The sequence below is a fragment of the Ictalurus furcatus genome, chromosome 14 (assembly GCF_023375685.1).
Source record: "Ictalurus furcatus strain D&B chromosome 14, Billie_1.0, whole genome shotgun sequence".
Classification (NCBI taxonomy): domain Eukaryota; kingdom Metazoa; phylum Chordata; class Actinopteri; order Siluriformes; family Ictaluridae; genus Ictalurus; species Ictalurus furcatus.
This window is the reverse complement of record NC_071268.1, coordinates 30,962,747-31,085,105: the sequence shown is the minus strand read 5'-3', so window position 1 is coordinate 31,085,105 and position 122,359 is coordinate 30,962,747. Positions and strand designations below refer to the sequence as shown.

At 40.1% G+C, this 122,359-nt stretch overlaps 9 protein-coding genes across 25 annotated transcripts in view; 5 read left to right on the top strand and 4 right to left on the bottom strand.

Moving 5' to 3' along the window:
• Nucleotides 1-3,974: 3,974 nt before the first annotated feature.
• Nucleotides 3,975-8,754, bottom strand: LOC128618156 (uncharacterized). Its single transcript, XM_053641622.1, has 4 exons — nucleotides 8,454-8,754; nucleotides 5,130-5,480; nucleotides 4,470-4,538; nucleotides 3,975-4,361 (listed from the first exon to the last, which is right to left on the bottom strand). The coding sequence occupies exons 1-4, from the start codon at nucleotides 8,572-8,574 to the stop codon at nucleotides 4,240-4,242; spliced, it is 663 nt and encodes a 220-aa protein (XP_053497597.1). The 5' UTR covers nucleotides 8,575-8,754; the 3' UTR covers nucleotides 3,975-4,239.
• A 12,158-nt stretch (nucleotides 8,755-20,912) lies between these two features.
• On the top strand, nucleotides 20,913-34,763 carry LOC128617982 (sodium-dependent neutral amino acid transporter B(0)AT1). Its single transcript, XM_053641296.1, has 12 exons — nucleotides 20,913-21,180; nucleotides 24,895-25,035; nucleotides 26,051-26,188; nucleotides 26,621-26,802; nucleotides 28,036-28,146; nucleotides 28,659-28,771; nucleotides 28,852-28,980; nucleotides 29,125-29,281; nucleotides 29,717-29,921; nucleotides 30,885-31,044; nucleotides 32,742-32,904; nucleotides 34,066-34,763. The coding sequence occupies exons 1-12, from the start codon at nucleotides 20,982-20,984 to the stop codon at nucleotides 34,270-34,272; spliced, it is 1,905 nt and encodes a 634-aa protein (XP_053497271.1). The 5' UTR covers nucleotides 20,913-20,981; the 3' UTR covers nucleotides 34,273-34,763.
• Nucleotides 34,764-38,750: 3,987 nt separating this feature from the next.
• slc6a18 (solute carrier family 6 member 18) lies at nucleotides 38,751-51,098 on the top strand. The gene is made up of 12 exons (XM_053641297.1): nucleotides 38,751-39,403; nucleotides 42,489-42,629; nucleotides 42,762-42,899; nucleotides 43,058-43,239; nucleotides 44,576-44,686; nucleotides 45,164-45,276; nucleotides 45,393-45,521; nucleotides 46,984-47,140; nucleotides 47,705-47,909; nucleotides 48,310-48,469; nucleotides 49,327-49,489; nucleotides 50,516-51,098. Exons 1-12 carry the CDS (start codon nucleotides 39,256-39,258, stop codon nucleotides 50,726-50,728), a joined length of 1,860 nt encoding a protein of 619 aa, XP_053497272.1. The 5' UTR covers nucleotides 38,751-39,255; the 3' UTR covers nucleotides 50,729-51,098.
• Nucleotides 51,099-51,146: 48 nt separating this feature from the next.
• On the bottom strand, nucleotides 51,147-63,465 carry tert (telomerase reverse transcriptase). Its single transcript, XM_053641295.1, has 16 exons — nucleotides 63,076-63,465; nucleotides 60,924-62,151; nucleotides 60,375-60,561; nucleotides 58,365-58,518; nucleotides 58,122-58,274; nucleotides 57,746-57,907; nucleotides 57,557-57,646; nucleotides 56,399-56,481; nucleotides 56,037-56,153; nucleotides 55,883-55,954; nucleotides 55,103-55,288; nucleotides 54,892-55,018; nucleotides 54,740-54,801; nucleotides 52,631-52,755; nucleotides 51,953-52,075; nucleotides 51,147-51,804 (listed from the first exon to the last, which is right to left on the bottom strand). The coding sequence occupies exons 1-16, from the start codon at nucleotides 63,289-63,291 to the stop codon at nucleotides 51,701-51,703; spliced, it is 3,189 nt and encodes a 1,062-aa protein (XP_053497270.1). The 5' UTR covers nucleotides 63,292-63,465; the 3' UTR covers nucleotides 51,147-51,700.
• Nucleotides 63,466-64,854: 1,389 nt separating this feature from the next.
• On the bottom strand, nucleotides 64,855-70,014 carry nup42 (nucleoporin 42). The gene is made up of 7 exons (XM_053641298.1): nucleotides 69,780-70,014; nucleotides 67,254-67,491; nucleotides 67,015-67,103; nucleotides 66,834-66,910; nucleotides 66,162-66,248; nucleotides 65,679-66,009; nucleotides 64,855-65,473 (listed from the first exon to the last, which is right to left on the bottom strand). Exons 1-7 carry the CDS (start codon nucleotides 69,883-69,885, stop codon nucleotides 65,040-65,042), a joined length of 1,362 nt encoding a protein of 453 aa, XP_053497273.1. The 5' UTR covers nucleotides 69,886-70,014; the 3' UTR covers nucleotides 64,855-65,039.
• Nucleotides 70,015-70,513: 499 nt separating this feature from the next.
• LOC128618520 (lanosterol 14-alpha demethylase) lies at nucleotides 70,514-80,021 on the top strand. Its single transcript, XM_053642157.1, has 10 exons — nucleotides 70,514-71,835; nucleotides 72,803-72,901; nucleotides 73,379-73,555; nucleotides 74,067-74,193; nucleotides 74,538-74,712; nucleotides 75,928-76,047; nucleotides 76,122-76,317; nucleotides 76,766-76,861; nucleotides 76,990-77,158; nucleotides 78,138-80,021. Exons 1-10 carry the CDS (start codon nucleotides 71,665-71,667, stop codon nucleotides 78,311-78,313), a joined length of 1,506 nt encoding a protein of 501 aa, XP_053498132.1. The 5' UTR covers nucleotides 70,514-71,664; the 3' UTR covers nucleotides 78,314-80,021.
• A 2,206-nt stretch (nucleotides 80,022-82,227) lies between these two features.
• Nucleotides 82,228-114,389, top strand: LOC128618711 (4-galactosyl-N-acetylglucosaminide 3-alpha-L-fucosyltransferase 9-like). Of its 7 annotated transcripts, XM_053642502.1 has the most exons (5): nucleotides 89,234-89,257; nucleotides 89,342-89,408; nucleotides 105,592-105,658; nucleotides 105,921-106,007; nucleotides 108,786-114,389. In XM_053642502.1, the coding sequence occupies exon 5, from the start codon at nucleotides 108,793-108,795 to the stop codon at nucleotides 109,969-109,971; it is 1,179 nt and encodes a 392-aa protein (XP_053498477.1). In that variant the 5' UTR covers nucleotides 89,234-89,257; nucleotides 89,342-89,408; nucleotides 105,592-105,658; nucleotides 105,921-106,007; nucleotides 108,786-108,792; the 3' UTR covers nucleotides 109,972-114,389. The 7 variants fall into 7 exon arrangements, with proteins under 7 accessions (XP_053498481.1, XP_053498480.1, XP_053498475.1 ...); XM_053642506.1 differs by lacking the exons at nucleotides 89,234-89,257; nucleotides 89,342-89,408 and adding an exon at nucleotides 82,228-82,462; XM_053642505.1 differs by lacking the exons at nucleotides 89,234-89,257; nucleotides 89,342-89,408 and adding an exon at nucleotides 82,228-82,467 and having other exon boundaries at nucleotides 105,921-105,999.
• On the top strand, nucleotides 82,825-101,104 carry LOC128618709 (4-galactosyl-N-acetylglucosaminide 3-alpha-L-fucosyltransferase 9-like). 11 transcript variants are annotated; one of them, XM_053642497.1, is made up of 4 exons: nucleotides 89,149-89,189; nucleotides 89,342-89,408; nucleotides 89,805-89,854; nucleotides 97,896-101,104. In XM_053642497.1, exon 4 carries the CDS (start codon nucleotides 97,903-97,905, stop codon nucleotides 99,094-99,096), a length of 1,194 nt encoding a protein of 397 aa, XP_053498472.1. In that variant the 5' UTR covers nucleotides 89,149-89,189; nucleotides 89,342-89,408; nucleotides 89,805-89,854; nucleotides 97,896-97,902; the 3' UTR covers nucleotides 99,097-101,104. The 11 variants fall into 11 exon arrangements, with proteins under 11 accessions (XP_053498470.1, XP_053498472.1, XP_053498468.1 ...); XM_053642489.1 differs by lacking the exon at nucleotides 89,149-89,189 and adding an exon at nucleotides 89,241-89,257; XM_053642493.1 differs by lacking the exon at nucleotides 89,805-89,854 and having other exon boundaries at nucleotides 97,788-101,104.
• A 7,791-nt stretch (nucleotides 114,390-122,180) lies between the features above and the next one.
• The window catches only part of msto1 (misato mitochondrial distribution and morphology regulator 1), a 14,948-nt gene continuing 14,769 nt past the window's right edge, over nucleotides 122,181-122,359 (bottom strand). Inside the window, exon 14 of the mRNA XM_053642486.1 lies at nucleotides 122,181-122,359. This exon is cut by the window's right edge and continues 2,340 nt beyond it. The gene's annotated coding sequence lies outside the window, so the exon portion shown is untranslated.

Below are 122,359 nucleotides of genomic sequence, written 5' to 3'. Positions count from 1 at the left end.
TATTTTTCTTACAACATATTTATTTTTTTAATATTTAATGTATAATATATTTGAGACAGCTGGTGTTTCTAAATAAAAGGCTGTATTTTAAACTTTGGGCTTGTTTCTTTTTAGATATATTTTTATTTGATGTATATACACTCACCTTACACTTTATTAGGAACACATTTACACCTGTGTATTCATGCTAATTCGCCAGTCAAGTGGCAACAGCGCATAAAATCATGCAGACACTGGTCAAACTGCGGATATCTTAGGCACAGCTTTTGGGGACACTTAAAAAAAAAAAATTACGTTAAACTTTGTCAGAATCCAACTACCTTGTGTGCCGACATGCATGACAGAGTAGACATCCCAGTGCTGTTATTTTCTCAGATTACTACACTTGTCTGTTGTACGTATAGCTGCCCACCTTGCATTCAGGAGGTCTCGGTACGCCGTAGCGTTACAGTTTCCCTTCACTGGAACTAAGAGGCCCAAACCTGTTCCAGCGTGACACAAAGTGCACAAAGCAATCTCCAAGAAGACGTGGTGTGTTAAGGCTGGAAGAAGGTAGAAGATCTCGAGTGTCCTGAACAGAACCCTGACCTCAACCCCACTGAACACGTTTGAGATGAACTGGAACAATGCCTGCACCCCAGTCCTCCTGGCCTCCTCACCTGTGTTACACCTTAGTTCGGGTTGAAATGAGGACAATGGCACAAATCATCTTTTATGCAATATACTGTAGAAAATATACAGTCACTGGTATTGCTTCAGGCTGGCCAGGCCAAAACAACAAACACCCAAAACTAACTGAGCAGAAGGAAGCTGTCTTCTGATCTCAGCATGGAAAACTCACATGTGTAAAGGCTTCCCAGTTTATTATAGCAAAGCAGTCAGTTCATGTAAATATTCAGCTAAAACCCAAAGTGTATATTTTACTTACTTTACTGGCTTAAATTTTATCTTGTTTTTCAAGAGCTCACAAAACTAGAAAAAAGGAGTAATGTTTATTTAAATCGACTGCATGCTGAATTGGGGGCGTGGTCTTTAAACTGAAATGACATTTGCAGAACTTAAGTGATTACATTTTGAGTATTATTGGTGGGTTGTTTCAATATTTTGTGTTGACTTTAAGGCCTAAGGCTATTATATTATGGAATGTTTTGAAAGATTAAGTGTTTCAGTAAAGTTTTCTTGGTTTCCGTCACATCTCATCCACACCACAACTGCTACATCTCTCTCTCTCTCTCTCTCTCTCTCTCTCTCTCTCTTATACACACAAATATAACAAGTGGTTTCCTGTTTCCATTTTGGTGAAGAGGATGTGAGATGCTTAGTAACTGTCTTAATTCCTCTCAGACAAAAGCAAAGACACACAGGAAACTTTCTCTACACAGAAACCACATGAAGGAGAAGTGGAGAATACTGGTAATAAACATAAACAGCATGATTCACTTCTGTGATTAAATATACATCCATAAAACAGAATTTAAAAATCAATCTATCTCTCTGTCTGTCTCTCTCTCTCTCTCTCTCTCTCTCTCTCTCAGGTACTGTGAAAGAGTGTTAATGTTTGGTGGTGTGGGTGTGAAGTGTGCAGTTATTGTTTTAATGTGTTGATGTTCAAAGCTGGCGTAGCTGCAGCTGACCGCAGCCTGATAAATAAACTGCTTATGCGAGAAACTCTCTTCTGTGTCAATGTGGGGAAAAACATTACAATGTCATGTACATATTACATGATGCAGATTTTGGGAATTTATTTCTGGAATACTAAAGCCAAGCTGGCTTATTTAACTTATTAAATACCTGACTAGAAAACTTCTTCCCTTACATACAAATCACATGCATTTCACATGTGATCATATGATTATTTTTATTCAAGCTTTCTGTGAATAGTTTTGTTCTTAGGTAAAGGAGCAGATCTAGAGGTTCACAGGTGTAGACTGTTGAGGTGAACTGGGATGTTTGGATGCTGTCACCCCCCACCCCCACCTTTCACACCTTCACCCAGGTGTGTTGATGGTGGAGTGTCTGCTCGCCTTATGTCCCAGAGATCCCTCATGTCTGTGTTCCCTTCTGGTTCTCCCTTTTAGTTATGATGTCATAGCTAGTCTTGCCGGAGTCCCTGCTTTCACTCATGCAAACTACATTGTCCTTAACCATTACAGGACAATAAGCATACCTAATAATCTCTCTCTCTCTCTCTCTCTCTCTCTCTCTCTCTCTCTCTCTCTCTCTCTCTCTCTTTTTCTATCGAGCTAAACATGATACTCCTGAGATGCCAGTGATCCTGACCCCCTCTGTTCTCCGGACCTGCCTGATCCATCCTGATGTCCTACTTCTGGTTGGATCATCAGTTGGAGGTCACATGCTGCTGCTGAGGATGTCCCACATGGTGCAGACTAAAGATCACTGAGATTACTGAGGACGGTTCCACTTAAACATCATAAAGATGCTCTGGACCTCAGTTCATATGAACAGTTATGCTGTGATAGCTTTAACACTTCAATTACCACAAACAGTTCTGCACTCGAGTCTCCATCAGTGATCAGTGGAGAAGTTCAACACAACAGACTTCATGTAGAAACTGTAATGAATTTCCTGCTTACACAACTGCACTATTTGAGCATGTAGTATTAGCGCATTTATAGAAGGGGTGTATTTATTTATAGTCGCACTATCCGGTGTCACCCAGATGAGGACGGGTTCCTTCTGAGTCTGGTTCCTCTCAAGGTTTCTTCCTCATATCGTCTCAGGGAGTTTTTTCTCACCACCGTCTCCTCTGGCTGCTCATTAGAGATAAATTCATACAGTTAACATCTATATCCTGAATGTATATATTTCTGTACCGCTGCTCTGGGACAATGTCCACTGTTAAAAGCGTTATACTAATAAAACTTAATTAAATTGAACTCTCCATTTGTAAACAATCCTTCTCACTGTAGAATGGTGAATTTCAAATAGTTTGGAGGTGGCCTTATAACCCTTCCTAGATTAATGAGTAGCAATAATTGCTTCTCTGAGGTCATGGCTGATGTCCTTTCCTCTTGGCATGATTTAGAAACACACCTGAGAGCTCCAGGAAAACCAAACTGCCAAATCTGCTTTTATAAATATACTCGCTCTTCTTGATGATTGACTAATCTTGTGCATTTCATTGGAAACATCTGGCTACTAATAACTCTCTTAATTTTATGGACATAGGAAGGGTACACTTATTTTTTCCCACCTGGTTTCAGAATGTTGGTTTCTATTTGACTAAATGGAAAATGACTACATGTTGAAATTTGTTTTGTTTTTTGTTTGTTGATTGAAGTTGGTGAGGACCACACAATTGTTATTTAGGCCCTGATAAATAAAAATATGGAATTGAACGAGGGTGTACTTTCTTTTTCCCCTATGACTGGTGATGAAAATCAGTCTGGATTCATGAGGGATATGCATGTCTAAAACAATATTTACTGGATTTATCCCCATTTAGTAAATAATCACAGTTACATTGCATCCGGAAAGTATTCACAGCGCTTCACTTTGACCACATGTTATGCTACAGCCTTATTCCAAAATGGATTCAATTCATTATTTTCCTCAAAATTCTACAAACAACACCCCATAATGACAACGTGAAAGAAGTTTGTTTGAAATCTTTGCAAATTTATTAAAAATAAAAAACAAAAAAAGCACATCGAGAAGTAGGGTCGAGCAATCAGAGTAACAGAGGCAAAACAGTGACCAATCAAAAACATCGGCAAAGATCAAAACCAGGACACAAAGACCAATAACAACGGCTTGATAATGACAAAACACAAGAGAAACTGAGTGATTACTTCACAGTGAGGCTGAACCAAGAAGAGGTTTATATAGTGCACAATGATTGGTGTGTGGATGAGAATGTGTGTGTGTGTGTGTGTGTGTGTGATTAAAAGTCCAGTGACTGAGAGCGTAGTCGGGTGCGTGCGTGCGTGTGTGTGTGTGTGTTGTGGGAAGTTGTGTCGGGGCGGCCGTGTTTGTAGGCCGCTGTGTATGCTGGGAAATGGAGTTCGAGTTGCGGTTGAATCTAACAGTAGTGAAGAGACAGATACCTCCAGAGGGACATTACCGAACAATAAAAAGGAGAAAACATCAAAGTGCAGTACAGAATTAAATACAAGAAAAATTACAACTTGTGCAAACACTTTATTTTGTAATACTTTTGTAAATTATTTGTAAAAACTTTTTTTTAAAGCTCAATAACTTGCATCAGCATAATTTATCTCATGACTGACGTTGTCCATGTTTGATCACGCTGCATGCAACTACAGTAGTCAGGATTAAGAGCAAGGTGACCACGCCCACACCACCAAACATTACCACTCTCTCACACACACTCACAGTACCTGAGAGAGAGAGAGAGAGAGAGAGAGAGAGAGAGAGAGAGATTTAAATTCTGTTTTATGGATGTATATTTAATCACAGAAGTGAATCATGCTGTTTATGTTTATTACCAGTATTCTCCACTTCTCCTTCATGTGGTTTCTGTGTAGAGAAAGTTTCCTGTGTGTCTTTGCTTTTGTCTGAGAGGAATTAAGACAATCAAAACGCTGTTACTAAGCATCTCGCATGCTCTTCACCAAAATGGAAACAGAAAACCACTTGTTATATTTGTGTGTATGAGAGAGAGAGAGAGAGAGAGAGAGAGAGAGAGATTCAGTTCTGCAAATGTGATTTGTGTTCAAAGACCACGCCCCCAAATCATTATGCAATCGATTTAAATAAACATTTAAATAAACACTCCTTTTCTCTAGTTTTGTGAGCTCTTGAAAAATAATATAAAATTTAAGCCAGTAAAGTAAAATATACACTTTGGGTGTTAGCTGCATATTTACGTGAATTAATTTGGTGCAGAACTTAAAGTATTTAAGTAATTCTAATCGTTTGTGTGAAAAAATATATCACCATTTGTTTTGTATTTCTTGAAGCACTGAATCATTTGTTCAGTATGTTCGTGTTGCTGGTCTTGTTCTATAATCCCAGTCTGGATATGACTGTAAAGGTTTGATGGGTCAGATCCATCTTCTATCTACTTCTTCTTTTGCATTTAAGCTTCATGCAATGATAAATCCTAATATACATATTAATTAAAAAATAAATTAAAGTGCACAAACCTTCAAACTGCAGTCTGGTGCCACTGCCGAAATGCAGCTGTGTTGGCTTGGCTGCAGTTCCACAGAAATAAAGTCCCTCATCGTCCTCCCTTAGACTGAAGACGGTGAAGATAGCCGTGTTAATCTCGCTGTCTGGCTTCAGGGCAAAGCGACTCTCGTCTTTGTTATAATAAACGGGGAGGCCTTTACGCGTGCGAGTTTTCCGTGCTGAGATCAGAAGTGTAAACCTGTCTGAACTCAGAAGATACCAGGCCACATCCTCATTGCCAGTGATGTCACACTGCAGCGTGATGTTCTCTTTCTGTCGCACAGTCAGTGTGTCAGCCGATTTTAAATTCGACAAAGATGTATCTGCAAAAAATGAACAATTCTTAAAGGAACAGTTAAATATAAAATGTGCACAGGTTCACCTTTACCCAGAGATGTGTTTGGTGTCTGTTTGATTTTCTTTCATTTCAACCCAGCGGATGTGAGGCAAATAACAAATAGTAGAAGCTTATAAATGGTCTGCACTTATATAGCGTTGTTATCCAAAGTGCTTTACACTGTGTCTCATTCATTCACACACACACCAATGGTAGCAGAGCTGCCACACAAGGCACTAACTTGCCATCGAGAGCAACTTGGGGTTCAGTGTCTTGCCCAAGGACACTTCAGCATGTGGAGTCATGTGGAGTCACGTGGGCCGGGAATCGAACTGCCAACCCTACGATTACTGTACAACCCACTCTACCCCCTGAGCCACAGCCTCCTGTTTAGCGTAGTGCACTAAATGTGCTTGTGTAAATCATCCCATGCATCAAGCACTACATTTGGTGGAAAATTGTGTTCCTTTTTATTATTTTGTCACTTTTTTTTTTCTACATTTAACACAGGATGAATGTGTAGTTGACTTCTGGTGCAAAGCGGAAAATTCTAGTCAAAAGACCAGTAAGAAAAGAGGGTCATATCACAGTTTTATTTTGTTTACACTGCTTATTAGGTTTTTAATTGACTACAAAGACTTACTAATGCTCTGTAAAGTTCTGAAGGGTTTAATGTTGTATCTTACTGATCTTCTGGAGTAGTATAACCCATCTCACATGCACAATTTTATGGAGATACTAGAGATCCTGATCCTCTCTGCTCTCCGGACCTGCCTGATCCGTTTCGGATGTCCTGCCTCTGGATGGAGCTCTCATCTACTCCAATTCCAGACTGCTGGGACTACGGCTGCTCCTAAGGCCCTACAGACTTCATATAAATCCATAATGAACTTTTTCACACTATCTGTTGTTACCCAGATGAGGATGGGTTCCCTTCTGAGTCGGGTTCCTCTCAAGGTTTCTTCCTCTTTTTTATCTTAGGGAGTTTTTCCTTGCCACCGTCGCCACTGGCTTGCTCATTTGGGATAAATTCACACCTTTAATATCTGTATACCGTGTTTATATATTTCTGTAAAGCTGCTTTGAGACAACGTCTATTGTAAAAAGCGCTATACAAATAAAATTGAATTGAAATCTCAAGCACTTTGTTCAGCTGAGGCAGGCTTATTATCTATTCCTAGGATTAATCGCAGCTCTGCCAACAATAAATGTTTTTTGTTTATCATCCCCAAACTCAAGAATAGGGTTGAGTGTGAAGAATACAGGTTCTATGCACATTTATAAATTCAGTTTAAAGGCTGGTGTCACATAATGAGGGTTAGAAGAGATGCAAGTGCAGGTATGGCAGTTTAATAAAACAGTGAGTCCAAAGGACCAGGCAGAGGTCGGGTGACCAGGCAAACAGTCCAGGCCAGGCAAGGCAAGGCAAAAACACCAGGTCAAAAACAAAGTCGAACCCAGAATACACAATCACAGTCTCATGGCTCAGTAAGAGCAGAGACTAAACGTGACTACGCACATTTCACAAAGGCGGCGTCTATGAGAGTCTCTTTTATGTGTGGTGTGATTGAGCGTGTAATTGGGAACAGGTGTCTCTGATTAAGTCCTCAGGAGAAGGTGACGTGTCTGTGTGTAGTTTTGGGAGTTGTAGACGTTGGCCATGTTTGTAGTTTGTGGGGCATTCTGGGAAATGGAGTTGGGAATTTGCCAGGACATGACAGCCGGTTTAGAATGACTTATTCAGTTATTATAGAGCCTGTCAGTAAACCTTTTTCCTGGCTCAAAATGAAAAGTGTGATCTAGATGAAGATGATATATATTCTAAATTATTATTATTGTTATTGTTGTTGTTGTTGTTATTATTATTATTATTATTATTATTATTATTATTATTATTATTACTCAGTGTACTCTATAATGGCATTATTTATTTTTATTTGCCTCTGTACTCCACAGTTGTAAATTTGTACTCAAATTATTCACATGTGGTTCAAGTGCATATTCTCAGATCTTAATAAAGAACATTTTAAAAAAATAAATACATTTTAGTTTTACCATGTAGAAATTACAGCACAGTTTATACCTAAGCCTCCATCAACACAGCATAGTCTTTGTTACACAGCAGTGGTATGCACAGTAAATTAGTCATGCTTAGTACTCTGCTGCATATCGTTTGTATGCAGTGACAGCTGTGACTCATAGACATCAGAAGGTGTTGTGTATCTTCTCTGCTGATGCTCTGCCAGGCTTGTACTGCAGTCATCTTCAGCTCCTGTTGGTTTTGGGGCCTTAACTCCCCTTACGTTGTTTCTTCGGCATTTGAAAGGCGTGCTTAATATGTTTTAGATCAGGTGAGTGACTTGGTCTGTCAAGAATCTCTTAGCTTTTAGCTGTAAAAAACTTATTTGTTGGCTTTGACAGTATGTTTGGGAGCATTGAACTGAATTTAATCCTTTTTTTTTCAGAACCCTGCAGGCACTTATAATTATTTTTTAATAAACTTTAACCTAGCCATCCTGTTTTTGTGGCTAAGTAGTATTAAGTAGCATTGTATAAAAAGTGCCGTAAATTCTTCATGGTAAAACTAAAATGTATCAAAAATATCCTTTATTAAAATAGAAGAATGTGCACTTTACTCACACATGAATTGTTTGAGTACAAAGTTAAATCTGTGGCAAATAAAGTTAAATCTTGTGGCAAGTTTAGAGGCAAATAAATCCAAATTATCCCCATTTCCAAACATTATGGAGGACGCTATAAATGTGTAAAATGATATCTATAACCGGCACCAGATCTCTCACTAATCATGTTCTTTACATGAATAACTTAAATACACTTCACATATATACCACGTACACGGTTCCATGTTGTCAGAATAATTTTCAGTATAGTTTTTATAACCAGTATTACAAAGTTAACTGCAATAATAATCATACAGATAAACATAAACTCAACATACCAGCAGAAGCAACTTGCATATTTGTGCAAGTCAGCAGAAAAAAGAACAGGTACGCTTCCATCTCGAGCTTTTGGTACAAATGCAGCTTGCTCTTGGGTTTCAGATCCGTATAATTAAACATCCTGTCTAAACCACTTCACATGCAAACACACACATACACATGCAATGTTTAAATGTGTGTGTGTGTGTGTGTGCGTGTGCATGTGTGTGTCTATATACAGTATCTCACAAAAGTGAGTACACCCCTCAGATTTTTGTAAATATTTGATTATATCTTTTCATGTGTCAACACTGAAGAAATGTCACTTTGCTACAATGTAAAGTAGTGAGTGTACAGCTTGTGTAACAGTGTAAATTTGCTGTCCCCTCAAAATAACTCAACACTCAGCCATTAATGTCTAAACCGCTGCCAACAAAAGTGGGTACACCCCTAAGTGAAAATGTCCAAATTGGGCCCAGTTAGACATTTTCCCTCCCCGGTGTCATGTGACTTGTTAGTGTTACAAGGTCTCAGGTGTGAATGGGGAGCAGGTGTGTTAAATTTGGTGTCATCGCTCTCACACTCCCTCATACTGGTCACTGGAAGTTCAACATGGCACCTCATGGCAAAGAACTCTCTGAGGATCTGAAAAAAACAGTTGTTGCTCTACATAAAGATGGCCTAGGCTATAAGAAGATTGCCAAGACCCTGACACTGAGCTGCAGCACGGTGGCCAAGACCATACAGCGATTTAACAGGACAGGTTCCACTCAGAACAGGCCTCGCCATGGTCCACCAAAGAAGTTGATGCACGTGCTCAGCGTCATATCCAGAGGTTGTGTTTGGGAAATAGACGTATGAGTGCTGCCAGCATTGCTGCAGAGGTTGAAGGGGTGGGGGGTCAGCCTGTCAGTGCTCAGACCATACGCCGCACACTGCATCAAATTGGTCTGCATGGCTGTCGTCCCAGAAGGAAGCCTCTTCTAAAGATGATGCACAAGAAAGCCCACAAACCGTTTGCTGAAGACAAGCAGACTAAGGACATGGATTACTGGAACCATGTCCTGTGGTCTGAGGAGACCAAGATCAACTTATTTGGTTCAGATGGTGTCAAGCGTGTGTGGGGCAACCAGGTGAGGAGTACAAAGACAAGTGTGTCTTCTACAGTCAAGCATGGTGGTGGGAGTGTCATGGTCTGGGGCTGCATGAGTGCTGCCGGCACTGGGGAGCTGCAGTTCATTGAGGGAACCATGAATGCCAACATGTACTGTGACATACTGAAGCAGAGCATGATCAGTATGCAGTATTCCAGCATGATAACGACCCCAAACACACCTCCAAGACGACCACTGCCTTGCTAAAGCAGCTGAGGGTGAAGGTGATGGACTGGCCAAGCATGTCTCCAGACCTAAACCCTATTGAGCATCTGTGGGGCATCCTCAAACGGAAGGTGGAGGAGCACAAGGTCTCTAACATCCACCAGCTCCGTGATGTGGTCATGGAGGAGTGGAAGAGGACTCCAGTGGAACCTGTGAAGCTCTGGTGAACTCCATGCCCAAGAGGGTTAAGGCAGTGCTGGAAAATAATGGTGGCCACACAAAATATTGACAATTTGGGCCCAATTTGGACATTTTCACTTAGGGGTGTACTCACTTTTGTTGGCAGCGGTTTAGACATTAATGGCTGTGTGTTGAGTTATTTTGAGGGGACAGCAAATTTACACTGTTACACAAGCTGTACACTCACTTTTACATTGTAGCAACGTGTCATTTCTTCAGTGTTGTCACATCAAAACATATAATCAGATATTTACACAAATGTGAGGGGTGTACTCACTTTTGTGAGATACTGTATATATAACACCTGCTATTTTAATGTGTATTGTGCATTTTATGTAAAAGATATATTTTTAGGAATCGGTTGTAAACAGTATAACTTATATTATAATTTTATATATAACCAGCTCATGTTTTTACTAAAATGTATGTTCTTCTTTATAGTGCTTTTAATATTTATTTATTTATTTATTTATTATATACTCTATGTTCATTATGCCAATGAAATCTGTTGAAAATTAGTTATTAAACATTCTGAAACTGTATATAATTGTTATATCTGCTTGTGATTGAGTTGATTTTCATGTACATTTTATTTTACACTCTCATGCTAACAGTGACAGATTACATACAGTGTTCACTGATGTTATCTGAACATGCTGGCCATAAATGTGATGTAAGATAAATCTAATAGCTTAGACCCTACAAAAGATTATCGGTCATGATGAAAGTATCATTCCAACCAAGCTTAGGCTGAGGTTACATACACGATGGAAATAGATAGAAACAGACCAGTGGTTTTAGCTGAGCGTGGTAATAGACCTTTTACATTACCTTCTACAAGTGCCCTAGATGTAGCAGGATATGGTTTTGGCCTGTATGTTGAAATTCACTCCATGCACACAACAACTGTTTTAGTTGTGTGGAGGGCATTACAAGTGGAGGTGGGTAAGTCACCATTACCAGTAAGGTATTTAAAACTAACAATGGCGTACTGCGTGACTCTGTCTAGCCATGCCAATAAGCAGATTCTTAATGTCTGTGGGGAGTACGCTGCATCAAGTTAAGTAATGGTTAAGAAATGGTTCAAAAGCCCCAAGTACAAGAAGTATGGGGCAGTAATCTACATCCCTCGGCATCAGATATCATTAAAAAAAAAAAGAATATCTGACTATCTAGCAGTCTTTCAGTTGAGCTGATTGCTATGGCTCTTCAATGGGTTGAAGATGCTTACTCCTGAGAGAACAGCCTTATGTTCAGACTCTCTATCAGCCCTCACAAGTATCCAGAGTGAGACCTCTACATGCATACAAGATCTAGTATATGAATTAAATTAAAATCATTAAATCTATCTCCAGACTCTCACAACAAACAGTTTCAGTTATGTTTGTATGGATTCCAGCTCATGTTGGAATTGAAGAAGACAATTCTTGAACAGAGTGAGATATTTTCACCAAACTTGGGATACTTATGTATGTGTTCAATCTGAGGACATTCTAAAAAATAAAAAAAAAATACTGATTGTGACCAGTTGGTGGTGCTATAACAGAACAAAATATAAAATTGGGAGTAATTGTGGAACCATCGGTCCAATAAATATGATAAATAAATCTCGCAAGAGCTGTCCTTGTCCAAGGTCCAATCAGCATATACGAGGACAATTGTGAATCTTGAAAAACATGGCCACCATTGGTCGAGCAGTGTTCAGCAGCTGTTTTACAAGCTTAACGAAGGCCAATATTTCTTAAAATTATCTTAGATTTTTCTTTGATTTAGGTGCGTATAGGATTGCACAATATTAAGTAGTATCTTTTAATGTCTGTAAGGGCCCTAAACTGCTTGAACCCCGATAATTGCTGCTTGCAGCTATATTTATTATTATTATTATTATTATTATTATTATTATTATTATTATTGCAAGAAAGAGATATGCAACCAAATGTTAAGTGTTATTTACTTTGAGACTTTGTTCCAATACTTTTGCTCACCTAAAATTGTGTGGTCTGCCACATAAAGTGCCATGTTCAACGTATGGAGTCTTAACAGGCAAAACCTAGGGCTCAAAACAAGAGTAGACATTCAGAGCTATTAATTCTTTAAAGCACCCCTATTGTGATGCAGTGCACCCGGAAAGTATTCACAGCGCTTCACTTTTCCCACATTTTGTTACGTTACAGCCTTATTCCGAAATGGATTCAATTCATTATTTTCCTCAAAATTCTACAAACAATACCCCATAATGACAACGTGAAAGAAGTTTGTTTGAAATCTTTGCAAATTTATTAAAAATAAAAAACAAAAAAAGCACATGAACATAAGTATTCACAGCCTTTGCTGAATACTTTGTTGAAGCACCTTCGGCACCAATTACAGCCTCAAGTCTTTTTGAGAATGATGCTACAAGCCTGGCACACCTATTTTTGGGCAGTTTCTCCCATTCTTCTTTGCAGGACCTCTCAAGCTCACGTGGGTGATGGGTGTTGGATAACTGTTTTTTGCTTCAATAAAATAAAATAAAAAATAAAAAACTGTATTATATATTTACTCATGTTGCCTTTGTTTTATCTTGTATTTCGTTTGAAGATCTAAAACTGTTTAGTATGAGATATACACAAACACACAAGAAATCAGGATGGGGCAAATAATTTTTTACATCACTGTACATATATCGTATCATTGTGAATATCTTATAATATTTCAATGATTGTGAAATCTCACAGATTTTTTTCTCCCTTTAGTTTCTTGCTCTTTGTCTACAAGCTTAAATTAGGACCATTAGATCTACTTAAAAATTGTTACACAGAACTACAGAAGAATTTACTACAGAAGTCAAAATGTAATAGTAGTTCGTTCATACCTTTCTGCATCTCAAAACATGTGAATATCATGGAAAAGATCATTTTTTCTGTTATTTAATTCAAAAAGTGGAACTTTAATATATTCTAGATTCATTACACATAAACTGAAATATTTCAAGCTTTTTTTGTTTTAATCTTAATTATTATGGCTTACTGCACACGGAAATCAAAAATCCAGCATCTCAAAATATCAGAACAAAGAATTTATAATACAGAAATGTCGACCTGAGAAGACTCTAATCAGATCATTAACTCCAAACACCTGCAAAGGTTTCCTGAGCCTTTAATCTCTCAGTCTGGTTCAGTACACAACCGCAATCACGGGGAAGATGAACGTGAATGTTGCATTTCATTTTGGAAATCAAGGTTCCAGAGTCTGGAGGAAGAGTGGAGAGGAACAGAATCAGAGCCCAAAGAAAGTCACAAAGCACTCAACACTACTGCATAAATATGACCTCATTCACAACTGGGACTGGAACAGTGTGAGGTCTGAGATTAGTCCTGGAGAGCGGGTAGAGAAAAGGAAAGTTTTCAGCTAAAAGGAGAAGCTAAGTTTAAGTAAGAGTGTGATAGAATATACAGAAACCAGACACCTTATACAGAAATCTAAACAGAACGGTGATCCTTATGTTTGACCTTGAGTGTGAATCAGTGTGTTACAGCACTTCACTGTCAGGGTGAAGCTCATCACCTAAAACACAAGTTTCAACGCTACATTTGTACACGGCAATGCCAATCAACACTGTCTTCCTTTTTATTATAAAAACATTTTTTTAAAATAAATAAAATAAGTGATATGCAAGTGTTTATCTTATTGTTGCATTTACAAACAGCTGCATACAACCGATAAACATGCAGCGATACTCAAGCAATCTAATATAAATTTAACAGAAGTGAACAGTGGGCGTGGTCAGGTGAGCACTTTTTCAGATTTTTAATAAATAAATGTAGCACATCTCTTAAACTGAAGCAATAAATATTAAAAATGGTTACTTGCATTTTCTGAAAAGTAGTACCTAAAAACAAGAAGGCTGTAAACTCCGCCCACTTCACAATCACATCACAGAACATTTTATTTCTGATATATGTGTCCGTTTACATGTCTGTCATGATCTTGCCGGCAGATGGCGCTGCGGCGACGACGTACACGGACAGCTGGAGCGCGCGTGCACGTGCTTGAAGTGCACATGGACAAGAGGACTTTGTTTACAATGGACATGTGCACTTGTTTTGGTTTCTGTTCTGTCCCCTCCCTGTTCAGTTATTGGCGGAGGTGTGTTTTCAAGTGTTACCAGCTGTCAGCAGTTAAGGTAAATGTGACTGGTTATTTAAACCCCTCGCGTTGCTGCGCACGTTGCGTGGTATTAGAGTCGAGACCGTAATGGTGCCACGCAGTAAAGTTTCCATGGCCTGTCTAGTTCCTTGTCCCATGCCATAGTTAGATGAGAGTTTCATGTCATAGTTAAATGAGTGTTTCATGTCATAGTTAAATGAGTAAAGAGGTGTCGTGTTTGTTTTCATGTATCACGCCTCGGTTCTAGTTAATGTGTATATGTGTAAATGTGCTAAACGGTAGCGTTCCCATGATTTGTTCTGGTTTTGTGTTCCATGCCATAGCCTTAGTTAAATGATTTCCATGTATAGTGTCTTGTTTCATGCCATAGCTAAACGCTAGATGATTACAGGTGTAAAACGGGTTGATGGATTAGTGTGCTACGCTGTATAGTTTCATAGTCTTGTTCTAAGTGTTGTTTTTCATGCCTCAAATCTTGTTTCTGTTTTGACCCCATTTTCCCCGTTTCCTGTACTAGTCACTTTAGTGTGTAAATAAAGACTTTACTCCTGCGCATACTTCCTGTCCAAGTCTTGTTTCGTAACAATGTCATTATAACTCAAACATAACTTTCCTTTATAAACCTAACAAGCAACACTAACTACAGAGAAAACACTTTAAACCACACTTTTTTTTTTATAACTAATCTTTTTTTCTAAATGAACTGGATTCATCAAATATTTTTCAAATCCTTCCACCACTATGGTCCCACTATGAAGTGGAACCTTGACATGAAAAGAAGAAGAATTTTCCAAATTGTTCTGTTAAAATATGCTATTAAGAGCTTCACACAGTGTGAAATAAATCTTTTATATAACATCATCCATATACTAGAGTCCTGGTTTTATTATGTAGGTTACTTCAGTTAGTTTCTGACTCTGGTGTCAACAGCCATTCGCTCTTTCTGCTCACTGTCAGGTGGGTTTGCTTTCCTCTCTGTGAGCTATTTATAGATGTTGATGGTTTTGGTTCACGTGGTCTTGCTGATGGCTGGCTTTCTCAAAGTTATCACTAGTACATCAAAAGCTTTAGCACTCACCCTGCCCCTGGTTTCCCTAATCTGCAGATTAACATTTCACAGGGCCACTGGATATTTGACATGTGAACTAAGGGCATTAAAGGGATACGCCTCGCCTCGACGCTGCGATGTACGAGCACTGCCGGTTGCTTGGTATCATCCGATGTACATCGCTCACCTCGATGGGTTTTCAACATCCAACAGTTAACACCTAATGTGATACCGTGCATCTGGTCAATTAATAGAACATCGATTAAACCAACACCTCTACGAAGAGATTGCTGGACACCGTGATCACTTGTGAACATAAATAATACAGACTCAAATTATACCTTGACAGGAAACCTTGGTGTATCGCATAATCACTTTGCTCTCTTGAACTGTCGCTCCATCAGGGATAAAGGGCCCTAACTTAATGAATTAACTACTGACTCTAACCTGGCCACGCTACTTCTCACTGAGACTTGGCAGACACCTGATGATTACATGCATCTTAACCTGCTTACACCTAACGGATATCAGCACCTGTCTAAACCGCATTCATCTAGCAAAGGGGGTGGTCTTGCGGTTATCTATCGTAACTCAATACCACTTACTGAACTGGAGTTTCACAACACTAAGATGGTGAACACTAAGATCACCGTCCCCTCATATTCATTTTAATTTATAGGCTACCTAAACAGAACTATGAACTATAACTTGTGCTGTGTCATCTCACGTCCTTCTGCTTGGAGACGGTAACATCCATGCTGATACTGCCTGATCTAACAGTACTCACTTAAAGTCTGTCTTGGACAGTTTTGACCCCCTCCAGAATGTTAATTTCCCAGCACTCATAGTCATACGCTTGATCTGGTCTGTACGTCTGGTTTGTATTATATTTCCACCTGTGGTTTGGCTATTCCTATCTCTGACCACAAGCTTATTACTTTTGATTTTTCATTAATCTGTCCAACAAAATGTACAGACAACACAACCATATCATTTCGTAATATTAATGACGTTGATGCTAATTGATTTCCAGCAATCGATTGCTTTCTCTGCGATTTCTGATGTTTTCTATTTCACCTGTTCATCTGTGATACCTGATGTGTACCATTCTCTTATTGTTGATGCCTTAGATGAGCATGCTCCCATTAAGACCAGGTCTGTTCCCTCTTCCCATTCCTCTCCATGGTTTAATGCTGAGCTTTGTGCAATGAAAACAAAAGGCAGACAACTTGAACGACTTTTTTAGGAAGTGGGGTGTACCTGTCCATTACCTGTTAGTTTCGGAACATGTTAGGGATTATAAAACTGCCTTGAATACAGCTTGCTCTACTTATATCTCCTGCATCATTAACGAAGCTAAGAATCGGCCTAAAACACTGTTTAGCATGGTTAACAAATTAGTTCCAGCACCCAGACACAGTATTCGGCAGTTTGATGGCGTTTGCTGTTCCTTTTTGCACCACTTTCAGGGCAAGCTGGATACTTTATGTGAGACTTTTTGTGTTGAACCGGCCATTTCTACATGTGACCGAGTTCAGTCTATCCAACCTTTGACTAACTTTACCCTGACAAACCCCTCGGAAATGGAAATCCATGCCAGCTAGATCCTGCTCCCACATTTTTTCTAAAACACTGTACCTCTGTTATTTCTGTTGAAAAATCTGCACAGACCATTTTGAGAGGAGTTTGTGTTGGTCGAGACTTCGGTCAAGTTCTCCATGAGAGAGTTTGAAATGTCAGAACATTTATGTGACGCAGCAGACTAAAAGCCTACAACTTAAACAGGGTTCTTTAAGAAGGTGACACACTGAGCAACCCCTCATCCATCAGACAGTGGACAGGGCACATGTAATACACAATACCCATAATGCACAGTGACATTTCTCTAGATAGATAAATAATAAGGGTGTGTGGTTTGGGACACGCCCACAATGGACTGATATTGTAAACCTTGTTCCCTAGGTGTACTATGTCCTCCTTGGTGATGTTAAAAAGGATGAGAAAACATTTCCTCTTTGAGAACTCCTCCTTGGGAACATCTGCTCGTGAACATTAATTCGAGGCACATTTTGACTCATTTAAAAAAATAACATAATGCCAATGTGACACGTCATGGTCGTCTGCAGGTTCCAGTCTTCTGGGATGGAAGTGGAGTAGGTGTAGGAGGCAGGCGTTTCTGTTATTATACACATGCACAGGATGAGGAGGTTCTCGTCCATCCATCTTCTACCACTTACTCCTTCTTCAGGGTCGCGGGGGAACCTGGAGCCTATCCCAGGGAGCATGGGGCACAGGGCGGGGTACACCCTGGACAGGGTGCCAGTCCATCGCAGGGCACAATCACATACACACCCACACAGCCATTCACACACTACGGACACTTCAGACACGCCAATCAGCCTACCATGCATGTCTTTGGACTGGGGGAGGAAACCGGAGTACCCGGAGGAAACCCCTGCAGCACGGGAAGAACATGCAATGATGATTTGATGTTAAAGTTTTTGATCTTTAACACTGTAACATTAATATTTATACAAATAATTTCCCCTCCTTTTCATTATTTATTTTGCACACATGCTGATCCAACAGCCTGGAGCCCGTTTAAACACCCGAGGCCTGCTGCATGCGCACGCTGAGTAAACACTGATTCAGGGTTAAAACCTGGGTTTACTGACAAACTTGATCTCTTTGTAGTTGATAAAGCTGTTAACCTTCATTAACCCGGGGAGGATTTGTTTGGCTCTGAGATTGTTCAGCTCACGTCCTGCAACAGTACAGAGCCCCTAAGGGGACATAGTGATGAAAGAAATATGAGATGGGAGGAAAATGTATATTTCAATGTTTCTGCGTTAATTTTTTTGTTCTCTTGAAAATCTTTTGCGTCCTCGCGTCGTTGAGTTTGTTTAAACAGGACTTCAGGTGTTCTGGAGAGTTCAGTTCTCCTGTTTCTCCTTCAGCGCATGTGCGAAATCATGACGTTTTCTCCTGCTGCTGTGTTGAGCGGTTAGTGTGTGATTTATCATCGTGTGTGAGTTTATAGCATTATTATTTTTCTTTTCATCAGCATGAGGTACATTTCACACAGTTTGTTAGACAGTTTGCAGTTAAACACATGCTTTATAGACTGTATTGTTGTTGAGGTTATATTGCTACTTCTCCTGACTTGTCGCTACAGCGCCCTTCTCTGGACAGGTGAGGAAATGCTCACATCGACACAGTACACACAGTAATGTCTCTGCAGCCTCAGTAATGCTCTAAATTTCCCAGTCTGCCTCATTCCCTTGATTAACAACATATTTCATATAAACACCATTTAGTGCATATAAAATCAGTTTTCCTGTCTACAGTACACGTGCTGTATTTTACACTGAACTGATTAACCTGAACCATTCATGGGATCAAACTGGACCGTTCAAATTTAAAATGCCATCATGAGACCGGAAAATTTTAACCATGTCGGGTTGTTATCAAATTAATCAGATAATAAAACAAATAACCCAACTAAACTACCTAATATGTCTTACCAAGCTGTGGGGGATAAAAGAACAAGTCAATAATTTTTTTTACTGTTTATTCTTTAATTTTGTTTTGTTCAGTCATACCGTACACACCCATCAGAGGGCGCTAAAGGGAGGACATGAGGTATAAGCAGGAATGATGTCACTCTTCATCATTGTTCACAATTAAATGTTGGGTGATTGTGGAAAAAATATTTAAAAGCTCTGAGAAGTTGTGCTGGAGTTGTAGACTGTCAGAATCCTCAGTGAAACGTGTTGGGTAGGAGACGAGGAGATGCTGGTGTGGAAAGATTGTCACTGGTGGAGAAAGAGATTGATGAGAATTTAGAGGACGTTAAGGAGGTAAAAGGCGGAGCTTCACATCTGGGATTTCTCCTAAATATATTTTATTTCATAATTCAGTTTTCATTTTCAATCCTTGTTCAGTTTTTATCTCAACAAGCTTTGTCAAAATTTCTCTTTTGCTTCAGGGCACGTTTTAAAGTGTGTAGTACTGTGAGTATTATTTCTGTTATGGTTTTTTTGTTTGCTTGTTTTGTTTTGTTTTGTTTTTAACTCATGTGCCGTGTCCAATTCTTTGGTTTATAGGTAAAGTTTTTAAGTTGATTTTATCATTGCTATGTCAAATCTTTCCTTGCAAAAATTAAGTACATTATGAATAATATTTTGTACCAGTGGAGGAAATCACGCTTCAGCGGGGCACCAGAGGCCTATCGTGGGGTTCCTCATTGCTTTTATCAAGATAATAACACAAAATAATGATTCATTCAAAATAAAGAGATGGCAATAACAAGATCATTTGAAATAATGAGATATTAAGTTGATGAGATAGTGCTACAGAGAGGAGTTAAATGAACAGACACCCAGTGGAAGCACATTCAGACCTAATGGGGATTAACAGGGTTCAGAACTCACACAACTAGAGAACAGGTCAAACTTTGCAAGAAACTCCTGAAAACTGTGAGCTTCGATACACAAAAAGAGGACGTGAACAAGACTTTGGGGTCAGAGGTCATGCTAGAACTCAGGAGTGTGTATCCACTACCAAACCTGTGTCTCAGTTAGTGTACCATACAGAACACTAGACCCTGTGTAACGTCTTCACGTCGCGGTCACGTCAGTAACACGTCATGGCATTGAACTGTACTGAATAAAACACTTGGGGACGTGCTATTAGAGAAAAATAATCAACTTCAGGTTGGTAACAGTAACTCCACTTCATCACCCTGCTGAAAAACAATAACAATAGAAACCATCACAGAAAGTCTAATGGTTTCCACTACAAATACCAGCACAAACCATTAGCTAACCATTAATACCATTACCATTATTGGTCATTAATGGTATCCACTAGACATAACATGCCACATATGGAAAGCAACAAATTACCAGTAGAGACCCACAGGGACATTACAGTTTCCATTAAAACCGATACAATTCCCATTATAACCATTACAAATTCTGTGAGGGTTTCTGTAGTTTTTTTTCAGCAGGGCACACCACCCTGTTACTCAGTATTTTATATATACATCTTCCAAAAAGATAATATACACTAAATAACAAACATGAAATGAAAGGTAGACTCTTTACCCAATTAGAAAGAATAACATAGGGTTAGGGTTAGCATGACCCCCAAACTACCTGAACGACCCCCCCCCCCCACCCCCACCCCAAGCCATTGGTACGTTCCATTCATACCCATCAAAATAAACTGTTCAAAGGGTATAGTGCTGATACCACGCTAAATTTATATACAATAAAAATTACTGCACTGTCATCATGAATGTGTGTGTGTGTGTGTGTGTGTGTGTGTGTGTGTGTGTGTGTGTGTTATTGACAAAAAAAGTGCTGATTTAAAAACACAGTCATAGTTTAATTGTGTTTATCACTAACTAATAATTTCATTGATAAACTGAAAACCACAAACACCATCAGACATCTAGACATTTCTTTTACTCATTGATATTTCTCTTTTTCTTAGATTGTAAAAGAGACCATACAGTGTGTGTGTGTGTGTGTGTGTGTGTGTGTGTGTGTGTGTGTGTGTTCCAGTAAGGGTCTTCACACAGTTGTAAACTCAGGATGTATGTGTATCTTGCTGAGCTGACACTATCTCGCTCACTCAGATGGATCCACAGATAACAGGGAGTAAAACAAGTGCTGAAGGTCGCTATTAATGGAGTAGCACTCGTTTGGAGAACACACACAGGAGTCTTCAGTCTAGCTCTCACACACACAGGGAATACACAGACTGCGGTTCTCCAGAGAGCAGGAATGAAGCTGAAGCTGCCGAACCCGGGTCTGGAGGACCGAATCCCCTCGCATGCTGAGCTGGAGCACATGGAGAAGGTCCAGGCTGGAGACCGTCCTCAGTGGGACAATAAAGCTCAGTACATGCTCACCTGTGTGGGGTTCTGTGTGGGACTGGGGAACGTCTGGAGGTTCCCCTACCTGTGTCAGAGCCATGGTGGAGGTAGGACCTGTCATCTTTGGGTTCTCCATGAGGCAGTTAGAAAGATGTGATCAAATTCATGCTTGATAAAAGATAAAAAGAGTCTTAGGTTCTTTGAACGCTGTGTAAAGGAACCTTTTCTTAATGTGAAACCCTCTCTCTATGCCGTGGTTCCACTTTCCTGGTGATGTTATAGAGTTGTTTTTTTAAATGGGTAAAAGTTCCTAAAAGAACCCTTTCTGGAAGGGAAACCCTCTTTTGTAGGGTTCTGCACGGTTCTCCAGGGGTTCAACGAAACTAGACGGAACAGTTATTTTGTAAGAGTGACCTTTTTTATGAATCTGGAACATCCACCTAGACCTTACGGAACTCTTTGGTACCATTAAGAGAACTTTTATGGTTGGAAACTTGAGAACTAAGTGCAGCATCAATGAGGCGGAAGACAATTAAAGAGAATAACGGTTAAATATTGACATACTAGCGATAATAGTACATCATGTGCTCCATGATGGAGTGCTCTGGGTTTTTACAGGTTTAGGGAAAGGTGTAGTCTCTCAGTAACACGTCTTACATGATTTCATTAATCAGCATTTATCTGAACGTTGCTTTCTGAACATACAAATGTATGAACATTCAGAACATCAGTAGTTAATATGTAAGCTTTTGAACAGGATGATCGGTGTAAATTCTTAGTATTTCGTCTTCTGGGAGACATGTAAATGTCTTATTTTGCGTCTGAAGGGCGGTACTAAATGAAAAAAAAAAGATCTTTAAACAAAATAAGAACAATTTAACAGTATTATGATTTAGCAGATTCTCCAAGGGGTATGCAAACTTTTGGGCACAACTATATATATATATAACTTAACTGGGATTAATATATACCGTGAATCTACACAAATGGGTGGGGTTCAGTTTGCAAAATTCTTTTATAAATAAAAAAATGAATTTTTTAAAATTGAAAGTTTCTGTGAAACCATTAAATCTGTTCTTTTGGAAAAAACGACATAAAATGTTCAGCTTTCTAATGAAGAATTTCATCAGTTCCACACTTTACCAGCAGCTGAGTTTATAGCCCTGAGTTTATTTCTCTATTTCATCAATTTAATTACAGTATAAAAACAATCTAAATCCATTTGATGGACTAGATTAGAACCTTTAGCGGGCTGGTCCGGGCTTGTGGACTGTACAGTTAACTCCCTCGATTTATAAATTCTAAGTAGGTCCCAAGCTGTTTATAAAGTTTCCTCCTACCATCAGGAGATTACAGACTCAGGATGGGGTCCAAGTCGACCCTTGATGCTTCACTGGGTTGGAAGCTTAGCCTTGCTAGAATACAGCAGACTAAAATCTGTGAATGAAGTCAGCCATCACAGAAAGGCATGTGGATTAGATATGTACACGTCTAGGAACCCGAAGCTGGGAAGACAACTTTATATCTCTTGTGAAGATAACTAATTGAACACAAATTAAAGAACAGACTGATCCATGTGAAAATGAAAACATACTCCCTATAGAGACACCAGCGATCTCCGCTGCTTCCTTCCAAGCTTTATTTTAGTTCCTAACATCTCTATACATATTTAACGTGAGCTTGTATATAAGAGAAGAAGATTAAAACCAAGCTTAAATGTTTTTCTTACATTTTTTGCATCAAACAGTAAATGGGAGATAATTACAGGTAGGAATTAAAGTTGTGAGCAGGGAACTAAAGAAACGTCAGACCACATGAGTCATTGTCATGTAATGGAGGTTGAGACGGATGCATGTGCACTTAAGAGCTTTTATGGAAGAGAATATAATCCAAAGGGCAAGGGAAAATCAACAACAAGGACAGATAGAGGTCAAACGATCAGGCAAACAGACTAGAGATGGTAAGGAGATCAACTCAGATCAACTCAGATCAACTCAGATCAACTCAGATCAACTCAGATCATCTGAGCGTTTACTTCACAAAGGTCTAGTGAAAGAACAGTCTCTTATAAAGTGTGGTGTGAGTGTGATTGGGAACAGGTGTGTGTGATTAGTCTTCTGGGGAAGACTAATCACACACTACAACTAACCCACGTGTCTGTGTGTAGTTTGGGAGTTGTAGTCGTCGTCTACAACTATTTGTAGTTTGCGGTGCATTCTGGGAAATGGAGTCGATAGTTTGCCGTGACATGACAGCCATAATCTTGGTTCGAGATATTATCTAGACTAATCATTTGGATTTGTCACTTTATGGGTCATCTGTGATGGATTGGCACCCTGTCCAGGGTGTACCCCGCCTTGTGCCCCATGCTCCCTGGGATAGGCTCCAGGTTCCCCCGCGACCCTGAAAAAAAGGATAAGTGGTATAGGAGATGGATGGATGGACTTCATGGGTCATTCCTAATCTGTACAAAAATGAGAAAAGAAAAAAAAAACAACTCTCCTGTCTGTTTGTCACAGCTTCCAGGGGTGTCCAGTCTTATCCGGAAAGGGCCGGTGTGGGTGCAGGTTTTCATTCCAACCAAGCAGGAGCCACACCTGATTCCACCTGTTTAATCAGAATGATCTTGGCTTTCAGTAGAATCAGGTGTGGCTTCTGCTCAGTTGGAATGAAAACCTGAACCACACCGGCCCTTACCAGATAAGACCCCCCCAACCCCCCACCCCCCCCCCACAAGACTCATAATGTAACAATGCAAAAATTGCATAAACAAAGCAGTTATTAATAGCCACTGGAAAGAAGAAGCATCATCATCATCATCATCATCATCATCATAATAGTAAAAAGACGTCCATGCATAAAATGAGCAAAGACAGATTATATAACATGAGAGATTAGCGCTCAATAATAGTTAACAGAAAACAAGTTAATTACAAACCCGAGTTACTTCAACATCCAAGCTGTTTTAAATTAACCCCTGTGTAAACGCAGATCATGCTGTGGATTTTATAATGTACATAAGTTACTTATGAAATGTGATGCTTAATAAATTGCTGATGTTTTTCAGTTTATGAGGTGAGGTCTCATACGATTGGAAACATTTTAGCTTTAGCGCTCTTCTTTCGTTGGTTATTTTTTTGTTGATGTGTCTGAGGATGTCGATGACTAAAACAGGTGATATTGAGTTATTATACTGTACATAAAGTATATGTTTATAAAACATTCATCATTAATATGAATTGAGGGATGGTAGGAAAAAAGCTGAACATGATATTTATCTGTCGAGGTTTTTTATCTCTAAGTGTCCATGAGATAATTCATCATCATAACAAGCCCACGCCATCAGATATGCAGATTATTTTACTGCACGCTTGGAGATAAGAAACACTGTCTTTAATGTTACTTAGTCGTCCGGTTGTACTTCTACTGTACGTATGCACCCATCTGTAAAATGTAATAATAATAATGTTGGTTTATTTTACTGTATCTGTACAGCAGTCTGATAAGAGACTCACTCAGTTGGGTAATTAGAGGTGATTCACCTCTTGTTCAAACCATCAACAGACCAATCAAAAAGGTTTGGATTCAGCAGATCATGTAGAGATAAAACTCTACTGCCTTCAAATTATACCTGTCTCCTGCACAAAATTCTCATGGTCCAAACATTGTTGAGGATGGTGCGGGGTTAAACTGGAACTCTCAACCACCATGTCTACCATTAATTCCCACTTTGGAAACGTGTCCTATCCTACAAAAAATCTCAGACCGTTAGAATTAAAACCAAAATCAAGAATAGCAACATGTTCCTTCTGTGTGTGCAGGAGCGTTCATGATCCCGTTCCTCATCCTGCTGGTCCTGGAGGGAATTCCTCTCCTACATCTGGAGTTCGCCATTGGACAGAGACTGAGGAAGGGAAGCGTCGGAGTTTGGAGGTCCATCAATCCGTATTTATCCGGGGTCGGTGAGTGTAACCTCCGGAATCACACACTGGGACAGAGTTGAGTAATTTGGGTGGCTGGACAGAAATAAAGGTTATAGACTGTACCTTTCTTTGTTGCTAGGGTGACACCATCCTTTTATTACCTTTAGTGTTTATCTTTCACCTGGAAACATGAATATAGTGTTTAGGACCTTAAGGAGTACTGATGCACCTTTAAAGATGAACCCTAAAAGGTAATTAAATGTACACTTGATGGTGCACTAAAGGTACAAAAGATGTTTCCTCCAAACCGGAGACAAGGACAAGTACAGTTGGGTAGCTTTATATTTGAGAATGGAGTTACGACGTTGCACTTTGTGTGTTTATTTATTCACTGTTTGATGTTCAAATAAGACCTTTTGATCAATCATACATTTTGATGATATGTATATATCTCCTAGAGCTTTGTATTAGAAAAATGAAAATATAAACCTGTCTGTTTGTCAGAGCTCAGACTCACAGTGTAACAAATGCAAAAATTGGATAAACAAAACAGTTATTTACAGCGAATGGAAATCTTGTTATCTTAAACATCATCATAGCATAAAGAACATACATAAAATTAGAAAGATGGATGATATAACATCAAGGGACTGACTGAGAGATTATCGCTCAATAATAGTATACAATCGTACGGTCTTTTATTTAATCTCTACATCAATCAGAAATCTGGATTGTGCAAAAATAGATATTAAAAATGGACAACAAAAAAAAGGTTAGCTGTGCTCCTATTGGTGGATTCTAGCCGAGCGACATAGCAGCACTCACACTGACAATACTTTGTCTTCAGCCATCTCTGGTCTCAGTGACACTAAATAACGTCACATTATGTGTTCTGAGATGTTGATTTTAACTCACAACCCAAGAATTATTTTATGATGTAAGATTTTTGTCTGCGAAAGCAAAATCCTACAGTGTAAAGTCCACATCGAGAGGAGAAGACAGTGAGATCTCAGGGTGTAGGACGAGACTCTTTAAGCTAACTCTTTCTCCACAGGTACTGCATCCATGCTTGTGTCCTGTATGGTTGGAATGTACTACAACACCATCATAGGCTGGGTCATGTGGTACTTCTTCAACTCCTTCCAAGATCCACTGCCATGGAGTCAGTGTCCCATAAATGAAAACAGAACAGGTGCTGTCTTGGATTTTACTTTATTATTACATTTATTTATTCATTTATTTGTATCTATATTACACCCTTGGTTTTCTAGGCCATATCCATCACTTCTGTGACTCTGGGTAAGATTTATTTACGCCAGTGTGTTAATCTGCTGTAAGTCGTAATAATCAAACTGTCTGGACTTCTATACATCTACACCAACGCTCTTCCTTGAGACGCAGGTTTTAATCTCCAACCAAAATCTAGCACATCTGTTTTAGTTCATCAAGAACTTCTTAAAGAAATGATTAGATGGTCAGATGGGCATGATTATGGTTGGAGCTGAAGTCTTCAGGAAGGTAGATCTCCAGGAATAGGGTTGGTGACCACTGATCTAGAAGATGTTTCTCATCCTGGAGACAAACTTTTTGAAAAACTTCTACTTCTCTCTGTCTCCCCCTACAGGTGTGGTGTCAGAATGCGCCCGCAGTTCCTCTGTGGATTATTTCTGGTACAGAGAAACTCTGAATATCTCGAATAACATCGAGGATTCTGGTGGATTGCAGTGGTGGATGGTGATGTGTCTGATTACAGCATGGACTGTTCTCTGGGTCTGCTGCATCCGAGGCATTGAAACCACCGGCAAGGTAAGCCTACATTTACATTTACATTTATTCACTTAGCAGACGCTTTTATCCAAAGCGACTTACAAATGAGAAAGATACAAGCAAAGCGATATCAAGCAGAGAACAATACAAGTAGTGCTACCATACGAGATCCATTAATTGAATTCCAGAAGAAGCAAAGTGCAGAGTAGAGGTGTAAGTGCAATTTTTTTATTTATTTTTTTATTTTATGAGTTGGTTAGGTGTTCATTGAAGAGGTGGGTCTTTAGCTGTTTTTTGAAGATGGTGAGAGATTCTGCGGTCCGGATTGAGATTGGAAGTTCATTCCACCACTGAGGAACAGTTAGTGTGAAGGTTCTGGAAAGGGACCTTGCGCCACGCTGAGTTGGAACTGCTAAACGTCGGTCGCTAATCGATCGCAGATTGCGAGAGGGAACGTAGGCCTTCAGGAGAGAGTTGAGGTAGGAGGGTGCTGTTCCTGACAAGGTCTTGTAGGTGAGCATCAAGGCCTTGAACTTGATGCGGGCAGCTACAGGAAGCCAGTGGAGGGAGATGAAGAGGGGTGTGACATGGGTTCTCTTGGACTGGTTGAAGACGAGGCGCGCCGCAGCATTCTGAATCATCTGAAGGGGTTTGATGGAGCTGGCCGGGAGGCCTGAAAGCAGTGAGTTGCAGTAGTCCAGTTTTGAGATAACAAGAGCCTGGACTAGAATCTGTGTAGCCTGTTTGGTGATGTAGGGTCAGATTTTCTTGATGTTGTAAAGGATGAACCTACAGGACCTTGCAGTTGCTGAGATATGGTCTGCAAAGGTCAAGCCATTATCAAGAATCACCCCAAGGTTCCTGGCCGTCCTGGTTGGCATGAGTGTGAGTGAGTCGAGCTGTACAGTGAGGTTGTGGTTGATTGAGGGACAGGCTGGGATGACAATAAATAAAGCCATAATTTATTGTCATTTCATCCAAAGACAATGTGAGTTATCAGTGAATATCGATTCCTATCTGCATGGATAGTCAGATGCGATAAACAAGGTGTGTCTCGGGTCAAGGTCCATGTTGGTTTTATGATCAGTCAGGAGGTTTATTTGCTTTATCTTACACTACCATAAAACTGATGTGTGTAGGAAACCTTCATTCATCATTCAAGCTTAGTCATGAGTTCCAAAGTTAAGCATGACTCACCACAGGCTTTAAACACCACATGCTTTTCAGAAATGTCTAAAATCCCTTCTCTCCTTGGCTTATTGTCTTTTCTAGGCTGTTTACATCACGTCCACGCTGCCGTACGTCGTCCTCACCATCTTCCTGATTCGAGGGCTGACTCTCAAAGGATCTGCGGAAGGGATTAAATACCTCTTCACTCCAGATGTGAGCACTCTGATTCCTAACCCTCTGAGCTTGGGCTTTGTGATGCTCCCTGAAATAACATGTCTTATTTCCACTCAGTCGTCAGGGCAGGCAGTTCTCTCAGTCCAGACTTCAGCAGATCAGAGACTAAACAAAACTTTTACAGGAAGCAAAGCTAAGCTTCAGTGCAAAATGAACAATCTAGCAATGAGGTAACTGAAATCTAAAGCATTTAGCATGAAGCTTCTTTGGTCAATATCTAACAGATTGGACTGAACCCTTCTAATGAAGAATAATCCTGGAGCTGGACTTAAATGTCTTGACCAAAAGTGCTAATATGGCTAGCAATAAAGCTAAGGTAACACATGATAAATGTTAGAAGTCCTCTTGTAAGTCATCTTGGAAGTCAGAATTCCTTGAAAGCTCAGATTTTTCCAAATGAAAATTCCATAAAGCCATTTAAAAATGGTTTGTGCTTGCAAACACTTTTATTTTAGCTGAAGATTTTACTGAAGCCATCTGATTTTGTCTAGTTAAAAGAGTTGGCGAATCCCAGCACATGGCTGGATGCTGGAGCCCAAGTGTTCTACTCCTTCTCTCTTGCCTTTGGAGGACTGATCTCCTTCTCCAGCTACAACTCTGTACAGTGAGTAAATCTTTCAGCAAACAAGCATACATCATACTTATTTTTCTGTTAAACTCACGTGTGTTAACTGTGTTTTTTAGTAACAACTGTGAACAGGATGCTGTTATCATCTCCATCATCAACGGGCTCACGTCAGTTTACTCTGCCATTGTCATCTATTCCATCATCGGCTTCCGGGCCATGGAGAAGTTTGATGACTGTCTCAATGGGTATGTGATGATATCCTTTCCTGGGATAAATCTGAACCTGGTTCTCAAGCTCCAGCTCCTGGTGGGGAGCCTTCTAAACATCTAAATATCAGTAGTTCCACCAAAACCAAACCTCGCTGTGCCTCTCTCTGTGTTGGTAAACAGGAACATCATGGCCCTCATGAATGAGTTTGACCTTCCAGAGGGAAACCTAACCGAGAATAACTACAATGAAGTCCTAAATTTTCTCAACAACACATCACCATCAGTAATTCAGGGGCTTGATCTGAAGACCTGTAATTTGCAGGATCTCCTCAGCCAGGTGAGACCTCATGACCAACTACAGTAGGTTCCATTTTAAACCCTTAAGACCTCAGCTTACTTAGCGTGCACATGGCAGTGGGGCGAACACCAAGCCCGTGACCTCTCATATCACCATAGCTCATGCTGTCAGCACGTTGCAGCAGGTCATCTTCTGCCTGTAGCCATGGAAATTGGAATAAATTTTTATTAACGCAACCTGCAGTACTGGAGCACTCGTACACGATGGCCAACATGAAACCACAGGGCGTGTAAGAGGTGGCAGCTTGAGAAGGAGGTTCCATATTCACAGGGGTACATTGAGGCCTTTAGCCCCAATTTAGCAATCTGATCTACCATCCCACAGTACAATTGTTGGTTTTCTACGATCTTGCATTTAATAATGTCTTAAACAAGCCTCACAGTTGAATTAGCATCTTACTCCATGTTCCACCAGGGAGTAGAAGGTACTGGTCTGGCCTTCATTGTGTTCACAGAGGCCATCACCAAGATGCCCATTTCTCCTCTGTGGGCAGTGCTGTTCTTCATCATGCTCTTCTGTCTCGGACTTTCCACCATGTTCGGCAGCATTGAGGGGGTCGTGGTGCCTCTGCAGGATCTGAACATCTTCCCCAAGAGATGGCCTAAAGAGGTCCTAACAGGTACCAGATGTCCATTTTATCACCATTATAAAAACAAAAGACTTGAAGCAGATCAAATTTAGCCATCACTTTAACACATTCTATATCCTTATGCAGACCCCCCCCCCCCCCCCCCCACACACACACACACACAACAGAAAATGGATAGATAGATGGATGGATGGATATTTTATATTTTACATATTATATCTAAGTAGCTAACTCACCCAGGAAATAACAATTGATTGTTTATTGTTAAATTTAGCATATATCTTGTTTGTTTGATTGCTTTAAAGGAGACTCGAGAAGTACAAGCTAGTTTTTAAAAATTAGTGCAGATTTGTCATGTGCCGTCATCACGACGCACATTCATCCAAAGCACTCTTCGATTCAGCCGAGTCGAACATGAGTTCAGCTAAAAGGTCTCATTTACCAACAAACATCACTGTGAAAGAGCGCGCAAAACTATTTTGTGCGATTGCGATTTCACTAGTTAAAGTGAAACTACGCAAACTGCATCGAAAATTTTTAAAAAGCCGCAGCAAAATGAAGCATTTTTGGCTGCAACAATCACAAAAAAAACTCCCTGACTTCCTGTACAAACTGATTTAGAAATGAGCAGTAACTTTTTTTTTTTATTGTTTATCAGTATCATCTGACCAATCAGAATCCAGAATTCAGCAGCACCATGGGGTAACTTCCTGTTAATGCTTACACCAAATGACTAAACACTAACACAACACTTAGTGTTAGCTCAGTGGTTAAGACATTGGACTTTTCACCAGAAGGTTATGATTTCAAATCCCAACACTGCTAAGCTTCCACTGCTGGGCCCTTGAGCAAGGCCCTTAGCTACTCAGATGTATAAATGAGATGAATGTAGGTCGCTCTGGATAAGGACGTCTGCTGAATGCTGTAAATGTGTCCAGACAGAATGTTACACTATTTTACAGGCAGTAAACACCGAGTGTATCTGAATTTCAGGAATTGTTTGTTTGGTGTGTTTTGCCGTTGCGCTGATCTTCACACAACGTTCTGGTGAATACTGGCTGGCTCTGTTCGACGGATTCGCCGGCTCCATTCCCTTACTCATCATCGCCTTCTGTGAGATGATTGCTGTGGCTTACATCTACGGAATAGACAGGTCAGACCCGGATACTACACCATGCTTTACATCTTTTTTTTATTTGGTGGGAGATCAAGTGCATTAATATAAACCCGCGCTATTGTCAGAGCTTCTGTTATAGAAAATTAACCAACACCTTCTGACCAATCACAGTCCAGAACTCAACAGTGTCACCATTATGGACTGGGGCTTTAAGGAAGAAAGAAAGACAAACAGAAAGAAGGAAAGAACTACTAGCATGCACTAGCATGTCCATGTTTATTAGGATCATGTTGCTAGTCGCAGGCTAAACCAGGCTGAACTCCAAGTCCACAATCAATCTGTTTTATTACTGTGAAGATAAATACAGTGAAGATAAAGAATTAGCTGTTTGCTCTTTGCTCTGTTTGGATTATAAAATCTGTCTTATCTTTTAGCATGTTTTGTGCACTGTAATATGCTAACTGGCTAAATATGCTTTCTGTTAGACAAGCTGAAAAATGAACCTGGACTGGAGTGCAAAGCAGCTCATAGCTCAAAGTGAAACAAATTAAAACTAGAGATTTTATAGCAGAAAGTTTAAACTGAACCGATTTGATGTGGAGTGTCGCTAGTCGAGCTGCAGTTTGTAGCGGTGATGTGTTTCTGCTAGTGGTCGTGTTTTACAACATTTTAAACAGGTTTACCTGCAGTGACATGTTTATACATGACCTTTTGTCTTAATGTTTCTTCATGGACATTCAGTGTGTCACAATAAGAACAAAACTCATGAAAGATTAGCGTTGCTCATGTATGCTAACAGCCAGGCTGTGATTAGTCCCCACTCCAGCTCCTGTTCTCAGCTTACAGGTGATTTTTACATCCAAGCCACAAAACTGTGGATTTTTACTGTATATTTATATAGAAGCTTTATTTATAGAGCACTTTCCATGCACCGTGTAGCTCAGAGTGCTGTACCGACAAGTAGGAAAAAAATTTAATGAAGTAATAAAAAGGTAAGTACTATAATGCACAAAGATCAAATAAAAGATGATGTACAAATATCAATACAAAAAAATAGTGCTAAAAACAGGATTACAAATACACGACAGAATAAAATGAAATATAAATTTTAAAAAAAGATAAAAAAATAAGGAAGTAAAAATATTTTGAGTTCAAAGCCAAGTTACAAAAGTTTAAAATAATTGTATACTTAATACTTACCTATTATTATTATTATTATTATTATTATTATTATTATTATTATTATTATTATATACAACTGTTTCTATACACATTGAAGATGTAAAATTTAGTAGAAAGAAATTTTATAATGAAAAATAAAAGTAAAATTTGAAGTTAAAATGACAGAAATTAAAGCTAAATTAAAAATAAAAACACCAAAATAGAGGAAGTACTTTAAATTAAAACTAATTAAAATGATTTTGAAAAGAGTGAATAATAATAATAATAATAATAATAATAATAATAATAATAACAACAAAGGAGGAATCTTTGGCTTGTGTGCATGCATTAATGTTATTTTATTTATTTTTATTTTATATGTGTATGTTGTAGCTGTATATTTCTCACACTGTTATTCTGGGGTTTTTTTCTATAGTTTTTTTTGTTTACTCAGGTTTGCTCATTAAATGTGTGTGTGTGTGTGTGTGTGTGTGGTTGTGTGTGTGTGTGTGTGTGTGTGTGTCTCACGCTTGCATTACAGTCATTAGCGTCCTGTTTTTTCTTCCTCACAGGTTCAATGAAGACATCGAGTTCATGATCGGACACAAGCCCAATTTCTTCTGGCAGGCCACGTGGAGAGTGATCAGTCCTCTCATCGTTCTCGTTATCTTCATCTTCTACCTGGTCTCCACTGCCACCAGGGAGCTCACCTACATCGCCTGGAACCCTGAATCGGTACAGCTGTCCTCTCACATCTGATCTTTAACAGATAAACATACAGAGTCTGTTGTCTTCCGTGTGTCTTCATTTCATGCTCTTCGTGTTCGATGTCCGTTATGTAAGGAATAAAACCCTCAGAGTTAGTGTCACCAACACGTTTATTATTTTCCTATAACAGCACTACTACAAGTGTTATATTCCTCTTATACCACAGCAACTTGCCAATAATTACAATTTTTTATTTATAAAAGAACAACACGCAGTACTTTTTTATCCATTTAATGTTGTGGAACATCTGTGAAACTTAATTAGTTCCTGTTATCATTTACGAGCAGCTATAAACAGTCGTTCCCTCACCTTCCATCTCTCTATTCTCTCTCTATTCTCTCTCTATTCTCTCTCTCCATTCTCTCTCTTCATTCTCTCTCTTTATTCTCTCTCTCTATTCCCTCTCTCTATTCTCTCTCTCCATTCTCTCTCTTCATTCTCTCTCTTCATTCTCTCTCTATTCTCTCTCTATTCTCTCTCTATTCTCTCTCTTTATTCTCTCTCTTTATTCTCTCTCTCTAGTCTCTCTATTCATTCTCTCTCTTTATTCTCTCTCTATTCTCTCTCTATTCTCTCTCTTCATTCTCTCTCTTTATTCTCTCTCTCTAGTCTCTCTCTTTATTCTCTCTCTATTCTCTCTCTTCATTCTCTCTCTTTATTCTCTCTTCATTCTCTCTTTCTATTCTCTCTATTCATTCTCTCTCTTTATTCTCTCTCTATTCTCTCTCTCTATTCCCTCTCTTCATTCCCTCTCTTTATTCCCTCTCTTTATTCTCTCTCTTCATTCCCTCTCTTTATTCTCTCTCTTCATTCTCTCTCTCTATTCTCTCTCTTCAAGTTAATAAGACCACAAATAACATTATCATTATTTGTGGAGCATCTGCTGTACACGCCCCTGTGCATGAGCTGTTACTATAGCAACGATAACATATTAGAACTAGCACATTAATAAAACTGATAAAAATAAAAGTGATATAAATAACTTGAATGTAAATGAATACGTATCATTACGAATTACATTACTTATTTACGAATGTTCTTTCACGTTCATTAGAGAAACGAACACTGATTCGTTTCAAACTTTCGGCAATTTTTCTATTTATTTATTTATTTATTTATTTTTTACAGAAAAACTTCCCCAATTTAGAGGTTCTGCACTACCCCGGATGGATCAATATCATCATCTTCATCCTTTCCGGAGTCCCTGCCCTCATTATCCCACTAGTCGCTGGTTATAAATTCATCAGGAAGCGCTGCTGTGGGAAAGAAGATGAGCAGAAACCAGTCATTTGTACCATTTCAGCTCAAGTACAGACAGAACTGAAGAACGTGTAGAACTACAAACTGACCAGCTTCATGTAATGGAGAAAGGACTAAAGCACTAGAGAAAGGTGAACGTGAACAACGAACCACATGGTTCTCCAGAAAATCCAAAATCTGACAAAACAATCACGAGAAATAATTTATAATCAGAAGAATTTATAGTTCCTTCAACAACCATTCTTCTGCTCCTGTGGAAAGGTTTGTGTTAGAGTTAGAATATAGAATTAATTGTTGTACAGTAAACAACGTTTATATGTAAATGCATTTGTTTCTTTTTTTTCTTGCAGTTTGTCACGGCTTTTAGTCGGTTGAATTTGTTAAGATTGCACTGAAGCAGAGCGCCAATAAAAATACTTGTGAAGTCACGGCATTGTTATGCGTCAGTATTGGGAAATAAAGCGTTCATGCTCTACCGGTATGCATTAGCACTTATCTTATTTAGAAAATATCTACATTCTGAATATAAAACCATCCAAGTGCTGAAGGTCTTTAATAATACAGGGTTCAAGAACTTTTACACACACACACACACACACACACACACACACACATATCTATAGGGGTACACCTGTATAATTATACATGCACACCATCAGATAGCCACCAGAAGCAGGTCTCTGTTTGAGGACGGAGAGCAGGAATGAAGCTGAAGCTGCCGATCCCGGGTCTGGAGGACCGAATCCCCTCCCATGCTGAGCTGGAGCACATGGACAAGGTCCAGGCTGGAGACCGTCCTCAGTGGGACAATAAAGCTCAGTACATGCTCACCTGTGTGGGGAACTGGGGAACGTCCTGAGGTTCCCTTACCTGTGCCATGGTGGAGGTAGGAACTGTCCTCTTTGGGTTCGTAAAGAATTGGACTAAACTGTGTACTGAGAAGCTGTAGAAGCTAGGTTTGGTTATTAGTTACTAAACATTTTTGAGCCTATGGGTATACTAAACAGAATATGAGTATCTCAACTGTCTACTAAAAGTATGAGTTTAGTCTCATGTCACAAAATGTCATGCTCCTGACCTGTGAGGAATACAGATTCAGATTAATAATAATAAGAAGAAGAAAAAGAATGTCCATCCAATTCTGTAATCTTACATTCCATGTTTAAGTCCTAGACGCATTGGTTAAAAAAAAAAAAAGCGTTAGGCTCCACTAATCAGATCATCCAGTAATAATTCAATGATAATTCAAACTGCTGATAAAATGTGCTGTGAAGTGTTGAGCTTCAGACATACAGTACCGGTTAAAGTGTGGATGTTACACAATATTCACTCAGTCCTGACTTACATACAGACAGACATAAAATAAGTAAGGAAAACTGAACTGGCTGAGATTTGTGTACTGAAGCTGTCTATAAAAACGAATGCCACATTCAGCTGAAGTGTGTATTTCTGAATTTCTGACCTCACACTAGAAGAAAAATATATGAAGAAATCTCAACTTGGAACTTCTACGTAGAAAGCTGGGAAGGTGTCCTCAATATTAAACACTAAAGAAAATATGACCACTACTATAAACTAAATTATAATAAGTAAGTAAAGTATAGTGAGCTCACTCATAAACATACACCACATGAACTCATGATCACTGTTAGCTGACTAGCTTGTTGCTAACAAAACCCGAGCGCTCATGGAGGTGTGTATGTTTTTTCCACACTCAAACGCACCCAGCTTGAACGTTACATAATACTAACTGCATCAGATGATCCACTTCCATGTTAAGTTGAATGCAGCATAATTACATCACAATTCCTGAATAATTTCTGAATACGCTGGTGTCTCCAGGAGCGTTCATGATCCTGTTCCTCCTGCTTCTGGTCCTGGAGGGAATTCCTCTCCTATATCTGGAGTTTGCCATCGGACAGAGACTGAGGAAGGGCAGCACTGGGGTCTGGAGGTCCATCAGCCCTTACCTTACCGGACTTGGTGAGATGTATAATGTTTATTATACAAGAAATGCCAACAGGAAAAAAAATTACATCAACATCCAACTTTGAGAATTATTTTCAACTCCAGTGGGTTAATTCAGATTGCTAATCTAAATTACTAATATACAACGTTCTCAGATCTACTTAAGCAGCTGCACAACCCGACTCTATACTGTATACAAGCTCAATTCCAAAAAAAAGTTGGGACCTGTGTAAAATGTAAATAAAAATAGAAAGCAATGATTTGCAAATCTCATAAACCCGTGTGTTATTCACAACAGAACATAGGAAACATATCACATGTTTAAACTGAGGAAACGTACCGTTTTAAGAAAAAAAATACGGTAATTTTTAATTTGATGGCCGCAGCACGTCTCAAAAAAGTTGGGACGGGGCAACAAAAGGCTGGAAAAGTAAGTGTTAGTAAAAATAAACAGCGGGAGGTGAATTGAGAACAGGTCAGTGGGATGATTGGATATAAAAACAGGAGCTTAGAGAGGCGGAGTCTTTCAGAAGCAAAGATGGGCAGAGGTTCACTAATCTGCGATTAAACTGCATCGACAATTTGTGGAACAATTTCAGAATAATGTTCCTCAGCGTAAAATTGTGAAGACTGTGAATATCTCATCATCTACATATATATCATCAAAATCTACATACAATATCATCAAAAGATTCAGAGAATCTGGAGAAATCTGTGCGCAAGGGAATCGAAATTTTAAATTCTTTTTGGAAACCATGGACGCCACGTCCTCTAAACTAAAGAGGACTATAGAGGAGAGGGACCCTCCGGCTTTTTATCAGCACTCAGTTCAAAAACCTGCGTCTCGGTAAACGCCCGCATGTAAATTCCGATGTAAATACAGACGGAACAGTTGGACTCTGAACTTTATTGAGAGCTTTTTTAGTTTATAGACAAATGTGGATTGTCTGTTTTGCAGGTCTGACATGTGTGGTCTCCTTCATCATTGCACTTGTGTTTGTGCAGTCTTCTGGAAACTATTGGCTAGCTCTGTTCGATGGGTTCGCGGCGTCTATCCCACTGCTCGTGGTAGCTCTTTGTGAGCTGATTGCGTCGGTTTACATTAATTGCCTTGACAGGTATCCAGGTGTCTAGTTAACCCATTTGACTCTGTTGTGTTTGGCTTGGAAGCTTCTGGTTAACATCAGGTTTAATAAGGACATGGAGTTCATGGTCGGTCATAAGCCCAACATCTTCTGGCAGACTATGTGGAGAGTCCTCAGTCCTCTCATCCTCCTGGTCATCCTCGTTTTGTACTTCATGAAGACTGTTAGCAAAAAGCTAACCGACATTGTCTGGGATCCTGACTCAGTATTCTTCTTTACCTCTGTAAAGCTAACAGAAAATGTTCTCAGAAAGTCAGTAATACACACAACATGAGTGCAGTGTTCTGAAAATGTGATGGAATAAAGTTTGGCTTCATAATGAATGCTTTCTAAAAGTTAATGTTCCGAGAGGTTTACGTTCACTGCGAGATGTACAAGTTCACGAGTTAATATGTTTTGTACATTCAAGTAAGACACCTAGAAAAAACTAGCAAGTCTGATGCATTTCAATAAAATTATTAGACGATACAATGTAAATATATACAATTCAATTAAATACACTACCGGTCAAAAGTTTACACACTCATTCTTTATTTAAATTTTTTTCCCACATATTAGAATAATAATAAAGTCATCAAAACTCTGGAATAACACAAACGGAACTATGGGAATTATGTTGTGATAAAAAATCCAAAATAAATCAGAATAATTTTATATTTTAGCAAAGTAGACACCCTTTGTGCCTAGAATTTCCAGAAATATATTCTTGGTGTTTTCTCAACAGATGTCTTGAGGAATTTCCCTGAGATGCTTTTTAAACAGTATTAAAGGAGTTCCCACCTACGCTCTGCTTTTCTGAATATTTCCCTCCTAGTTGTCTGTTTAAATCATTTTTTTTTTGTAAATAAAATGTTAGTTTCCTAATGAAAGAAATGAAAATGTTGGCACGATTATATTTTTGTCTACAACACAGATTTCAAACATTTAATCACACACCTTCAGATCAAAAGGTTTTTAACATCTTGAGAAACATTTCAGTCAAGTGTCTACAAACTTCTGACCGGTACTGTACATGCATCACATTAGTATAAGAACGAATGTAAATAGTAAAAAGTTTGGATCGTACAACTTTAAAATTTGGGAAATGTTCTGAAAACCTTAAAAGAAACCATTTTTCTGATTCTTCTGTAAGGGTTCTGTAAGAAAACAGTCTGATCTAGTCAGAGAACGTTGTCTGAAGTTTTAGGATGAAAAAGTGCACCGGAATTTTTAAACTTTCATCTCCTTGCTTTCCTACAGCCGGGTTTCCCAGCACTGTCTGATGCGATGTTCCTGATTGGATCAATGGCATCATATTCATCCTGGCCGGAACTCCGTGCCTCTGTGTTCCTGGAGTGTCTCTATGTAAGTTCATATGGAAGCAGTGTTGTAAAAGACGTCCGGACAAAATTAGTCTTAGCACGGTCACAATAAACTAAAAATAAATCAATCAATCAATGTCATGTTTAGAATGTTAATATATTTGTCTTCCAGTATGTTTTTTTTTTTGGTTGAATTCTTATATTAATGTAAGTATCTATCTATCTATTTAAATGTTTACATATTGTTTAAGACAGCTTGTTTTCACGCATTACACTTTTTGTTTTACGACGCCAGACATTCTCTGAATCCTGGGAAACGGTCCATATAAAAAGTCCACATAAAAACCTAATGCACCTTATAAAACGTTACAGCCGTAAATGTGCACAACCTTTGCTTTCATAAAATCTCATTTACATTTTTCAATCTTTTTTTTATATGTGGATGATTGTGCTGTGATTTGGCTCGACTCTGTTTAGGTTATCCATTAAACAAGTGAGGAATATTCTCCCAGAAACGCTCAGACCTTATTGGTCCGTTCTCCAAAATCAATAAAAGCTGCAGATCACAACTGATCTCATTTTGAGTGTTTCCGTGAGAGTCACTGAGCTCAAGAAGAGGAACCATACAGGAAATACGTACAGTAATGGAGGATAGAGCAGCTCAGGAAGAAAACAAAAAAGAGAGGCCGAAATGGGACAACAAAATCCAGTATCTGCTCACGTGTATCGGATTTGCGGTGGGACTTGGAAATGTGTGGAGATTCCCTTATCTGTGCCAGATTTACGGAGGAGGTAAGATAAGGTTTTTGTAAAGAAGCTGCGCATGTGGATGGAAGTTCTCACCTTGTGTCTGTGGTTATTATGTTAAAATACTGGTAATCTGAGACTTTTGTCATCTCCTGCGTAAATTTACTCACACTTTAAGAACAGAAGAACCCATTTTGGGAAAATACTGAGTAACAGGGTTGTGTGATGAAGCAGAGTTACTGTTAACACCCTGAAGTTGATTCTTTTCCTAAAACAGCACATCCCCAAGTGTTTTATTCCTCTTCCAGACACTTCATTTTTATCCATTTAATGTTTGGAAAACAAGTTAGTTCCTGTTGTCACTTACGCTATAGCAGCTATAAACGGTCGCTCCCTCACCAGCCGGCTCTTTATTCTCTCTCTCTCGAAGTTAATAGTAAAAAAAATGCAGCTTACTGTGATAACTGAATATAAAAATGTCAGAAAAGTTTCAGCTTTACCTCGGACTGTTACAAAGCCATGACACTGGAGATTACACTGGAGTTACTCCTTCCGTAACTGTTACATAAACATCTCCTTAAAGAAAATGTAAAATTTAAATTTTTAAATCCGTTGATGTGGAGTGTCCGCTGTACTAGTCGCTCATTTAAAGGTACACTATGTAACTTTCTTTGTCCAAAAGAAGCTAAATTTAAATAATGAGTATCATAAATCCATCTTCCAGGGTTTTTGTCTTACTCTGATTCACTAAGGTAAGTCTATTATAAGTATTTATATTTTAGACCTGTCAGGATGGATTTCGTGGGACATTGCGTGCATACATCATTCACCCGTGCGTGTCTCGTAATATCCATAAACAGAGAAAAGAAGCTCTGGCTGATTTGTTGCGTGTAAAGTGAGGGAGTAGCGTAGGTTAGTTATCACAACGAGCGAGGCCATGGCCCATGCAAAATGGCAAACTTCCGGGAATCACCGGTTGTAAAAACCAAGAAACGCCAAACGGAGCAGAGTCTACAGGCAAAAAGGGAAAGCGGAAGAGTTCGTAATAAAACCAGAATCAACATTGGCTTGGCTTTTCAACGATGGCGACAACTCAGAGATTTAAAAGGTTTTAAACGTGACCCGGAGATGTTTTTTTCTTACTCAACAGGCAAGATATTTTATTGAAATGATAGATAGCTATCGCTCTCTAACAGAGTCCACTGTAAAACTTTATCTATTGTGAAGGCTGATTTCTGCATGGGGTGTTATTTCACTGTGCTGGATTTTATTTTCAAGGAAGGTCTGTGCAAATTATAAACCTAATGGGTAGCGAAGCTAACAACGTTTTCAGCTGTCTAATTAGTGAGCTTGTGACCCTTTCCGTCCAACTGGTTTTATCTCCTGAACCTAGTGACAAATGTTTTAAGCACAGTAGAATAATCTCTATTTTTAGTTATGAGAAAGAACAATTCACTCCAAATAAAACATCTGAAACGACCTGTACCACGTTTGATCTTATCAGACTACTGTAGCAATTGTTAACAACTTTTGTAATGTAATTAATTTAAAAATTGTTTCCGATTAGTCAAAAACAGGGGCGTTAGCTGGACTGTTAACCATCCGGGGCGGAGCCCAGATTCCTCTCCATGCTTTTTTCCAGCTCAGCTAATAGCCTAAGTTTTGTTTTATGGAAGCTGAGGCTGCAGGAACTTCAATGTATGGCATGATCAGAAAAAGTTGGATTTATCATAAAATTTGCCTCAGGTGATGTCACCGTTTGTAGGACGACCAGTCTGGTAAAATCTAAAACTTTTCTAACTAGGCTAGTTTGGTGTCGCTAGCCAAGAGGAGGCACAGCTAAGCTATCACTGTATGTGTTTAGCTGCTACAGAGCCATGCAAAGTACATTATCTTTCCTTCTGCTCTGCTCAGATCATGCTCACGTAAACTGGAACTCATACAGACGTTTACACGCCTTGTTTTCCTGCTCAGCATCAGAGGATGTTCCTGTTTCAACACCTTTAGTGGTTTAAAAAAACAACAGCAGCGTATATCCATTTCTCCTCACACTGACTGGTGCCACAAACTATATTCACCCGCACAGACACCCAGAGCCGAGGCACTAGTGTTTCTCTACAAAATGCATGCAGTTTTATTTTTGAACTGCTAGAGGGCCAAAACTTACATTGTGTGCCTTTAACATGAATTAGAAATCCTTATTCAGCCCATTCAATACATTAGTGTCATGCAACGAGGTTTGGGACGGATGCAATCACAGTTAAGAGCTTAATTGAAGAGCATATATTCCAGAGGGTAAAGCAAAAACAACAACAAAGACAGACAGCAGTCAGGCGATCAGGTAAACAGGCAAGATCAGGCAAGGTAGAAATCAAGGTCAAGGGTGAAATCAGAGTCATAGCCAAAATAACGACACTACAGAAAGCCGGCGCTCAACAGACACTAAAGCAACTGACATAGCAACTTTACTGCACGAAGACCTAGCGCCGGAACGGTCTCTTATGTAGTGTGGTGTGATTGTGAATGTGATTGGGAACAGGTGTGTGTGATTAGTCCTCAGGAGAAGGTGAACGTTTCTGTGTGTTGTTTGAGAGTTGTAGTCATTGTCAGCCATGTTTGCAGTTTGCGGTGCATTCTGGGTATTGGAGTTGCAAGTTTGCTCTTACATGGCAATTAGGCTTTGGAAAATAATGGACTCAATAGATTCCACTTTCTAAACCATGGAAATACTCCAATTCTCCATCATAGAAATTATTCAATACTCCACTATCTGGAGCACAGTAAAATACAGCACTCAAACACCACACCTGCTGTTAAATGCCCAACCATAGCTGTTTGATGGAAATTTCACAAGATCACAAACTCCCATCGTATAAAAACATCTCAACTCTATTTTTAAACAAGGCCCGCAGAGTGCTCCATCTCGCATGTCAATAAAGAAATCAGTGTATTTTACTGCACTCTTACAACATCATTACAAAATAATGGCCTATAATTTTATCATGCTTTTATGATATTCTGAAATACTAAAGTTCAAGACCTTTATCAATATACAGCAAAACTGCTCTCTTGTAATAATAAATAAATGAATGTTTTACCATAACATGTAAAGCGTGTGTGTGTTTTTCAGGTGCATTTCTAATCCCATATCTGATTGCACTGGTGTTTGAGGGTTTACCTCTGCTGTATCTGGAGCTTGCAATTGGACAGAGTCTCCGCAAGGGAAGCATTGGAGTGTGGAACTCAATCTCACCCTACCTGGGTGGAGTCGGTTAGTCCAATCACAATCCAATCAGTAAAATCACAATCTACTCATACACTGTTGTAGTTTAATTACAGTCTAATCACAGTTTTCACCTTTGTGTGTGTGTGTGTGTGTGTGTGTGTGTTTGTGTGTGTGTAGGTGTGGCGTCAATGATGGTCTCGTTCCTTGTAGGAATGTTCTATAACACCATCTTGGCCTGGGTTCTGTGGTACTTGTTTAATTCCTTCCAGGACCCATTGCCATGGTCACAGTGTCCTCTGAGTAAAAACCAGACAGGTATACACACATACACACAAACACACACACACACACACACACACACACACACACACAGTCATTTCTCATACATACACACACTCATATAGAACATACTACAAGCAGCACTACACACACATTCCAGATTATGTGCACAAGTGTACGGTATTATGTTGCAGAGTATGTGGCGGAGTGTGTTGAGGGGACGCCGGTGAATTATTACTGGTATCGTGAGACGTTGAACATCACGCCAGACATCGAGTCGAATGGCTCGCTGCAGTGGTGGATGGTGGTGTGTGTCGCTACCGCATGGGCCATCGTCTACATCTGCTTCATCCGCGGCATCGAGACCATCGGCAAGGTCACAGGATACAACTTAACACTACACACACCTTCACAACAATACATACACCTTGGACAACACTACACAACTTCAACAACACTAATCATCCCTTTGACAGTACTGTACATACCTACACATATATATACCTTTAATAACAACGTACAGTGCGGATTTCTTCTGTTTTTGTGTATATCTCACAGTAAATAGTTTTAGATTTTCAAACAAAATACAACATAAAACAAACATAACCTGAGTAAACACACGATACAGTTTTTTTTATTGAAGCAAAAAAAGTTATCTAACACCTATCACCCATGTGAAAAACTAATTACCCCCTGAAACATAAAATCTGGTTGTGCCGCCTTTAGCAGCAATAACTGCAACCAAACACTTCTGATAAACTGCAGATCAGACTCTCACTTACTTCTAGGATTAGGATTTACTCCTACACTTTGGATCGTTGTCTTGCTGCATGATCCAGTTGCGCTTGAGTTTCAACTGACAAACTGAAGACCGGACATTCTCCTTTAGGATTTTCTGGTAGAGAGCAGAATTCAGGTTTCCCTCAATTACTGTAAGTAGCCCAGACCCTGAAACAGCAAAACATCCCCACACCATCACACTGCCTCCACCATGCTTCACCATAGATATGATGTTCTTTTTGTGGAATTCTTAAGCCAGATGTAACGGGACTCCTGTCTTCCAAACAGTTCCACTTTCAACTCATCAGTCCACAGAACGTTCTCCCAAAAGGTTTGAGGATCATCAAGCTGTGTTTTGACAAAATTCAGTCGAGTCTTAATGTTCTTCTGGGTTAGCAGTGGGTTTCACCTCACCACTCTTCCATGGAGCCGTTTCCCCCCGGTGTCTTTCTGATAGTGGAGTCATGAACAGTGACCTTTATTGATGCAACAGAGGCCTGTAGGTCCTTTGATGTTGTCCTTGGCTCTTTTGTGACTTCCTGGATGCGTCGTCGTTGTGCTCTTGGAGGAATTTTGGAAGGTCGGACACTTCTGGGAAGGTTCACTACTGTGTTACTGGGTAAGACTTTTTAACCAACTCCATGCTGTTGAAAAAGTTCTATTTAAGTGTAGGTGTGATTGAACAGGGTTTGCAGTAATCACGTCTGGTTGTGTCTCGTCCAGCTGAACCCCGTTATCAATGCACTTTCATAGATCTGGGGGATTAATAACTACGGGGCCAAATACATTTTCACACAGGCCCAATTGGTATTGGATAACTTTTTTTTTTTTTTAATCAAGAAATAACATTATCAATAAAACTTGTAACAAAATAATATATATGTATGTATGTATATGTATATATGTATATATGTGTGTGTGTGTGTGTGCAGGCGGTGTATGTAACAGCTACATTTCCTTACGTGGTGTTAACAATTTTCCTTATACGAGCTCTCACACTTCCTGGAGCCACTGAAGGACTACAGTACCTTTTCACACCAGATGTGAGTTTAATGCACAAACCCACACACACGCACACACACAACCCCCCCCCCCCCCCCCCCCACACACACACACACACACACAATGACACTTAATCCTTTTATATTCTAATTAAATCCGTTAATTTTATATTGTGGTTCTTTGTCTTATAAAATGACAATAAAATCTTGAATCTTGTTAAGAAAACAGATAACAATGCAATTCTGTGTGTGTGTGTATATTTGTGTATATGTGTGTGTATGTGTGTGTGTGTGTGTGTGTGTGTGTGTATGTATGTATATATGTGTGTATACATGTGTGTGTGTGTGTGTGTATGTATGTATGTATATATGTGTGTATATGTGTGTGTGTGTGTGTGTGTGTGTGTGTGTATGTATATATGTGTGTATACATGTGTGTGTGTGTGTGTGTATGTATGTATGTATATATGTGTGTATGTGTGTGTGTGTGTGTGTGTGTGTGTGTGTGTGTGTGTGTAGTGGCAGGTCCTGTTAAATCCTCAGGTCTGGTTGGATGCTGCCACTCAGATCTTCTTCTCTTTGTCTCTGGCATTTGGAGGTCTCATCGCCTTCTCCAGCTACAACCCTAAGGAGTGAGCACTTCCGTTATTGAGACACAGCCACGCCCACAATGGATATAGAGCCTTACATACACAGAATGCAAGTCAGGAATATGTTTATAAAAACATTGTTTGTGTGTATGTTTCAGGAATAACTGTGAGCGAGACGCTGTGTTAGTGGGCTGCATTAACAGTGCCACGTCGCTCTACGCCTCCATTCCTATTTTCTCCATTTTGGGATTCAAAGCTACAACAAACAACAACAACTGCATCCAGAGGTGTGCACTCTTACTATAGCAACACATTTAATTCTAATACATGCTCAAAGGGTGCGAAGGCATGGTGGAGCTCGAGCAGAAGGATCTGGAGATTACTGAGTGTGAACAAGGCCATTTTGGGGGCTGATCTTTGGAGTGAGGGTTTTCTTGAACGTGTCCTTTGGGGGTGATTTCCTGGACATGTTCCACAAAATAGGCTCCTCCAGTGTGTCCTTTGCCACCCAAAATCCTTGTGACCGCCCCAAACCCCTGCTTCCCCTACACTAATACTGAGGGAAAGAGCGCATGTGTTCTGCATATTTCCAAATTTGACAATGTTTTTATGAATCAGTGGGTGTTCACTCATCGCATCTAACTTCGCGTCCCACTACAGGAGATCATACATCTCATCTCCGCTGTTACCTCCAACCTCAATCCAACAAGCACATTGAACCCTGCATGACATAAATATCTTCATAACATGGTGTGGTTGAATGCTCGTCTCTGATTGGTCAGAAGGTGTTCATTATTTTCACATAACAGCACGGCTCGGAAAGTAGTTCCGTCTGTAACATGAATGAGAGATTAATATTAATGCGCTCGTTGTAATACACTGTTGTAGTAATATACTGTATAACATTGTAATATAGTAACGGCTCATACTCAGGGACTTGTTCGGCAGACGTTCCACATAGCAGTCCCTCCAGGGTTTCGTGATCGCAGAAATTAACGCAAAATTAAGCAAACTCCGCAATATTCGGAGGAACTTAGTGCAAATGTTCCACAGATTTGGGCCAAGATGCATCATGTGACGTCATCACAACGCGCGTTCAGCCAAAGCCCTCTTCCATTCACATGTCTCGAACGTGAGTACAGCTAAAAGCTCTCGTTTGCCAACAAACATCCCTGCGAAAGACAATTTTGTGCAACTGCGATTTCACCAATTCAAATGGTTTTCTGCAAAAAAGCACAAAAAAACTTCTCAAATTTGGAAATGAACGCAGTAAAATCGAGCATTTATGGCCAAACCAATCACAAAAAACTCGTGTTGTTTAACAAAGTAAACATTTATGGAAGGAGTCTCAGGTGGAAGAGCTTCGTAACAGTCTACTGTGCTTTGTGAAGTTTATCCGCTTGGGAAAGTCTTCAGGACGGCGGAGTTTATAACACAACATCATGCTTTCATGAGTGTAAAGCCCATTTTACACCAAAAGCATTGGGGCTGGTGAACACTGGGCATGGAGCATTCATTTCTGTACTTTCCAGCACTGGTTGAGTAACTATAACATGAAATAATATAAACATGTCAGTGCTGCATATGATCACGTAAAGTTGGTTAATCCAGAGAGATTTTAATTTCTACGTTTCTATGAACTTTTACAGTTAGAACTTTCACCACTTTGATTAACATTAAGCTTTGTATACTGAACATCTGTAATGTTCCAGCTGTAACGTCATGACTGAATGTTATGTGTCTCCACAGTAACATCCTCAAACTGACCAACGAGTTCAGCTTCTCTGATCAGAACATCACACTGGATAACTACGACAATTGGCTGATCTACTTAAACAGCTCATACCCTGATCGAGTGGATAGTCTGAAGCTGAGACATTGTGATCTGCAGAGGTTCCTGGATCAGGTATCAGTGGTTCCTACTCACGTTCCTCAACTTCTACTGAGGAAACACTTTAACCGATATTAACACCTGGGTAGTGTGTAGAATACTACAAGGCAAGTTTACAGAGTACAGTTCTGGAGGGATGGAGTCCAGCACAATGTGGTGATTTACCTGCTGAACGATGTTTTGGTTTAACTCACTAGATTATTAGCAGGTTCGGTTGGTTTGGTGGAGCAGGGATATCAGTTAATGGTGCTGTACTGTGACTCTCTAAGCATTGGACTTGGGCAACACTCTTTTAAGGACACCTGACTAATCAGGGGTGGATTTGGTGGCACTAGACAAAATATAAGTATGGGGCCCTCAATTCAGTGTTTTAACATCGGTATTAAAATTTCCAGCATATGTTATTTAGCATTAATAATTTAAAATATAGAGAATTAGCATTTTTAGGGGTCCCTTGACTTCTGGGAGCCCAAGGCAGTTGCCTACCTTTGAATGAGCCAATGGGCAAGTGGACAAGGGTACATTTAAAAACTTTTTTTTAGTCCTAGTTTCTCATGTGTGTTCCTCTCTCTCCACTAGAGTGCATCAGGAACGGGTCTGGCCTTCATCGTGTTTACAGAGGCGGTGACCGAGATGCCCGCGTCTCAAGTGTGGGCCGTGCTCTTCTTCGTCATGCTCTTCAGCCTCGGCCTGTCCTCCATGTTCGGCAATCTGGAGGGTGTCCTCACACCTCTACTCGACCTGAACATGGTGCCGAAGTGGATGCCCAAAGAACTCTTCACTGGTACTACACTGATACCAACACACACTAACCCCGCGTTCACACTAGTGACAGACAGCTACTCTATTGCTATGTACGTGTGAGATATTTCAGCATCAGCAGCGAGCAATAAAGGGACGCGAGTTGTGATTTTTTAAACTTCCTAAAGGCGAACTATATGGCATGTAGGGTACAAAACTGGAAGAAAAACTTACACGCATGGTTTCATCTCATCCTGTAATATACAACCTCATTAAATGTGTATAGAGACATTACAAAGAAAAAAAATCATGGAAGGAAGTAGCAGAGTTCGTCGGACGCTACCGGCCCATGGGACTTTAAAGTACTTAAAGGGGATTTTAAGGGAGGGAGTGCTATAAACAATATTTGAATACATGCTCTCTCTCTCTCTCTCACTTTTTAGCTTTAATCTGTCTGGTGTGTTTCCTGGTGTCTCTGATCTTCACCATGGGCTCAGGAAATTACTGGTTGGAGATATTTAACAGTTACGTCGGCTCCGTCCCGCTCCTCATCATCGCCTTCTTTGAAATCATTGCTGTCATCGTTGTCTATGGAATGGGACGGTCAGTTTTGAAATTAATTAATTCATTCATTCATTTAATATGGAACACTGTTGATATGACATGGTATCTGTCTATCACTGCGATTAGCAAAGAAGCTGATGGTATAATTGTTTCAGATTGCTATGTCTTATACCGTTATATCATAGCATAGTCCATACGACTACAAAAAGTAACCAGTAATAATGCAGTAATAATTTCATTTCAATTTATTTCAAGAACAAAGAGAGGGAATAGAGAGGAAGAGAGAATAGAGACAGAATAGAGAGAGGGCTGGTGAGGAAACAACTGTTTATAGCTGCTATAACGTAAGTGACAACAGGATATAGAGGTATAATATAGTATAATATAATACAGTAAAGGCATAGGTATAATATAATATATGTTGAACTATAAATAGATTAAAAAAGTAGGCATGTTGTTCGTTACTAAATAAAACAGTGTGCTTGTTGGTAAACGCTGTAGTATAAGAGGAATAGAACACTTGGGTATGTGGGATCACAGGAACGCCACTCTTAATGGCACGACAGAGCGTTTTATTCTTACTTGAATTGCGTAATCATGTATTTTCCATACAGAAATGAGAGCATGAGCTGTAAAAATTCAGAAAGCACATGAATAAATGAGTGGCTATGTCTCTGTGTGACCATTAAAAAAGGTCAAATATCAGTGCTTCAGTGGTAAAGGAAGTCGTAACGGCACCTGATCACAGATCAGTTATTCCAACTCACCTCATTTATTGTTTTATAAATTCTTGATCAAATGTTTTGTCCGTTTTTGGTACGAAAGTCTCGAAACCCTTTGAAATGGCTCCAAATTGGCTATTTTTTGTGCGTGACTATCACACCTCGGCTCTGCAGCTTCAGCGAGGATATCGAGTTCATGACGGGACGAAAGCCGAATATATTCTGGCGCGTTTGCTGGATGGGGATCAGCCCTGTGTTGCTGGTGGTGGTGCTGGTGGCATACGTCGTCGTCCAGGTGCAGGTGCACCCCGAATACCCCACCTGGAACCCAAAATACGTAAGAGTTCAGGACAAATACACCACAAGAACCCAAACACACCACATTTCTCTGACCTCAGTTCAGCGGTTATCCATAAAGAGCTACGTACTGCATTAGATTATCTAGGCATTATAAAAACAATATTTGTAAAGCTGCGTTATCTGTAATCAGTGTTCTATAACATAACGGCGCTGATATAACTACCGCTGTGATCGCTCCATAATCATTACTCAGTGCGAGAACGTTTTATTGAGTGTTACATATCAGTAATTATTCTTTAATAGCTGTAGATCAGAGAGATGTAAATAACTACTGTCTGATTACACATTCAACTCACAACTGCTTCAACAACTACACAGACTTCAATACACACACCACTTTATCCAGAGTAAGAAAGAAAGCATGGGAAACTAAAAATAAGTGAAAAAGGAAACAACAGTAAAAGAAAAAAATATTAACCATAAAGAAGGGTTATAAATAAATAAATAAATGAATGAATGAATAAAGTAAAAATAAAGAATCAGAAGATAGGAATTGACAAGTTAAATATATAAATTCATACCAAAAAAAAAGAAAGGATGAAGGGAATGAACATATATAAACAAGTAAATAAGTAAAGAGCAAGAAAGGATTAAGGGAATTAATAAACAATAAAATAAAAAAGAACGAAAGGAAAAGAAAGGGTAATTAAATTAAAACAAACAGTAAATAAATAAAATAAAAATTAAAAAACAAATAAAAAAATATAATTAAATTAGTAAAGAGAGAGACAGGTAAGAAAAAAGCAAAAAAAAAAGGGGGGGGGATAAAAACTGAAAGAAATTAATAAATAAACAATTAAATAGAACAGAAAGACAGATAGATAGACTGACAGAGAAAGCTAGACAGATATAGATAGAAAGAGACAATAACAAACAAGTAATAATAATAAATAATAATAAACAATAATAATAAACAAGTTTATTATAGTGTAACTATAATAAACCATACGTATATAATAGTGTATCTTGTCTTGTGTGTGTGTGTGTGTGTGTGTGTGTCCAGTCCGAGTTCCCTGATGCGGAGGTGAAGCCGTATCCCGATTGGGTGTTTGCGATCTGCGTGCTCCTCTCGGCTCTGCCAGTGATGCCCATCCCCATCGTAGCGCTGTATCACCTCATCAGACGCCTCACACACACTAATACACCCACACACACTCTCTCACACACACAACCCCAGAACCCCTACAGCAACGCCGCCTATGTCCCTGATCAATAGACAAACAAAAACGACAGCTTTAAAAACACCTACAGTTTATTCTGTTTATATTCATTAAGAGCGTAATATGATGTTATTGTTATTGTGTGAGGCTACGTTAGCTAGCTAGCTGTTAGCGCTAGTATAACAAAGCCAAACCCCAAATGACGAACAGTCTGCAGTCCTTTAAAATGGTGACATGGAGAAAATAAACATGGAGAAACGAATGAACTTAATAATTTTCGGAAATGATCATGGCTGAATAATTAGCTAACACATGCTAGCATATTAGCTTCTCTTATTACCTCAGACTGTTTCATATATTTAAATCATGTACATGTTTCACGTTGCCCACTTGTCCTCAGTGTGTTTCCTGATATTTTAAATAAATAAATGAAACGAAAGCAAGGTGTTATGGTTTAAAATAGACTTTACTTGTGGACTGGAGGATATTAAATCTAATCAGAATGAATCGCAGCAGATTCAGTGCTATCGTGACACGCCGAGTTGAAATGGTGTGGAAGGCTTTACACTACAGTTACATGCTGAACAGGAAATAAATTATCTTCTGAAAGCTTCTGCCGCTAGCCCCGCCCCCAGAATCACTGCCTCTACACATTTATACAAGCAGAAAACATCATAAAAACAAATTCCTCATTTATTTATCAAAATGCTCACCTGCGATGCGAGGTCACCTGAACGAAGGATGGTTTTACAATTCTATAAATATCCTCTAAATCCTAATTACAGTCCCTGCCGAAACTATTATAACGACAATTCATTTGTTTTTGCTGTAGATATTAGGGTCCAAACATATGAGTTCATCTGTGAAACATGGTGGAGGTAGTGTCATGGCTTGGGCTTGCATGGCTGCTTCTGGAACACTCTCACTAATCTTTATTGATGATGGAACTCATGATGGAAGCAGCAGAATCAAATCTACACACATATCCAGTTAATGGTTTAAATGTCATTACTCCGAGTGAGGCTGGGTTAGATACGGATGGAGGTGAAGTCAGGAGGAATTCTGGGAGTTGCTGCCTGGAAAACTCGCGCCAGTCTGACACCACGGAGCGCGCTCATTACACACCTCTTCCCTGTGGAGAAATCAGTGAACGTAACCTCCACACCCAGAAGCACTAATGAATTAGGAAACTAATCGAGAAATTGGTTGACTGAAGTGTGTTGAAGTGAGGAAATGAAAAGGCAAATATTGCAGAGGCGGGATTTCCAAAATCCACTCACGTTTGTGGATGTGAGGGAGGAGAGTGCGGTATGAAGAGCGATGGAGCGTTAGGACAACATCAAACGCTAAACAGCACAACAGCTCTACTGCTTCATACTGCAGTACATCGTCCACACACACTCCTACAGAGAGGGAGAGAGAGAGGGGGAGAGAGAGAGAGAGAGAGGGAGGGAGAGAGAGAGAGAGAGAGAGAGAGACGGAGAGAGAGGAGAGAGAGAGAGAGAGAGAGAGAGAGAGAGAGGGAGAGAGAGAGAGAGAGAGACGGAGAGAGAGGAGAGAGAGAGAGAGAGAGAGAGGGAGGGAGAGAGAGAGAGAGAGAGAGAGAGAGAGGGAGAGAGAGAGAGAGAGAGAGGGAGAGAGAGGAAGGGAGAGAGAGAGAGGGAGGGAGAGAGAGGAGAGAGAGAGAGAGAGGGAGGGAGAGAGAGAGACGGAGAGAGAGGGAGGGAGAGAGAGGAGAGAGAGAGAGAGAGAGGGAGGGAGAGAGAGAGAGAGAGAGATGAGCAGTGTGTTTGGTATTGCTGGTGAAATGTTTTACACAGTTTTCATTGACTCAGTTTTCTCATGACATCAGGGAGTGAGTGTTTACTTTATGTGGGCAATAAATGAATATCCATGTATCACTGTGTGTATATGTGTGTGTGTGTGTGTGTGTGTGTGTGTGTGTGTGTGTGTCTTACCTGAGTTGCTGTGTGTGATGCTCTTGTTGGTAATCTTCACCATTCTCCAGATCATCTTCAGGAAAAAACTCGGGTTGGTCCACACACCCTGACCTAACGGCAAACTCTTCACACACACATGAAACCTTACACACACACACACACACACACACACACACACACACACACACAGATATATGTATATGATAGATGTATAGTAGTGCCACATGGGGAAAGGATACAAAGAGAAGGGATGGATGGAGGTGGATGGAGAAGTGTGGAGAGGTCTGGTGATGGATGGGTGGAGAGGTGTGGAGATGGGTGGAGAAGTGTGGAGAGGTCTGGTGATGGATGGGTGGAGAGGTGTGGAGAGGTCTGGTGATGGATGGGTGGAGAGGTGTGGAGATGGATGGAGAAGTGTGGAGAGGTCTGGTGATGGATGGGTGGAGAGGTGTGGAGATGGGTGGAGAAGTGTGGAGAGGTCTGGTGATGGATGGGTGGAGAGGTGTGGAGAGGTCTGGTGATGGATGGGTGGAGAGGTGTGGAGATGGGTGGAGAAGTGTGGAGAGGTCTGGTGATGGATGGGTGGAGAGGTGTGGAGAGGTCTGGTGATGGATGGGTGGAGAGGTGTGGAGATGGGTGGAGAAGTGTGGAGAGGTCTGGTGATGGATGGGTGGAGAGGTGTGGAGATGGGTGGAGAAGTGTGGAGAGGTCTGGTGATGGATGGGTGGAGAGGTGTGGAGAGGTCTGGTGATGGATGGGTGGAGAGGTGTGGAGATGGGTGGAGAAGTGTGGAGAGGTCTGGTGATGGATGGGTGGAGAGGTGTGGAGATGGGTGGAGAAGTGTGGAGAGGTCTGGTGATGGATGGGTGGAGAGGTGTGGAGAGGTCTGGTGATGGATGGGTGGAGAGGTGTGGAGATGGGTGGAGAAGTGTGGAGAGGTCTGGTGATGGATGGGTGGAGAGGTGTGGAGAGGTCTGGTGATGGATGGGTGGAGAGGTGTGGAGAGGTCTGGTGATGGATGGGTGGAGAGGTGTGGAGATGGGTGGAGAAGTGTGGAGAGGTCTGGTGATGGATGGGTGGAGAGGTGTGGTGATGGATGGGTGGAGAGGTGTGGAGATGGGTGGAGAAGTGTGGAGAGGTCTGGTGATGGATGGGTGGAGAAGTGTGGAGAGGTCTGGTGATGGATGGGTGGAGAGGTGTGGAGAGGTCTGGTGATGGATGGGTGGAGAGGTGTGGAGAGGTCTGGTGATGGATGGGTGGAGAGGTGTGGAGATGGGTGGAGAAGTGTGGAGAGGTCTGGTGATGGATGGGTGGAGAGGTGTGGAGATGGGTGGAGAGGTGTGGAGAGGTCTGGTGATGGATGGGTGGAGAGGTGTGGAGATGGGTGGAGAAGTGTGGAGAGGTCTGGTGATGGATGGGTGGAGAGGTGTGGAGAGGTCTGGTGATGGATGGGTGGAGAGGTGTGGAGATGGGTGGAGAAGTGTGGAGAGGTCTGGTGATGGATGGGTGGAGAGGTGTGGAGAGGTCTGGTGATGGATGGGTGGAGAGGTGTGGAGAGGTCTGGTGATGGATGGGTGGAGAGGTGTGGAGATGGGTGGAGAAGTGTGGAGAGGTCTGGTGATGGATGGGTGGAGAGGTGTGGTGATGGATGGGTGGAGAGGTGTGGAGATGGGTGGGTGGAGAAGTGTGGAGAGGTCTGGTGATGGATGGGTGGAGAGGTGTGGAGAGGTCTGGTGATGGATGGGTGGAGAGGTGTGGAGAGGTCTGGTGATGGATGGGTGGAGAGGTGTGGAGAGGTCTGGTGATGGATGGGTGGAGAGGTCTGGTGATGGATGGGTGGAGAGGTGTGGTGATGGATGGGTGGAGAGGTGTGGAGAGGTTTGGTGATGGATGGGTGGAGAGGTGTGGAGAGGTCTGGTGATGGATGGGTGGAGAGGTGTGGAGATGGGTGGAGAAGTGTGGAGAGGTCTGGTGATGGATGGGTGGAGAGGTGTGGAGATGGGTGGAGAGGTGTGGAGAGGTCTGGTGATGGATGGGTGGAGAGGTGTGGAGATGGGTGGAGAAGTGTGGAGAGGTCTGGTGATGGATGGGTGGAGAGGTGTGGAGATGGGTGGAGAAGTGTGTTACCTCATGGCCTGCAGCAGGAGAAGCTTGTAGATGTTTTTGTACACCACTTCAACGGAGTTTAACTGTAGGAGAGTGAATAAGAAGGCTAATATTAAACATGATTAAATATTAATTTTATATTATGAAGAGATCAGTGTGTACCTCAGACTCACGTGAACGTCCAGAAGAATGCTGTCACATTTCAGCCTCAGGATCATCAGCAGCTTCTTCCTCATGAACGTGGCAGGTGAGTGGGCGGAGCCTAACGTCAGGCTGTAGCGCAGTGATTGGCCGGCGTACCTGAATGGGCGAGGGTAAACAGTTTAAAGTTGGGTTTAAAATGTAAATATTGGTGATGGAGAGATGGAGAGAAGGTGTTGGTACCCGGAGTAATCGTTGTAGACATGGAGGGAGCGAGTGTCGATCAGCAGCCCACACCATGGGAACATGCAGTGTGCTGGGAATTCTGTCATCTCCACACTCTCCAGCTCATCCCTCAGCGGGAAATTCACCGCCACCTTCTGAGGGTTAATCACACAGCCGTAATCAGGGACACCCGCCATTAACGTCCTGACAGACAGACAGACAGACAGACAGACAGTTAATCTCAAAGACATCACCCAGAACATCCGCCATTAAGACATACAGAGAGTCAGAAAGACAGACAGACATTGTATTTTATTGAGACAGAGACAGACAGACAGCTTGAGACAGAGATAGACAGACAGATAGTCAGACAGACAAAGAGATAGACAGACACAGATTTAGATAGACAGACAGACACAGAAATAGATAGACAGACAGACAGACACTGTATTTTACTGAGTGACAGATAGACAGACAGAAAGAAAGATAGACAGACAGAGAGGTAGACAGACAACTATAGACAGACAGACTGACAGATATAGATAGACAGACAGACATTGTATTTTATTGAGACAGAGACAGTCAGACAGAAAGACAGACACAGACAGAGAGATAGACACAGAGAAAGACAGACAGACAGATATAGACATACAGACAGACATAATATTTTATTGAGACAGACTGAGACAGAGAGTCAGACAGAAAGACAGACACAGAGAGATAGACACAGAGAAAGACAGACACAGATAGAGAGATAGACAGACAGACATTGTGTCAGATTGAGTAAGACAGTCGTACTTGAGGAAGTCCACTGCTTTACTCAGTCTTGGAGTGATCAGCAGGAAATCATCCACCAACCGCATCAGATACCTACACACACACACACACGTTATGTCACTGTCCATGGAATAACAACATAACTATTTCAGTGGTGTGAAGAGTTGACTCTCACCCTCCTTTCTCTGTGGCTTTCTTCAGCACACAGTTCTCCATGTGGCCATAACACAAATTACACAGCATGGTGGAGACAGCAGAACCCTGAGGAATACCACACACCTGCCGGAACACTCTACGACCACCAGACGGACGGACAGACACACACAGACACACACACAGATATTTCAGCATGGTCTATGAGACTTGATCTTGTTGACCAGCACTAGTTGCCTAGAATGAGTTCTTGGCTGTCCTGCAGTGCACTATGGGTAAGAGTAACACCGTGTAAGAACAAGACTTGAAGTATAATTTTGGGACAGAGCCCAGAATTTATAAGAAACATTCTATCAAAGAGAACAGTCCAAGATGTAAACATACTTCTTGTTGTACTGGATGATGCAGCTGCTCAGCATCTGCTTGAAGAACTGAAACACGTCTGCGCCCTTAACTTCCACTGAGAGCTGGAAGTGATGAAGACAAATGATAAGTTATTGGCCTTTTTTCCCTCTTTCGGCTGCTCCCGTTTTCGAGAGCGCCACAGTGGATCACCTGTCCACATGTTGATTGCGGCACAAGATTTTACTCCAGATGCCCTTCCTGGCACAACCCTCCCCATTTTCCGGGCTTGTGACTGAGAGTGCACTGACTCGTGGCCGGGAATCCAACTCGGGCCGTGCCGAGGAGAGTGCCACGTGCTAGCAACTAGTCCACCGGGGAACCAAGTTATTAGCCGTTTATGCTAATTAATTTCATTTTAAATGTCCATTGTCCTCCTCTCACAATTCTCATCATTTGATTGGAAACTTTCCCGAATTCCTTTGATCGATCCATCAAGCAGGCTCTGTGCTAGACCTCCAGACTGACACTGTTCTCTTCACCCGTTCCTTGGTTATTAGATTTTCCTTTACGTAGATGAAAATTAAAAACATGGAAGGAATTGCAACAAGATGGAGATCTTTTCATATCACTCTCTTTTGTCAAAAGTCAGAACTGCTTTAAAATCATTCTATGGAGGAAAACTGGCAGAATTCATGCAAGCTTTTTTAAATTTTTATCATTTCTTCAGTGACAGCAAGTTCCAGACCTTGCTTAAAAGGTCCAGTTACCGGTTCTCTGGACCACTCCCAAGCTCAAAAACAGCTTTCACACCAAACATAGCAAAGGTCAATGAAAACAGACACTACTCTAGACCACTGTCTGATGTCAACAGTTAACACCCATTACCGTTAAAACAAAAAATTGTAGTGTTGGATGATCCTCAATAATTCTCAACACAAGCTGCAAGCCATTTCTCTTCATCAAAGCCACCCAGGTGGTGGTTCTGCTCTTCATTGGCCCCCTCCTGGTTGGTCTATCAACAAGTGGGTCAATACAAAAGGTAGTAGCTCTACTTTACTTTGATACTCCTAAATTCAGCATTTAACTCCATGTCTTATAAAGTATATGATCTTCATATAGACAAACAACCATTTATGTAAATCACTCAAGAACAACAAGTGGGATAAAATGTGAATGTGGTTCTGCTTGGTCACATACCATCTCCACTAGAATGGCATTGTGGAGCTTTCCATTGTTCTGCTCCTCCATTACAAAACCCTTCATGTTCAATGATTCAACCGCTTCAGCCTTTATCAGAAAGATATTACACAGGGGTCATATACCAGTCAGCACAACAGTACGACAGTGGGATGACTGTGGAATGGAATGGCATGATTGTGTGTGTACCCTGGTGCAGAAGTGTTTCCTGATCTCCTGTTCAGAGTCGGTACACACTTTAGCATAATGTCTCAGAGAGAAGCAGTTCTCCTCCAATGGCTTGAGAACATCTTGCACCACATCTAAGAGCTTACAGTGGGGAAGACTATCATATGCCCCACTGATGTCCACCTGCAAAAACAGAGAGAGAGAGAGAGAGAGAGAGAGAGACAGAGAGAGAAATCACTAATGAGAATGCTAAAAATGTAAACATGCAGGAGAAAATAAGAAAATATTAAGCTTGTTATACAGTATGTTAGGTCACTTGCTAATGCTGGATAGGTAGATTGCAAGTGAGACTGAGCTAGCTCTCCAAGTCTGTGTTTGCATGCAAGGGGTCTTGTACCTTAACAAAGTACCACGGCGTGTGTGAGTGAGTGATGGATCTCAGCACTCTGTGAATGTCCTGTCGTCCCCAGACAGTCGAGCCTAACAGAGTTGGCCGCTCTCGCACGCACACACTCAATATTTTCTGAAGATCACGTGCTGAACTCTGGAACTGCACAAACATACTGATCAACTGCAGTAGGTATCATACAAAACCACACACACACACACACACACACACACACACATTAGCATTACATACCTGCATAGCTGCTCCCGTACCGATTAAGCGTGTGATTGGTCGCATACCATTGGTTTTTGGGATAAATCTAATGCGGGAGGTTACAGTGTTCTTGGGTAGTGATGCCACCTCTGCAGGACTCAATTCTTCCCATTGGCCTTTAGAGAGATGCTCCCTAAAAATTAACCACAAAACACAAAAATACCTCAGCCTCATTATGCAACCTGCTGTAGAACACTTTCATTATACACAACATCTGAACTAGGTATATGCTGATAACTGTTTGCAGAAATATCATGATATTTATCATCCATAATACTCTTAACATGGGTACTTCAGAATTCTCTCACACCCACATCTTCTGTTTAACAGCAGGCTACCTAGGTATGAATATGAAAAAATAAAACTACTGAATGCAATGTTCCAAAACACCAGGTCCTGTATTTAGGACTTACTGCCAGTCCAGGTCTGCACAGAAGCAAAGGTCAACTGCTATAGTTAACTATATCAAGTGATATAGTTCAAGCAATGCTAAAGTCATTACCTGAAGGCTCAAACTTAAAAGGTCTGTAGTTGGGGGTTAAAACCTGCAGGCCAGGTCCTGTGGTTGGGGGTTGTTGCCTAAATGCCCCATTCCTGTAGTCTATTATTATCTGAAGATAAAGACCAGTAGTTAGGGGCTATTACCTATATGTCCGTTGCTGTAGCTCTGTAGTTATGGGTTGTTACCTGACGGTCAAGTTCTGTTGATAGGAGTCATTACCCGATGGTCAGATCCTCTAGTTAGGGGCCCTTACCCGATGGTCAGATCCTGTAGCTAGGGGCCCTTACCCCATGGTCAGATCCTGTAGCTAGGGGCCGTTACCCGATGGTCAGATCCTGGAGCTAGGGGCCCTTACCCCATGGTCAGATCCTGTAGCTAGGGGCCGTTACCCGATGGTCAGATCCAGCAGTTAGGGGCCACTACCCGATGGTCGGATCCTGTAGTTAGGGGCCCTTACCCGATGGTCAGATCCTGTAGCTAGGGGCCATTACCCAATCTTTAGATCCTGTAGTTAGGGGCCATTACCCGTTGGTCAGATCCTATAGTTAGGGGCCATTACCCAATCTTTAGATCCTGTAGTTAGGGGCCATTACCCAATCTTTAGATCCTGTAGTTAGGGGCCATTACCCGTTGGTCAGATCCTATAGTTAGGGGCCATTACCCAATCTTTAGATCCTGTAGTTAGGGGCCATTACCCGATGGTCAGATCCTATAGTTAGGGGCCATTACCCAATCTTTAGATCCTGTAGTTAGGGGCCATTACCCGATGGTCAGATCTTATAGTTAGGGGCCATTACCCGGTGGTCAGATCCTGGAGTTAGGGGTCATTACCTGATGGTCAGATCCTATAGTTAGGGGTCACTAACATATGGTCAGATCCAGTAGTTATGGGTCACTATCCAATGGTCAGATCCTATAGTTAGGGGCCATTACCCGATGGTCAGATCCTGTAGTTAGGGGCCATTACCCGATGGTCAGATCCAGTAGTTAGGGGCCGTTACCCGATGGTCAGATCCTGTAGTTAGGGGCCATTACCCGATGGTCAGATCCTGTAGTTAGGGATCATTTCTTGAACATCAAGTCCTGTAGTTAGTAAGGATGTCATAAGACATTGATATATCAATTACTGACTGGCATGTTCTTTTCTTGATGGGCCTTTGAGACATCAGTGGTTTAAAAGAACATTTAAATGGTTCCTTTGTGTTTGCTTTGGGACACCACACCAGAGAGATAAAACTGATCCTGTAGATATAACTGCTCTCCATCACTCCTCTGACACGTAATACGGATCCATCTAGTGGGTCTTCCTGATATCACAGGCTGTGTGGTTTTAATAGTATACATGTAGGCCTACACTATAGATTTACAGATCACCGCAGCAGCCAGTATTTATATTTGAAAATTACAGATAATCATCAGGAATATTTCCCTATTATTGGTACCTGAAAAAGGCATCAATCCCAAGCCTAAAAGTTAGGAATCTGTACCTGAAGGCCTGGTCCTGTAGTCTGGTCCAGATGTGTCGTCTATAGAATCTCAGCGCATGTTTTTGGCCGACGCTCTCTGTGACGTAAAATAAAGATTTGACAAGGCCTATCACAAAGTCCTTAAGCATCCAGAGCAAAAACTGTCCAAAAATCCACTCTCTGTAGCGATGCTCACTTGGGCAGTGACCTGTGGAAGAAATGAGAGAGACAGAAGACCTGATCGGTTGTCTGATAGAGCAACATATTCAACACGCACTCCATTGCTAGCCTACTGGCTCAAGTACCACTGACTTCAATAGATCCTCATTTTGGTCAAATTTGAAGTACAAATAACTCTCTATATCAAAGAAATGTTCCATAATATGCTAACAGTTAATATTTAATTAAGATTAAAATACTGACCAATAAGAATAGATGATAAACATTCTAAAAATGATGCAGTTATCATGATATGAAGAGGAATCTTAATATGAAGAAATCTTATCGCTGCCTACTCTGATATACTCTCTTGGGACACGTTTCAAACTAGAACACAGCCATATCACTCACCTTTTTTACGCCCCAGCCAATGGCAATCACTCACTTTGATCTTCCACATCACCTGAGCCAATGAGAGTTTTTCAAACTTCCCCAGTCGCAGGAAGTGCTTTACTCTGGACAGGAACTGCAGCATGTTGTGCTGGGAACCCCAGAGTTCACCTGGAATAACAAAGCGCACACACTCCCTCACGAACAGATACACTCTGTAGGACGAGCAATGAGAAGGCAAAAGAGATGCCATGTCCCCTTCGCCCTCGCTCGTTGCACACTTTTGAGACAGGAAGTGAATGTAGTTGCACTTCCTGTGACGCCGCAAGAGCAAATTGAAGATTGGCACCATGGCAAAAAAACGCTTAGGTAGTTTTCGGTTTTGTGAATTTGACCCTGACAGTTGGGCCTTGTCCTTGAGACAAAACACCATCCTAACAACATCTGCCCCTTGGATATTTCTGGCTCTGCCCATGTGTCCCTGCAACTTCCTGTTCAGCAGGAAGCCCTTCATGCCACGGCCGCCATAGAGCATGCTCAGTACACTGATGAAACAGTGAGATGGGCGGGGTGGGGGTTGGTCACTCGGTTTCCAACTAGACAGGCCATGTTTGGGGGCGGGGCTGATGTGAGGTAACTCTGATTGGACTGGACAAATATTCTCAATGATACAAGACTTTCCCACAATCTCAATACATCTTTGCTTTGCAGGAAGTTCCTCATGACTTTCCCTGATGTCCTCCACATCTTCTTTTCCTTCTTCCCTCTTTCTCTTTTTAGCATTTACTGTGTTTTTTGCATTTTTAGAATTCATCTGTCTTCTCCTTCTGTTTTTTGCCTCTTTCCTCGCCCCATTCTGTTTTTTAATGTCAATCCTTCGGTTCCTGTTCAACATGCCAGCTTTGTTACTTGAGTTGAGGAAGAACCCAGACCAGGTATGTACAGGCACTAAATCATACACAGGAACGCCGCAGATCTGCACCAGGCAGGTAGGGGGTGCTGTAGTAAACATGGCACAGTGAGTTAGCAGATACTGGGTGAGGTCGGAGCCGAGCCGTTGGTTGATTTTTGCCCAGGCTTCATTGCCGCAGATGAATGCAGCGCTTTGTGAAATGGATCCGTGGAACTTGAAAGGGTCCGAGTCAGCTCCACCTGAGCTGGAGCGGTAACCGAACCTCAGAACGTTTCTCTTCTTCTTCATCTTCATGCGGTTCAGAACAAATGCTAGCACCTCAGGCAGGGTGCCCAGCTGTGGGCAAAAGGGGGGTTTCTTTAGATTTGTTATATTTAGACAATATTTAGACAAATCAGTACCAGTGAAGAAGAAATCATACAGGCTTATTTTCATTCAAGTAAGTCTTCTAACTGCGATCTAATAATTAATATTATAATTCAATAACATTTAAAACGCAGCTCAAAGTGATTTAAAAAGTGAAAACAAAACAGAATTAGTGAAGCAAAAATACGATAAATAAGATCAAATAAAAAAATTAACAAAATAGGAAATTAATGAAAAATACACTAAATAAGTGTAGGTACAGAAAAAAGAAAATAATAATAAATGTAAAATACGAATAAATAAATGTAGAAGAGTTTCCCTTTGCTTTCACAGCAGATGTAGGATGTCCTGTTTCTCTGGAAATTTGTGTACTATGATTAATTTTTAGTACAGCTGTGTACATGATCACTGATGTCAGTTTTAAAAAAAAAGTATAATTAATAGAAATATAATGTTTCATAGAGCTCTACATGGCCAGGAAGCAGTCAGAGTAAAACTACATATACTTAATTTATTGTATTTATTAGGTATAATATGTGATTTACAAGTTGTAAAGCACTGCCATTCTGAAATCGGTTGGGGCTGAATTTATTAAATTTACCATTATTTATTATTATTATTATTATTATTATTATTATTATTATTATTATTGTTATTGTTAAGTTGTTTTTGGCTAAATGACTGTTCTAAAAAAAAGTCAGTCTGTGTACTACAGCGAAATTAATGACTTTTTTCTAATAATAAATGCTCAAAAGGTTTGGAAATTAGTGGAACAGTATAAAAACCACGTGACAGCCCATATTAAAAAAAGAAAAGGGGGCGTTAACTTCCGGTATCCGTGTAACCAACGCCTCTCTAATTTCATGCAGAGCCATGATGTATGTTCGTGTGTACCTGTGCCGAGCTGGGAGTGTGTGTTAGAGGAGACTCTGTACACACTATCAGCCCCCTGATGAGCGCTTTAAAGCGTTCTGAGTCACACTCCTCCATCAGAACCGGCTTCCGGCCATCACTGAACTCCACACCATCACTGAACTCTTCTAACGTCTGCACGCGCCCATACAACCCTCTCAGAATCTCCAGCACCCGAGTCAAACAGTAATCCGACATGTTATTTCATTCTGTTCTTCCGCAAACACACAAAAGTAATGGAATGTAACGTTCCCCTGCAGAAGTGTCCATGTTTCCCTACAAAGCCCTGACGGCGGACATTTCTTTCTCCTTCTGTCCTTCCCGCGGAGCAACATCTCAACCAATCAGGTAGAAGCTTTCCCCCCCTCGTAGGTGTGACGGAGCGCTGTGATTGGCGGAGCGTTTCAGAACTCTTAAAGGACCAGCGCTCTAATTTCCCTGAGACAAATGTCATCTTAAATCTGTTCTGAAATTAAAACTCTGAGTTTTTTGTACCTTTCCCTCAATGACACCAGTAGGATTACAACGTTTTTAGAGATATTCTTGTTTTAATTTTATAGTTCAAAATGGTTAAAATATTTTGATAACTCATCCTGTACTAGTTTTGTGTTTGCCCAATTAAATGCACAATAGAGGATATGGTGTGGCTGGGGGCGTGTCTTACTGTACAGTAGCTACTCACTAGCTTCTGGGCGTTTTTGGCTATTACCTTTTCCAGCTGATGGTAAATGGTTGGCATGAATCCATTTGGAAGAGAGTGGAGTTGGTGGTTTTACGAGTAGTGTTTAAACAACTCGGGGCTGTTCAATACCCGAATCTCAGATTGATTACTGACATATCCATCAGTAAGTGTCAGTAATATCACTTTATCTGCCAAACACACGCCCCGTCTCATCATCTTGGATATCGTCCTTAAAGTGGAAGGTCGTGGATGAAGGTGGCGGTGAGAAATCCTCCACAGCTGAAAAGAAAAACATATTTAGCTAGTTTGCGAAGCTGCTGTCAGGTTTGTTGAGACTGGGCGGGGTTGTGATGTGATGTGATGAAACAAAGCATGCGAGTACACAGGGTTCAGTTCCACCAATGTGAGGATTTCAACAAAAGTAAACAATTCCTTCCTGTTTAATTAAAGTGGACCTAAACCAACAATTTCCTAATGAGATGATTGAAAGTAAATGGTAAATGGCGCACTTATATAGCGCTTTTATCCAAAGCGCTTTACACTGTGTCTCATTCACCCATTCACACACACACACACACACCAATGGTAGCAGAGCTGCCATGCAAGGCACTAACTTGCCATCGGGAGCAACTTGGGGTTCAGTGTCTTGCCCAAGGACACTGCGGCATGTGGAGTCATGTGGGCCGGGAATCGAACCTCCAACCCTACGATTAGTCGACAACCCGCTCTACCACCTGAGACACAGCCGAAATAATAAATAAATACGCACTTGCTATGCACTGTTTTTGATTTCAAAATACCAACTCCTGCCATGATGTACAACTGGTTCCATGCCAGTAAACATCTTACCAGTCGAATTTGGGTGAGGCTGCTACCTAAAGAAGGTAACACTAGCAAAGCTGCTGATTGGTCAGCTGCTATAAGGCCCACATGACATCAGCTGGAAACATTTCAGGGAATTCACATTTCCCTGTCAGTGTGGTTCAGGGGGAAAGGCGGAGCAGAAGAAAACAGAGGAGAAGAGGGAGAAAGATAAGAAAGAGAAAACATAGAAGTTCACTCCGTTCACATACACATTTTTGTTTCATATATTTATTGTAAAACTGCTCTAAAAGTCCACAATTCCTCTAGTCCATAATTCCTCCAAGTTTGCAGTGAGATTGGGATTCTACGTTTCTCCAGTCTACACATTAGACAAATTTAGAGTTTACAGGAAGGAACAGATTTATTATCAATAAAACAAATATCATTTCAGGGTCAGAGGTCAGACAGTGAGCAGCTCAGCAGGCGGTGGTTTGAGAGGAATCTGTCCCAGTGTGAATCGTTTAGCAGTGAACTCTCTGAGCTCATCTGGTGTGAGCTCACTCTGAGGAGTGTACAAGTTGTCTCCTCCACTCTTCCGGTCTTCTGCGATCCCAGTCACACTCGCTCCACCACCAAACCCACCAACACCCCCGCCGCCAGGAGCAGTGTACGAACTGCCGAAACCTCCCGAAGATCCAGAGGAGAAGCTGAACCCCGAGGCAGAACTTTTACTCGCCATCGCTCCTGCAGGATCAGCGAAGGAGAAGGTGGAAGCAGAGGGGGCCGATGAACCGAACCCAAATGAAACTGGCTGGGTCCCGGATGATCCGAACCCGGGATTGGATGCAGAGAAGCTAAACTCAGCAGCACTACTCTGAACACTCGAGCCAAATCCTAGGAAAGAGGAAATACAAGAAAAGTATCTTTCATTACGTTAATTCATTCAGATCTAAAAATTACCCACAATGCTCTGCAACAACGGGTCAATTATATAAACCTTTGACTTCCTGCAGTCACTTTCCATGCTAAAAAATCTACAGAGAGAACTGCGATCTGATTGGGTACATTGGCATTAGGGTTTACAGTTCACACAGCCTACCTCCTCCTCGAATCCCAGTTGACGAAGCTCCGAACCCAGACGCCGACGAAGCTCCGAACCCAGACGCCGACGAAGCTCCGAACCCAGACGCCGACGAAGCTCCGAACCCAGACGCCGACGAAGCTCCGAACCCAGACGCCGACGAAGCGCCGAACCCAGACGCCGACGAAGCGCCGAACCCAGACGCCGACGAAGCTCCGAACCCAGACGCCGACGAAGCTCCGAACCCAGACGCCGACGAAGCTCCGAACCCTGTTGTTGATGATGATGAAGAACTGAAAATCCCTCCACTTGAGGATGTCTGTGCCCTCGGATTGGTCAACTCTGCTATCTGTGGAAACCAAAACATGTCCACAGACACATTTTAAAACCTGTGTTTTCTTGACAATTTAAAGGAGGAGCAACAATATGAAATCTCAGAAAGGGGGAACAGGCTGGGATAGTGTGCATCAATGTGTGAATGTGTGATGTTTAATTTCTCACCATGGCAGAACGTGTGTTAGCGCTCATGGCTCTCAATTCCTGAACTCTGGATCTCCACTGATTGGCGAACTGCTGGACTGAATTAACCTAAATTAATCACAACATATAAAACACATTAAAAACAAATCAGACACAGATAACTCATTAAAGACCAGCAACCAAGTCCATCAAACAAACATGCCAGTCACTAAACCCATCAAATATACATCACACACATATCAATCCCTCTTTAACGACAGGGCAAACGTCAATCCCTCTTTAACGACAGGGCAAACGTCAATCCCTCTTTAACGACAGGGCAAACGTCAATCCCTCTTTAACGACAGGGCAAACGTCAATCCCTCTTTAACGACAGGGCAAACGCAGACTAAAGCTACATTAAAACCCCTATTGGGATTGATTAGTTTATCAGGGTTTACGGAACAGGCATATGGCTGAATGCCTCTTCTAAAGCACCCATTTTTTGTTTCTCTGGAGGGGGAGGGGCACAGATACGCACGCTACGAGGCTAAATACAGCGAGTCAGACATCTTTTTATCCAATGTGAGGAGATATCGGTATAGAAAGTCATGGACAGGTGTAAACTCAGAGCTCCGAGTTTGGTGGAAAAACAGCAGGTGGTTGAGCCTGTCAATTTCTCAGAGGAGGACGGAGAAAAAGGTTAGGACTTACGTAGGACTGTACATCTCCAGTAGCTCTGCTGGTATAGTACTCCATCCTCAGTTCCTCTGGAGATAGCTCCATAAACCCTACACAAACACACACACACACACACACACACACACACACACAGAGTACAATTACACCCCCACACTCAATACCTGATGGTTTATTCCACTGATCCGTGACCCACCTGTGATTGAGGCATTCGAGACAGAGTAGCAGGAGAAGAGCCACTGTCCTGAGCTCTGCCACGCCTCCATGTCATTCTGAATCATCTCTCTGTCAATCAAACAGGAAGTCATTTACAGCCACCGTACATTCACACCGCTGTCATGCCTTTTTTCAGCCAATAGAACTTCTTTTACAAAGTTAGATGGATATTTAGATGTGGAGTGACTTTGTGCTGATCTTCCATGTGCCATAACTCACAGCTGTTTATCAGTGTCGTCTCCTCCACCTCCACCGGTTCTCCCGTATCCGCTCTGCGTGTTGTTCAAGGCGGAGAACCGGTTCTGTGTGTTAAAACTGAAGTTAGAACTCCGGTCGTCTCTCCCTGTTCCGCTGTTCCCTCGGCCCCAATCCCCTCCGCCACGGGAGAAAGATGAGGGCTGGACCACGCCTCCCCCTGAGCGCTGAGATGGGTTCACCCACACCCGGTTCACTGAGCCTGCAAAACAGAAATGTATCATTAACTGTCAGTCACAATACTGATTAGAATACATTACAAACAGATAACCATCGAGCTGTTCAATTTTTCACTCCTTCATGTTCCTTACTCCAGCAGTTCTAATCTCTCAAACAGCCCTGGTCCCGATTCCAATCTTACCACCGCTACTGCTGTAAACACACCACAGCGCTGCCGCTTAACTTTATCATACACTAACAGTAGGGATGCACCGAATGTTCGGCAACCGAAATTATTCGGCCAAAAATAGCAAAAGAAGCATTTTCGGTGTTCGGCCGCATAAGTGGAAAGGCCGAATAAATTTGACCGAACAATGACGTGTTTGATGACGCAACCAAATAGCCTAGCAACCAGAGTGAGACGCGCGAATGTCACGACCTTGATGAGGGGGCGCGCGCATGCATGGGCTACGTGCACGAGCTACATGCTCTTCAGATGTTTACTGTGGAAACGTGCGTTTGTTTTGTTTCTGTTCCGGAGTATTCTGTCACGTCGTGAGACGTAAGGGAGTAGAGTACGGAAGCAGGTAAAGACGTATTTATTTAAGGGCAGGCAGACAAATCCAAATCGTAATCCAAAAAACGTAGTCAAGACAGGCAGTGGGTCGGGCGATCGGCGAACAGGCGTAAACGGGAATCAGAGTCGCGTCACAGAAAACAGGGTCACAACACAAAACAAGAAACATGAACTAGTACCATGGACTGGGAGCGGAGACACCAGCGGGACTAAATGAACTGATCTATAGTTTAAACTAACTAAATCCATCAAGGAACAGAACATTAACAACGTATCTAACTCTACTACATCTACTATAATACTCGGCGAGGTGTACAGGGGCGCGAGCGGTATATATCCCCAATATAATCAGACCTATAGAACCCAATAGAACCATTTCCTGCACTCTTGTCAATGCACTTTTTAGTTGTAGGCTGCAGAGTGTTCCATTCTTTCAGCAGTCAGTTACAGGCCGAACATCGGCTATTCAAGGGGCTCAAAGATGACCACATCAAAATATTTTTATTTTACTCATTTATTTATTTAAAGTTATATTGTGCCTTGTTGGTAGCCTGTGCCTGCTGGAATGAAAAAAATGTTCAGAGTTAAATATTTTGAAATTGTAGTTTTTGTAATTGATTTTTTCTTTGAAAAGCAAGACAAAATAGTAAAAAGCACATTTTGACTATTTAATTTATGCAATGGTGAAAAAAATGGCAAAATAAATGGAAAAAACGCAAAAAAACGTGTTCGGTATTCAGCCAAGTTTTTCATTATATTCAGTTTCGGCCAAGAATTTTCATTTCGATGCATCCCTAACTAACATCTAACAAATACACACCACCACAACATGGCCGACTGCCGCCACGCCCTCTCTCAGCTCATACAGACACGGTGATTAATACTGACTGAGTACAGGATTTTACTTAAACGTCTTTGTATCTTTTTTACTTGGTTTTAAATGTTGTTGTGTTTTTAAACAGCTGAGTAATACGTCATACTGCAATACTTTCAGACTAGGTTTTCATAACGTGAACGTTTCATACCACAACACTGCTACATTCACAAGTGTTCACGACAGACAGCTCAAAACTAATTACAGTATTTTTGTAATAAAGTTCAGCAATATTTTACTCTGAGTGTTTTAAAAATAGATATTGAATGAAAACTATGGGTTGATTAATCGGTTATCAGCAGGTACTGACAAACTTCAGAATCGTATCGGTAATGTCCACTATCGGTCCCCCTCTACTTATAATATACACATCAATTATCTTTAAAACTTTATGAACCAAATAAACTCAGTTTCTAGATGAGCTGCATTTATGAACTCTCACACGTTCACTCCTGTCCCGTATTAGAAACATTTTACTCAGAATTTCACAAAATGCTGATTACTGTTGGATTTTATAAGATTTTTAAAATATAACTGTTAATCATTTTTAATCAAACAAAAAAAAACAACTATATATCGTTAATGTGTATTGCTCTCATCGCTATTATTTACTGCACTGTTATTTGCCTGTTTTACTGGTTAATTTTTGACAATTAAAAAAAAAAAAAAAAAACGTCCAACAGCCACAGAAGCTGCACCTCACCTGTCCGGCCACCAGGTGTCAGTAATGAGCACTGTGCGGAAACGCTGCGACTAATGAAGTCTTTTCCCAAACATTAGGAATTAGAGCTTCACTGCGCCATCACAAGCAGTAATAAATGAAGATGTTTATTACTTTTAAGCAAAAGTTATTTAAACTAGCTGAGCATGACTCACTGACCTCCCCCGCCGCGGTTAGTCTGGGCTCTTCCTCCTCTCGGGTGTTCATTCCAGCATTTATCTCCGTAACGACATCTTCCCTCCAGAAAGTAATTACACACCGGCATCTTCACTGAAAAACACGATAAAATCTAATAAAACGGACTGGAACAACAAAAAAATAGCGCTAACAACAACAAACAGGGTTCTTCTTCTTCTTCTTTTTCTTCTGCTGCTTCTTCTTCTTTGGTTTTTATGACTTTTGGAAAACAACAGACTGGTGCATTACCGCCACCTAGTGGTATGAACTGTGAACCAACCGGTTTCCTAAAAATAAACAACTTATATATATATCCCTTAATTACATGTCTATTTTCTTGAATATTGTTAGACTGAGCTTTTTTTTAGTGACCTCATTCGTGTGTACACACCACTACAAATTCCTCATATGTGTAACATACTTGGCAACATAAAGAGATTCTGATAAGATTATCGTTGTTTTGTTTTGTTTTGTTTTTGAAAGATGTAAATATGAAGAAATGAAATCTGAAACTCTGGTCTCATGTTCATCATTTGACCTCAGACGAAAATGTCTTCAGTGTACAGCGAAAACAAAGGAACTGGCCTTGCTGTTCCAATACTTTCAGAGGGGAACACTATGTCAGAACACTATCAATTTGAAAACACACATATTACAATACCTCAGACACTTTAAATACAATGATAAATCAGAGTAGGGGAAATATATCTATAATCCATTTCTAAACACTGCACACAGGTGGAGAAAGAATGCGTCCCTGCTGGGAAAAAATCCTCATAGTATCTGTAATGGTTTTAATGGTTATAATGGGAATTGTATTGGTTTTAATAGAAACTGTAATGGTCCCTGTGGATCTCTCTCTCTGTCTCTCTCTGTCTCTCTCTCTCTCTCTGTCTCTCTGACTAGTGGATACCTTTAAGGACCGGTAATGGTTTTAATGGTTAGCTGATGGTTTGTAATGGAATTTCTGTGACCTATTCCTCTTTTTTTCTGCTGTTTTTGTTTTTCTGATATTTTCTCTTCTCTTTTTTCACATCTCTTATCTTCTTTCCCCTTCTCCTGTGTGTTCTTTTATATTCTTTATCATTTCTTTACTTTTCTCATCTGTGATATTTTATATTAATGTCATGTTATTGTCCAGTGTTTCGGATGTTAAAGTCTTTTATTGTACATTTTAATTCACTTCTTTCTATTTTCCAGCAATTTCTTATAAATGTTAAATTAAAAATAAGCACAAATGAATTGAAATTTAATGTAAGCATAGTTTTTCAGACATGTTGGTGCCTATAGTGTATGTTGTTGTGGTGTGATATGTTTATGGTTTTTCCCTTCAGTAATTTGGGGAATAGCTCAAATCCAAAATCTCTCAGCACCCCTGGTTAATCATTTTTCTGTGAAGATGAGTTATAACACAAAACTGTGATTATTAGGAATGAATACTGCAAATCTGGACACAAAATTAAAAAAGCGCTGAAAACTCTCGCGCTCGTGTTCTTTCTTCTTCTTCTTCGTCTTCTTCTTCTTCATCTTCTCCTTTTTTTTTTTTTTTTTTTTATACATCAAATAAGTACAAACAGAATGAACCAATAAGAAACTTGGAGCTGTGGAACGAGCCAGGTGACGTCATATAGTCAGACCGTCCGTTCACAGCACATCGACCAATCAGAACGCAAGGTTGCGTGGAGCTACGTGATTGACACACGGCCTTAGCCAATAGAAAGCGGCTTTGCTGTCAGACGGGGGCGGGGTGTGTTCCGATTTGTGTTTTGATCTGCATGTAGAAGCTTTAATGATGAAGGTGGAGGATTAAAACTCTTCACAGGACTGAACGGAATCGTCAGGCTGGCAATCGAGCTTTAAAATCAAAATGACTATTTTTGAAGTTAGCAACCGGCTAATGGAGAGCGCAGTGGAGAAAATAATGAGCGAAAATTTGACGTTCACGATTCTCGCGATGTCAGCTTTCACCCTCACCCTGGCGTATTTATTTAAAATGGTGTTCAAACAGCAACAGCCGCAGGATAAAGATGACGGACATGTGAGTAAAGAACTGCACTCTCCTCATCTAAACGCCATTTTAACGCCTCTAAATGTGTCTCGAGCTCACTGACGACGCTGTGGGGAAAAAAACCGGCGTTGCGTGTTGCCATGGGAGCGGATCAATCCACCATGCTGCGGAGCGTGGGGGAGTACAACACGCCGCGCTGTCTCTAAAATAGCGAAATAGCCATGAACGCATCGAGAAATATTCAACACGTGGTTATTCTGTCAATAAATTGTAATGAACAATTAGTAAACAATTTTACTATTTTTGTAGATGATTGTCTACATTGTTGTTGAAAATATACGGCACCTATGGAGTCTATGGATGCGCCTCTTCAGAAAATATGAATACAAAAAATATGACTACGCTAAGCTAATACTCCTCCAGACTACACTGACAGTGACACTACACTGTTAAAATGAATTTAAATGCTGTTTTATTTTATGTCACGATATTGCGATATTTCTTTCTTTCTTTTTCATTCAAAAAGATGGGTTTTTTTAATGAAAAAAATTATAATTAGTTAGTATTAATTTCCACAGGTCATTCTCTTTGAGAAATCATGAGAGGCAATTGTGTAAAGCATAAGACAATTTCAAAAAATAAAAACAAATTCTGTTCTTGTTTTAATTAGCCTTTAATGCAGCATAATGGGAACATAAATCACATACACAATTATATGTGATGACTTTTGGATCAGTACAAGGGACACTGTTAAAAAATAAATAAATACATTTTAATTAAATGAAATTGCTTCAGATTAATCAAATTTGAGGATTTAGGGTTTAAATCAGTAACACACCTTACCAAACGATTAACACACACCTCATATTTAGTGTCAAATCTTTTATTGTTTAGTGTCAGACCTGGATATTTTGAATAAAAGTGTCTACAGATATAAACCGCACATGAATTGTTGTAAATTATGAAAACAAATCAATTTGTTGTTTCCTTTTCACAGAAATATCCCCCGTACATCCCGTCCAGTTTGCCGTTCCTGGGTCATGCCATCGCTTTCGGAAAAAGCCCCATCGACTTCCTGGAAAACGCGTACAAGAAGGTGACATAATGTCTTAAGTGGAACCAGCACATGATCTTATATTACTTAATTAGTCCAAAATACCAAACTGCAGGTACCACAGAACAAGACTGTTACGCCATTAGACGTATCTCCTTATGATATTTTTACTCGTAGACAGTCGTCATAGTTACTGTTTGGTCATCGTTAACTACCACTAAAAGGAAGCTCTCAGAAACAAAGGGACCAGGCTGTACTTTTCCTTGTCACTCCAGTGGTACCATCAAATATACATCTTCTGTACCATTTTAGGTAGGTGCATATGGTGTACCTTTTAATTAGCGTTTAGTGTGATGCTTTAAAGTCACATCGATGCTCCTTAAGGTTTACTACATTCACATTTCCTTCTGAAAAATGCGCACTAATGGTACAAAGGATGTACGTAAGGATAAGTACAGTTTTGTGCCTTTATTTATGCAACTTCCTGCTTTTATATATTCGATTTATCCTTGTTTTCAGTATGGACCCGTGTTCAGCTTTACAATGGTGGGGAAGACATTCACCTATCTGGTGGGAAGTGAAGCATCTGCTCTGATGTTCAACAGTAAAAACGAAGACCTGAACGCTGAGGATGTTTATTCACAACTGACCACGCCCGTGTTCGGCAAAGGAGTCGCCTACGATGTCCCAAACCACGTACGCCATTGTGCACTTCATGAAGGAAATACAGTGATTACAATGAGCTAAAAGTGATTGAGGATAGAAATGAAGATGAATGGGGGGGGCCATGATAATGAAATTTAATGTGAGAAAGATTGGGAGGAAAATTGTGGAAAATTTAAGAACAGCTTTAAAATATCAGAACTGCTCTGATTTTGATATTTAACATCGAGAAAAACTAAAAGATTTAACCATTAATATAATTAGGGGGATGTTAGTGTTCGCCCGGTTAGTCTTGTAGAAAAGGGCAAGATAATGAAATTTCTCATATTGCATATCACAAAGTGCAAGGTTTAACAATTTACACGGTTAACTGATTGGTTCATTAACTCAGTTATAATGTATTAGTTTTTGGATCTGATGTTATTCATCAGCAAATAAAGAAGAACCTAGCATAAAAAAGCATAACTAGCCCTTTCTGGTGAAAATGTACAAGTAGATATATGTCTGTGTGTGTCTGTGTGTGTCTGTGTGTGTCTGTGTGTAGGTGTTCCTGGAGCAGAAGAAGATGTTGAAGACGGGGCTGAATGTGGCTCGCTTTAAGCAACATGTACAGCTCATTGAAGAAGAAACGAGGCAGTATTTCCTCCGCTGGGGGGATAGCGGGGAGAAAAGTGAGATACAACACACACACACACACACACACACACACACACACACACACACCTTTAGCTTTGGTTTCCTCAGAGTGAGATTCATGAATGAATCAAGGGTACCCCTTAATTGGACCCTGTTTTTTAGCTGTACTCAAGGATTTGCTTTTTATGCTGATATGCTGAAGATTCCCCACAAGGGGGCACTACCAGCACTAGTGAGAAGCTAAAGTACTGCCTCAGGAGCCCAACAGACCACCTTGAAACACTTTCTCATACATTTCTCCTATCATATTCTTTCTTTCTACTCTCCTCTTCCCTTTACTTCCTTTTTCTTCCCCTTCTCCTTTCACATGCCTGCTCAGATCTGTTTGAGGGTCTGAGTGAGCTGATCATCCTCACGGCGAGTCGCTGTCTGCACGGCGTGGAGATCCGCAGCGTTCTCACTGAGAGTGTTGCTCAGCTTTACACTGACCTCGATGGGGGATTTACCCACGCTGCCTGGATATTACCTCCTTGGATTCCTTTGCCAAGCTTCAGGTAAACCCCAGCATGTATCAGTCCATTGTTCATTGGTTGATTGGACATGGTTGCAAGGCATGATGCAGGATATGTACTGTTTCCTTCAAACAGTGCAGGGCTGGGTCTGGATGAGAACTTAACCCAGTTTTCACCATTGTTGTCACTTAGCTGTGTTATCTCCAGGCTACAGTGTTTGCAGATGAGTCTGGTTAATAGGCTATTATTTCACAGATGGTATTATGTTTTTTCTACAATGCATTCTCTGCCCTCCAGCAGAACATACACCCAGACATACATCGCACTAACTGGATGTATAAAAACAGGCTTGGCAGGTATCACCCTGCATGGGAGTGGTGTATGTGCCCTGTTCTCTAAGATCAAGTACTTCTATATGGGCACTGTACTGGTTTCTTCAGGTGATCCCTAGGATTTGCAGAAGAAACTTCATATGGAAATTCTCCATGAGCATGTAGTGGTTTTGCAGAGTAGAGTGGCAAGAAGCTGGATCATTTGCAGATCGAGCAACCAGCATGAGACTGCATTAGTCACAGCCTGAGATGACAGAAGAACTGAACAAGCACCTTCTGAAACAATCGCAAATCATCAAACACTACACTGAGCTTTCATGCATTTTAATAAAGAGTGATTACTTGAAAAGGGAAGACATGGCAAGGCATGAAACATGGAATATGTGCAACAGATCAGGCTCGCAGCCCTTTCCATTTTAAGTGATAAGATACTGTAATGTCCAGAAGAAGTCTGCCAAGCACGCCCAGGTAAAGGTAGGACCTTGGCTATCTGATGGTGGGTAATGAAAGGTATGAGTTTGTGTCAGTGGTAGAAGAAGCCATGTGTAAATGATATATTCCCAAGAAGAAGGGTGTAGAGGGAAAAGAGAAGAGGCCCAAGCATCAAACCTTGAGGGACACCAGTAGTGAGTGTGCATGTAGCACGTGTGGATCCTCACTGAACCTCATTCTGGAGACCATTGCAGCTATCAGATCCTCTACTCTCTCAGGACCTCCAGTTACTGTGTGTGATTGTGGGTGTCATGATCCTGATGAATAAACCATATGTCCCAAATGAAGTGTTCTCTGTTCTCTTGCACACTTGATACCATCACAAACACCATTGTTTCTGATACTTGTGTTAGGAAACAGGCATGGATCCAAGGGCATTTCCTAACTCGATCATTGCAAAGAATGTACTTTCATTCCTGTTCTCTATTGGCAGGCAGCGAGACCGCGCTCACAAAGCGATAAAACAAATCTTTTACGAAGTGATTGAGAAACGCAGGAAGAGTGCAGAGAAAGAGGAGGACATCCTACAGACCCTCATCGACGCCACATACAAGTATTACATCACTCATTTTACACACAAGCGTATATTTTATAACACATTACCTCAACCTGTCTGTCTCTTTGTAGAGATGGCCGTGCTCTGAATGATGACGAGATTTCAGGGATGCTGATAGGTCTGTTGTTGGCGGGTCAGCACACTTCGTCCACCACCAGTGCATGGCTAGGGTTCTTCCTGGCGCGAGACTCTGCGCTGCAGAAAAGCTGCTACAATGAACAGAAACAAGTGTGTGGAGAAAACCTGCCAGCCATCACATACGAACAGGTCAGGCACCATCACAAGACACTACACTACCCATAAACACCTGGTTGTGCTCAGCAGCTCCCACAAATTCATCAGGGAAAAGCTTTCATTGGGATTTTTTTCCAGGCCATTTGAGCCCAGGGTTCGGTGCTTTTGGTGAACACTGTTTTACATCCCTGGTCTTCTTAAAATGGTGGTTTGGAGTTCACTTCCACGGAACTGTGGTGTGGCCAGAGTAACATGATTCGTTCGACGTGTCACATTACTTGCTGTTTTGTAATGTGAAACGCTTTGTGCTTTCGATGGAACAATTTATTAATATATAAAAGCCAAAAGTACTGTGCTTCTTCACTTGTGTTACGCTTCCCACATATAGGCCCAGAAAGTGTCCTGGGTGTGGAGCCATTAGACTGGCTGGAGGTGTTTAATGTGAATACTGAGCTGTTGTTGTGTGGTTGATGTTGTGCAGCTGAAGGACCTGAACCTGCTCGACCGCTGTCTGAAGGAAACTCTGAGGCTCCGCCCCCCCATCATGACCATGATGAGAATGGCTCGAACTCCTCAGGTATGAACACTACTGTTCTGGTATGAATTCTGCCCCTGTTCTATTGCACCATATACCTCTGACTGGAACGTCATCGTCTCCGCTGCCCTGTGGAACCCGTAACGTTTTACTTTCTCTTGTTTGTGTAGAAAGTTGGAGATTACACCATCCCTGCAGGACACCAGGTGTGCGTGTCGCCCACAGTAAACCATCGACTCCAGGACACCTGGAATCATCGAATGGACTTTGACCCTGATCGTTACCTTGGTGATAACCCCGCCGCTGCAGAAAAATTCGCCTACATCCCATTCGGAGCAGGTGGGCGTGGTTACATTCTGGAAACATTCTTAACAGAGAGTGATAACATGACGATAACAATATATTCTTATAATATTTGTGATAATTTTGATACTTTTACTGATATAGACATAGCAACATTTTTCACAAATGACTCAGAAATAGACTCCATTGTTTAAATACTTTTAACACCACACGTGAGACCAGAAGAGAAGATAAAGAGGGAAGAAATACAAAAGGGAGGGTAAGAAAAGGAAGAGGGGGGAAAAGCAGAGGGTAAAATGAAAGAAACTTTGTGCAAATATGTGAGAAAAAATATTCATTTACACATACAGTATAGTGTACATACACACACATATATAAGATTAGAGAAATCTACACTATATGGCCAAAATTATACACACCCCTGACCATCACACTCGCATGTTGTTCTAAGAGAACAACTAAGAGGCTCAAACCTGTTCCAGCATGACACACAGTGCACAAAGCGAGCTCCATGAAGACGTGGTGTGTGAAGGTTGTCCTGCACAGAGCCCTGACCTCAACCCCACTGAACACCTTTAGGATGAACTGGAACTGGAGTCTCCTCACATCGACATCAGCACCTGACCTCAACCTCACTAACGCTCTTGTAGCTGAATGATCACTAATCCCCACAGCCACGCCCCAAAATCACACTCACAAATCCCCACAGCCACGCCCCAAAATCACACTCACAAATCCCCACAGCCACGCCCCAAAATCACACTCACAAATCCCCACAGCCACGTCCCAAAATCTAGTGTAAAGCCTTCCCAGAACAATGGAGCACATTCTAACAGTAAAGCGGGAACATGCCCATGGTTTTTGAATGGGATGTTCAACACTCAGGTGTCCACATACTTTTGGCCATATAGTGTAAGTAAGAGAAACAGGAGGAAACATGCTCAATACACTGAGAGGAAGTATGCGGTATTGATTTCTACTGTAGTGGTTATTTTTGTTTGTTTGTTTGTTTCAGGCCGTCACCGGTGCATCGGGGAGAACTTCGCCTACGTGCAGATTAAGACAATTTGGTCGACATTGTTGCGTTTGTTTGAGTTCGAGCTGGTAGATGGTTATTTTCCAACTGTGAATTACACCACCATGATACACACCCCCAACAACCCCATCATTAGATACAGACGGAGGACATAACACACACCATGATGCAACACTGACAGATGGAGGCCTGGAATAACACCCAGGATGTTCTGTCATCAGTTACACAGAGCAAGCAGTGATCGAGAGCAACACACACACACTCTCTCTCTCTCTCTCTCTCTCTCTCACTCTCTCTCACTCTCTCCACTGTGATGCTATTTGTAAATAAACAGTTTTATAAATATATACAAATCAATTCTGAAACTTTGTTGAACTGTGAAAATAATGTAAATGTTCAGTTAAAACTAGAGACGCACCGATACTAAATTTCTTGGCCGATACCGATAAGCGATTATTCAGAGTGATATCGGCCGATACCGATAACTGATAGTTCTGCTTTTTATGCCTTCTTACAAATGAATAATAATTAATTCCACAATTCTGAAAGAAATGAAAATAAAAACTTTATTCTCTCCATTTCAGCACGTTGTTTGACAGTAACTGATCTCATCAACACAAAACACATTACTCACATTAACACATGAACTCAATTCTGATTAAAGTAAGATTATTAACTTACTGAATGTTATTAATTCATATGAATATTGACTGAATTGTAAAAAACCTCCTGTTAGTCTCACATTCACTCTCCACAAACACAAGCATTTCTACTTCATCACTGACATCAAACTGGTCATATATAGGCCTAATATAAACCTTTTTTTTATGATATTAACTTATATTAACATTAACTCCATATGAAACATATTACTCTACGAATATTTTTCTGTGCAATATATGGCAATATATACCTTTTTACAACTCCTCTTCATTTAAATCTTTCAACGAGTTTGCTCGAGCTGAAACTCGATGCCAAAACGGTTCACTGCTGCTACTTCCGGTGTAAAATTATTGTAATTACAGCGATTACACACTGCATCTTTACAAAATCGATGTGTCCCCCCCTTTTATTGGCCGGATATAATTGGCCCTGATCATCAGATGTTTTTAAACTATCGGCCGATAGCCCATAGCGGGAATAATTACCTTTGTCGGCTGATATATTGGTGCATCTCTAGTTAAAACTGTTCTAGTCTTCTTCTGTTTCTGTTTTTTATTTCTTCTGACTGGTAACCTGAAGAAGATTTTGAGGTTGTTCAAAGAAGAATTAAACTCATGATAATTATCTCCTAACTACTTACCTTTCACTGTTCACCTACAACATTAGCTAGCAGGCTAAGCATGAAGGTTCTGGGGCTAATCATTGTACCATGTCATCCTCTACTAATCTGAGTACTGAACATGATTGGTCCAAAGCTGTAGAGCCTATTTTATGACATCACAAACATTCATTTGAAAGTCTCTGTTTTAAAAGAATTGCGTGGTATGGCGTTACAGTTCGCAGCTCCAGGGTCACCGGCTCGATCCTGAGCTCAGGTTACTGTCTGTCCTAAAACATGCCCATAGGTGGCTACCCTGAATTACCCGTGAGTGTGAATGTTTGTGTCCTTGGTGCCTGCTGATGTATTCCTGCCTCATGATCAGTGTTCCCAAGATAGACTCTGGATCCATTGAGACCCCGACCAGGAAAAGTCATTCCTGAAGATGTCAGAGTGGTGGACTGAAACAGAATCAGGTGAAGTAGAAGAGTGGAGTGATTCTGATTCTGAAAGCCACAAGCATGCATAATGAAATTAAACAGTTTTAATAATATACAAAAGATAATAACACCAATATCTTGATAAATGATAAATGTCAATTGGAATAGGTCACAGATAAAATCAAAACATCTATTACGTAGATTCCAGTGATATAAGAATTAAAGACGTCTAGTCTACCAGATAATAAGCGAAGAAGAAGAACCAAAAGGGAGAGTGAGGGCGAAAGGCAGGGGCTGATTAGGAATGCTCAAAACAACACATACCAAGAACACAAAACAATTTGGTTCTGGTACATCATGACATAAACTAGAGACCTTCAGAATTGAGACAGAGAGACCATGCCTGTAACTTATCAAAGAGTAATAGCCACGAAGTTACAGAGGAACCCAGGGTAACTTCTACGCAACTAAAGGCCTCTCTCACATTGACTAATGTTAATGTTCATGAGTCCACCATCGGGGAACCCCAAACAACAATGGAGTGCATGGCAGGACTGCAAGTCGAAAGTCACTACTCTCCAAAAAGAACATTCATCCGGAGGTGACTAATGAGACGTGTAACCACAAGAAGAGGAAAAAGGAATCAAGAAGAATCACATGATTGTCCGAAACAGCAACATCAGATGGAGTAATGTGAGGTAAACTCTTCAGCAAAGTGATTATTTTAATGATGACTGTTGATGAGGCTGCATCTGGACCAGGACGACTTGCCATTATTGAAGGAACAATGAGTTCTGAATGATACCAGTGAACTCTAAAGGAAAATGTCAGGACATGAGTCTGTGAACTGAATCTGAAGAGAAAGTGGGTCATGCAGCAAGACAACGATCCTAATCACACACGTCGTTCTACCAAAGAACGCTTAAAGAAGAATAAAGTTAATGTTTTAGAACGGCCAGGTCAAACTCCTGACCTTAATCCAGTAGAAATGTTGTGGAAGAACCTGAAGCGAGCAGTTCATGTGAGGAAACCCACCAACATCCCAGAGTTGAAGCTGTTCTGTACTGAGGAACGGGATAAAACTCCTCCGAGCCGATGTGCAGGACTGATCAACACTTACCCCAAACGCTTATCTGCAGTTATTACTGCACAAGGGGGTCACACCACATACTGAAAACCTGTAAAATATCCCCAGGTTAAACTAATCCCGTGCGAGTGCACTCTCTGTATTTTTTTTAGGTAGTCGATTCGTTCTCGACATTTAATCCAGTCGCCAAAGGCCACTTTGACAGAGGCACATTTATCGCAAACTTCTGAAAGAATCTCCTCTCAAATGGAATGATACTGCACTACTTGTTCAAACAGTGTTTGATAATGTAATTCTCTCCAAACTGAAACTAAACATAAAGTTTCAGCTCTTGTCCAGATGCGGCTTTTCTCTTGCTTCGCCCGTGCCATGTTGTATTATCAAACACACGCTGAGGTGCAGTGCCATGTTACGTATGGCGCACGGGGCCGCTGTGATGGGTCGTCAGCATGTAAACGATGAAGACGCCCATCTCAACAATTTCTACAGAAATCGCTTATCCTGTGCAAATTGATGATAAATATCACAGACGTCCGTAGTGACAATTCTGAATTCTGAGTCCTGGAAACTAATCCTGTCCGAATAGGGCTTAAGGAAGAGTGATAATAAGTAAACAAAATAAACGGTATGTTCTTGCAGGACCGCTAATACTTTGTTCTGCTTTAAGATGAAGTCATTTGTGACATTTCTAAAAAATATGAAAGCAAACTTCAGAAAACCCAAACCATAAGAGCAGTTTAATGGAAGAATGGAATGAAAACATAAAGGAGATTAATAATTAGCGGTTGATGTGGTCGCACCGAGCACTGTGATGTATTTACTATTTACGCAGCATGGACCTCACTAAGATTTTGTTCCTGGTTACAGCATTACTGCTACTGACTCAAATTCTCCACTTTTGTTTTTACATTTTAGAGTAGAGTTTGATCTTTCTGCACAGATCAAATGGATTACTTAAATGCAATCGGTTGTAGTCATGTGGTTCGTTTTGGTGAACAAGGCTATTCAGTAGCCTGTAGCATGCTGTGCTCATACTGCTGTCTGTGTTTAGCATCAACACTGGTCTACCTACAGTATTTCTCTGAAACAAGGCACACTGATTTTTATATTTGATATTAATTATATTTTCCACTCTGTATTAACATGCTGGTTTTACTGCATCTGTTTTCTCACTTTAGCACAATGTGGAAATAAGCAGTGTATTAACGTATAATTTTTTCTGTGAGAGCTTTTAAATAACTGCAGTACAGAACATCACAGATAAAACAAAGCTACAAAAAGTACATATAAAAAAAAAACTACAGCTTCCTCGTTTTAACCACATCCTCATGACATTAAACGCAGAATAGCAGAAAGAGTTTAAAACCGGAAGTGCATGTCCTAGACACGCAAACATCCTAGTAAAAGACACAGCAATTGTATCGGCCCGTGTGCAAACAGGACAAAACCAAAGGACAGGAACTAAAATGGAAAACAGAGTCAAAAACCAGAATAACGATACGCAGCGTGCGGCTTGGTAAGGTAAGGTACAAGCACACTGAGCATTATCTCACAATGAGAAAGACTGAAGTCCTTTTATCCAACGTGACTTACAAATGAGGAAATACAAGCAAAGCGATATATCAAGCGGAGAACAATACAAGTAGTGCTACTGTCCACGATTTATAACTGAGTTCTAGAGAAGGAAAGAGCGCAGAGTTGAGGTGTAAGAGCCAGAGTACGTGCAGAATGTTTAGGCTTTATTTTTTTTAATTTATTTGATTTAATTTTTTAAAAATATTTAAAGGGGAGGGGAAAGTTAGGGGTTAGATAAGTGTTCACGGAAGAGGTGGGTCTTTAGCAGTTTTTTGAAGATTGTGACCGTTTCTGCTGGTCGGATTGAGGTCGGAAGTTCATTCCACCACCGAGGGACGGTCAGTTTGAAGGTTCTGGAAAGGGACCTTGAGCCACGGTGAGTAGGCACTACTAAGCGTTGACTGTTAACTGATCGCAGGTTGTGTGAGGGAGTGTAAGCCTTCAGGACAGTGTTGAGGTAGATGGTGCTGTTCCAGACAAGGTCTTGTACGTGAGCATCAAGGCCTTGAATTTGATACCACAGGTACAGGAAGCCGGTGTAGATTGTGCACCGAAAAAAAAAAAAATACTTGTAGAATTTAACTGATAAAATCCTTGTAACAGTTTGCACGGGTAATGTTTTAAGTAAATTTTACTGCCGCACTGTCAAGTAAAATCTACTTACCACTAAACATAACATGTGTGAGGATATTAAGTAAATGTTACCAAATTATATTTAAGTTATGTTATATTCATTTAAAGTAAAATCAATAAAATGTTTTCATAGACAGGAACGTTGCTGTCATCATAATATTAAGTAAATATTACTATTTACTAAAAAATAATACAATACATGGTTAAAGAAGAATAAAGGTAATGTTTTGGAATGGCCAAGTCAAAGTCCTGACCTTAATCCAGTAGAAATGTTGTGGAAGAACCTGCAGCGAGCAGTTCATGTGAGGAAACCCACCAACATCCCAGAGCTGAAGCTGTTCTGTACTGAGGAACGGGATAAAACTCCTCCGAGCCGATGTGCAGGACTGATCAACACTTACCCCAAACGCTTATCTGCAGTTATTACTGCACAAGGGGGTCACACCACATACTGAAAACCTGTAAAATATCCCCAGGTTAAACTAATCCCGTGCGAGTGCACTCTCTGTATTTTTTTTAGGTAGTCGATTCGTTCTCGACATTTAATCCAGTCGCCAAAGGCCACTTTGACAGAGGCACATTTATCGCAAACTTCTGAAAGAATCTCCTCTCAAATGGAATGATACTGCACTACTTGTTCAAACAGTGTTTGATAATGTAATTCTCTCCAAACTGAAACTAAACATAAAGTTTCAGCTCTTGTCCAGATGCGGCTTTTCTCTTGCTTCGCCCGTGCCATGTTGTATTATCAAACACACGCTGAGGTGCAGTGCCATGTTACGTATGGCGCACGGGGCCGCTGTGATGGGTCGTCAGCATGTAAACGATGAAGACGCCCATCTCAACAATTTCTACAGAAATCGCTTATCCTGTGCAAATTGATGATAAATATCACAGACGTCCGTAGTGACAATTCTGAATTCTGAGTCCTGGAAACTAATCCTGTCCGAATAGGGCTTAAGGAAGAGTGATAATAAGTAAACAAAATAAACGGTATGTTCTTGCAGGACCGCTAATACTTTGTTCTGCTTTAAGATGAAGTCATTTGTGACATTTCTAAAAAATATGAAAGCAAACTTCAGAAAACCCAAACCATAAGAGCAGTTTAATGGAAGAATGGAATGAAAACATAAAGGAGATTAATAATTAGCGGTTGATGTGGTCGCACCGAGCACTGTGATGTATTTACTATTTACGCAGCATGGACCTCACTAAGATTTTGTTCCTGGTTACAGCATTACTGCTACTGACTCAAATTCTCCACTTTTGTTTTTACATTTTAGAGTAGAGTTTGATCTTTCTGCACAGATCAAATGGATTACTTAAATGCAATCGGTTGTAGTCATGTGGTTCGTTTTGGTGAACAAGGCTATTCAGTAGCCTGTAGCATGCTGTGCTCATACTGCTGTCTGTGTTTAGCATCAACACTGGTCTACCTACAGTATTTCTCTGAAACAAGGCACACTGATTTTTATCAGACTTAAGTGCAAAATTGTATGTGGTAACTGCAGTCCTAAGGCCATAGCATTCAGGCCATCGCAGACTACAAAGCTACACCACCTGTCTGTGATGATGACACCTCACTCCCACATGCCCTGAAAGATTTCTATGCACGGTTCGAAGCACAGAGCAACATGCCAGCAAGGAAGACCACCCCAACTCCCACCGACCAAGCACTTCGTCTGTCAGCAGTAGACGTCAGTCTTCCCTCCAGAATATGGACCCACTTCAGTATGCATACTGTCCCAACCGCTCAACATGCCATATCTGCTACCATCCATCTGTCTCTGTCTACCCATCTATATAAAAAATGACAATTACATAAAGATGCTGTTCATAGACTTCAGTTCAACACAATCATCCCACAGAAACTGATAACACAGCTGAGCCTGCTGGGTTTAAACACCTCCCTCTGCAACTGGATCCTGGACTTTCTGACTGGGAGACCCCAGTCCATCAGGATCGGCACCACCATACTGAACACTGGTGCCCCCAGGGCTGTGTGCTCAGTCCACTTAAAAGTTCAAAGTTCTCTATAAAGATATAATCTCTTACAATCTCCAATGTGCAGGTATTGACCTGACAGTAATACATTGCTATTTTGAGCAATGAACTACAAATTTCTCTAAAGAGTACGAATTACTTGAGAAATGTGCATTCATACCACTACACACTGTATTTCTCTCAGAGTTGAAGCTCACATTACCTATCTATGTTTATATTAAGACTTATCTGCTGTTTACACTCGTTTTCCCTCCAAAAGCACAGAAAGCAACCAAACTGGTGGGACTTACACTCACCATCCACTTTAATAGGAACACCTGTACACCTGCACATTTATGCAGTTATCTAATCAGCCAATCATGGAGCAGCAGCACAATGCATAAAATCATGCAGATGAATTTCAAGGTCAGGGGCAATTGTTCACATCTGACAACTGTGAAGGGTCATGTTCACATTAAACGTCAGAATGAAGAAAAACTGTGATCTCTGTGACTTGGTTGTTGGTGCCTGGTGGGCTGGTTTGAGTATTTCAGAACCTGAAAGTTCAGTTCACGCTGTACTATTCTGAAAACATGTTATTAACACATTATTTGATGTTTTCCTTTGTGAATTTAATTTATTTTTGAAAATAAACACTCATTTCAAATCTGATGACTACAACACACTCCAAAAAGTTGGGACAGTCGACTGTTTAGAGCTGTGTAACACCACCTTTTCTTTTAATAACACTTATTAAGTGTTTGGACGCTGAGTGAAGACAACTTGTGGTTAAGTTTAGCAAGAGGAATTTTCCCCATTCATCCGTTATGCATTTCTTCATCTGTGCAACTGTATGAGGACTTCGTTGCCTTATTTCGTGATTCATAATGCACCACACGTTCTCAATGGGAGACAGGTCAGGACTGCAGCAGGCCATGCTCGCACCCGCACCCTCTGCTTACGCAACCATGCGCTTGTAATCCGGGCAGAATGTGGTGTGGCGTTGTCCTGCTCTGGATGGAAGCGTATGTTTCTCCAAAATGTGTTCATATCTTTCTGCATTAATGATGCCCTCACAGATGTGTGAGTTACCCCTGCCATGGGCACTGACACACCCCCATACCATGGGCACTGACACGCCCCCATACCATGGGCACTGACACGCCCCCATACCATGGGCACTGACACGCCCCCATACCATGGGCACTGACACGCCCCCATACCATGGGCACTGACATGCCCCCATACCATGGGCACTGACACGCCCCCATACCATGGGCACTGACACGCCCCCATACCATGGGCACTGACACACCCCCATACCATGGGCACTGACCCATACCAATATCAGCTACCGTAAATTATAACATACATACATTTTGCTTGTATTTCCTCATTTGTAAGTCGCTTTGGATAAAACATCTAAATGAATAAATGTAAATGTACAACTATTCTGAAGAGTAGCCAGATGTGGTGTTTTGGGTCCAGGTGTGTGTGTTTTTGTCTAAGTGTGTGTGTTTTCATCCAGTCGAGAGTTCTGGGTTCAGGAACTGTATGGTGATTTGGTCCAGATGAGTATGTTTTAGGTTTAGAAGTGTGTTGTTTGGGGTCAGGTCTGTGGTTGAGGTCCATTTGAATATGTTTCTCTAAAGGTTTGTGTGTTCTAGGTCCTGGTGAATCTATTTTTGGTCTAGATGAGTGTGGACATAAAGAAGCATGTTTCTTCACAGTCAAGCTAAACTGGATTTATTTCCAAATACTTCTCTGTACAAACAAAACTCAGATTTCAGTTCACGTTTCAATTCAGTTTTATTTGTATAGTGCTTTTACACATGTACATTACATTTATGGTATTAAGGGCCTTGCTCAAGGACCCAGCAGTGGCAGCTTTCAACAGTGGACATTGTCCCAAATCAACTTTACAAAATATATAAATTCAGGATATAGATGTTAACTGTATGAATTTATCTCTAATGAGCAGCCAGAGGAGACGGTGGTGAGAAAAAACTCCCTGAGACAATATGAGGAAGAAACCTTGAGAGGAACCAGACTCAGAAGGAACCCGTCCTCATCTGGGTGACACCGGATAGTGCGATTATAAATAAATACACCCCTTCTATAAATGTGCTTACACTACATGCTCAAATAGTGCAGTTGTGTAAGCAGGAAATTCATTACAGTATCTACAGGAAGTCTGTTGTGTTGAACTTCTCCACTGTTCACTGATGGAGACTCGAGTGCAGAACTGTTTGTGGTGATTGTAGTGCTAAAGCTATCACAGCATAACCGTTCATATGAACTGAGGTCCAGAGCATCTTTATGGTGTTTAAGTGGAACCGTCCTCAGTAATCTCAGTGATCTTTAGTCTGCACCATGTGGGACATCCTCAGCAGCAGCATGTGACCTCCACCTGATGATCCAACCAGAAGTAGAGCATCAGGATGGATCAGGCAGGTCCGGAGAACAGGAGTAGTCAGGAACACTGGCATCTCGGGAGTATCATGTGTTGCTCAACAGAAAGAGAGAGAGAGAGAGAGAGAGAGAGAGAGAGAGATTATTAGGTATGCTTATTGCCCTGTAATGGTTAAGGACAATGTAGTTTGCATGAGTGAAAGCAGGGACTCCGGCAAGACTAGCTATGACATCATAACTAAAAGGGAGAACCAGAAGGGAACACAGACATGAGGGATCTCTGGGACATAAGGTGAGCAGACACTCCACCATCAACACACCTGGTTGAAGGTGTGAAAGGTGGGGGTGGGGGGTGACAGCATCCAAACATCCCAGTTCACCTCAACAGTCTACACCTGTGAACCTCTAGATCTGCTCCTTTACCTAAGAGAAAGCTCTTCCCCCTGCTGTAGCCTTCACTATTGCAGGTACCAACAAATAACCTGCACCTTTTGATCGAAGTAGCCATGGCGAATCATAAAAGACCAAAAGTTCGCTCAGGTACTGTGGCACGAGACCATTCAGTGCTTTATAGGTCAGTAATAGTATTTTATAATCAATGTGAAATTTCACTGGGAGCCAATGCAGTGTGGATAAGATCGGGGTGATGTGGTCGTATCTTCTTCTATAAAGAAAAAATCAGTTGGTTTAAAACAGAAACACCAAACACCAAGCCTTAGTATACATAGAGAATTCACCATTTACATCTTTGAACTGATAGCCATCAGTTAAATAAGACCTGAGACAGGAGAGGACTGTTCCCTTAATGCCAACAGTTTCTAGTCTATCAAGGAGAATAGTATGATCTGTAGTATCAAAAGCTGCACTAAGGTCAAGCAACACAAGCAGAGAGACACAACCCTGATCAGAGGCCAGTAGAAGGTCATTTACTACTTTAACCAGCACTGTCTCTAAAGCTTTGTCTAAAAAACCCCAAAATGATTTGTTTTAATAATATTGAAGCGTGAGGCCTTAAACATCCAGCTGCAGAGGTGGTGGGTCCACATAGAAAGGTTCTGGAACACCAGTGTGGTACATTTTAGACGTGCAAGATCCTGTTCTGGCTCAAATTAAGCTTTGGTCCTGGAAGAACGTTGTTTTGTTCCACTGTGTATTGTACCAGGTGTATATGGTAGAAATGACATTAAAAGTCACTTGACACTTGAACTTGATTGAGATTTCAACTGAGTGAAAGTACAGATGAAGACACAGTGAGAAAAAACCCCACATTTTCTCTTCAGACAAAACTCGTTAGTTATACCTGAAGGTAAATTTACATACTTTGTACAGTCTGTAAAAGGAAGAACATGTGGTCCGAAAGCACGCTGACGGTCACTGAGCTGGTTTAGGGTTTCTCTCAGGCTATTTATGCCTTTTATTTAAAATGCAGGGTTTTTTGCCTTCACTAAACATGGAAATTCTATTTTGGGAATAGATGAAAATCTCTGTAAGCATTGTCCACCCATCAGGAACCCAGGCTTCCTGTGTAAAATCATGGGAGGAACCTTTCTCCTAATGGCTTAACATGCAGCACACATGAGCATGCGAGTTATCAAATAGGATCGGGCACCTTTTAAAGAATTGAATTTGCCAGAGCAAAGGTGTGTTCTCACTTTTCTCAGCAGGAGCTTCAGTGGATAAGCTACACCATTAGACAATTTAAATTTAGGTGAGCTTATAATTCTTTTATATTTATAAGCAGGTTTAATTTTAAGTGAAATAACTGAATGCTTTCATTAACTGCTACACTCAGACTCATGGGGAAAACCGGCCGACCGGTTCATATAACTACACAACAAACTTGACGAAAAGGGAAGAACGTAAGTTATAATCCCTATCTAGGGATTTGTGTAATGCTGCTTTGTTCCGTTGTACAGATATATGTAATTATGTAAGAGTACAAGTATTCAGTTTCAGTTTTAACATGACAGAGTAGTATAATACTCAAGTATTTGAGTATATAGGGTGTACTTTAGTACACAAGACTCAGAACATGTGCTAAATATTATGTTTGTTACACAATACCAAGACACAACAAAGATATCAAGATTTCTGTAAAACACTAAACTACATACATAACATGAATTTAAGCAGAAAATACTTTTTTTAAACACTTAATTATACATTTGTTTTTTTTATTTATTTATTTTATTTCATGATGTCGACTTATAAAGTACACATGTTTACATTTGGGTCTTTTTGTAATTTTAATGCAGATTTGAGACTTGCGAACAAGCGTGATCTTGGATCAAGTTCTATTTTTAAAGCAAGTAATTCCCTTTTCTAACTACTATATTCACTTCCACATCGTTCATTCCATTCTGTCTTTTATCTGGTAGAAAAACGCTGTGCCAGTTCAGCTGAACCACACACACTGCTATTTAAATGGAAGTTAAGGCAGGTGCAGTGGGATCTAGTTGCAGATCAAACAAACAAAATGCAGAGCAATAGTAATAGATGCATAATGATCAAAACCAGACAATATTACAGGCACAAAGAGAAAACATAAAACCCTGAAATGGGTCAAAGCAGCAAACAAGAAGTAGACATGAAGTAAATGTTAGCTTTAGGGTGCTTAAATGTCATTGTAGTTATCTGATATTTTGTCATCCATGATCTCAGGATAGTGTTGAATTTCTTCACCATTTTTGGATTCAGGCTACTCTACTATCACAAAAGCTCTCTTGACCGCCATCTTCTCCCTCTCGGCCATGGTCATAACCACGGAATGAGATAGCAGTCTGATGAAAAACACATTTTCTAGCCCAGATATATCTAGTAAATATCTCAGAAGTTATTCCGCATTTCCAGGTATTTGTAATACCCTTTAGAACAGAGGCATCAAATTTAATTCTCTGAAAGTACAACATGATGTTTCTATGAAAAAGAAACAGTTCTTTTGTTTGCACTATCAGGCCTTAGTCATAACATTTCTAATATATATATATATATATATATATATATATATATATATATATATATATATATATATATATATATATATATTAATCTAAAATATGAATTAACAAGGACAAAGGATTTCCTATGTCTCAGTTCTCTCTTGTCTATCAAGTTTTCTTTTTTCCAACATATTTGTATGTCTCTATGATACATTTTGGGATCTGGAGTCGGTGACTGAATCACACGAGATCAGCACTGACATGTTTCTGAATCATTTTCAGATGAAGATAAGTGTTGAAGTTAAACAGTGTTTGTGTAAGGCGAGTCTATGTGCGTTGTACGGTGGTGGGTTCGGATCATAGGTGGCCGCTATGCCATGGGTCTGCTGTAAAATCTAGCTGGATGGATGGATGTGCTTTTTGATGCTTGAGGGATCAATACCATGTGTAAATGTTGAGCAATAGAGTACTTCGGGCTGTTTTATTATTATTTATTTGAATTCAGGTGTTGTCAGATGATGGTACAGATGATACAAGATGTTCACTCCAACATCTTTCTTGAAAAGCTGTGCCAGTCATGTGTAGTGGATCCTTCTGTTGTCAACAATAATATTTCATTTTATCGACACTGGAAGATTGCTGTCTCTGCACCAGCTTGCAAGCTGACCCACTTCCTTCCTCTGTGGCTTATCTTTGTTGTTGATTTTTCACTGTTAGTGATGTGGCCTAGTACTTTAATGCCAACTACAAACTTGATGATGTGGTTTGAGCTGTAATATGCAGCGCAGTTGTGAGTTAGCAGCACAAACAGCAGTGTACCGACAGTGGAGCGTAGTTGGATGTGCTGGGGTCTCTCAGAGGGAGGTGTTCAGGCCTACTAGGCTCAACTTCAGTAGTCATAAGCCACTTTTCTCTGTAGGGTACGGCTCGACTCGGCTCGCTTGACTTTTCTGAGCTTGCTTTTCCACAGTAGTTTAGTGTCGCCTCAACATGGGTGCCATCTTCCACTCGCCTTCACGCAGGAATAATGTTGTATTATCGAAGTCCTATTCAAATACATGCTCAGGCCATATTGTAAACGCCTTTCCTGTTCACTGAACATGGACACTATTAAGGATGTAAAATAACGACGTTCTAGAACCTACATAGTGCTCTATATGACTACGTTAGCTTTAGCTGCGACAGAGTGACTTCGATAAACGCCTGTTTGGAAATCGGTAACAAGTGACAGGTAAGAATCTAAGACAGAAACCTTGTTGTAATTTTATCTGTAATGAGATGAAATGATACATAATTTTCAATTAATAGAATATTACTGTACGTAAAGTATGAATTAAATGACACATTTATTCAGACACAATACAGAACCACTTGGTAAGGAGAATTCCTACTCCCTCAGTGCGTGACTCACATTTAATATCAGCTCGGCTTTAGGTGGTACTATCCACAGTGGAAAGCCCCTAAAGCGCGAGCGGTCGAGTCGAGCGCCAGTAGTTAGCAGCCTACCTGAACACGTCTGAGCGTGTTTGCTTAAAACAGTACCATACAGACGTAGGTAGCAGCAACTATCTATTTCCATTTTAGCGCCTTACACTTTTGTTATTTCTACCTGCATCTGTGCACATTTTTATTTACATACTTTTTTTATATCCACTGACGTGCTCCAAAACTATATCTCACGACAATGAAAATAACGGTATCATAATGTCTTCTGTAACAGCCAAGTACAATACAACACCACGGCTTGTCTATTACACCCCCAGTAGGAGGAATTAATATTAGCTGCAATTAAATTCAATGTAAAAAAAATAAAATAAAATAAAAAATAAATTAGTTTAGATATTTTTTTTTCAATTTTAGGTGTCAAGGTTACAAGTCATTTCCATTGTACTTGCTTCATGAAGACTGAAGAATGTAGCTGAGACAATCTTTTTTTTTCTTTAAAGTTTGCTTTTCTAAAATTCCAGATTTAAAAAAAAATATTGTATTATTTAACCATGAGTAAAGGCAGATATCTTCTCTATTTAAACATCTTAAACATCTGTCTGACCAGCAATAGTGATGTTAATGTAATCTATGATAATAATAATAATAATAATAATAATAATTATTATTATTATTATTATTATTATTATTATTATTATTAATATCTGATTATTTCTACTGTATGTTTCAAGGAACATATTTCTGGTATTTAAAACTACATGACGTTTTTATCTCGTGTTTATTTTTTCTAACGCTTCAGTCATTGCGTTCGTTTTGCTCCCGCGCATGCGCAGTTGTAGACGAGCGCACACGGCTCCCGGCGTCACCGGAAGAACCTAATTATAGGAAGGTTTCCTCAAATCTTTATTATTACTCGAGTTTTAATTCGATCTAGGTAAATTGTAGATGTTATTGAGGAGACCTGGGGGTTGGTGACGGCAGGTAATGATCAGGTGATGACTTCCAGTGGAATAAGAAAGTGGTCTGTAGCAGACTGACTGGATTTTATTATTCTTTTAGTTCGCAAAACTAAGTAAGTATTAAGTTTATATTTTGCACAGAGTTAAAGTTGTTATTTTATAGTGAATATATAATTCACTATTATATATTCGCCTCACTTTAGTTCCCGAGGTACAGAGATAATGAACCTGTTTCATTCACCTGCTGGATTTTAATCACTTACAGCTTAAAGACATTTGAAAAGTAATTCTATCTCATAATAACGCGGGATATAAAAGTCATTTATGGCGTTATGTCGACGTTTATATGCATAACATTTCCCGTGTCTGTGTGTTTTTGACGTGTTCTTCATTATTCGTATTAGTATATTAGTATTGTAAAAGAAAAGTGGAATTAATTCTACTTTTAAAACGTATAATTAATATGAAAAACATATTTCTAGTTTTAACACTTTGTCCTTACACGCAGTCCATTTACACATGTCCTTCCATGCGGTTATCAAATCAGCCAATCATGTGGCAGCAGCACGATGCAAAAATAAATACATAAATAAATAAATAAATAAATAAAATCATGCAGAGCTGGTGAAGGTTCGAAAAATAAAACACATGGACTTTTTCCAGTCTTCTACGGAGCCCCTAAAGGGACATGGTGGTGGAAAAAATTTGGGAAGGGAGAAAAAAAAAATTCCAACCTTTTGCATTCCCCCGAGAAACTTTTGCATTCCCTCGCAAAGATAGCCTTCCTGTTGTGCTCTCTCATGTTCCTGTGTTCTCACGAGACACTTCTGCGTGGTGGTTCGCTCTCGTATCTTCACAGCATCACTCGAGTAATTTTTTCGTCGAGACAATCCTCTTTCGCGTAATATCCTTTACAGGTGTCTTTCACTTATGTCATAACCATGCCAAGAACTAAGCACAGACTGTATTTCTTTATATTTGAGTCCAAAACTGTATGAACTGCTCCATTGTGAACCTACGGAGCTGTCTGAAGCACTACCACTGGGAAAATAAACAGGAAGTGCTTGACCGAACTCATATCAGGTTTTGCGAGGGAATGCAAAAGTTTCTCGGGGGATGCAAAAGCTTAGAAAAAAATAAATAAATTTCTCTCATCCCAATTTTTTTTCCACCACCATGTCCCTTTAGGGGCTCCGTAAGTCTTCAGCTGTCCAGTTTGGGTCAGTCTGTGCCCATGATAGCCTCAGATTCCTGTTCTTGGCTGACAGCAGTGGACCCTGAGGTCTCCTTCTGTTAAAGCCCATCCACCTCAAAGTGTGATGTGCATTCCGAGATGCTTTTCTGCTCACCACAGTTATAAAGAAGGATTACTTGATTTTCTATAGACTTCCTGTCGGCTCAGACCAGTCTGTTCATTCTCCTCTGATCTGTCATATATATATATATATATATATATATATATATATATATAACAATGCCACCATTCTGTGTGAACCTTAGCGACTGTTGTGTGTGTAAATCCCATTAGGTCAGCATTTTCTGAAATACTCAAACCAACCCATCTGGCACCGACAACTGTGCCACAGTTAAAGTCACACTTTAGAGATCACACTTTTTCTTAATGTTGATGTTTGATTTAATCATTAACTGAAGCTCTTGACCTGCATCTGCATGATTTTATGCATTGAGCTGCTGCCACGTGATTGGCTGATTGGATAACTACATGAATGTGCAGGTGTTCCTAATAAAGTGGACAGCGAGTGTACTAAATGTATTCTTTTAGAGTAACTTATGACAAGTGCATTTTGATTGTAATTAATCTTAGTTGGTCTTAAATTAGTCTTAAATGCATTTAATGCATTAAATGTAAAGAGGAATTACTGTATGTCCCTGTGTATGATCAAAATCTAAAGGTCGGATTCGTGCAATAAAAAAGCGCTCAGTCTGAATATAATGTTACATTTCGTACAGCTGTAGCTCATCATACCAAATGCAGTGGAAAAGGTCAAGAGAGTAATTTGAGATCTACAAAAAAAAAAAAAAGTCTCTAGTGGAGAAGACGTATTGAAACACAGTTATTTTACAAGTATCATAATGAACAATGAGCTTAATGATGAATTAATAAATAATACTAAACAAACCTGAATCATCAGTTCAAAAATGGCCCAGTTCTGCTAATGTTCTGATGACGTGTCTGTCCTTATCAAGCTGTCCTAAAACTATACCACAAGTATTCTCTGCTATGTTGCTTACTCTGATTTTATCAGTAAATACTTCCAGCATTAAAATATAGGACGTCTCCATAGGTAGGGCAATTTGTCAGTAATCGTCTGCCTATAAATCTTAGGGCAGTGTATGGTGCTGATTTACATCTGGGTTTGTGGAGGCACACAAAATCACATAATGCAGAACCGAAAGTTCAGGCAGTGGAGAGGAATTTCTATAACATTAACCCTAACCCACACACCACTGTACGACATAAAACAACACATTAAACACACTTATCCAGACTGACATCTGGATTAAACACACTTATCCAGACTGACATCTGGATTAAACACACTTATCCAGACTGAAATCTGGATTAAACACACTTATCCAGACTTAAATCTGGATTAAACACACTTATCCAGACTTAAATCTGGATTAAACACACTTATCCAGACTTAAATCTGGATTAAACACACTTATCCAGACTTAAATCTGGATTAAACACACTTATCCAGACTGACATCTCCAACCAAAACAAACATGGAGTCCACCCAGGTTGGAGGAGCTGGATCCGGTGAGCCCCCACCCTGTTGATTTTTTGTTCTGCAGTGAGGGGTGTGGTGTTTTTTGTTTATTTGTTTTTTTGGGTGCAGTCATTCTTCAAATGCATGTGTATGAGAAGCACAAACAAACTCGCTAATTATGGATTACTGAGAATACAGTCTCACAAAACTGACACATTAAACAAAGAAAATAAATAATAAAAACATCCCATGAATGAAAGAAACATGCTCATGTGGTGCCAAAGTACATAGACAATTACAAAATGTGTATTTGTAGTTTGGAGACAAATACGTGAGTGCAGTAAAATCACTTTACTCTTGACTTAACTCTTCACACTGAGCTCTAAAGATACACTAAAAGCACCTGTCTAGACAGGGCCGTACCCAGCCTGTTTAATTTTATTGCGTTATTTTGTCAAGACAGACTAATTTATGCATTTATTTCTGACTTGTGTTACATGATAACATGCCGTCAATACAACAGTTAATAATGAAGTTTATCATGCTTGTGTTATATTATTAATAAGTGACATCATACAGTACAACAATGTATAATTGAACTAACATTAAGCGTTTATTTACTGCCAACTAAGGAGGTTGTAGCCTAATGTTACTGTAACTAGCAATCCGATTTGTCTAGCACTGTTACAAGCAAACAAACAAATAAATTAAATTGAGGTTTGGTTTTTCCAAACTGCCAGTTGCCCTCATTAACATCACCCTTCATATGTTCTTGCATATAATACATATATGCATACGCTGCTCTGAGGTCAGGTGAGAGCCGATCATCGGGTAATCATCACAGGCTGTATTCTGTATTCCACTACATTATCAGCACGTTGTTGTTATTTCCATATTGATTTTGAAGAGACAGACTACATGACGGGTAAAAACGTACCACACCACAAAGGTCCGGACCACAGGGTCCTCGTAGCTGGTATGTATAAATGGTGTACACTTGCTTGAGAGTACCACCCCACAGTTTGCACTGGGGACATTTTGGCATTAGACATTTCATATCATATAACTAGAATAAATAAACTCTGTGAACAAAAAATGCCTTACGTCCTGGTCAAACATTAGTTTAATGTTTAACTATATTTAAAAAACAAAGGATACGTCGCTGCAGTGCGTTTGATATCCCTGTACGGATCAGGTGTATGCAACTGTTTGTGTTTGTTTTCAGGTGGAATTACACCACTTTCCACATGTAAAAAAAGCACACAGTGTCATTTATTCACCATTCATGTGAAGACATGTAGAGTGTGCTTCTCTTACTCATACATAAGCACTTGAAGGAGGATTGTGCAAACAGTAGGACTTTGGTGTAAAAAGGGAGGAGAGACGGAAAGTGTGGTTTTAAGTGATTTGAATTAATAATAATTTTGGATGATTAGCAGCAGTTAGTCTCGTGTGGGATTTTGTCCGCCTCCTAAAATCAACTGTAAATCAGTACCATGTGTGTTGCCAAGTGTGCTGTTTATCCTCAAAACTACAGGGCTTTAAACTGTCAACATAGGTTTTTTTATTCATTCTTATAGATATGTTTTATTTATTTACGAGATACTGTATATCAAAATAACATTTTGTGTTTCAATACGGATCGTCCTCTGGGCTGCTTTTGTCACGCGTGTCTGATTTGCTGTTGCGTTATTGTTTTGTTTATGTTTTTCACTGCTACACGCTACCTCAGTTTCCTCACGTCTAACAAATTCTACTCGTTAAACAGCACTTTTGTGACCCTTTAAATTTGTCAAAAAGTGAGTGGTATATCAGCTACAGTATCGTAATGCTTCCACACAGTGTACTCGGCCTAGCATGAGTGTTTATTTAACAAGACCTTTATTTAATACCACGTTATCGTCAAACTACAGTTAACCATGTGCACCATTTCACATCAGCCTTTTATGTGCTGCAGCCTTAATAACCTGAACTTTAACTTCAGATTTATTGTGAGTGCATCTTGTGGTCAAATCACTGAGTTTTGCACTGCACTTCCTGACAAGCATGTACCTTCCTGTCTTCTAATGCATTTGCTGAATGATCTTTAATGAGTGGATTCTTCATGTTGAGTGGCATTGACAAACCATTGCTTTATTTCTCTCTTCTCTGGAGGGTAGAGGATGACATCAAAACCATCAATAGGACATTTTCAACATCTCCTGCTGCCCCTTATTCTTCTAGAATTAACAGAACTTCGTATGTTTTGTTCCTCTCTTCTTCAAAAGGTAAAAGATGGCAGCTAAACCTTCAATCGGACCTTTTCAGCATCTCCTGCTGCCACTCTTTCTGCTTTTTTGTTTTGGAGGAGTATTCTACACTTACTACAAGCAGACTTTATACCTGTCACGATGCTCTGATGTTCCAGTCTCCACACATGAAGTCTGCTCAGATAAATGCCTCAATGTTTTCCAAGAGATATTTATCAAAAATGTAACGAACAGCAGCACTCTTAACTATAGCTTGGTAAAGCAACTGCCAGCAATCACCAAAACAGATGTCACAGACGAAAATAAGGAAAATAATGACCGTGACACGGTCATATTAATCTGGTCATGGCCTTTTGGTTTTATATTTAAAGCAGAATCCTGTAGTCCACAGTTTGGTATTAAAGGTTGTCACTTTACAGATGACAGAAGCCAATATCACAAAGCCCATGGTGTTATGTTTCATCACAAAGACATTGGTGATGATTTACCAAATCTGCTAAACATGCCACGACCACATCATCAGAGGTGGGTGTGGATGAACATGGAGTCTCCTGATAATTCCCAAAGATGGGCTGGGCTAGATGGTTTATTCAATCTGACTGCAAATTATCAGAGAGATTCAGATGTCTGGGTGCCTTATGGAAGAATCAGAGAAGCATCTGAGCAGGACAAACCCTTTGAAATACCACCAAAGGACAAATTAGTCTGCTGGATTGTCAGTAACTGGAACCCCAACTTTAGGAGAGTTAAATATTTTAATGAATTGAGCAAACATATCAACATATGGGCTTACGGTAGACACTTCAACAGGTATTTTAGTGATGACGATTATGTAGCTACCATGTCTAGCTGTAAATTCTACTTAGCGTTCGAGAACTCCGATCATAAAGACTACTTCACAGAAAAGCTGTTTAACCCCATGAAATTCGGCACGGTTCCTGTGGTTCTCGGTCCACCCAGGGAGAACTATGAGGAATTCATTCCAGCAGAGTCATTCATTCACGTGGACGATTTCAAATCCCCTCAAGAACTGGCAGAACATCTCACACTTCTGGACCAGAACCAGGAAGCTTATGAACAGTACTTCACCTGGAGACAACACTTTAACGTTGAAGGTTTAATTTTTGGTCTAGAACACGCTTGTCATATTTGTGATCATGTAAGGAAACAGAAGGGCTACAGAGTGGTTACAAGTCTCAGTAAATGGTACTGGGGCTAGCTAGCATTTTATTTTACAAGCATATGTAGACTGTTACATTAGAAACCATTTTAATACTAAACCATGCCTCTACCTGCTACATTATTCCAATTAAGGATAAATTCCTAGGTCATAAGAATCACTCATTTATTTGCTTTGTCAATGAATGCATTATTGAATATTATATTTCATGCATATAAAGAGTTGGGTGACTAATAACCAGGCTGTGGAGGTCCTGTTATCAGTTGTAGAAAATTTCATTTATATTGCATCTTCTAACACTCTTTTTGCAACTGACACAATGTGAAACTAGAATAAAGAAATATGAAAGATTCGGGAGAAAATGTATTTTCATTTTAAGATTTGTCTCAAACTAGAGGCGGAATGTCCTTCCTAAAGTAAAGCTTTGTAAGTGAGAGGGATTTGACTCTGTGAAACGGGAACCAGTGTGACTGTTGTAATACGTGCTACATGTTTGGCATGAGTAAGGACTCGTGCAGCTGAACCTTGAACATGGTGGTGTCTATTTAGGGTTTTACTAAAAATTCTAAACAAGAGAATTCTAACCATGTCCTTGTGAAAGCATGAATCATGATCACAGCATCTTTTAAACTGAACAAAACACCGATCATAAAAAAGCGTTTGGTCTGCAAATGGTCAGCACCTTTTAACCTTAGCGGTTCTACAAAGAGCTTTACACCGTTTCTCATTCATTCACACACACACACACACGCACGCACACATGATGTAATGCGCTAGCCTGCCATTGGGAGCTGCTTGGGGTTTAGTATCTTGCCCAAGGACACTTCGGCACACAGAGGCATGTGGGCCGGGACTCGAACCACCAACCCTACGATTAGTGGTCAACCTGCCCTACCACCTGAACCACAGCTGCCCCAAAGTGGGAGTCAAAGGAGTGTGTGTAATCAAAAATTAGGTTAAGGATTTAGAATACTGATCAGAAGGTTGGGGGTTCAAGCCCCAGCACTGCCAAGCTACCACTATTGGGCACTTGAGCAAGGCCCTTAACCCTCTCTACCGCAAGCTGTGACATGCAAAGAAAAGAATCTCACTGTGCTGTAATGTATATGTAACGAATAAAGACATTCTTCTTTCCTCCTCTTCTATACCGTGTCTATCTGTGATAATTTTGCTAAAGTATAATGGTGAGTGACCTGGCCTTCAAAAAATCTACTACTACTGCGGCTGCCTGGCTTATAACCATCATGCCTGACGTGCTTGCCATGTCATAGTACACAATCATGTCACAAAAGGGCTTTCTGAGTGATCGTGTTCATGCCTAGCCTTTGAGCTAAACAAATTACACAGAAAAATGATTGTTAATTGCTTTAAGTACTCAAGTAAGTAATTCTTTTATAGCTTAAATGTCGGAGCAATGTGTCAGCCTGAATTGTCTCACTTATCTGGAACATGTATTTAAGTGTGACAAAGATGCTATCTTTATAAAGTAAAAGCTATTATTAGCCTTGAATGAATAATTATTTGTTCCTACTCTTCAGTGTAGAGAAGCAGTTCACCTCGAGTTAATCTTACTACAAGCTCTTCTTTAAGACTAAACAATAACTGTTAGTATTTTTCAATTAATAATATTTGTATAGTGCATTTGACAGTACACATTGTCACAAAAGAGCTTGTACAGAAAACCTGGATGTAGATTTAGGTCTGTAATGAACAGTAACAGGTGACAGTGGAGAGAAAAAAACCCTTATCTCAGTTTCTCTTCACTCAAGTCTGTGGTTTGTTTGTTGATGACTTTTGTAAGCAGGACCGCTTAAAACAGTCTTCAACAAACAAACCACAGAATGTTTTATGAGTTATATTCATTGCTAATGATGAAACATAGTCATATAGCTTTCCTGTGCTTCCTTCTCGGACACATACGGTACTGTATAAAAGTACTAGACACTGTCATAATCAACAGAGAACACAGGCTAAAGGTGCATGTTTTTATTACTGGTGTGTCCCTTGGCATGCTATACAAGGCTAAACTGCAGCCTTTTAAATCGCTAACTGCTTATTCAATAATATTCAGAAAGAGAGAGAGAGATCACATAAATATATGTGTATAAAAAGGACTCAGGTTTTAGATTTTTATTTTACATATCTATTTTACAGCATTGTGTCCGTAGAAATTTATTTATTTACAGATATTTATTTTACGCAATTATGATGAATTATGAGTTCTTTTAATAGTTATTTGACCATTTACTTTTGAATATAGTAATTGTAGTTAAATAATAAAACAACAGCACCGTTGTTTTGGTGAGCACAGTCAAGTCAACTTTTAAATTTAAATTTACCTACATGCACTACAGTCTTTCTCTTATGCAACTTCAGGCTAGAACTGTGACCCGAACAAGTAAAGCTTTATTTATATAGCACCTTTCAAAACAATGCTTACAAAGTGCTTTACAGAAGACATACACAATAGATACAAGAAAATAAAATCAGTAGTAAGAATAAATAAAAAATAAGCAATAAAAGACAATAAGCAAAAATAAATAAAAAACTAAGGAAATAAAATAGAATAAGTAAAAGAATACAAATAAAGTCAAGTATGGAAAATTAACTGGCTTGAGGAAAAGCTCCAGAGAATAAATGCGCTTTGAGAGACTTTGTAAAGTGGTAATTGAATGAACTGCATGTAAGTGGCCAGGGAGAGAGGTCCACAGTTTAGACCCGACTCCCAAAGACCGACTCCCCGAGTTTCAGCTGCATTCTGGGTAAAACCTGTTGCAGTGCAGGTTGGTGCAGGTTGCAGTTAGATGACCTAAGTGATCTAGCAGGAGTATTTTTAGTGATCATATTACAAAGGTATGTAGGAGCACTACAATGAAGACATTTAAAAATCATTAACGGCATTTTAAAATCACAAGTAGTCAGTGAAATCATGTAAGTGCCGGAGTGAGCTCATTCTTCGGTCTAGTTCGTATCTGCATCCGTGCAGCTGCATCCTGAATTCTTTGTAAGTGTGTAATGGAGATCTTTGGTAATGCACTAAAACACTGTAGCAGTAATCGGGTCTGTGGGGGAGACAACATCACCTACTTAGAGATGTTACGAAGGTGATAATAAGCTGTTTTACAAACATTGCTAATATGTTGTTGTTGTTTTTTTTAAACCGAGATCACTGTCAAACACGATCCCTAAATTCTTAACACAGTCATTAGTCATTAGTCAATTATGGCATAATTAACGTTCTCTGTGCATCATTTCCGATAATAAGTGGCCTCCCAGCCAGCTCCATCAAACCCCTTGAGATGATTCAGAATGCTGCAGCGCGCCTCATCTTCAACCAGTCCAAGAGAACCCATGTCACACCCCTCCTCATCTCCCTCCACTGGCTTCCTGTAGCTGCCCGCATCAAGTTCAAGGCCTTGATGCTCACCTACAAGACCTTGTCAGGAACAGCACCCTCCTACCTCAACTCTCTCCTGAAGGCCTATGTTCCCTTTCGCAATCTGCGATCGATTAGCGACCGACGTTTAGCAGTTCCAACTCAGCGTGGCGCAAGGTCCCTTTCCAGAACCTTCACACTAACTGTTCCTCAGTGGTGGAATGAACTTCCAATCTCAATCCGGACCGCAGAATCTCTCACCATCTTCAAAAAAACAGCTAAAGACCCACCTCTTCCGTCAACACCTAACCAACTCATAATAAAAAATAAATAAATAAATAAATAAATAAATAAATAAATAAATGCACTTACACCTCTACTCTGCACTTTGCTTCTTCTGGAATTCAATTAATGGATCTCGTATGGTAGCACTTCTTGTATTGTTCTCTGCTTGATATCGCTTTGCTTGTATCTTTCTCATTTGTAAGTCGCTTTGGATAAAAGCGTCCGTTAAGTGAATAAATGTAAATGTGAATGTAATAAGTACCTCTGTCTTTATTTAGCTGCAGAAAGTTCTGTAACATCCACAAGTTTATGCAGTTTACAGGGGCGCTAGTCGACTTGTAGTCATGTTGTTATATTGATTAATGTTATATCGATCAATTACACCAGCTAATGGCAGCATATATAAGTTAAATAACAAAGGACCCAAAATTGAGCCTTGGGGAACACCACAAGATATCGAATGACATCTGGAGGTGTGTGTACACAGTCCAACTTAATATTCCCTGACACTTAAGTAGGATCTAAACCAATCTAGGACTAGTCCTGATGAGCCAACCCAGTTTTGCAGTCGGTCTAAAAGGATTTCATGGTTGACTGTGTCAAAGGCGGAGATCTAAAAAAAAACCTAGAATTGACAGATTACATGAGTCCTTATTTTGTTGCAGATCATTTAAAACTTTAAGAAGATCAGTTTCTGTGCTACAGTTGGACCAAAGGCCAGACTGAAATATCTCATTAAGATTATTGATGTTGAGATAGATATTGAGCTGTATGGACACAACTTTTTCAATTATTTTGCCAAGAAATGGAAGATTATAGATAGGTCTGTAGTTACAGAGCACGGAAGAATCAAGATTGTTTCTCTTCAGCAGAGACCTAACAATAGCTGTTTAAAGGTGTGTGGAAAAATTCCATCCACCCATCCATGGATTGGCACCCTGTCCAGGGTGTACCCCGCCTTGTGCCCGATGCTTCCTGGGATAGGCTCCAAGTTCCCCGTGACCCTGAAGAAGGATAAGCGGTATAGAAGATGGATGGATGGAAAAATTCCTGTCAAAATTATTTCCTGTCAAAAATGATTATTATTTGCGTAGTTTTGTATATTACTTGACAGCGGTTATAAAAATATAAACTTAATTAAGACCACATTCTTGCCTTGATAGCTTCATCTTCATCTTGAATCAGGAGTACACTTTGTTATTATACATTTTAAATTATTGTATTTTATAATGTTGAATGTTTTAATAAACAAAATAAAACATCCTCAAACTGTTTTTTTTTCCTACAGTGCCAAGAAATCAGAAACTAAAACCTTGAGTATGTGGATAAAAAGAACAAACTCTGCATCACATACAGGGTCACTGCAACCTCAAAAATATAATAGAGACTAAATCCTGAGCTAAATAAGTGTGCAGATGATCAACAAGTGCAAACTGAAGTCAAAACAAAAATCTAATGTAAAAACAATAAAGCTGCAAACAGCGATGAACGGGCCCTCACACCCGGGTGCACGTTGGGGCTGCTCTGCCAGGGGAATGACATTCCATTTTTTAAAACACTTTTTAGCACTTGTATGTTGTTAGGAGTGTAGGACGATGTAAAACATGTAATTTCCTGTTGGCATGTAGATGTATTTAGGCCAGGACTCTTATCAAACGTGAACTTTTGAGAAGATTAGGCATTGTACGCTTGAGTTATAACAACTTCCTGTTTCGTGGCCTTAATAGCATGCTTTAGCACTTAGCTAAGTGTTGCTAGTATGGTATAACATGTTTCTAGCATGTTGCTAACATATTTACCACTTGCTGGAATATTTTAATATATTGTAAGGAGTGCATCACAGTGTAAAACATGTCACTTCCTCTTGTCAGTTGGTGGCGCTATGACTATAACTGAATCTTGGCATGTAGATGTCTTCAGGCCGGGACTTTTAACAAACTTGTGAAGTTTGGAGCAGATTGGACATTGTATGTATGAGTTATAACAACTTCCTGTTTCATGGTGAAACATCAAAATCTGTGAGACTTCCACGCACATGCCGTGCAGCAAAAACTCCAAAGCTTTGCAATTTAGCATTGCCAATGTCTTTAGATGAGACTGACCGAATATGATGTCGATCTGATGAAATCTCTAAGAGGAGTTCGTTACAGTACAAGGTCTGGAAATGGCAAAAAACGGAGCAAAAATTTAAGAGAAAAAAAAAAATGGCTGACTTCCTGTTGAGTTTAGTGCATTGGTTCAAGAGACGTTTTAGTACGCATTGTTACATGTGTACTGAGTTTTGTACATGTAGGTGAAACGTAGCGCGGGGCGCTCATTGTTGAAATTTTGTAGGTGGTGCTATCGAGCCATTTTGCCGCACTCAATTCTGGAACCCCTATCAGATGTAAATTTTCACCGGTTCTGACGCGCCTGCAAAGTTTCGTGAGTTTTCGAGTATGTTTAAGCCCACTAAAACGCGATTCATTTTAGAAAAGAAGACGATGAAACGGAGCAGATCCAAAAGGGCCCTAATAATGCAGATACAGAATAGTTGTTTTAAAAGAGAGAATAAACTGTAAGTAAAATTTCAGAGTCACCAGTAAACATCCTGGTACAACTTGTACATTTTACTGATGCATCTTTAAACATTAACTTATTTTGTATTGCCCAAACACTGCACACAAACGTAAATGTCAGCATCTTTGGCTTTTGAAAAAACTATTTGCATGTAGTTTTAATTGCAAATTGAACCCAAACCATGTAAATAATATTCAGTGGCCACTGGTTGCTGAACTACAGCTCAAGGAAGTGATTTACTCATTACTACCATACACAAACCTTAAAACGGAGGTTTCCTAAGAAATGATTAACACTATTTGTGAAAATTGCAGCTCAGGAATTGCAGAAGAATGTGTGTTCATTCTGTCAGTGAGTCAGTGGAGAATCTAAAACATTAAGGTACGTTTTTCAGTTCTGTTTTAGTCACTTTCAATTCTGGTTCAAAAGTGTAGGTTATAGTATAAACGTATAGGTTATATCTTCATTACATTTAACAGCAGAAACCAAAGTATTTCATAACTTACACTTATGAATGTAAAAATAGATAGGACTGTATGATTAGACCAGACGCAAACTTTAAAGGATATTATACAAATATTTTGTTTTCTTCCAAAGCTTGCTAACATGCAGAGTAATTGTACGTTATCCCTATCTACACTAGGAGAATCCAGAGCGAGATCAAGACCGCAGTTCATGAACTGATAAGGTTCTGACATCAAGTTCCAGCTAGGAAAAAAAAGGTACTCAGGTACTGTAATTTTATATACAGCTCAGCAATGTCTCCGTTAGATTATCGAAATACTGACACATTTAGAAAGTGGATTTTTTTTAACTTTATTATTCTGTAAACTCAGATGGCCTTATCTAGCGGGATTTACAGAAATGCTTTGAAGTCCCCATCAATAAATGACTTCTTAATAAAGCCAGAGGTGACTGGTAATTATAGTAAGCAAGTAATTAACGTGTGCAATAAATCCAAACCCTTTTTGTTCTTGTACATTTTCTTTCTTTCTTTTATCCAAAATGAGTTAAAATATATAGTCCATCATGAACATGTTTACAGCAATGTCCACAACAAGGTCAAAAAACTGTGCGTCTCTCCCATTCCCAATCACCTGACTTACTACGCACAGGTGATTAATTTATCTCCTTGAGTCTGCTGCCACTCAGTGGCCAATGATAATTTTGCCACAGGAATGGCTCCAACATACATCCTCATACTGGTTCATTAGAGTACTATCAGTCTAAAATACCTGTTGGCAGACACTCCATGAGGAGGAAGGTTAGAGGAAGATCATTCCACTACCTAGGTGCCAGTACAGAGAAGAGTCTTGATGCAGGACTTCCTTGTATCCTGAGAGATGGTGGAACCAGTTGAGCGGTGCTAGAGGATTGGAGGGAACATGGGGCAGATGCTTGTAGGCAGGCATCAGTGACAGCTACAGGAAGCCAGTGGAGGGAATGTAGCAATGGGGTGGTGTGGGAGAATTTATCCATCCATTCTACCGCTTACTCCTTCTTCACCGTCGCGGGGGAACCTGGAGTCTATCCCAGGGAGCATCGGGCACAAGGCGACAATCCATCGCAGGGCACAATCACATACACACTCACACACCCGTTAATACACTACAGACACTTTGGACATGCCAATCAGCCTACCATGCATTTGGACTGGGGGAGGAAACCGGAGCACCCAGAGGAAACCCCCGCAGCACGGGGAGAACATGCAAACTCCACACACACAGGGCCCCGGCGGGAACCGAACCCCGGACCCTGGGGGTGTGAGGAGAACGTGCTAACCACTAAGCCACCGTGCGCTGGGAGAACTTGGGAAGGTCAAAAACAAGTCACAAAGCTGCATTTTGGATCAGTTGCAGAGTTCGAATGATGCTCAGAAGCAGACCTGCCAGGAGAGAGGTGCAGTAGTCCAGTCTCTAAATGACAAGAGACTGAACCAGCACCTGAGTGGCCTGTGTGGATAGAAATGGACAAATCTTTTTAATGTTGTAAAGGTCTAACCAGCATGAGCGTGTCAGTTTAGCAGTGTGAGAGGAAAAGGACAGTTGATTCTCCAAGGGCATGCAAGTGACCGAATACGAGATATGAAAGTTGTCCAGGGAGATCACAAGATCCTGATATGGGGATGCATTGGAAAGTTTGATTGGAGAGGTAACTGTAACTACATGGAATTTGAATGCTGAGACAGGGAAAGAGGTGTAAAGCACCTCAAAAACAAACCTGCAAACTTGTACCACCACCCCTGCCAGTTTCACATGGAGTGGGAGAGAAAGCACAGGCAGATGACAGAGCAGCCTGTGCAGCGAAGTTCTATGGAGTGGAAAGTGGGGGGAGTTTTGGCTAAAGCTGAGATGATGTCAGCTTTATGTACGGCAGACTGGCAGTTCCAGAGCCCACCTACCACCACTGTTTGCCACTAAGACAACAGTGAAGGGTAGATGAGGTTACTGGTATTTGGGGCTCTGGTTTGTGGGTCTGTGAGAGGGAGGATAGGTTTGAGACACATGACAGCAGGAGTGAGGTCAGTGAGTTTACGTACGGCTGAGAGGGAACAGGTTACAAATACTATCTAACTAAACTTTACACTTCTAAAGAAATTTGCTTCGAACAGCCTTCCATATATCTTCGTAAGCCCTGCCCACAATTCACACCTTAAGGGAGACTGAAACTGCCCTTGATCAGACACCTGAGAGAACTAATTAGCATCGACCAACAGACACTTCGAAATCACAACAATACTAAAGGCATAAGACTAGATCCAGTGGCAAGTAGATAGTACACACAGCTCAGAAGCCTTCCTTACCAGTAAAAAATAAATAAATAGAATATATAACAACTGTTAAACAATTTACTGTTAATCAATCTCAGGAAGTGAACAATAAAGGAGATGTGTGATAAAAACCCCAGTAATAAAAAATTGCGACCAGATATCGTACGCTTTTCTGAATGTTTTATTTTTCTACATATCCTTTATTTTGGAAGATGTAAAATACAAGATATTTGAGGTCTAGCTTAAACCTTCATTTTAAAACAAATAATAATATTGTTGTTAATATGCATAGAATATAATGGAATGTTGAATGTATTAAGTGCACTACATGTAGCTAGTTAATGTCTGTATTATTTAACATCAATCTTATCCAACACTGGCCACAATATTAAACTTTTCTCTGTGCCAAAGACTTTCGAATGTAATGTTTAAATGTCACAACACAAGCGAGTACAGTTGACCAAGACCGTCCTGTTTTATTTAATTGCTTTTTATTACTCTCACTGATCATATGCAAAATATCTACAAAGAGAAGTTTATTTTTCCTTTGGCCACAGTACTGATGCTTTAGATCTGCTCTCTACAATGTGTAAATATAGACAGAAGACAAATTAATAACTATAATAACTATAATACTGAGGCCATGAGTTAATAAAAAAAAAATCATTAATGTGTTTCTTTTCAGGTAACTTGGCATTAACTGAAGTTCATGAATTTTATTTCTCTCTTCTCCAAAAGGTAAAAGATGGAAACTAAACCTTTATCAGGACGTTCTCAGCATCTCCTGCTGATTCTCTTTCTGCTTTTTTGTTTCGGAGGAGTATTCTATACCTACTACAAGCCAACGAAAAACTTTTTCTCCTGCCCTAATGTTCCAGTCTCCAAACATGAAGTCTGCACAGATCAATGCCTCATTGCATTTATAGAAAACTTTACCCAGAGTACAAACACCACCGGCAATCTTAACTACACTTTGCTAAAGCAAAATCAAATTCTCATGGAAAACAATGAGGAAAATCAGAACCTTGACACCATCATGTTAATCTGGTCATGGCCTTTTGGTTTTAAATTTGATGTAAAAGGCTGTAGTCCACAGTTTGGTATTAAAGGTTGTCAAATTACAGATGACAGAAGCCAATATCACAAAGCCCATGGTGTTATGTTTCATCACAGAGACATTGGTGATGATTTACCAAACCTGCAGAAAATGCCACGACCTCCACACCAGAAGTGGGTGTGGATGAACTGGGAGTCTCCTGATAATTCAGCTAGACATAATGAGGCAGATCATTTATTTAATCTTACAGCAAATTATCAGAAAGATTCAGACGTCTGGGTGCCTTATGGGAGAATTTTAGAGGCATCTGAGAAGGACAAACCCTTTGAAATACCACCAAAGGATAAAATTGTCTGCTGGATTGTCAGTAACTGGAACCCCAACTTTAGGAGAGTTAAATATTTTAATGAACTGAACAAACACATCAAAGTAGAAGCTTACGGTAGACACTTCAACAGGTATGTTCGTGATGAAGATTATAATAAGATTTTATCAAGCTGTAAATTCTACTTATCATTCGAGAACTCCATCCACAAAGACTACTTCACCGAAAAACTGTTTAAACCTCTGAAATTCGGCACGGTTCCTGTGGTTCTCGGTCCACCCAGGGAGAACTATGAGGAATTCATTCCAGCAGAGTCATTCATTCACGTGGACGATTTCAAATCCCCTCAAGAACTGGCAGAACATCTCACACTTCTGGACAAAGACCAGAAGATGTATGAACAGTACTTCACCTGGAGACAATATTTTACTGCTGTAGTTGGAATTTTTGGTCTAGAACATGCTTGCCTAAGTTGTGATTATATAAGAAACTATAAGGGCTACAGAGTATTTAAAAATCTCAATAAATGGTATTGGGATTAGCTAGCATGACACCAGATTGAACTTTTGATTGGGGACTCTGTAAATCCCACCATTCTTCCAAATATTTGAGTTTTTCAATTCAATTCAATTCAATTCAATTCAATTCAATTCAATTTTATTTGTATAGCGCTTTTTACAATAGACATTGTCTCAAAGCAGCTTTACAGAAATATCAACACGGTATACAGATATTAAAGGTGTGAATTTATCCCAACTGAGCAAGACACTTTGTGGCGAGGGTGGCAAGGAAAAACTCCCTAAGATGTTTTAAGAGGAAGAAACCTTGAGAGGAACCCGACTCAGAAGGGAACCCATCCTCATCTGGGTAACAACAGATAGTGTGAAAAAGTTCATTATGGATTTATATGAAGTCTGTATGGCCTTAGGAGCAGCCGTAGTCCCAGCAGTCTGGAATTAGAGAAGATTTGAGCTCCATCCAGAGGCAGAAAGGATCTGGATCTCTAGTATCTCCATAAATTCATGTGGGGCTCGGCGTTTTTCCAGATCAAGACACTTGATCTCATTTTCTCTGCAGTCAGTGTAGCACAAATTACGTTCATTATGATTTTCATCTATTCTTTTGATTGTACATAATATTGATCCTGCAATTTTATGCCCAGGAAAGCATCACTGATGATAATGAATGTTAACCAATAGCGAAACATTCACATTCTATACTCTTCTATTCTATTTTTCCCCCTTTGCTTTAATGTTGCTTTATTTCTATTTTGATCTGCAATACAACCTACAAAACAACTATTTTATTTCCGGATTTGTGCCCAGTGACAAACTTTGTATGCACTGCAAACACGACATTGTTTACTGAAGATTAATGAATAGCTAATAACTCTCATTTCATAGCGAATCCAGACACCCTTAGATTCAGTTGAGAAAGTTTACCTATAAAGATCTAAAGATAAAGACATTTTGTTATATATTTATTTATTCAGTTCTTGCATACAATTTACAATGTGTTCATTAAAGTGAGCAGAGCCACTGTACAAGCCATAAAACTGAATTTTGGACTGCTTTGTTTTATCTTCAGCTCTATGTTCCATTGCACCTACCTCCATTCAGATATTGGAGCACACACTAGTTAAAATTAACGTTATTCTCATTATTCACTTAATCCATGAACAGAAAATGTTGAGCTCATATAATGTTTTATAAGCTTCTAACTGGGTTAAGAAAGGAATTTTAAGCTTATTAGTCTTAACTGTCACAGTGCTATAATGTAAAATTTACACCCATCCTCAGCTACAGGTGTATGCAAAAGTTTGACCATCCCTCGCCAAATGACATTTTGCTGATTTTTGAAGTGGGGAAAAAAAACACACCTGTGTACATGACAATTCATTTTATTTCCTATTTTTAAGCTAATCAAATATACTGGGAGTACTTATGTACGTGCTTTTTTTTGTTTTTTATTTTTAATAAATTTGCAAAGATTTCAAACAAACTTCTTTCACGTTGTCATTATGGGGTATTGTTTGTAGAATTTTGAGGAAAATAATGAATTTAATCCATTTTGGAATAAGGCTGTAACATAACAAAATGTGGGAAAAGTGAAGCGCTGTGAATACTTTCCGGATGCGCTGTATAGTAACTGTGCATTACTTGCAGATTTTTTTTTTTTTTAATTCAGAGGTTGCACAGCTTGTGCTTGTTTCCCCTAAAAAACAAGCATGCATGTAATTTAGCTGGGGTGCCCAAACTTATGCATTCAACTCTACAAAGCTAAAAAGAAAGGCTTAACTTGAACCGTGAAATACAAGGAGGACATGCATCAAGACTCTTCCTGTCCTACACACAGGTGGTGAAAACTTTGACTACTCCTGCTGTTAATGTACTAGTTTGGATTAACTCTTCTTATGCATGATTTAAGACCCTGGCCTATTTGTACTGACATGAAGATATACTTTTTAAGGAGACAACAAAGCACTTCTGAGAGCCACTCAAATGTAAATATAAATTAAGCAAATACCATCACGATCCATGATTTCATTACCTCAAGTCTAGAACAGCAACTGATAAATGGCCTCCTAAATGTCTTTAACATGTTTAATATTAAAGGCCACTCTGCCTTCTTGTGGTTCAATCTAGTATTACATTTAGTAATCTCTTTATTTGCTATATAAATGAACATGTATTAGGATTAACATACATACAGTAGATAGAATATGTCTTCATAGAAGTACTACTACTACTAATACTACTAATAAAAATTATAATACGTATCCTCACTATCAACATACAACATGCAGGTGTTTATCATAGAAAAATGTTGATGTAACATCATTTTTACTGATGTTTATCAGTGCAGTGGGTGGGTAAGAAATGTTCGTCCGTATTGAGCTGGTAGTGGGCTTTACCACCACAGACTGCTGCAGTGATTCACTTGAAATCTGGGAATTCCCAAAGAAGCAATATGGAGTCAGCAGGAGGTGATCTCTTGACGAGAGCAAAATTGTAGTTATTGGCTGTTATACTACACACGCTTGTGTTACTCGACCTTAGTGCAGCTTTTGATACTATAGATCATACTATTCTCCTTGATAGACCAGAAAATGTTGTTGGCATTAAGGGAACAGTCCTCTCCTGGCTCAGGTCTTATTAAACTGATCGTTATCAGTTCGTAGATGTAAATGGAGACTTCTCTATGCATACCGAGGTTAAATTTGGTGTTCCACAGGGTTCTGTTTTAGGGCCACTGCTCTTTACTTTATATATGCTCCCTCTAGGCCAAATTATTCGTAAACATGGAATTATCTTCCACTGTTATGCTGATGATACACAGCTGTATGTTTCAGTGAAGCCAGAGGACAGACAGCAGCTCAGTAAAGTTGAGGAATGTGTAAAGGACATTAGACGTTGGATGTTAACTAACTTCCTTTTACTTAATTCTGATCAGACAGAAGAACTTGTGTTAGGACCACGTGTAGCTAGAAGTAATCTTTCTGATCTCACAGTAACTCTGGATGGTCTTTCTGTTTCATCATGTACAGCAGTAAAAGACCTTGGAGTGATTATTGACTCCAGTCTATCATCTGATGCTCATGTAGATAATATTACTAGGATAGTCTTCTTTCATCTCAGAAATATTTCTAAGATAAGAAATATATTGTCACTACATGATGCAGAAATATTAGTTCATGCTTTCGTCAGCACTAGACTAGATTACTGTAATGCCTTACTGTCTGGATGTTCCAGTAGGAGCATAAACAAACTCCAGTTAGTCCAGAATGCAGCTGCTAGAGTCCTAACTAGAACCAGAAGATACGACCACATCACCCCGATCTTATCCACACTGCACTGGCTCCCAGTGAAATTTCACATTGATTATAAAATATTATTATTGGGGCGGCTGTGGCTCATGTGGTAGAGCGGGTTGTCCACTAATCGTAGGGTTGGCGGTTTGATTCCCGGCCCACATGACTCCACATGCTGAAGTGTTCTTGGGAAAAACACTGAACCCCAAGTTGCTCCCGATGGCAAGTTAGTGCCTTGCATGGCAGCTCTGCTACAATTGGTGTGTGAGTGTGAGTGTGTGTGTGTGTGTGTGTGTGTGTGTGAATGGGTGAATGAGACGCAGTGTAAAGCGCTTTGGATAAAAGCGCTATATAAGTGCGCCATTTACCGTTTACGATTATTAACCTATAAAGCACTAAACGGTCTCGCGCCACAGTATCTAAGCAACCTTTTGGTTTTCTATGATCCGCCACGCCTACTTCAATCAAAAGATGCAGGCTATTTGACGGTACCTGGAATAGCGAAGGCTACAGCAGAGGGAAGAGCTTTCTCTTATAGAGCCCCACAGTTATGGAACAGACTTCCAATTAGTGTTCGGCACTCAGACACAGTCTCAGTGTTTAAGTCTAGGCTTAAAACGTATTTGTTTACTCAAGCCTACCCTGACTAGACTTTCTGTTACACTAAGCACAGTCCTAATAATCTTTTCTCTAATAATCCCTAATAATCCCTCTCTCCTTCTGTTGAGCCACACACGATTTTATGGAGATACTAGAGATCCTGATCCTTTCTGCTCTCCGGACCTGCCTGATCTGTTTCGGATGCCCTACCTCTGGATGGAGCTCTCAAGATGGACACACTCACTGTGGTTGCTGGGACTACGGTTGCTTCTAAGGCCTGGAATTACAACATACAGTTTTGCACTCGGGTCTCCTCTGAACAGTGGACTAGTTCAACAGACTTCATATTAAACTGTAATGAACTTTCCTTTACTTTCACGCTATCCGTTGTTACCCAGATGAGGACGGGTTTCCTTCGGAGTCTGGTTCCTCTCAAGGTTTCTTCCTCTTAACATCTTAGGGAGTTTTTCCTCACCACCGTCGCCACCGGCTCGCTCAATAGGGATAAAATCACACATTTAAAATCTGTATCCCGTGTTTATATATTTCTGTAAAGCTGCTTTGAGACAATGTCTATTGTAAAAAGTGCTATACAAATAAAATTGAATTGAAAAATTTAATTGAACACCATGTTTGGAGAAGTAATGTCACTGCACATCACCCTAAAAACACTACACCAACAGTGAAGTTTGGAGGTGAAGCGTCATGGTGTGGGGCTGTTTTTCATCACATGCTACTGGAAGACTTCATATAACTGAAGGAACGATGAATGGAGCCCTTTACCGAGAGATTCTTGAGAAGAATCTGCTGCCATCTACCAGGATGGCGAAGATGAGACGTTCAATACTTTTTTCACCCGTGTCATTCCTCTTTATTACACATAACTTAATGTATAGACTTATATTGCCGATTTCTTGAGTTAATACCAAAGTCTGGTGAAAATTTCATGTGAATAGTTTCATTGGAAATATATTTACTGCCCATTTTTTGACATGTTCAATACTTATTTCCCCCACTGTACCTGCAACTGTCTGGTATCACACCTGAACCCCAGCTTTCATCTTGCTGCTAGTGAGCCAACAAGATGACTTGACATTGGCATTTTGAGCTGAACCCAACTGGGTTTAAAGACACAACCACCAGGCCTGACTCCAGAGGTGGGTTCTGGTAATCCTAACATGGGCTGGATACACTTAAGTCTCTTTTTAGTAGTGTTCATGGAGGATCTTTAGGATCATTCTTTGTCTGACTACCACTCCGTTACATCTGTTTACAAAGGCTGGTCTTACTGAGAACAACTGGGACCCAGTGACAATGCCCTGAGGTTCGCTAAAGTACACAGTACAAATGCCTTCACCAAGACATGATCTCAATCAACAAAGGGTCTCTTTTATATATAATTTTCTATACAACATTCATGTAATTATTTTAAAATCACCAGAAACATGGCTGCATTCAAACTGATCTTTATTATTTGTCATCAGGTGATTCATCCTTCCTGTTCATGCTACGCGATCTCCACAAGGCTGTCATACTTCACCAAACTCTCACTATTAAGTGATGGAATGTGAGGGAGTAGTGTTTGTGGGCTGTACAGAGAAAAAACAAGGTACCGTGGACAAGCACCAGAAAAGGAGATTACAATAATAAGGGATCCCTTTACTTTCCTGTTTACGGCCAAAGAGAGACTAATGAACACACATTAGGCTAACCAACAGATGTCACTATAACATAAAAGAACAGATTCCATTATTCCACACTCCATCAGGCTAATATTTTGTAACATTTGTAATTTTGTAGCTAGTATATATTCATTTTCGTTATCTTAGTATTTTCTCATGAAATTATTTTATATTTAATGTATATTTTATAGGTTTTTACTATTCTAATAGCAGCTTAGAATGTTTATGAATAAATTCAAACTACAAACTCGTCTACTGAACATTACATCACGTTTAGGACCTACTGTATGTATGCATGTGAAGGGCTAAGACTGTTTCAATCTGATCAATCACCAAGCATCCCAGATGAATTAGTAGATCAAAAATTAATTATGAATGAATTACTAAAACAAAATTTAAAAAGGTCTACAGTCCAGATCAGTCCTTGCCTTAAATTACCAGTGGTTCTATGTTCCTTGGTATACACATCCCTCACCACAGGAGAAGATCAAAAACATTCATTCAAACAGTTTATGGTGTCAGTCAGCGTGTAAATTTTCCTGAGTATTTAGGAACACTTAAGTGATTATCCATGACTTCTTGTTTTACCTCAACATACCAACATGTTTGAAAGGGATCAAATGCAGTTTTAGCAGCTCATTGCTTGCAAACTTGTTTTTTCATTATGGTGTGAAACACTGGATATAAACCCATTTTCATTCACCACGTTCAAAGCTTTGGCGGTTTTGGAGAGTTGGGAGTGTCTCTTTCTAGTTCAAATTTCATATTAAAATTTTATTGGTTGCATACACAACCATGCAGTGAAATTCTTTTTTTTAATAGTAAAATAAAAGTAAAATAAAATAAAGCAAAATAAATGGACAAAAATCTACATTTTTTCGATGTAGGTAGAAAAGGAAAACGATTTTTTAATGATGCAAGGGATACACAGATGGATGGAAGAAACAGTACGACTGTATTTTTAATATGGTGCACAAATTTGCAGTCGTTGGTGCAATATATGCGATGCAACATCAGGCTGAGTTAGTGGGTGCTGTGCAAAAGTCTAAACCAGGGGTCTCCAACCTTTTTTCATTTAAGAGCTATTTAAAAAAAAAAAAATGAAAGTGTCTGAGAGCTACTCAGGTCATACAATACTTACAATCTTTCACATAATGTATCATAACTCTCAAATGAACAAACTGATCTACACCTGCAGGAGTCAGAGAAGAAAGCAGAATCAGAGAGTACAGTTCTTTATGGAGAACAGCACACTTTGTTATAGTTGTCTACACAGAACTATACGGTTGTTTACATATATACATTAATGAAAGTCCAAGCTAAATTAACTGGAATATAAACAGCAGTAGCATTTCAAATGTTGTCCTGCATTCTGAACTAAAATGTACACCACATGAATGAGAGTGCATGGTACATGAGAAAAATGCATGATGGGGCACAAGTCTGACATGATGTGCATTCACACTTATTTACAGTTAATGAGCTGACTGACACGGCATTGATTCCACAAGAGAGGTATATGCTGGTGTGTATGCACTTAGGTTCACTCTTACGCAATCATTTAAATGTTCATCTGTCAGTCTTGTTCTGAACTTAGATTCGATCACGTTCATATCAGAAAACGCTGCTTCACAAAGGTCTGTAGATCCAAATAAAGCAGATGCTTTGAGGGCAGCTTGGTGAATGTTCTTGTAGTTTTCTGGGTCTACCAGAATCCAGAAATGTTGTGAATGTTGCTGAGATTTCAGCTGGATATGATTTTGAAGATTAATCTCCGTCTCCATCGCTACAGCATTAACATCGAACAGTTCAGCCAATTCAGCCATCTGCTTTGAAATGATCAATGTCTATCTCCATGAAAGGGTTGGCAGTGAATGCCACACATGGCTCAAGATTTTCAAAATCACTGAACCTTTCCTCAAATTCCTGCCCAAGCCTTGACAGGAGGTCACAATACTTAAGATAAGATAATAATTTATTAATCCCCAGATGGAGAAATTAGGTACATCCAGGTACAACTTGGGTACAAATTAGGTACAACTTGAGTAGATCCAAAACTTTGGTTGCATTTGCATGGCTTTCTTTACATGGCTTTCTTTGCATGGCTATCTTTACCAATGGGGGGAAGTGTTGCAATCTTTTGTTTTTCAATTGATGAAGGTAAAATGACAGTTTTGCTTTAAATGCCTTCACAGCACTCATATCATATCATATCAGATCATATCACATATGGTTTTGTCTTTACCTTGTAACTGAAGATTGAGCTGATTCAGTTTCTGTCACATCAGCCAAGAATGCAAGTTCAAGCAGCCATCCGGCATCAGACAACAGGTTAGTGTCCTCCCCCTTGGTTCCATAAAAGCCTTAATTTCACTCAGCAAGTAAATAAAGCGGTGGAGTACCTTACTCCTACTCAACCATCTGACTTCTATGTGAAGGAGGAGATCGCCATACTCTACAGAAATTTCATCAAGAAACAGTTTGAAACATCTGTGTTGTTTGGACTTTGATCGAATCGAGTTGATAATCCGAACAACCGGTGTCATGACATGATCAAAACCCATAAACTTAGTGCAGATCTCCTGCTGATGAATGATGCAGTGATAGTTCAGAAATTTAGGAAAGTCTGGGTCGGCCTTGCAATGTGCAATAACTCCAGAGTGTGGCGCCCTATCACGGCTGGAGCTCCGTCTGTTGTCATAAAAACCAGCTTTTCAAGGGGCACGCTTTTTTCCATGCAATAGTTCTTCAAAACATTGTAGATGTCGACTCCTCTGGTCGTGGTTTTCAGAGGAAGTAATGTAAAAAACTCCTCTGTGGTGGAAAAATCATCAAAAACCATCCGGACAATAACATCCACCTGGGCTGTATCACTCAAGTCCACCGATTCATCACACTGAAATGAAAACCACTGACACCTTTGCCTGTCCTGTTCTAACCGTCCCATTACATCTGAAGAAAGCAAGGAAACTCTCCTTGCCACTGAGCTGGACATCAGCGATAGCGGACATCATTTCTGTCTTGCTTTTGTGGTCCCTGAACACAGTTTCTGCCACCGCAGTCATAGCTTCCTTCACCATGGCGCCATCGGTGAACTTGTGTTTTATCAAGACGCGTCACTTTAAATGATGCCTCTGTTACAGCGTTTCCTCTCTTTATCGGTTTGGTGAATAAAGATAGTTGTTTTTGTAATGTTGCTTTCAGCTTCTTCACCTTTTCAGTTTGTAGCCCGCTACACACAGGAAAGTCATTTTCAGTGGAGGGGGCGGGATAGGAAGTGGTATAGCCCACTCTGATTGGATGAAATGGGAAAGAGTTTCCAGAATGTCTTTGCGAGCTACCTACAATCAGGCCACCAGTTACTGTTAGCTCGCCAGCGACGTGTTGGAGACCCCTGATATAAATAAAATGAGAAATTAAATAATGTTTAATTACTACGGGTTGCATTTAATATCAATTTGACATTAAGCTTAGACCCAACCCATGTGCGTATTATCAGCAGATACAGTCACCAGTAAGAATAGCTGCAGGCTGGGACACCACCAAGTTTGTTTGTTTTAATTGCCAAGTCCAGGAAACAAAACTCACACAGCTGAGAAGTTTTAACTCAGACACAGTAGAGCTGGGCAATATAAAAAAAAATTATTATTTAAAATTTTTTTTTTTAATGATTGTCGATTGCAACTTTTTACATAATGCATTTGGATTTTTTTTTTTTTTTACACAATTTATTTATTTAAGTTTTTTTTATTTATTAGAATTGACTTTGGAAAAATAGTAACAGCACCATATACAGTTGAATTGGAATTAATCAACCCCCACTGCAAATCAGAATTATTGACTTTCAGCTGTTTGCGATGAACAAATCAAAGAAAAGCAGTCGAAATAGTTCGACACGATGAATGCTTCAAGCGGTTTCCCCAAATTCAACTGAAAATTCAACTTAATGACTTCTCCAGTCTCAAGATTATTCACCCCTTCATGACGAGCATCTTTAGTACTTAGTAGAGCTCCTTTTGCTGTTATAACCTGCTGCAAACGAGATGCAGAGCTTCTGCAGCATTCCTGAGGAATCTTCTCCCGTTCCTGATGAGCAACCTCCTCCAGTTCAGTAATATTCTTGGGTTTGTGTGCTGCAACCGCCTTCTTCAAACCCCACCAGAGATTTTCTATGAGGTTCAAGTCAGGTGACTGTGATGGCCCTGTAGAATTTTCCAGGACTTCTTCTGCAACCAAGCCTTGGTGGAATTTGAGGCATGCTTGGGATCGTTGTCCTGTATTTCATATATTTTCTGCCCCTAGTCAGTTCAGGTATTTCATGTGTTTCAGCTCAAGCACACCTGGTGCAACTAATAAAGCCCTTGATTAGTTACATCAGGTGTGCTTGAGACAACACCTGTTTTGTATATTTGTGCTGTTGTGAGGGATTCTATTCAGGGGTGAATAATTTTGAAACTGGAGAAGTCATTACAAGTGGCATTTTCTGTTGAATTTGGGGAATCATAATTACTTTTGTTTGATTTGTTCATTGCAAACAACTGAAAGTCTAAACTTTGACAATAAACCTGATCTGCAATGGGAGTTGTATAATTTTGATTGCAACTGTATAGCAAATTGTGCAAACAATGGTTCTTATAAATAAAGAATATTATTTAAAAAAAAAATAATAAAATAAATAAATAAAAACATTATTTGCACTATTTCATAGCTGTTACTATTTTTGCATAACTTAGTGAACCCTTCTTTCTCGACAGAGTGAATAGGGACCATGTCTTTTGTGACATCAAATGCCACCGCAAATGAACTCTGGGTATTATTTCTGTAATAGAGTTCCTTTCCCATTTACGGAGTGATGTCAAATCAACACGGCTGTGCACAGCATCAGGAAAACAAAGTAAAACTTTGACCTTTAAATGAGTTGTACTGTGTATACACAAGTATTAGCTTTAGATTAATCAACATACAGACATATTCATTTGTTAAATCTGAAACACTGACCAAACAGTTTGCTGTTTGAGAAAGAAAGTATACATCACTCATCTGAGTTAGCTGCTTAGCTTGTTACTAACAAAATACAAACATGGGGGCATCCAGTTTCCCATTTGTTGCAATTCTGACCGGCAAATGTAGTTATTGAACACTGAGTTAACTTGACAGGATCTCATGGGTTAGAACTAAACTGATTACTAACATTAGCCACCTAGCTAGCACTGGATAACCTGACAGCTAACACTAGCCAGCTAGCTAACATGAGCGAACCTGAAACTGATTTCTGGAGATTTTTAAATCCACAATAGTCACTGCTAATGCTAAGCAGTTAGCTAACGTCAGCTGGCTTGTTAGCTCAGTTGTTAATGAAATTTGTCATCCTCAAATCAAGCCCTACATAAGAGTAAAATTTAGAGTCCTTTTGAGAAATGGGGAGGGAAGCTAACAGGCTCCTTACCTCAGTTTATCCGCCATTTTGTCTTCTCTCACGTTGTAAATATGGATTTATACTCCTCCGTCTCCTTACGATAAATTTGTTGGTTGTATTAACATGTCTGCAATCATCAATGCTAATGCTAGCCAGCTAGCTAACATGGCAGGATCAGCTGGCTAGTTAGCACATTGCTAATAAAATCTGTCATCCTAATATAACCTTAAAGAACATAGTAAAGAATAACCATGTTAAAAGGGGAAAAGATGTGTTAAGGCTATTTTAAGATCTATTGAGAACATACCTGCAGAACTTAATAACATAATTAGTGCTAAAATACTTAATTTCCAAAGAAAGTAGTTTTACTATTATTGATTTATTTAAAAGTAGAAATGTAGATAACAACCTATTTAATTGCTTTCTTACCTCACTTTGTCTTCTCTCGCGATCTTCCCCTCCATCTCCCCTGCCTGAGATGAGATTCTGGAATTTTCCATAAAAGATTCCCGCCACAAACCGCTTGACCAATCACATGCCACGGGAGCTCATTTTGTCATCAGTTGCGATGCAGATTTCCTAAATGTAATCGGTGATGGGACAGCTGAGAAATAACAGTCATATTTTAAAATGCTGAACCTTGGATGAAGGATGAGGGTCCGTGCACCTTTTGGCCATTCTGTGCTCGTGCTAGGAAAAACACAGCAAACATTCAAAACAAACTTCATCCAAAGGAAATTGGGAAAAAAAGGAAACGTTTTTTTTTTTCTTTGCATGCACTGAAATGGATATTAATGATATTTTTCTTCATTTTTTTTTTAAAGGAACCCTGACTATGAAGACTTGTAGGCCTTAACAAGCAATAATTGCCCTCTTCTACTAAAATATGTTATTAGAATAAAAAATATTTATGAAGCGTAATCAATAAGTATAACCAACATTTAGAATTATTACTTAAGCATAATCGAATAATCAATATTGGTTAAAAAGCAGAATCTATATACATAATCAATAGTTAGAGGCATAATCTAAATCCACAGAACAATGTTTGATCAAGTTATATTCTGAGTGTGGGTTGAGTTGGATGAACTCTGTGTCTTACTGTACACTAGTTGTTCTTTCTGTACCAGCCTGTATCCTCCTCCACAGAAGCAGATATAACTTTGAGGCCAGATATCAAATAACGAGCTAGGATAAGACTTAAAAAAGGCGAGTGTGGATCAAGGTCAGGACACACAAGCCTGTGGGAAACCTTTTTTAAAAAAGAAGAAACCATGACCTTCTGAAATCATTTTGAGAAAAAAACAACTAACTGCACATGCTCCACAAATTTAAAATAAAATATAGACATGGATATTTAATTGTGGTGAAGAAGATTGGTCTGTTTTTATGAGGAAAGGCATAACTCCGCCTACAATGAC

Bases quoted from the DNA above. Each gene is read 5' to 3' on its own strand.
- nup42 (XM_053641298.1), bottom strand. From the start codon at position 69,885: ATGCCGGTGTGTAATTACTTTCTGGAGGGAAGATGTCGTTACGGAGAT. The intron at 67,492-69,779 runs GTCAGTGAGTCA...TCTGTTTTGCAG, and splicing joins GACTAACCGCGGCGGGGGAG to GCTCAGTGAACCGGGTGTGG. The intron at 66,911-67,014 runs GTGGGTCACGGA...GTGTTTGTGTAG, and splicing joins CTCGAATGCCTCAATCACAG to GGTTTATGGAGCTATCTCCA.
- LOC128618156 (XM_053641622.1), bottom strand. From the start codon at position 8,574: ATGTTTAATTATACGGATCTGAAACCCAAGAGCAAGCTGCATTTGTAC. The intron at 5,481-8,453 runs GTATGTTGAGTT...CATTTTTTGCAG, and splicing joins TATGCAAGTTGCTTCTGCTG to ATACATCTTTGTCGAATTTA. The intron at 4,362-4,469 runs GTAATAAACATA...TCTCTCTCTCAG, and splicing joins AGGAGAAGTGGAGAATACTG to GTACTGTGAGTGTGTGTGAG.
- LOC128618709 (XM_053642495.1), top strand. From the start codon at position 97,903: ATGGCAGCTAAACCTTCAATCGGACCTTTTCAGCATCTCCTGCTGCCA.
- slc6a18 (XM_053641297.1), top strand. From the start codon at position 39,256: ATGGAGGATAGAGCAGCTCAGGAAGAAAACAAAAAAGAGAGGCCGAAA. The intron at 44,687-45,163 runs GTGAGTTTAATG...GTGTGTGTGTAG, and splicing joins AGTACCTTTTCACACCAGAT to TGGCAGGTCCTGTTAAATCC. The intron at 49,490-50,515 runs GTAAGAGTTCAG...GTGTGTGTCCAG, and splicing joins CCACCTGGAACCCAAAATAC to TCCGAGTTCCCTGATGCGGA.
- tert (XM_053641295.1), bottom strand. From the start codon at position 63,291: ATGTCGGATTACTGTTTGACTCGGGTGCTGGAGATTCTGAGAGGGTTG. The intron at 57,908-58,121 runs GTACAAGACCCC...CTGTTTTTGCAG, and splicing joins CGCCGTGGTACTTTGTTAAG to GTGGACATCAGTGGGGCATA. The intron at 56,154-56,398 runs GTATGTTTACAT...TGGTGGTCGTAG, and splicing joins ATCATCCAGTACAACAAGAA to AGTGTTCCGGCAGGTGTGTG.
- LOC128618711 (XM_053642506.1), top strand. From the start codon at position 108,793: ATGGAAACTAAACCTTTATCAGGACGTTCTCAGCATCTCCTGCTGATT.
- LOC128617982 (XM_053641296.1), top strand. From the start codon at position 20,982: ATGAAGCTGAAGCTGCCGAACCCGGGTCTGGAGGACCGAATCCCCTCG. The intron at 26,803-28,035 runs GTAAGCCTACAT...TGTCTTTTCTAG, and splicing joins GCATTGAAACCACCGGCAAG to GCTGTTTACATCACGTCCAC. The intron at 28,981-29,124 runs GTATGTGATGAT...GTTGGTAAACAG, and splicing joins TTTGATGACTGTCTCAATGG to GAACATCATGGCCCTCATGA.
- LOC128618520 (XM_053642157.1), top strand. From the start codon at position 71,665: ATGACTATTTTTGAAGTTAGCAACCGGCTAATGGAGAGCGCAGTGGAG. The intron at 73,556-74,066 runs GTACGCCATTGT...GTCTGTGTGTAG, and splicing joins CCTACGATGTCCCAAACCAC to GTGTTCCTGGAGCAGAAGAA. The intron at 77,159-78,137 runs GTGGGCGTGGTT...TGTTTGTTTCAG, and splicing joins CTACATCCCATTCGGAGCAG to GCCGTCACCGGTGCATCGGG.